Source organism: Curcuma longa, chromosome 1 (genome assembly GCF_044706935.1).
Source record: "Curcuma longa cultivar G26 ecotype Majalengka, Jawa Barat chromosome 1, ITB_CL_G26_1.1, whole genome shotgun sequence".
NCBI lineage: Eukaryota > Viridiplantae > Streptophyta > Magnoliopsida > Zingiberales > Zingiberaceae > Curcuma > Curcuma longa.
The window spans coordinates 7,529,518-7,671,102 of NC_133861.1; the positions used below are offsets into that span (position 1 = coordinate 7,529,518).

Consider the following 141,585-nt stretch of genomic DNA (forward strand, 5'->3'; position numbering starts at 1 on the left):
ATTATAATAATTACGATTTCATAATTACTATAATATAAATTTTTATTAATATTAAATAAATTAAATATATATTTAATAAAATAAATTTAATAAATTATATATATTAATTTAATAAATTATTTTATTAAAATAATTATTTTAACAATATTATTTGTTACATATATATAAATTTATTTTAAATTTTAAAAAATAAAATTAATGAATTATATTTATTTATTTAATAAATTATTTTATTCAAAAATATATAAATTATGTTAAATTTTAAAAAAATAAAATTAATAAATAATGTTTATTAATTTAATAAATTATTTTATTAAAATAAAATTAATGAATTATATTTATTAATTTAATAAATTATTTTATTAAAAAAATTTTTAATGAATTATTTTTTAAATATATATAAATTTATTTTATATTTTAAAAAATGAATTAATGAATTATATTTATTAATTTAATAAATTATTTTATTAAAATAATTATTTAATAAATTATTTTATTAAAATAAAATTAATGTATTATATTTATTAATTTAATAAATCATTTTATTAAAATAATTATTTTAATAAATTATTTTTTAAATATATAAATTTATGTTAAATTTTAAAAAATAAAATTAATAAATGATGTTTATTAATTTAATAAATTATTTTATTAAAGTAATTATTTTAATAAATTATTTTATTAAAATAAAATTAATGAGTTAACATTTATTAATTTACTAAATTATTTTATTAAAATAATTATTTTAATGAATTATTTTTTTAAATATATATAAATTTATTTTAAATTTAAAAAAATAAACTTAACAAATTATATTTATTAATTTAATGAATTATTTTATTAAAATAATTATTTTTTAAACTTATTTTATTAAAAATATATAAATTTATTATAAATTTTAAAAAAATATATAAATAAATTATATTTATTCTTTGATATGTTATCAATTTATTATCATTATTAATATTAATATTAATATTATTAACATTTAATTTATTGTAACGTAGTCTAGTTATATTTTATTCCATATAAATAAATCAATTAAATCAAACAACATTAAATTATATTTTATATCTTATAATTTTGATTATTGATTATGTGATTATACAACGACGGAGCGTCGTTATGGCTGGACTGGGCTGTAGCCCAGTCCATCTTCAAAAAAAAAATTGAAGCCCTAGTCTCTGACCTCTCTAAGCCTAAGCCCATTGAGAAATCTGCTTCCAGACCCCCCATCCTTGGCCTTGCGCGCGGAGTGCCGACTGCAGCACCAAGCCTGAAGCCACCACTCTCAGTCTTCATCTACTCATTACATTGCCAGTATCTACTGCAAGTGCTGAGCGTGTCTTCTCGGCTTTGAAGATTGTAAAAACAAGATTACGGAACAAGATTGAAGATGATTTTTTGAGGAATGCTTTGTTGGTGAATGTTGAGAAGGAGATTGCAAGGAAATTCAGCTATGATGACATTATTACTTGTTTTAAAAATATGAAATCTCGAAGAGCCGATTTGTAAAACTCGTATTTTGTATTTGAACTTGATATTCGACTGTATTTTGTTTTTGTTTGACTGGCAGCCCAGTCCCTAAATTTGGTCACGCTCCGCCACTGTGATTATCTAATAATTACATAATTAAATTTATATATAATAAGTTAAGAGAGCTGTTTTTCCGACCCCTCTTGACACCGCACCCCCCCTCCCACTTCCTCTCTTTCCCATTCTAATGACATTTCTATCCTCTTCTTTTTATTTATTTATTTTTTTAAATTTTTATTTAGTTTTATTTTTTAATTAATTTTATTTAAAAATAGCTTTCATATATTTTTAATTTTATTTAGTTTTATTTTTTAATTAATTTAATTTATTATTTTTTCATCAATACAATATTTTTTTTCAATTTTATTTAATTTTTATTTAGTTTTAATTTTTAATCAATTTTGTTTATTATTTTTTATCAATACTTTATTTTTAGAATTTTATATAAATTTTATTTAGTTTTATTTTTAATCAATTTTGTTTATTATATTTTTTCAATTTTATATAAATTTTATTTTTTAATTAATTTTATTTATGATTTTTTAATAATACTTGTATTTTTTCAATTTATTATTTTTTAAATTTTGTTTTTTATTGATTTTATTTTTTTGTTAATCAGTTTTTTTTCAATTTTTTTTATCAGTTTTATTTTTTTTAATAATTTTTTTATATGTTTATAATCTTTTATTTATTTTTAATTATAAATTTTAAGAGTTATTATTTATAAAAATTAAATAAAATTAAAAAATAATAAACAAAATAAAATTTAAATAAAAATTAAAACTAAATTATAAAAATTAAATAAAATTAAAAAATATATATATAAGTATTAATGAAAAAATAATAAACAAAATTAATTTAAAAAATAAAACTAAATAAAAATTAATTAAAATTAAAAAATATATATAAGTAAAATAAAATAAAAAAACAAAGAATAAAAGAATAAAAATATCATTTGAATGGGAAAGAGAGAGAAGAGGAGGGGGAGTGCGGTGTGGGTGGAAAAAGTAATTTGCTAACTTAATCAAGCACTCCCTTAATGTTGTCTATCTTTTAAGAGGGAAGTTCTTTTTTCATTTTCTAGAAATTTCTACGGATGAATATTAAAATGATGTGATAAGTTTAATCTTAGTCAATAAGAAATGTGAATACAAAAATTAAATTAAATTATAATTTTATTAATTAACTCTCAATTAAGTTGAAATAATTTTCAGGAATACAGAGGGCAAACTGAAGTATATCAAGGACGATAGTTGCGAGTACGAAATTTTAGGGGCTAAAATGGATTTAACGCTGCTATTTTTTATCCTATAAATAGCCTAGCGATGGTTTTCAAATCCATGGCGGGATGGCGGTGCGTTCACTGACGGCGGAGAAGGCGAGGAGTTCTTGCCGGATCCGCACAAACCCTGTCAAATCTGTTCGCGTCTCTTCTTCATCGACGAAATTAGTTCTCGCTCATCATGTCCATTATCGCATCAGGTTGATCTTTCGTTTCATCTCGCAATTTCCCCCTTTTTGTTGCAATGTAAAAGCTGAAGCTCCATGATTGCAAAAAGGATTTTTGGATGTTTTTAGGGTTTCGAACATTTCTTGGCTTCCGTGTGAGATCGATGATCTTTGGCTGTTACTAGCTAGGAGCAGCGTGGCGACGAGCTTCCATTGCTCACTCTCTACCTCTATCACATTATTCTCCTTCCTGGTGGGCTAGAGGAGTGTACAAGGCGCTAACATAATCGTCAAAAGTATGATCTTTTTCTTTGTCATTATTTTACAAGTGATTATAACTATACATTTGCCATTACCTTGCCCATCGGTGCTTCAGGTAGCAGGGTAGAAAGGTCCAATTAGCTGGCATGTTAAGTCAATCTTTATTGCAATGCTTTGTTCATTTTCTACGGTGAGATGGTTCGATATTCTTTATATACTTAAACATGTGGTATTTGCTATGTTCGATGCAGGGAATCCATGGATGACGGAATAAGGGAAGTTGTTTGTTCCTCCATGACTGATGATAACGAAGAAAAACTCTCACTTAAAGCTTCCATTAATCGGAATCTTCCTAATAGTTCGATATATTGACTAGTCCTTGCTATGTTACATTGAATGAGTCATAGGCATCAAATAAACATGTGCGTGAAATTCAGATCTTGCCTACTAGATCTCAAGAATTCACAAATTAAAAAAAAAAGACAATTTGGTGCTTGAAGCTTCTGTCAATGCGATATCTTGGGAAACGATTTATTGTATGCAGTCTTACCCTGCTTTGCAAGAGACTATTTTCGAAACTCAAGCTTGTGATACTTAAGTCACAGGGCAACAACTTTATTGTTGCGCCAAAGCTCCCTTTAATTCATAGATACAATAAATAAATGTAAATTATGACATTTAAATTTCAGATATCATCAACATAGCCTTTATAATTAAAAAATAGTAAGTAAATGATAAATGATCACTCACCAACTATGTGATAAATCCTTTTAGTGCAAATTATAGTAGTTTCAGGTGGGAATATGCATGGTTGAGTGATCTCGGGTATGATTGGATCCCTCAAACCAGGCTATATGAACTTTGATCCCATCAACTTCCCTTGAACTGAAATAACTCACCTCAGATGAATAAAGGCCAACATGTTGCTCAAATAGCCACATTTCAGGATTATTCCACAACAAACAAGAAACAACGCATTGCTCTAGCAGGTGATGTAATAATCTAGTCATTAAGCATTGGTTCATTCTACTTCTGTGATGTTATGGTGGCATTGGTGCAATGCTGAAATGATGAAGTGATTTGGTGATATTTGTTTTCATGTCTGTCTCAACAAGATTGTAAATGGTAGGAGGTGCTCCTTGTTGAGGATAAGACCAATATCCACCTCAAGTAGCTCCAAAATATAGGCGTTGAAATTCATCTTATTGAGGACAATATGACTAAGCTACTTGCATTTAAGTTTCATAATTATCCAGAATGATCTCTCTTAGATCCCACATTTACAAATAATGTATCTTAGTTCGATGAACCTTGTATAATGTTGGTAATTGCCTCATGTATGAAGGGTCGTAAGTTTAATATGTGGTGTCAAGAAGCTTAGAGTTGGTACTTGGTAGGCTATTCGAGGCCAAAACAAAAGAACATATTGTGCATGATCTGTGAAATTACTTTAACGTTTTTGCTGTCATCAATTGGGACTTTGTATTGATGGCCATTGCATATAGCATACTTGCGGAAACTTTATTGTTCCCCTCATCAATTACTTTTGGGGCCTGATAGACAGATTTAGACCAGGAAATCCATTACTGTATCTGGCAATCAGTTAATGATTCCCCATGTGTGATTCAGTTACCGAAGTAATTACCGAAGAACCAACAGAAGTATCTCAGCGTGATATCTTGTTATTGTCGCAGACTGTATACCTAATATGCTGGATCAAATATATTCACTTAATTGAATTTTCTTGTAAATCTTGTGATGGATGAGATGTGAAGGTGTTCCAAACCTGTTTTTTTTAAAAAAAAAAAAACACAATTGTATGCAACTCTTATTATGATTAGCAGTCTAACAAATCGGAGACACGGTAGATTGTTTGCAACTTTGTGCACATACTATTCATGTTTAATCTGAAGACTCCAATAAGGAAGCTTGTTGTTGCTTTGGTGCTCTAGAGCCTATAGCAGATATCTTAAATCTCACTGTCTTTGTACGTAGCAAATGTAGGCATATTGACTCATGAGTTTTGATTCAAATCTATCGCCTTGTTGGTTGTGAGGTAATATAATCTGGGATTTGAGAAGCCAGTCATGAAGTACTTGATACTGCTTTAAGTTTCTTTCGTGCAGTCTTTTTATACTCCAGTATGGAATCTTGCTGTTGCTTGGGTGCTCTGGAGCCTATAGCAGGTATCTTCAATCTCTGTATCCTACGTATTAAGTGTTGGCATATTGAATCGTTAGTTTTGATATGAATCTACTACTCGCCTTGTGATTTATTATTTAATATCATCAAGGATTTGAGAACTTTGACATGGAGTATCTAATATTATTGCCTGCCAAAGCCATTTACAGGTAAGTAAGACTCAGCATTTTATATTTGCTAGAATTTGATTCTTTCATGCTGAATTATTTCAAAAACTACTATTTTTTTCCTTCATGTTCCTTATTGTTCGTCTGTGAGTACTTTTATCACTTGGCAGTTTTGTTAAGAAAAAATTTATTTTCATGTCATTTCCATGTTAGTTTCTAGTAGTGAATAAAAAATTAAATCGGAGTTGTGGATCATTGGTTCAATAGTTGAATCGATGGATCAAAATTATATATTAAATCAAAAATCAAACTAACTAATCAGGTCTGTCTTGATCATTACTATAATCTTAAATTTTAATTACAAAAATTATATCCATATAAAATTGTTAATCTGAGTAGAGCTAGTTGAAAACCCTGATGATGGTAGGAGTACGGTTTGCATTCTCAGGTAATGGTTTCGTAAACACTACCTGGCCCAAGCCCTCTTATATATGATAGTTTAGTTAGGAAAACTTGTTGATATCAGATCAGAAAATTCAGACTGGATAAAAGCCAGGACAATTTAAGTAGACCGGGAGAATTGGTCAGTTTCTTCAAAAATTCTTAAAATAGCCATTTAGCTCTAGCATTACACGGTTAATGACAATAAATAAATAAATAAATACAAACCCATGTTATTCACGTGATTAGCTTAATTGGTAACTCTAAATGAGATAAATATTAGGCAAAAATCAGAAGGGCATCCTAAATTAAAAGAAACATCAAATAAGTGTCTCTTTTTTAAAAAAAAATATCAAATCGGCGCCCCATCAATAATTTTATCCCGAAAATACTTTTTATTCAGTGTTATTGTAGTAGCTACTGAGAGTTACTATAATGTATAGAAGCTACCTAATAGTTTTTACAATGTGTTTAGAGTGAGTTTAAGATTTAGAATTATAGTAGCTATATAATAGCTTTTACAACTATTTAAAATGATTTTGATAAAATTTAAATAATTTTGACTAAGTTGGTGAATAGTATTTGGATATAATATTGTTGACTCTAAACTCAAAACTCACCTTAAATATATTTTAACAGTTACTCGGTAACTTCTACATGCTATAAACTTTGAATTCATCCTAAACACGTTATAGCAGTTACTGAGTAGCTTCTACATGGTGTAAATCTTAAATTCTAAATCATAAACTCACCCTAAATTCGTTGTGGTAGCTATTGGGTAGTTTCTACAAGTTGTAGCAGTTACTCGGTAGCTTCTATATATTATAGCAGCTACTGATAACTGCTATAATAGCGCTGGATCAAAGAGTATTTTTCAAATAAAATTATTGAAAGGATACTCATTTGACTGTAATTGAAAATATAGCGCCCATCCCATGATTTTGCAAATGATGAGTGCTCATTTAATTTTTGCCCATAAAGATTTCTCTTTTTACTAAATTTTAGTGAATTATATATATTTATATTAATTAATGTATAAAAATATGTTATATGACTCGGTCTGACATTGGCAGAGATTGATTGTTGGACTGTGAGCTCAAACAAGGTTCTATTCCTGACATATCATCCAGACTTCTTTTGGAGCAATTTTAATACGAGTGATCGATCGAGGAATTTCTCACCTTAAGTAAAATTCTACTAAGCAACAAAATCTTATCGCCAATTGTATGGGATATTATCTAAAGTGGGCATTGATCTTGATCTTGATATTGATATTGTCGAGTATAAGATATGCTACATAATGACATTAAAATAAGACGTGCGTGATTTGAAGACTAACCTAGTGGAGAATGTTGTGATCCAGGAATTAAGGAGAGTAATTATATGATTGGGCTATATATGAGTGTAAGTCATTTTAAATGGATTATGTGATCTATAGTATGATCAGGTTGGCTAAAGTGGATAATGTATTGATGTTGCTAACTACATTGTGTATTATATAAAATATAATCCGCTCCTTGATATTTTTCCATTTAATTTTGATAACTATATATATATATATATATATATACTTCTTTGTTGAGTGCACAAGAAAAGGCAGTTTGTCTCCTCTCCACTGATTGCAACCTTCCACTGCCCACAACACTTACCTCCGATCAATTATTAAGGAGGATTATGGATCATCCCAGTTCCTGTTATAAAGCGAAAGCAGCTCGATCTCACAGATGTCCAACTCCAACTTCCCCTGGTCCCGGCCTTCATTCTCATCACCTACTTCTCTACCTTTCTTTTTCCTCTAATTTGGACGGATGGCTGTGGCTGGAGCAACTAGTGCTCCTCATTGATGATCATATTCTCTTCACCTCTCCACTCGCCCATGCCTCCTGCCTTTTTTTCCCTCTTCCATACTCTGCTTTCTTTCCCGAACCCCATGGCCAACAACTTTTGTTGGGTCGGTTTCAGCTGTCAACGTAGGAGATCGACCTGGAAAGTCTCACTCAAAGCCAAAGCTCCTTCCTCGCGTGCTCCTCAGTAAATGGCTCGTCCGCCCAGCATTCCTTGAACACGCGTCCTTGTCTTCTTTTTTTTCCCCCCCTGCTTCCTCGCTCACCCCATTGCACCTGTTCAGTTTCCTGTATTGGCGCATTAACATAGAGGTCCTCTTTAGGTGTGGTCGTATAAAAGGACGTATTGTGCCTCATGTTCATGCAGGAATAATCATAAGATAAAGTTGTGCATGTATTTTTTAGATATTCTGCTCTTTCTTTTTCTTCTTCTTCTTCTTTTTGTTCTTGCTTCCTCGTGTCATCGCACCTACTTAGACTCCTGCAGTACTGGCGCATTAGCGCCACCCTTCCATAGTTCCATTCCTGGCCTTTAGCTATAATTTTCAGGCATGCATGCATTACTATGTACGAAGTGTAGTGGTGTGGAATGTGAGAGAGATTGCTGATTATATTCCTTGTGAAGCATGCATAGTGGAATCTTGAACCGCAGATAGGCAACTTGCGATCATTTTCTAGTTAATGAATTGACCTCCCACTTGCTTTTTTTTTTTTTTAATTTACTCTAGTTCAAGATATCTACCTCTTCGAATTGATTGATCTTAGAGGTGATCAAGAAACGCAAATGACATATTGCTCAACAATTAATGTTCCAGGATTATCTTAAGAGGAAATTAATACGTAGTGCGTCATGCTTAGGAATCGACCTATATGGATGTCTGATTAATTGTGAAATCGATCTCAAAAACATCCTACCTTTTACCACTTTATCCTACCTTGAGGGTTGTCTCCACTTGCTCTCTATTACAGTAAAAGGTGGAATCCATTACTTCAATGGTTCTACACGGTCAGTCCCACGATCATCTGTGAGAATGTAAATTGGGAAACTATAGTTAGCCACTATGGGAGGACATTGTCTCGACTTCGTCGAGATTCGACTCTTGCTCACTGTAACAAATCTGTCCCGTAGTAACTAACTTAATCATGTCCCGGGGCCGTTTCCACTTGCTCTCGCTCTCTATACTTGAGGATGACAACTGGTAATAATTTAGAGTATTACTATCTATTTGACCGGTTTAAGTGACGAGTAGTTTTTAATAATTCATGAGAGTATTCATTATCTAAAGTTAATTCTATTAGAGTAAAAATTTATTTAAGTTCGTACATTAACCATCACCAAAGAACTTGAAATGAATGCTTAAGCAAGTTTTAAAGGGTGTCCTTACTCGTTAAGGACCTGTGGATTCGCCCAGTGTAAAGGATGCTTATAACATCTGGAACGACTAAATTAAAAATTTTCAATTTTTGCTTATAACAATAATTAGCTAGTAACATTATTGGTACTAGCGTGCTTGATTCAAGCAATTAATTAAATAGACAAGAAATGGAACAGAGGATAGAATAGAAATAATTTTGCTTATATTTAATCAATAAGAATAATTTTAAAAAACTGATAATCTTAAATATTCTTTTCAAATCCTATAATTTGCACTCTCTGTTTGCTCCATATGTCCAGCTTGACCAGTCCAGTTCATCAACTTGCTCACATTAACTCAACCCACTAGCCTATCAAGTCCTTTTTGAGCTCAACTAGTTAGATTAGCCAAAGTATTTAATTTGTTTGGGCTATGGAGCCTCTCAATTTTGTTGAATCATTTAACTTCAATTTGATTGATTGATTGATTCCAACTAGCTTAATCAGTTTATTTAATATCTTTAGTTGTATAGACTCATTCTTTTAGTTGGATTCAATGAATGAAAAAGATTACTTATTCTTCTGTAATAAAATATGAGAAGATTATTTTTTAAAATAATGGGGGTTCATGATGCCCATACAGATCATCATGATCCCCCATTAATTTGCATTTCTGATAACGAAGTAGCAGGTGTCAACCTGAGCAGCTCTATCTCATCTGTCATTGTTTACAGATGCCAAATCAAACACATTCTGATTAAGTTATCTTCCACGCTACTTGTATTACGTCTCATCGATGAAAATTACAGTACTGATTAATATTTTTTCCAGCAATATAAAAACTCTCAACTGATTAAGTTACAAAATAGTGATCAATATTTTTTCCTCCATTGTATATGCTCATGAATGATTGAGGAGAAAGTAACAAGCCATCGACTTTGTTTCTCTATTTTCTAGCAAACCTTGAGCATTCATGTATCTCCAGTTTCATGCTGATCAACAGTGCATTTATTGTGTAGGGTTTGGTTTGGTTTGGTCGAAAGTTATTGAGGGAACAATAGAACGGCAAGGGGTCCCTACTGTTGCCGGTGAGTTTTCTCCGTTGTTGTGGTCACTGATAAGGGAACAAGTAGGGTAAAGTCAAGCGGCTGGCTGCCGACTCATTAGGAGGAGGGTACAAATGCTAATTAATGATTAATAATTTTTGGGAAAAAAACAATAAGTTTATAATAATTTAAAAGGAATTAATAATTAAAGTTCTAAACAATTGCCAACATGATTTCAGTTGGAAATAGTCCTTGAGATCTTTCCAGATTCCATCAATTAATTAAATAATAATTCTCTAGGCTAGACGAACCAACTGAGTTGGTCAAGAGTTGTCCCTCACATGATTAAGACAATGGGACCGGTCCATATACTTTCTTCACCTGGCCTAGGGATCCTATACCAGGGAAACGAAACCAAGGAAAGCTACCAACACCAACTAATCTATCGCAAAGTAGGATCTATATTAAACTTGTTCAATTGCTCATCCTAACTCCACATTTTCAACATAGCACTCTAGGATCCTTTTTTGTATTAAAAGGGCCCCTCTTCCCCAACTGTGCACTGTAAGATATTTTTTTAAAATTAAAATCTGTCATTTTAGCAGTTTCATACAGTCGGTCTCATGATCATCTGTAAAGAGATAAATTGAGAAACTGTAGTTAATCGTAACGAAGGAAGATATTACTTGACTTCATCAAGATTCGAACATGTGGAACCATCCCAAACTGCTTGCTAGCATCTTCAAAATATCAACGACTAACTGTTGCTGGCATGCTTGCACGTTGCGACGGCATGCAATGATAGCTCGACAGTTAACTCAGACAGAGTGTTAGATTCCCTCTTCCTTGTATCTGTACATGCCCTGATTCCAAAACCGTTTGCCAGTCTCCATCCCAGCTAGTCATAAATTCAACCAAAACTAGGATTTGTTAGCTTCCTCTCCGGCGAAGATTCTGCTCTCTTAATTTTTGTTTTGCACGCCCCGACGACTTTCTTAATGGCTATTGGCAGTCGTCATTAATGACATCACAGGGGTAGGGAGGGAGGTCCCCAGATCAATCTTATCTTCACTGCCATCGTTTTTTCTCCCTGATTCCCCAGCCTTTACTTTATGAACCTTCCGCTTAGCAGTCGCTTTAATCCTTCCTCATCTTCTTTTTCTTTTATATGGTCGCTCTCTTAAGATGGAATCGCCCATTAATTAGTTATTAACAAACAAATTTATTCGACTTGTTAAACTAATCGATGGAGATCGATAAAGACCTGAAAAAACAGTTCTTCATTATATTGTTTCCGTCCCCTTTCCCCAGCAACAAATCGAGACCTGTAAAGGTAACCAACCGCCTCTGTCCTTCATGGCTTCTATATATGCCGCTTAAAATCTCAGCAGACTTCATTCCCGTTCTTAAGAAGTGAGAGATCACGATGGGAAAAGTTGAGGGAGATGAGACGAGTAATGTAGGAAAGAAGCAGAAGCAGAGTCAGTCTTCTTCTTCTTTTTGGTCTATATTCAGGCATGCAGACGCGGTGGACAAGATGCTGATGACGTTGGGCTTCGTCGGCGCCGTCGGTGACGGCTTGTCGATGCCTATCATGCTTTTTTTGACCAGTAAGATCTTCAATAATTTGGGAGGCGGTTCCATAGACTCCCCTGATTTCACTCACGCCATCAACGAGGTATGAAGGATTCCTGTTCATGTTCCTAGCTAGTGTTTTCATGGCCGCTCCTCACGTGCTTCGTGCTTCAGAATGCAGTCAACATGGTGTACTTGGCTTGCGGCAGCTTCGTGGTCTCGTTCTTGGGTAAAAAGATTCAGTTGATTTTTTTGATTGGATTCTCAGATACAAATTGTAGTAGATTTGATGATGAATTGATGATTGTGGTGGCGGCAGAGGGTTACTGCTGGACGAGGACAGCGGAGCGGCAGGCATCACGGATGCGGGTGAGGTACCTTAGCGCGGTTCTCCGGCAGGATATCGAGTACTTCGACCTCAACGCCGGCACCGGTACAGAGGTCATCACCAGCGTCTCCAGCGACAGCCTTATCATCCAGGATTGCCTCAGCGAGAAGGTTACCTTCTTCTTCCTCTGCTGCTCTTCTTGATCGGGTGGTTGTGAGATATTTGGTTTGTTGCAGGTACCCAACTTCATTATGAACGGCGCCACCTTCATCGGCAGCTACGCCGTGGGGTTCTTGTTGATGTGGCGGCTGGCGCTGGTGGCGTCGCCCACGACGGTGCTGCTCATCATCCCCGGCCTCATGTACGGTCGCATCCTCATGGAGCTTGCTCGGAAGATGCGGGGAGAGTACCAGAAGGCTGGCACGGTGGTGGAGCAGTGCATGTCTTCCATCCGAACCGTTTACTCCTCCGTGGCGGAGGAGCGTACCATGGCCAAGTTTTCCGCCGCGCTAGACGACTCCGTCAAACTCGGCCTCCGCCAGGGCCTCGCAAAGGGCCTCGCCATCGGCAGCAACGGCATCACCTTCGTCATCTGGGCCTTCATGGTCTGGTACGGCAGCCGCCTCGTCATGTACCACGGCAGCAAGGGTGGCACCGTCTTCGCCGTCGGCGCCTCCATCATCGTCGGCGGCCTGTAATTCCATCGACATCATCACCAATTTTCTTCTTTCTTTCCTTTCTCCTTTCCTCTCCTCTCACAAAATTCATTGTGACAGGTCACTCGGCTCGGGGCTTTCCAACGTAAAGTACTTCTCCGAGGCGAGCTCCGCCGGTGAGCGGATCATGGAGGTGATCCGGCGAGTACCAAAAATTGACTCCAACAGCCCAAAGGGTGAAGCTCTAGAGAACGTGTCCGGAAATGTGGAATTCAGAAACGTGGAGTTCGCATACCCCTCGCGTCCAGACAATTACATATTCAAGGACTTCAACCTCGAAGTCCCAGCGGGGCGGACGGTGGCTCTGGTGGGCAGCAGCGGGTCAGGAAAGTCGACGGTGATCGCACTGCTGGAGCGGTTCTACGACCCGCTCGCCGGCGAGATTCTTCTGGACGGAAAAGACATCCGGAGGCTGCAACTCAAGTGGCTGAGGTCGCAGTTGGGGCTGGTGAGCCAGGAGCCTGCTCTGTTTGCAACCTCCATTAAAGAGAACATACTATTTGGGAAGGAGGACGCCACCACAGAGGAGGTGGTGGCCGCCGCCAAAGCAGCCAATGCTCACAGCTTCATCTCGCAACTTCCCCAGGGGTACGACACTCAGGTAACTTAATTTCATCATCTTCACTTTTAGCCAAAAAGGGTTAAACGACCAACAGTGTTGAACACCTCAACACTGAGTTCAAATATATTAGAGAATCCATTACAGACTTTGATGATGCTCAGGATTAAGGACTGCTCACTAGTATAATAATACTAAAGACTGCTTTAAAACTCCATTGTCAGCCACACAAAGTGCAGAGCATGCAATTCTACCAAAGTATTCTACGATACACTTCTTCTCCATTCATCATCCATTATGATTAATGACGAGCATTGTACTCTTTCCGAGGATCAATTCTTTCAGTCCAATCTATCATCTCTGTACCTATTTATGGGAATTGCTCCATTAAATATGTCGTCAAACCACTAAAATCTTCTCAAACATGATGCTGGGGCCATTTGAGTGTGACTGAGAGCTCATGAGTGGAAGAAATTATGTTTTGTTTGGACACGTATCAGTTGGAAAGAATGGTGTGCAGGTGGGAGAGAGAGGGGTGCAGATGTCCGGCGGGCAGAAGCAGAGAATCGCCATCGCCAGGACGGTGCTGAAGTCGCCCAAGATCCTCCTGCTCGACGAGGCCACCAGCGCCCTCGACTCCGAGTCGGAGCGGATAGTCCAGGAGGCCCTCGACCTCGCCTCCGTCGGCCGCACCGCCATCGTCATCGCCCACCGGCTCTCCACCATCCGCCACGCCGATGTCATCGCAGTCGTGCAGGACGGCCGCGTCACGGAGATCGGCTCCCATGATGACCTCATCGCCCGCCCCGACGGCCTCTACTCCTCCCTCGTCCGCCTCCAGCGGACCACCGCCCAACTCCGCGAAGGAGAGACCGCCGCCGGCGCTGCGCAATTGGGCAGCAGCAGCAGCATGAGCCGCCGCTTCTCCGCCGCCAGCCGCACCAGCTCCGGCCGCTCCGTGGCGTCGGTGTCGCCGGAAGATAATGTCGAGGAGAGCCCCGGGAAGCCGAAGCCGCCGGTGCCGTCCTTCCGGCGGCTGCTGCAGCTGAACGCGCCGGAGTGGAGGCAGGCGCTGCTGGGCAGCGCGAGCGCCATCGTGTTCGGCGCGATCCAGCCTCTCTATTCCTACGCGCTCGGCAGCATGGTCTCTGTTTTCTTCCTCAAGGACCACGACGAGATCAAGAACAAGACGAGGAACTACGCGTTCGTTTTCCTTGCCCTCTCGGTCCTCTCCTTCTTCATCAACATCGGGCAGCACTACAACTTCGGCGCCATGGGCGAGTACCTCACCAAGCGTGTCCGGCAGCCACTTTCGAGGTGGGCTGGTTCGACCAAGACGAGAACTCCACCGGCGCCGTCTGCGCCCGCCTCGCCAACGATGCCAACGTCGTCCGCTCCCTCGTCGGCGACCGGATGGCCCTCATCATCCAGACCGCCTCCGCGGTCGCCATCGCTTGCACCATGGGGCTAGTCATTGCCTGGCGATTGGCCCTCGTCATGATCGCCGTCCAGCCCATCATCATCCTCTGCTTTTACGCCCGCCGCGTCCTCCTCAAAAGCCTCTCCTCCAAGGCCATCAAGAGCCAGACAGAGAGCAGCAAGCTCGCCGCGGACGCCGTCGCTAATCTTCGCACCATCACCGCCTTCTCCTCCCAAGAACGCATTTTGCGCATGTTCGAGGAGGCGCAAGCCGGACCCCGCCGGGAGTGCGTCCGACAGTCGTGGTTCGCCGGCGCTGGGCTGGCTTTCTCCCAAAGCCTCATGACTTGCACATGGGCTCTTGATTTCTGGTACGGAGGCAAGCTGATCGCCGACGGATTCATCTCCGCCAAGGCTTTATTCGAGACTTTCATGATCCTCGTCTCCACCGGCCGCGTGATCGCTGACGCCGGCAGTATGACCACGGACCTCGCCAAGGGTGCCGACGCCGTCGCCTCCGTTTTCGCCGTGCTCGACCGCGTCACAGCCATCGAGCCTAACGACCCGGACGGCCACTGTTCCGAGAGGCTCGTCGGCGACATCGAGATCCGTGGGGTCGACTTTGCCTACCCGGCGCGCCCCGACGTGGTCATCTTCCGAGGCTTCTCGCTCAGCATCGAGGCCGGAAAATCGACGGCTCTCGTCGGGCAAAGCGGCTCTGGGAAGTCCACCGTCATCGGCCTGATCGAGAGGTTCTACGACCCGCTGAGGGGGACGGTCAAGATCGACGGCAGGATGGTCAAGTCGTACAACCTCCGGGCGCTAAGGAAGCACATCGGCATGGTGGGACAAGAGCCGACGCTGTTCGCCGGGAGCATCCGCGAGAACATCGCCTACGGTAGCGACGGCGAAAAGACGCCGGCGGAGATCGAGGCGGCGGCGCGGACGGCGAACGCACACGAGTTCATCAGCGCGTTGAAGGAAGGGTACGAGACGCAGTGCGGCGACCGGGGCTTGCAGCTCTCCGGCGGCCAGAAGCAGCGGATTGCCATCGCGCGGGCGATACTGAAGGACCCATCGATCCTGCTACTGGACGAGGCGACGAGCGCGCTGGACAGCCAGTCGGAGAAGGCGGTGCAGGTGGCTCTGGAGCGGCTGATGGTGGGGCGGACCAGCGTGGTGGTGGCGCACCGCCTCAGCACCATCCGCCACTGCCACCTCATCGCCGTGCTCGACAAGGGCGCCGTCGTCGAGAAAGGGACCCACGCCTCCCTCATGTCCAAAGGATCCGGTGGCGCCTACTTCGGACTCACCGCTCTGCAAAGTGGCGGCGCCGCCTCTACGTGATCCGATCCGATCTGATTTTATTTTCCAAACTTAAAATCTATCGGATTATCAATAATTGAATTAAAACATCCGATCCGATAAAATCCTACTTAGATATTTACAACTTCTATATATCTATAGTATTATATAACAGAGATGGTGATGGTATATATTAGTTAATACTTTAATGAACAATAAACTAACTAATCGTTTACTGTAAAATATTTTAACAATGATGTATTATTTTCTATTTGTTACTTTTAAAAAATAGATAAGTTATGGGTTTACTTATGATACTATTATGTTTCTGCTTAAAATATGTGGTTGTAAACTTTTATAGTGCACATTTTCATGATTCAATTTTGAGATTTTAACACTTTAGAATAAGTTAAGATTTTTTAATAATTCTTTTGATTTTGTCTTTATTCTTTTTGATTTGGTAGGTTATTCTATAGGTTGGTCAATCTAAAAATTTTTCATTAACCACCAAATTAAATCCAGAAGCACCGTGATACTGTATTAATAAATTAATTTTTATAGTTCTTTACATCATTATAGAATTGCTCGGATCTCGAATATGATGCATTGGTACTTCAGTTGTACATCCCTACATATAACTTTTTCTTCCAAATTAAACACTCAAGTATGCTCTAGTTGGAGATCGAACTATAATGTTCTAATTTCTCCCAAATCACCTTACGACTGTTATACTGTAGCTCGAGGGCCTAGTTGACTAATTTGATTGGTTCACACATCCTTGTGCTAACTCAATCAATTTGATCGATGAGCTTCATCTAATTAGCATGGCAATCCAGTTGTTCACTATAAGTGTAATTATATGTTTTTAAACAATAGAATAGATCTAAATAATTATTTTTCAAAAAAAAAATAAAGATTATTTATTTCGTATAAATATGATATCATAATTGATCTTGGGACCCCCCCCCCCCCCCCCCCCCCCCCCCCCCCCCCCCCCCCCCCCCCCCCCCCCCCCCCCCCCCCCCATTATAGATAGAGTTCATAATTTTAAACATGATTTGATTTAATCTTAAATATGTTTAAAAACTTAACTTTTATCTTAGAAAATATCTATCTTCTTATAAAATAGTTATTTTAATATGCTTCTAATACTCTAACCATCCAACAAATCAAGAAATCAATCAAATCATAACTTTACACTTCCCTTAAATCAATGAATAAATATACACACACACACACACACACATATATATATATATATATATAATTGTTTTTATTATTTTAAAATTTTGATATGATTGAATGGTTGATGAGAATTAAATGAAAACCTTTCCACCACCAATTGCACTAGTGATGAGCCCTTTAAATCTCCACCAAAGTTGCATCAAACTAAAAATAAAGGTGGCAAGGTTCTCGCCAAAGCTACAATAACAACTTAAAGCGAGAGGAGAAAACAATTTGGTGCATCTTTTGTTGGGGCCTAATTAAGTAGCTTTGCATATTGTTCTTAAAGCATAGGCCATCATTTGGCATAAAATGCCTTAATATTTGCCCAAAACTAGAGTGTCTATGGCGAAATGATTGCGATGATGATGCCTTTTGAAGTTATGTTTTTGCATATGAATCAACCGATGAATTAATGGTCCTTTGCCGTTCGAAGTTGAACTTTGTTAGTGTCACCAATATCAATAGCGGGATAAGTTTCAGATTCCACTAGACGTCTCATTTAGAGATTATTCTCCAATGACTTGTTTTTCTTCGTGAAGAGGCATTCAACCTTCCACTCGAGGAATAACGAGAGGGCAAACATACACTTGATATGTAAAGTTTCAAGGCTCAATTTGGATAAGTTGACCGATGCAAGCGGATCGATAGCTTGATTACCATTTGAATTCTCTAAAAAGATTTTGAGATCATCAATTCAATGCCGGTTATAATTCCTTAGGTAGGCCATGTTTTCAAGTTTGGAGAATGAAAGGAAGAGAAGTATAAAATCAATTTTAGTTGTGTTTACTTTAAGGCATTCAAAATGACACAAGAAAACTATTTGAATTATCTTTATATATATACTTCTTCAAAATTAGAGGAAAAAATGATAATAAAAAACATATTTCTAGTAATTTTATCCCAATTTGGTTGACTCGAATCTAGCAAAGATTTAAATTTGAAGAAGGCCACAAGGTAGAAGCATTCAACTAATTTTGACCTAATTTAGGAAGATATTTATCATAGACTAGGGAGAACTATAGTTAGAGGTCTAATAATAGCTCGAAGAAAACCTCGAGGGACCATAGTGGGGGTGCAAGGTAAAAGTATCTTAAACTACATAGAAGTATAGTTGGAGTCCAATATGCGAGTGGGGGCATAAAGGCAAGCCGACCGAAGAGGAGCAAAAGATGGATCGATAGTGTAAGTGGATTGGTTTCGCGACAAGATTGAGCTCACTTGAGAGAAGAACAAACAAGTTGAAAAAATAACTCTCTCATTCTCAAGAAAAAGTCATGTCACCCTAAAATGCCCTAATTTTTCATTAACAATTTAACATTATTGTTGACTATAATTTTATATGGCACACTAACAATTAAAAAATTTTAAAAAAAACTATGAAATGGATATTAATATAAAAAAATAAGTTTCGCAAAACATATGCAAAAAGAGTTAAATCTCATTTCATCCCTCTTGTTTACTAAAAATGAAGCTCAAGAAGATATAAAACAACGAGACCATCACAAAGTTCAATGGTCAGAATAGTGTTAAGAAGTGCGTTTCCACATTATTGACATGGAACAAGGATGAAAAATAACATAAGTGATAGGATAAATTAACTAATACACCTCTGATTCTTAATCTATGATCTGGTTTCACTCGCCTAGTTTCCTCCTCTTAAACGCAATTTCATGGTATAAACAATGCCGAGACGATGGCAGTGGATAGGCACAAGACAATACTCAGTTGAGTGGAGAATAGTTCTTGAGGATTTGTTGTCGCAGATGATTTGCGCATTGGAGTATCCTTGTGGCTTCGTCACCAGCGCTTCTCAGATAAGGAGATGAGCTAGAAGAAGAAAATACAAGTTCAGTGAAACAAGCAAATCATGATATTTATTATTATTATTAAAAACAAGAGAAATATTTCGGATCCCACTTATTTCATTCTATGTGAAACTGAAAGAAAAAGAAAAAGAAAAAGAAAAGAGCAGCTATATCTTCAATTGCATAGTGTCACTTGCCGTCGGAGCTATAAATTTCGTTCCGCTCTGCAAGCCGCAAGTGTCTTAGTTCCACAAGTTGCAATCAACAAGTCCATATTGTAGCAGTTCTGGGAGCTGTGGCTGCGAGCTAGAACAGATTCCATGAGAACTGCCAGTCCATGTTCTTCTGTAGTTCTGAAAGTAGCAAGTGCAAGATAGGGAAAATTCAATAAGGTGTAAGGGCAGATTCCATGAGGTAAGCCGCCCATTGTCGCTCAACCCAACTTCTCCTCCTGTTCACCCTCCTTTTTGATTGGGTCTCATGGCTCCTTTTCCGCATCAATGGCACCGGGGAAGTATGTATCAACACAGTCGAAACAAATTGATAGTGTTTGATTCTGATGGCTTGGAACGAAATATAAGCCTTGCTTTCCATATGACATGTAGTATGACAAAGCAGCTATATCTATCAAGCTTAGTTGTCAAGAAGCTTCATAGTAGTCATTTTTTCCTCGCTCGTTCCTTCACCATTCATCATTCAGATGCAATCTATCCCTTTATTTTTCTTTTTAAAAAAAAAACCAATATCCCTTAGCTAACCATGTGAAACACAACATATCAACTTAGTGTGCAAATACAAGTTCTGTTTTCTAAGTTATCCTCTATCCTAGGCATCGTGTAGAGATCATATTGACTAATTACTAAACATGTTCAGGCCGACATATTTGCTGGCTTCACACTGGTAGTTGAAGAGTAAACATCATATAAAACTCTCTTTTCACACGATAACCATATTCCTAACTCTACATAAATTTAGTATTGTGTAATAATGGATTTTTGTACCACTGCAGTTCTCAGTAGTTTGCAGCGTGTAATACACTGCAACAAACCACCCATCCTAATTACAAGAACCAGGTAGAAGATATAGTTTTGGAGAATGCAGAAATGCATTGTTTGTACAAGCTGTATTGCATGCCACAATTCTTATATTAGAGTTCTTAAAATCAATATGCACATGGAAAAGGGCTAAGTCATCCACATTATATGGTTATTTCTCATGTAAGAAAGACTAAAAATATATTTTAAAAATAGCTATTTTCATTTTATGTAGGATAAGTTAATTAGTTCTACAATGGAGTCAGTGCACCATGGAAAAAGGTATTAGAAACAGTTATTGTATAATCGTCCTAGTTTTATTAGATTCCTTCAGTTAAATAATCATGTAGAGTTGAAGATCAAATTAATTTATAGCAGACTACATATATACGTAATGTTTACATCAATAATCAAACAAATTTTATCAAACTGCACCCCCCCCCCCCACCCCCATCCTCACTTCTCTTTTATCCTCTCCTAGGGGCAGCCCGATGCAGAAAACTCCACCAATGCAGAGTCCTAGGAAAGACTCTATGGTACGCAGTCTTACTTTGCATTGTAAAAAGTTGTTTCTGCTACTCGAACCCGTGACCACCAGGTTGCGCTAAGGCTCTCTCTCTTTTATCCTCTCCTAGGAAAACAATTTTCTCTCTCTAAGAATCTACGTATCATCACCTGTACCAGTAGTACTCCATCCTTGGCATTCCCAACCATCCAAGAATTTTGAAACTTGTGACAAATTCTCTCAGTAACTGAATGGTTGAGTCTAATGCTGCAGATTATTTGATATCCTCCTTTCTTACTTCATCCTTTCTTTTCATTTAAAACATGCTTATGTGATGTTGCCTTTCCACCTAGGTTCTAGAGTAAGTATTCTTGCTCCTTTACACTAGGTATTGAAGCAATTCCTGAGTGTGCGCCAGAGCAAATCACTATTTACAATACATGTGAGTCGAAATTTCACAAAACAGAAATGGATCGTTTACTAACCTGACGAGCAACTTGTGCTAGCCTCCTACTGTCTCTGGTCAACTCCATTATCTTGTCTGGTTTCTCATGCAAGACACTTTCTTTATCTGCTTTTCTCAATTTCTTATTTCCCTCTAAATAAACATCTTTGTTCGTGTTATCTGGAGATGCCCTCTTTCTGGTCCTCTTAAAAGTATATTTTACAATTCTGTCATTTCCAACTTCAGCAGGAAGCCTACTTGATCTGCAAGGTTCTTCATCTTTAGAACAAAAATCAGTGGAGGGAGTATCAATCTGTTGATTGTTTTCTTTTGATACTGAAGTATCTGAATGCCCGGTTACTGTATGATCTGGTGTCTTCAACATTGTTTCGCACTCAATGGCATCCTTCTTAATATCTCCATCTAAAGGATCACCATCTTCACTGTCATGTGTGGTCAGTGCAACTTGTTCGTTTCCAATGCTTACTTGGCCAGCACTTGGACTGTTGGCATTATGCAATTTCATACTTCGCCGTGTCATTATTCTGCTGATGTTCAAAATTGCAGGGATTATGTGATTCATATTTCTGTCGACAGAAGTTATTTTATTTTCGACAGAAGCCTCATCTGAAAATGTAGTATCTGCATTTCTCTTCCCCAGATTTTCATAAGTGATGGTCATGCCAGTTTTTCCAGCAATTTTAGAATTACTATTGTCTGGCTGTTCATGATCTTCAGTTTCATGAGAAGTACTGCAGCTTTTTTTGACAAGCTTTCTAGCTCTTCTTCTTCTTGGAGAACGCCAACTGGAAAGCTTACCTTTCTGGTTGATTTCAGATTTATTTCCTTGCTGTGCTTCTTCTGAATCAAGCGATTTTGCAACCTCAATTAGCATTTCAGCTGCCAGGATTGGGTCTCCAAGCCAGTATTTTTCATCTAGTTCATTCTCACATATTGCAACTTCTTGCTTTACATTAGAGGTCTGGGCATGTCTTTCAGCAGGCAGATCTCTATCAGTCAATACATTTCGCTCCAATGCACGTATTCGCTGAGTACAACCATTCCTAAAAGGCTCTGGCTCCTTGTTTCTCAATATCAAGGACACTAAATCAGGATTGCCAGTAGAATCATCAGATGCAGTCAAATCTTTTGTAGGCTCCTTTTGGTTTGAACATTTAGAATAGGTGCTATGAGGTACAGTTTCCTGACTTGATGCAGCTACAATTAAAATAAAATTTAGAGAACATACAGCTACAAAACTGAGGCCAGGTTGTCAAATCAGAGATATCTTACCTTCATCAGGGTTATTTTTCTGCGAAATGATGAAATCATCTGTGCCTTTATCTTGTAGAGACTCACTTTTTTCACTCTTCTGATTCTCCAATTCAGAACTAACTTTCTGCAATTTAGAATTCAAACGACGAATTGTATGGTTTGCCTCACAGAGCTGAACTTCAAGCTCTCGAATTCTTCTTGCTTGTGATAAGTTTACTGCTTCTGCCTCTTTAATCTGAATACACATTTAAATTGATACTTCAGAAAGATACGCTAACAAATTCAACTTTAACCTGCCTTATAGAATTCGAAAGAGGGGCAAAATTGTTATAGCCAAATCGCAAATAGTTGGAAAAAACGTGGCTACGATGATGACAACAAATTACAAAATAAAATAGCTTCAGGAAATCAAATTCAACAGTATTAACTTCAAGAAGAACACTCGTAATATTTCTACTAAGAATGAAAAAAAAAGAGTCAGATTGTCTCCAATCAAACCTTTCTGGCAATGTAGTTTTTGTATGAAACTACAATTTTGGTAGCAACAAAATATTGCTTCATATCAAACTTCAGTAGAAATTATTGTTAGGGTAGCCACTCAAAAGCACAAAATGGTTTGCGGATATACCATCAGAGCACAAGTCAAGTTATTGTAGTAACACATCAACACATTACAAAAATGTACCAAAAATACGTTAAGATTCTTCATCAACAATAGAAGACAACTGATAAGAACACATACTTTGCATTTGTACAATTACATCACATCTAGTTGACAAAAAATAAATGCTTGTTAGAGCATATTATGTCGAATTCAGAGGGCTTAAATCTACCTTGACATGATGCACTCTGTTTTATTACACATGATTAATATACATCATTATCTCTTTCATTACACTTTCAAGGTCAAAAATGTGAAGGAGAGATCCCTTGGGGTTGTTTGTGCCAAGATTTCAAAAGGCGTTTTCAAGTGGCAGACAATCGACTCACTAAGTAGCACTTAGGCAACAAGCAAAAAAATGACTAAGAGATTATTATTTTGTTCCATGTTGAACCGTCATCATCAAGCCAATGTTTTCTTCAAGTGACATCTAAATATAAATGAATTGGCATTCAGCTTTCATGTACAGTAGACATGAATTCTCAAAAATAACATCAAGAAAAGGACTTTTTTGCTTGAGCAGTACAAAAGCCCTAAAATGCAATCAAACAACAAATAAAACAGCATATTTTCTTACAACAATAATTTATAGAATGGAGTTTCATTCTCTTAATTTACGATCAGATCTTTCATATAAAATGAGAGTGGATTTAGACTAAAAAATGAGCAGACATGCATCTGAGTGTAGAATCAACCTGAACTATGTAAAAAATGACACTTGCAGGTGTTTTCAAGAATGTATAGACTCCAATGTCTTATTTGTCAGTTGACAGTGTATGATTTATGAGTCTTCAGATAGCTAAAAGGGGGAAATTCTACTTTAGAGGCATATTGACAAATACAAAAATCACATATTCAGACACGAGTTTTGCAACAATAGAGCAATTTGCTGTCAATGACAAAGAATACTGCTCGAACAACAGCCGGATCAGCATATTTTTAAAGTTAATTTGGGACACAATGGCCAGCTAAATAGTTCAATTAGTCAGCAGAAATAACAGTTGAATAGTTCTTTCATGAATAAACCCTACTTGCAGGGGGCCAACAAGGAGGTTAGGCAGCTTGAAACATCCTTCCAACTAATTTCACCGCATACAATAGATTATAACAAACACTGGTAGATCGCGAAGGGAAAAGAAATCCAGATTTTGCACAAAAATACTAATAAGAATAATAATAAAAGATCAGGGTTAGATCGTGCAAGCACTAACTGTATTAAGGAAAAGCAATCACCTTGGAGTCCATGAGAGCCTTGACACGAAGAATCAGGGCAACAGAATCTTCCTTAACGAGCGACGAGCTCTGCTTCCACTGTAGCGTCCGGCGCTCCGCCGCCAAAATCCTGGCGGCCGACTCCTTCGCCGTGTTCAGGATGACGTCCGCGTACGCCCTCTTAAGCACCGCCATTCTCTGATTGCGATGTGAGAAAGCAAGAAACACGCACCATCAGAAGCGATGAAAGGAACGACAAGATGAGACCGACAACAGTGCAAACATCGAGAAAAGAGGGGAACCGCGAGCGGAGCGAGAAAGAATAAGAGCGATGAAGTAAAGGATGAGAGAGCGAAGGAGCAGGATGGTTTCCGGTCCTTCGCATTACCTCGGCGTCGCCGGCCATGGCGGAGAGCAGGGGGGTGGTTGGCGGTTGAGACGAGCGGCGGAAGGGAAAGGAAAAACAATGGGAAAAGGGGAATCGGAAATGGTTTCGTTAGCTCATGTTCTTGTCGCAGTAAAACAGTAATGTATCATTTCGTTAATTTTCAGGGTTTTTTTGTTAATTTACCGTCCGTTCGGTTCGCCGTGTTCCCATTGGCTACTTCCTAATGTTCGTTGACTCATTTACCAAAATACCTTTTTTGATTTTAACCCTTTATTTTGGCAAAATCACGTCCATTCAAGGAATTTTTATTGTGCAAAAATGAAAAGGATGACTTTTAAAAACAAATTAAAAAGACTCTCGATTATATTTTTTGTTAAAAATATCTTTATTTTAACGCTATTGTAAATTAATTTTTTTATTTAATTTGATAAAATATATTATATATAAAATAATATTTTTATATACAAAACCTTTTACCAATTTGATCATATTATTTAATCTTGATTAAAAGCACTTTAAAATATTAAAATCATTGTAAAGATTTTGATCATTTTAAAATAATTTTAATTAAACTTAAGCAACTTTAACTAAAAAATTTTTTATATATAATTTTTTACAAATAAGATAACGCGCCTTACTTTTTGTTTTTTACAAAAACATTATTATTAGATTATTCACTTTTATTATTTTCAAAAATCCACTCCTATTTTTAAAAAATTATTGTAATACATAGTGTTAAATATTTATTTATTTTTACTACACCATTACTTCTATATAATTAAATATAAACAAACTTTTATTTTACGATTAATCAATTTATATCGATTAATCTTGGAATGGACAATCCGACTTGGTATATTCAAGATTAATCGATATAAATTAAATACTTGGTATATAAAAAAATTAGAATATCAAATTCCACATTTTTGCAGGAATTTTTCTCCAAATGGGGAGCGCAATCACAGGATTCTGGGCGTCTGAGGCAATCAAAGGATGCTGGGAGTCTGGGCTAGCCGCTGTGTGCACTTCCCGATTTACCCTGGTGGCCGGTGAAAACTTTCATGGGGCTAGACCGGTCACACTAGGGATAGTCAATCAGATTAAATAGGATTTATTATTTTTTTTTAAAAAAGTAAAGTTGTTCTTGACGTGATGTTCTAGCATCATTAATTATTCCAACTTAAGTACTTAGCATGGATATTTACTAGCGGATATTTAAGATATTTATTTTAGCTTTGGAATGGATTCATACGTTATTATGTATTTGGATTTATTAGATTCATACGTTGGTAGGTAATTTGAGATAGTTATGTTTGATGGATATTTATTGTATTAGATTTAATATGTTGGGATTAAAATTTAAAACTTATTAGATTGGTTTAATATGTTAAGATATATCATGATTGATTTAATATATTGGATTGGTTTAATAAGTTGGTAGTTAACTTGTTAAATTGGTTTAATACATTAGTGATTAACTTGTTGGATTGATTTAACTTGTACGATTGTGATTTTATCATGATTGATTTAATATGTTGAGATGTATCGTGATTGAATTGGTTTAATACGTTAGTAGTTAACTTGTTGGATTGGTTCAATATGTTGGATTGTGATTGTATTGTGAAAATTATCATTTGTGATGGCATATTGTTGAGCTAAGTAACAATGAAATGTTAAATAGCCGTCACTAATATTAGCGATGGATATTTAAGTCTATTGTTAATATTAACAACGGATAATTAAGACCTAACGTTAGCGATCAATTTTTTAACGATAAGGTAATGATAATTTATAAATAGCGATCGATTATCGACAAAATATTCTATCGCTAAGGCTACATTTTCTTGTAGTGATTCATCCAACACATAGAATTAAAAAAATCAAAATAAAATTTAAAATGCTAATAGATAATTTGTGTTCATCTAATAATCCATGTGAATAAAATTTACAAATGCAATACTAATAATAAAACTTTCGCATCCAAAACTAACTACAAACTAATAAAATGCACTCAAAACATTATGTTTTAGAACTAACAAAATTTTATAAAATAAAAATTCAACTAATTTACTATGAATCATCCTCAAACATCGTATTATAAACAAAATTCTAATACCCATCACCTACAAATACAATATTTATATTTGTATAAGTAAAATAAAATAATAAAGGCATAAAATTAATGAAAATAATTTAAAACATTAAATATCATACCAAACAAGAAACAGATAAAGTATCATTTTATATACACCTAATAGTAATATGTGAACAACAAATACATTTCATATTTATTTAAAATTTTCATAACATGATAAATATAAAACATGAATAATATTTCACTAAAAGATTAAATTCATATCAGATGATAAAGTCAAATTATTATTTCTCCAAATGTATCCTCAAACTTCTATGAAAGATCATAAGGTATAATTAAACTCTCTTCTGCTTCTACGACAGGTCTTAGCGCAAAGAGGGTTGAGCTCCTATAGGGCCTTTAATTTTTCATTAATCCTGTCTCTTCTTCTCTACACAATTCAAAGACTTTAAAAGGACAGAAATATGAATCAACGTGTTCTAGTAAAACATATTACCCTCTTTGAGAGATTAAGTTAACTTCTGTAGCACAAAAAACTCCATTAAACTCATCTTCTTGTACATTTTACAATCTTCAACAACAACCAACTTCATTAAACTCTAATAATCTTTCAAAAAAATTACAGATTTTCTATTATTAATAAGTTACCTCACTTTGGCACATAGAATCTTTCACCTCCCTTGCCTTCCTCCTATGGCTTTTATGGTGTGTTTGGCTATACATGACAACATACCCATTTCTCCAAAGCAACTCAACAAGCTCCCTTACTGGTTTGCAAGAATGGAAGAACATTAGATTGAAAATCCATGGACAAAAACCTAAAAATTAAAATTATGATAGGAAATTGAGAGTAGAGTCTGACTCCATTAGTTTCTTTTGAAAGAACTCCAAATTAAGTATAACTGAATGTTGCCCATGTGACCTGCATCTGAATCATAATAGGGATTTTTTGCAAGCAATTAGGGAAACCTCTCTATCTAATGTAAAACATCCTTCATAGCAAATAAGTACCTTTCTATCAGTTGAATGCTATGATTCATCTGGTTAAGCAGAAATAGAATATATAGTGTGCATTAATCTCAACTCTGAAATAATTTCAGAAATGAAATAAAATTAATTAGGTTAGGTACAAGTATTATTAAGGTGACAGAATACTTGTATAATAGTAATGGTGAAATAATCTAAAAACCAAATACAATTTTTGCTGAAAAAAAATAACAAAATTTCAAGAACTAAATGAGTCTACATGCCAAGTAAAACAGAAAATCAGAGAATACAACAGCTTCACTGAATCATCATTTTTATTAATTGATGTTGTAGTAATAGATGTTTAGTTCAGAAATGGTTAACAACTAGGGAAAGCACAAATAGATTGATGAATTAACATCATTAAAAAGTAAGATTCCTACTATGTTCAAGGAGATGAGAGGTTTTCCATAAAGATTGACAACTACCAAAGCAGGAGATTCTTTAACAATTGAATGTATGCCCAACAGAAGGTGCGCACTGGCTTTAATGTGGTATTTGGACAATAGACACATGCTTGAAGAAATAACTCTGAACTCTGTTATGCACCAACCACGGTCCTTTCTCTTTACCTTTCTGGTCTTTTACCTCAGTTGCTGACTCTGCGTTCTGTCTCTCTCTTTTTTTTTGGTTTGCTACATTGAATACGGGGATGATCACATGTAGCGATAGACTAGAACGGGCAAAATCATGCAACTGCCGCCACTACCAATTCCTTCAAAGCCAAAATGCTCGATTACAGAATCAATTTTATACTGACATTTTTTTCATATTTGAATCGATGTAGTTGCCTCCACAGCAGGATTGGTCATGGCCGCAGCAGTGTAGTTGCCTCCTGTGGATCTCCAAGGCCGGATCTGTAGTTGCCGCACGGCTGAGGCAGCGATGCCACTTGCCGATAGTGCAAGAAAATCTCAAACAAGCAGATTAATGGACAAGAAGGTTACTTGGACAAGAAGGCAACTTTGCTTGCTAGGGATCGCCGGCAATAATTTATATTATTCGAGAAATAAATTCTGATTCGATTGCACCCTTAATCCCCCGATGAGAGCTGCTTTCCCCCCTCTTTCCCTGACATTTTTATTCTCTTCTTTATTTATTTATTTATTTATTTATTTTAAATTTTTTTAAATTTTATTTTTTAATTAATTTTATTTTAAAACAGCTCTTATATATTTTTAATTTTATTTTTTAATTAATTTAATTAATTATTTTTTTATTCTCGTACATTTCTATCCTCTTCTAACATGTGTTAAGGGTTGAAGGAGGTAATTTAAAAAGAAAAGGATATTTTGACATGTGTCAAGGATTGAAGGATGGATAATTTAAAGAGAGTGAGGAGTTCTAACATGTGTCAAAAGTTGAAAGTGTGGTAATTTAAACAGATGAAAGATTTTAATATGTGTCAAAGGTTGGAAGAGAGGTAATTTAAAGTGATGAAAGATTTGACATGTGTTAAGAGTTGAAAGGAGGGTAATTTAGAGGGATGAGAGATTTTGACATATTTCAAGGGTTGGAAGGGGGTAATTTAAAGGGAGGGTATTTTGACAGGTATCAATGGTTGGAAAATGGGTAATTTAAAGAGGGTGAAAGATTCTAACATGTGTTATATGTCAAGGGTTAGAGGGAGGGATAATTTAAAGGGAGAGAGGGTTCTAGTATGTGTCAAGAATTGGATGGGGGTAATTTAAGTGTTGAATTAGGAAGAGGTAATTAAAAAAAAAAGAGATTCTGACATTAAAATTATATAAAATAAAAAAATTTGATAAAAAAATAATAAACAAAATTGATTAAAGAAATAAAATAAAATTTAAAAAATAATAAACAAAATTAATTTAAAAATAAAACTAAATAAAAATTAAATAAATTAAAAAATATATATAAGTATTAATGAAAAAATAATAAACAAAATTAATTTAAAAAATAAAACTAAATAAAAATTATATATATATATATAAGTAAAATAAAATAAAAAAATAAAGAAAAAAAGGGTAAAAATGTCATTTGAATGGGAAGAGAGAGGAGGGGAGGGGGTGAGGTGTAGGGGTGGAAAAAACAATTTACAATACTGCCATGGACAGTTTAGAAAAGATATGATTTATGAGTAATTATTTGAATATCCTTTTTACGTTTTTACGTACCATGTGAAACCTAGCATATACCAGTCGTTTTAATGGATTATCCTTATATGACCTTTCACATGTTCTCCCTCTCTCGACATTAATATTTCCAATTCGCGATTATATTTGGAAGGAAAATCATCCTCTTTGTAAATACCACCACAAAAAAAAATATATGATTAGCGATCGAAAATTCGATCGCTAATCAGTCGCTAAATTTGATTAACGACTGATAGAAAAAATTATTAAAAAATTCATCGTAAATAGATTTAGCGACCGAATTTCAATTCGATCGCTAAATAGCGACCGATTTCGAAATCGATTGCTAAATTTAACGATCGAATTTCAATTCGATCACTAAAATTAGCGATCGAATACGAATTCGATCGCTAAATTTAACGACCGAATTTGAATTTGTTCGCTAAAATTAGACCGAATACGAAAAATTAGCGACCGAATTCATATTCGGTCGCTAATTTAGCGATCGATTTCAAAATCGGTTACTAATTTATGATTATTTTCCATATTTTATCACTAATATTAGCAACTGAATTCGAATTCGATCGCTAAAATTAACGATCGAACACAAATTCGGTTGCTAATTAGCGACCAATTTTCATATTCCGTCGTTAATATTAACGACCGAACTTGAATTCGATCGTTAAATTTAGCGACCGAATATAATTTCAGTCGCTAATTCCGTCATTAATATTTTTAAAAGAATTATATTTATATTTCAGTCGCTAATTCTGAATATAAATTCAGTCGCTTGTTTGAGACGAAGTGAATTAAGAAAGGAAAAAAGAGAAGGATAAATTCATAAATCGCTATAACTTTAGCCATTCACAAAAAGAGAAGAGAAGGTACAATTTTGAGTTTGAATTATTGGTGTTTGAGTAGTTTTACAGAGATACTCTCTATCTGTCACCAACAAAGAGGCATTCGTCTCTGGTCTATAAATTCCACCCTCGCCGCCTCCTCTCGTTAGGAAGGATTTCCCACTGCTCATCGAAGTCTTCTTAGTTCTTCAACGATGACATCTTCCTTCTCTTCGTTCCGTATAATCAGTCATGCAGATCGCATCGACAGACTCCTGATGATGTTGGGTTTCGCCGGAGCCGTTGGCGACGGCTTCTCCATGCCAGCCATTTTCGGTCGTTAATTGATCGCTAAATTCGATTAACGACCGATTAGCGACCGATAGAAAAAATCATTAAAAAATTCATCGTAAATAGATTTAGTGACCGAATTGAAATTCTGTCGTTAAATAGCGATCGATTTTGAAATCGATCGCTAAATTTAACGATCGAATTTCAATTCGGTCGCTAAAATTAGTGATCGAATACGAATTCGATTGCTAAATTTAACGACCGAATTCGAATTCGTTCGCTAAAATTACCGATCGAATTCGTATTCGGTCACTAATTTAGCGATCAATTTCAAAATCGATCGCTAATTTACAATTATTTTCTATATTCTATCACCAATATTAGCGACTGAATTCGAATTCGATCGCTAAAATTAACGATCGAACTCAAATTCGATCGCTAATTAGCGATCAATTTTTATATTCAGTTGTTAATATTAACGATCGAACTTGAATTCGGCCGCTAAATTTAATGACCGAATATAATTTCAGTCGCTAATTCCGTCGTTAATATTTTAAAAAAATTATCAACATCCCATGATTATATTTATATACAATCAATATTAAAACTTTCTCATACCATCATACAATCCACATTTTAAATACATATTATAAATTTATCTAAATGATAAAACAATTAATTTCTTATTAAAAAGAAACTTGTTCATACATAATGCTGTCAAAATAATCTTTGAAATGAAAAGATTAAATAAAAAATTACAATATTATTTTCTCTAGCTACATCTAGATAGACATCACACATAACTACGACCAACTCAATCATATAAGGCTTTCTTATAATACAATTTTCTTTGTCGTCCTCCATTGGGCTTACAGTAGTTCTATGTGATAGTCTCATCCTCATCAACCTTGTATCCAACCATTAAGCACGTGATTTATTCACAATCACCTGTTTTCACAAAGCAAAAAAGAGTAAATAATAACAACTTATCAAAATAAGAAAAAAAAAATAAATGATCACAAAGCAAGAATGAATGGAGTAACAAGACCTTCAATGGAGTAACAATTGACAATTAAATATTTCTACAACAAAACTATGCAAACAGGTAGGAGGCCCTTAAAGGATTCAAGTGTGCTAATCATGCGAATGACTTTTCTAATGTCGGATAATTTAACCTTTTCAAAGATAAATTAGCGTTCGATTTTCAAATTCCGTTGTTAAATAGCGATCTATTGTAATTCGATCGCTAATTTAGCGACCAATTGTAATTCGATTGCTAATTTAGTGATTGATTTTAATTCGGTCGCTATTTAGCGACGGAACTTAAAAATCGATAGCTAAGTTAGCGACCGAATTATAATCGGTCGCTAAATCCGTCGTTATTTAGGGTTATTTTTGTAGTGTACTCACCCGGTAGGCTCATTCCTACCATGTTGATTATCAGGATGAAAAACTATCAGTAACGGATTGATAGCCTCGTTAGGGACTGGTCATTTGTCAGGGTGATACACGGAAGTATCCCCATGAGCTTTGTGCCACGGGCTCATAGGCGATCAGTAACGCGAGCAATCCTTCAACTGGAACCGCTTATTTTTATACACAAATTTCCTCTATAATAACGGTGATCATAAGGGAGAGAATAGAGGTTAGGGTTAGTCGGATCTACTGGCACGGTTATTTCAACGCTCAAGTCAGAAATGAAGTGTGATAAGAAAAAACTCACAGAAGCGCGTGAGAGAGAAAACAAAGAAAATTAATAGCATAACAAAGAAGAATTGACTTCGCATGTGAGAAGAAAAACATACCTCTTGCTCTCCCTCATTGACTATTATATAATTCGAAAAGGAATCTTCACATGGGCAACTTCAAAGAGATGGTTAAGGAAAAAATGAGCGATAACATCGTCATCCAGGATTGCCTCAGCGAGAAGGTGCCCAACTTCATCATCAATGGCGCCACCTTCATCGGCTGCTACGCGGCGGCGTTCTTCGTGATGTGGTAGCTGGTGCTGGTGGCGTCGACAACGGTGGTGCTGCTCATCATCCCTGGCCTCATGTACGGACGCATCCTCATAGAGCTCTCGGCCTCATGTACGGACGCATCCTCATAGAGCTCGCCCGGAAGATGCGGGGAGAGTATCAGAAGGCCGTCACGGTGGTGGGGTAGTGCGTGCCCACCATCCGCACCATTTACTCCTTTGTGGAGGAGAAGCGCACCATGGCTAAGTTCTCTGCCACGCTTGATGACTCCGTCAAGCTCGACCTCCGTCAAGGCCTCGCAAAGGGCCTGGCCATCAGCAACAATGACATCACCTTTGCAATCATGGCATTCTTGTTCTGGTATGGCAGCCACCTCGTCATGTATCATAGCGGCAAGGGTGGCACCGTCTTTGCCGTCAGCAACTCCATCATCTTCGGCGGCCTGTAATTCTACACTACAAAAAAAATATCGATTAGCGATCGAATTTTCAGTCGCTAATCGGTCACTAAATCTGATTAGCGACCGACTCAAAAAATCGTAAAATTTTTTATCATAATTGGATTTAGCGATCGATTTTCAATTCGATCGCTAAATAGCGACTGAAATAGGAATCTGTCGCTAATTTTAGCGACCGATTTTCATTTCCGTCGCTAAAATTAGCGATCGAAAGAGAATTTCGCCGCTAAAATTAGCGACCGATTAGGAATCGGTCGCTAATTTTAGTGACTGAAATCAAAATTGGTCGCTAATTTTAGCGATGGAATTCTCTTTCGATCGCTAATTTTAGCGACGGAATTCAATTTCGATCGCTAAATTTATAAATTATGACAGAATTTTATTGTTAAAATTAGCGATCGAATACGAATTCAGTTGCTAATTTTAGCGACGAAAATCAAAATCGATCGCTAATTTTAGCGACAAAATTCGATTTCGATCACTAAAATTAGCAACCGAAATGAAAAACGATCGCTAAAATTAGCGACTAATTTCTGTTTCAGTCGCTAATTAACGATCGAATTGAAAATCGATCGCTAAATCCAATTATTACGAAATTTTTTATGATTTTTTGAATCGATCGCTAATCGATGTTTTTTTTGTAGTGTAGAATTACAGGCCGCCGAAGATGATGGAGTTGCTGACGAAAAAAGACGGTGCCGCCCTTGCCGCCGTGATACATGACGAGGCGGCTGCCATACCAGACAAAGAAGGCCATGATTGCAAAGGTGATGTCGTTGTTGCCGATGGCCAGGCTCTTTGCGAGGCCTTGACGGAGGCCGAGCTTGACGGAGTCATCAAGCGTGGCAGAGAACTTGGCCATGGTGCGATTCTCCTTCACAAAGGAGTAAACGGTGCGGATGGAGGACACGCACTGCTCCACCAACGTGTTGGCCTTCTGATACTCTCCCCACATCTTCCAGGCGAGCTCTATGATGCGAGGTCGGTGGTCATGCTGCCGGCTTACGCGATGATGCGGTCGGTGGAGACGAAGATAATGAAGGTCTGAAATAAAGCCTTGGCGGATATGAATCCGTCGGCGATCAACTTGCCTCCGTACCAAAAATCAAGAGCCCATGTGCAAATCATGAGACTCTGGGAGAAAGCCATTCCGGCGCCGGCAAACCATGACTGCCGAACGCACTCCCGGCGAGGCCCGGCTTGCGCCTCTTCAAACATATGCAAAATGCGTTCTTGTGAGGAGAAGGCAGTGATGGTGTGGAGATTAGCAACGACGTCCGCGACAAGTTGCTGAGCTGGCTTTTGATGGCCTTGGCGGAGAGGCGCTGGAGGAGGACGCGGCGGGCGTAGAAGCAGAGAATGATGATGGGCTGGACGGCGATCATGACGAGGGCCAGTCGCTAGGCAAGGATGAGCCCCATGGTGAAGGAGATTGCGATGGTTGAGGCGGTCTGGATGATGAGGGCCATCCAATCGCCGACTACGGAGCGGACGACGTTGGCGTCGGTGGCGAAGCGGGCACAGACAGCGCCGGTCGAGTTCTCTTCCTGGTCGAACCAGCCCACCTCGAAAGTGAGGATCTTGGTCAGCATCCGCAAGCGAACACGCTTGGTGAGGTACTCTCCCATTGCGCCGAAGTTGCAGTGCTGCCCGATGTTGGTGATGAATGAGAGGAAAAAGAGGGCAAGGAAGACGAACGCGTAGGTACTTTGAAGTTGAAGTCCTTGAATATGTAGTTGTCTGATCAGGAAGGGTATGCCGAAATATTAATGACGAAATTAGCGATCGAAAAAAAATTCGATCGCTAAAATTAGCGACTGACTTTGTATTCCGTCGCTAATTTTAGCGACCGTATTAATATTCGGTCGCTAATTTTAACAATAAAATTCTATTATAATTTATAAATTTAGCTACCGAATTCTCTTTCGGTCGCTAATTTTAACGATGGAAATCGAATTCCGTCGCTAAAATTAGCGACCGATTTTGATTTCTGTCGCTAAAATTAGCGATCGAATTCGTATTCGGTCTCTAATTTTAACAATAAAATTCTGTCATGATTTATCAATTTAGCGATTGAAATCAAATCTGTCATAATTTATAAAATTTTTCAAATATTAATGACGAAATTAGCGATCGAAAATAAATTTGATCGTTAAAATTAGCGACTGACTTCGATTTCCGTCGCTAAAATTAGCGATCGAATTCGTATTCGGTCGCTAGTTTTAACAATAAAATTCTGTCATAATTTATAAATTTAGCGATCAAAATCGAATTCTGTCGTTAAAATTAGCGACCGAAAGAAAATTCCGTCGCTAAAATTAGCGACCGAAAGAGAATTCCGTCGCTGCGATCGATTTTGATTTTAGTCGCTAAAATTAGTGACCGAAACATGAATTGGTCGCTAATTTTAGCGACGGAAATGAAAATCGATCGCTAAAATTAGCGACCGATTCCTGTTTCAGTCGCTAATTAGCGATCGAATTGAAAATCGGTTGCTAAATCCAATTATGACAAAAATTTTATGATTTTTTGAATCGGTCGCTAATCGGATTTAGCGACTAAAAATTCGATCGCTAATCGATGTTTTTTTTGTAGTGTAGAATTACAGGCCGCCGAAGATGATGGAGTTGCTGACGGCAAAGACGGTGCTGCCCTTGCCGCTGTGATACATGACGAGCCGGCTGCCATACCAGACCAAGAAGGCCATGATTGCAAAGGTGATGTTGTTGTTGCCGATGACCAGGCCCTTTTGCAAGGCCTTGACGGAGGCCGAGCTTGACGGAGTCATCAAGCGTGGCAGAGAACTTGGCCATGGGCGACACCGTCTTTGCCGTCAGCAACTCCATCATCTTCGGCGGCCTGTAATTCTACACTACAAAAAAAAACATCGATTAGCGACCGATTCAAAAAATCATAAAAAATTTCGTAATAATTGGATTTAGCGACCGATTTTCAATTCGATCGTTAATTAGCGACTGAAACAGGAATCAATCGCTAATTTTAGCGATCGATTTTCATTTCTGTCGCTAATATTAGCGATCAAAAGAGAATTTCATCGCTAAAATTAGCGATCGATTCCTGTTTCAGTCGTTAAATTTAGCGACTGAAATCAAAATCGATCACTAATTTTAGCGACGAAATTCTCTTTCAGTCGCTCATTTTAGCGATGAAATTCGATTTCGATCGCTAAATTTATAAATCATGACAGAATTTTATTGTTAAAATTAGCGAACGAATACTAATTCGGTCGCTAATTTTAGCGACAAAAATCAAAATCGGTCGCTAATTTTAGCGACAGAATTCGATTTCGATCGCTAAAATTAGCGACCGAAAGAGAATTCGGTCGCTAAATTTATAAATCATAACTTAGCGATGGAAAATACTTTTGGGTACCTTTTTTTTTATGTTGACCCGTATGATCTTCAACGACATGGGAGGCGATTCTATCGACTCCAACGATGTAACTATAGCCATGCAGACGTGATCGACAAGCTGCTGACGACGGTGGGGTTCGTCGGTGCCGTCGGTGACGACTTTTGGGCACCTACTTTTTTTATATAGACTCGCATGATCTTCAACGACATGGGAGGTGTTTTTATGTTGACGGTGGGGTTCGAGTGTTTTCATGGTCTCTCCTTATCGTGCTTCATGTTTCAGAATGTAGTCAACATGGTGTATTTAGCCTGCGGCAGCTTCGTGGTCTCGTTCTTGGGTACGAAGATTCAGTTCTATTTTGTTTCGATTCTCTTCTGCAAAATGTAGAATCCGCTACCTTAGCGACCTCACACTGTTGGCCCATCACCATTTGTGAGGAGGTAAATCGAGAAACTGTAGTCGGTCACGACGGAGGAGGGTATTGCCCGACTTCGTCAAGATTCGAACCCTTGCCCTCTTCTGCAACTCTATTTTGTTTCGATTCTCAATACAATTTGTGGTATATTTGATGATGATGATTGTGGCCGATAGCAGAGGGCTACTGCTGGACGAGGATAGGAGAGCGGCAGGCGTCTTGAATGCGCGCAAGGTACCTTAGCGGAGTTCTCCGACAGGATATCGAGTACTTCGACCTCAACGTCGACACCAGCACCGAAGTCATCACCAGCGTCACCAGCGATAACATCGTCATCCAGGATTGCCTCAGCGAGAAGGTGCCAACTTCATCATCAATGGCGCCACCTTCATCGACTGCTACGCGACGACGTTCTTTGTGATGTGGCAGCTGGCGCTGGTGGTGTCGCCAACGGTGGTGCTGCTCATCATCCCTGGTCTCATGTACAGATGCATCCTCATAGAGCTTGCCCCGGAAGATGCGGGGAGAGTATCAGAAGGCCGACACGGTGGTGGAGCAGTGCGTGTCCTCCATCCGCACCGTTTACTCCTTTGTGGAGGAGGAGCGCACCATGGCCAAGTTTTCTGCCACGCTTGATGACTCCGTCAAGCTCGGCCTCCGTCAAGGCCTCGCAAAAAGGCCTGGTCATCGGCAACAACAACAACACCTTTGCAATCATGGCCTTCTTGGTCTGGTATGGCAGCCGCCTCGTCATGTATCACAGTGGCAAGGGCAGCACCGTCTTTGCCGTCAGCAACTCCATCATCTTCGGCTTCCTGTAATTCTACACTACAAAAAAAACATCGATTAGCGATCGAATTTTTGGTCGCTAAATCCGATTAGCGACCGATTCAAAAAATCATAAAATTTTTTGTCATAATTGGATTTAGCAATCGATTTTCAATTCGATCACTAATTAGCGACTGAAACAGGAATCGATCGCTAATTTTAGCGATCGATTTTCATTTCCGTCGCTAAAATTAGCGATTGAAAGAGAATTCCGTCGCTAAAATTAGCGATCAATTCCTATTTCGGTCACTAATTTTAGCGACTAAAATCAAAATCGGTCGCAGCGACGGAATTCTCTTTCGGTAGCTAATTTTAGCGACGGAATTCTCTTTCGGTCGCTAATTTTAACGACAGAATTCGATTTTGATCGCTAAATTTATAAATCATGACAGAATTTTATTGTTAAAACTAGCGACCGAATACGAATTCGATCGCTAATTTTAGCGACGGAAATCGAAGTCAGTCGCTAATTTTAACGATCAAATTTATTTTCGATCGCTAATTTCGTCATTAATATTTGAAAAAATTTATAAATTATGACAGATTTGATTTCAATCGCTAAATTTATAAATCATGACAGAATTTTATTGTTAAAATTAGAGACTGAATACGAATTCGATCGCTAATTTTAGCGACGAAAATCAAAATCGGTCGCTAATTTTAGCGACGGAATTCGATTTCGATCGTTAAAATTAGCGACCGAAAGAGAATTCGGTCGCTAAATTTATAAATTATAATAGAATTTTATTGTTAAAATTAGCGACCGAATACGAATTCGGTCGCTAAAATTAGCGACGGAATACAAAGTCAGTCGCTAATTTTAGCGATCGAATTTTTTTTCAATCGCTAATTTCGTCATTAATATTTCGGCATAGCCTTCCTGACCGGACAACTACATATTCAAGGACTTCAACTTCAAAGTCCCAACAGGGCGGACGGTGGCTTTGGTGGGCGGCAACGGCTCAGGAAAGTCAACCGTGATAGCATTGATGGAGCGGTTCTACAACCCGCTCGCCGGAGAGATTATGCTCGATCGACTGTAAAGACATTCGGAGGCTGCAGCTCAAGTGGCCTAGGTCATAGTTGGGGCCAGTGAGCCAAGAGACTGCTCTGTTTGCAACCTCCATTAAAGAGAACATACTATTTGGAAAGGAGGACGCCACTTTGGAGGAGGTGGTGGCCGCCGCGGAGGTGACCAATGCCCACAGCTTCATCTCGCAGCTGCCTCAGCGATACCACACTAAGACCATCTCCAACCCATATCACCAAATTTAGTGTCATTTTCACACCAAAATGGTGTAATTTCAACACCAAATACTATTTCAACTCCAACCCACTCACACAATTTTATACCAAAAAGGAATATTCTTTAGAATATTCTATTTATTTTTATTCATTTATTCATAATTTAATTATCGATATATAATTTAATTTAATAATTAATTTATGATAATTATTATATTTAAAATTAATATTTATTTATATTTAATAAGTTAATTTTTTAAATTTATAATTATTATGATTTTTATTTTTAATATTTATTACATGATTTTTATTTTTAATATTTTTAATAATATTTATAATTTATTATTATATTTAAAATTAATATTTATTACATTTATGCATATTAAATTTTTAATTTTTTTATTATATATGTTTTAAAATTAATTAAATAATGTATAAATATAATTATAATTAAAATATATTAAATATATTATAAATAAAATTTATAATAAATTAAATCATTATAAATATGCATAATAAAATTAAAATAGGGTGTTATATACATTTAATTTATATTTATAATAAATAATTTATAATATATTTATAATAAATAATTAATAATTAAAATAATAATTATAAATTTATTTTTATTTATGATATTTAATAATATATATTATATTTATTTTTAAATACAATAATATATATTATTTTATATTTATATTTATATTTATTTTTAATTATATAATATAATAACAATAAATAAATAAATAAATGACATCATCAAATTTGATGATGCTACAGGGCATCACCATTTGATGATGCATTTTGAGTATTGGTTGGAGATAATTGGTGTAATTTTTATCCCAAATATATTTGAATTTTTTGGGATGGATTGGAGTTGCTCGATAATTTAGTTCACTCTTACATCTCAAATTAATCAGTTGAACTTGACGGAGCCAGTTCAATTTAAAAAAGAGATGGGCGTGGGAAGTGGGAGAGAGAGGAGCGCAGATGTTCGGCGGCAGAAACAGAGAATCGTCATCACCAAGGCGGTGCTGAAGTGCCTAAGATCCTCCTGATCGATGAGGCCATCAGCGCCCTCGATTCCGAGTCGGAGCGGATAGTCCAGGAGGCCCTCGACCTCGCTGCCATTGGCCGCACCGCCATCGTCATCGCCCACCGCCTCTCCACCATCCGTCATGTCGATGTCATCGTAGTCGTGCAGGACGGCCGCGTCACGGAGATAGGCTCCCATGATGATCTCATCGACCACCCGACGGCCTCTACTCCTCTCTCGTCCGCCTCCAGCGGACCATTGGCCTCCAGCGGACCGTCGCCGGAAGATAAGGCCGACGACAGCACCGGGAAGCCGAAGCCACTGGTGCCGTCCTTCCGGCGACTGCTGCACTGAACGCGCCGGAGTGGCGGCAGGCGCTACTGGGCTGCATCAGCGCCACCGTGTTCAGCGCGATCCAGCCTATCTATTCCTACGCGCTGGGCAGCATGATTTCTGTTTTCTTCCTCAAGGACAACGAAGAGATCAAGAAGAAGACGAGTACGCGTTCGTCTTCCTTGCCCTCTTTTCCTCTCATTCATCACCAACATCGGGCAGCAATGGGCGAGTACCTCACCAAGCATGTTCGCTTGCGGATGCTGACCAAGATCCTCACTTTCGAGGTGGGCTGGTTAACTCGACCGGCGCCGTCTGTGCCCGCTTCGCCACCGACGCCAACGTCGTCCGCTCCCTACTCGGCGATTGAATGGCCCTCATCATCCAGACTGCCTCAGCCGTCACAATCTCCTTCATGGGGCTCATCCATCCTTGCCTACCATTCATCCTGGCGACTGGCCCTCATCCTGATCGCCGTCCAGCCCATCATCATCCTCTGCTTCTACGTCCGCCGCATCCTCCTCCAGCGCCTCTCCGCCAAGGCCATCAAAAGCCAGATCGACAGCAGCAAGCTTGTCGCGGACGTCTAATTCCGCACAACTGAACGCATTTTGCATATGTTCGAAGAGGCGCAAGCCGGGCCTCGCCGGGAGAGCGTTCAGCAGTCGTGGTTCGCCGGCGCCGGGATGGCTTTCTCCCAGAGCCTCATGATTTGCACATGGGCTCTTGATTTTTGGTACGGAGGCAAGCTGATCGCCGACGGATTCATATCCGCGAAGGCTTTATTTCAGACCTTCATTATCCTCGTCTCCACCGGCCGCATCATCGCGGAAGCCGGCAGCATGACCACCGACCTCGCTAAGGGTGCTGACGCCGTTGCCTCCGTTTTTGCCGTGCTCGACCGTGCCACAGCCATCGAGCCTAACGACTCGGACGGCCACTGTCCCGAGCTGATTGTCGGTGACATCGATATCCACGGAGTCGACTTCGCCTACCCGGCGCGCCCCGATGAAGTCATTTTACGAGACTTCTCGCTCGGCATCGAGGCGGGTAAGTCGACGGCACTCGTCGGACAGAGCGGCTCCGGGAAGTCGACTGTAATCGGGCTCATCCAGCGATTCTATGATCCGCTCAGAGGGACCGTCAAGATAGACGGCAGAGTCGTCAAGTCGTATAACCTCCGGCAGCTAAGGAAGCACATCAGCATGGTGTTACAAGAGCCGACGTTGTTCGCCGGAAGCATCCGCGAGAACATCACGTACGGGAGCGATGGCGAAAAGACACCAGCGGAGATCGAGGCGGCAGCACGGGCGGCGAACGCACACGAGTTCATCAGCTCGCTGATGGAAGGGTACGAGACGCAGTGCGGCGACCGGGGATTGCAGCTCTCCGGCGGTCAGAAGCAGCGGATCGCCATCGCGCGGGCTATCTGAAGGACCCATCGATCCTGCTGCTGGACGAAGCAACGAGCGCGCTGGACAGCCAATCGGAGGAAGCGGTGCAGGTGGCTCTGGAGCGCCTGATGGTCGGACGGACCTGCGTGGTGGTGGCGCACCGCCTCAGCACCGTCCTTCACTGCCACTTCATCGCTGTGCTTGACCAGGGTGCCGTCGTGGAGCAAGGGACCCACGCCTCCCTCATGTCCAAAGGACCCGGAGGGGCCTACTTCGGACTCGTCACGCTGCAAGGTGCCGCCACCTCTACGTGATCCGATCCTATTTTATTTTCCAAATCTAAAATATATCGGATTATCAATATGAATTGAAACTTGATCCTTGTATTGTATTAAAAGATGATCATATATTCCAAGATATCTTTCACGGTTCATTAATCATTATCTTAAGATAAGTAAATCACATGATTAATTTGTACTCATCAGAAATTAAACTCTTACTCTATTATAATAAGTCTGCCATCTTATAACCACCACGGGAAGAAGGGTGAAGAGAAGAAAAGGGTGAAGAGAGAGCTGAACGATGAGCACAAAGGAGGATCATCAACTATCATGTAGTAAATTATTTTTATATTTATATAATTTTCAAAAATATATAAGGAATTGCTTTAATTATGATAATATTTTTCTATTTTTAATAGACGTCCTTATAATTATTGTGAGCGTAATTTCATTTTGACCGCCATAATTTGAGGTAAAATACAATAATATTATGGTGACTATATATGTTTCCATTAAGGGATACTATTTTTTATCTAATAATTTATTCTTAAGTTGTACCTTTTAAAAAAAGATATTATCTATAGTCACTTAATTTATGTATAAAAATCTAAATTAACATTTTATTCTTATAGACAATTTTTTATAGTTACAATAATTTTATTCTTAATAATTACACCAAAAAATATTTTTGTTTTACAATTTCACCCCTAAGGGGAGGAGGTTTCAGAGAGCCGGACTTGTTCCAAGTCAAAGAAATCGCCCTTTCTTGCCAATTTTGCCCTTCCGCGGCTCGAATTCAACTTTGAATCCGCAAAAACTCCCAGCGTCCGCCCGGTCGATTACCGGTTCGGCCGTTCGCTGGGTCGTCGCCCTCCTCCCAGGGCACAAATCTAACCATCCATATCTCAGTTCACGAACTGGGAAGCTACGTATCACCAGTAATCACGACTCTCAAAGCTCACGGTTCAATTCAACGAGCCGGTAACTCCCACCTTTTTCCCATCTCCGGTCGGGTCGAGCGTCCCTTTTAAAGCAAATCCTCTCTCTCTCTTCTTCCCGATTCAACCATCGTCTCCAAGTCGAAGCCCGGCGACTGGGAGGCAGCCTCCTCTCCGCCTCCTCCAAGATCCGATCTAGTGCCGCTTTCCGATTCGAGGCGTCTCGGATCTCAGCCGCCTCCGCGAATCTGCCTTCTCTGCCTCGTCTCGTTCGATCTGCTCCTGGGGTTTGAATTCGAACCCCAGATCCGGATCTCGTCGCCGCGGCCGATCGGAGTCCGTCCCAGACTCTGCCGCGGCATCTTCCAGTCTCGGTTAGGTTTTAACCATCACAGCTTTCGAGATCCGCCCTTTGTCGTCGTCGATGGAGGCTTTGGAGGAATTGAGCGAGCTCGCGGACTCGATGGTGCAGGCTTCCGCGCTCCTCGCAGATGAGGACATCGACGAGGGGTCGACCAAGCGGCGGACCTCCACGTTTCTCAACGTCGTCGCTCTCGGCAACGTTGTAAGTGCTTCCAGAATAGGAATTGTGTAAGTTCAGTTTCAGATTTTTTTGTAATTTATTTATGTATCTGATTAATATCTCAGGGTGCCGGTAAATCAGCAGTGTTGAACAGCTTAATCGGGCACCCGGTCCTGGTATGCAGTTTGGAATTGCATTTCTAATATGTTATTTTCCCCCACATGTTTTCTCTGGCTTTATGCAAGTTAAATTGGTTTTAATTGTTTGCAGCCCACTGGAGAGAATGGTGCTACTCGAGCCCCTATCAGTATTGATCTGCAAAGAGATAGTTCACTTAGCACTAAATCAATTGTTTTGCAAATAGACAGCAAATCCCAACAAGTCTCTGCAAGTAAGAACATAAATCTATGCAATAGCATTTTTTATTTATCTACAATCACAATTTGCATCACTTGCATATTACCTGCTCATGGTTGGCCGTTCATTGATAACTCTTAACTATGTACTCTAGTATCTGGGTCTGGATGTAGTCCTTTGACACACGTGTGTTGTTAGGTGCTCTTAGGCACTCTCTTCAGGACAGGCTAAGTAAGGGAACTGGAGGTCAAGGTTCCGGAAAGGGCCGAGCAGATGAGATATATTTGAAACTCCGTACTAGTACAGGTTTTACCTTGTTCTTTTCCTGTTTTTTCTTCTTGTTTGTGTGCAATTCGTTGTTCTTATTTATGAAGCTTTAGTTATACTAACGGGGTTTTTTCTCTCTCACCAGCTCCATCTTTAAAATTCATAGATCTTCCAGGTTTAGACCAGAGATCAATGGATGATTCCGTTGTAAGTTCCCATTTCTAATTGTGAAATTGCATTTAATCTCAGTGCTATTTGTGTTCACTATAATCTTTGGGGTGTGATGTTCTAAGTTTTCTTCCTTCAGGTCAGTGATTATGGTGCACGCAATGATGCAATATTGCTAGTTATTGTGCCGGCTGCTCAGGCACCCGAGATCTCTTCTTCTCGAGCTCTTAGACTGGCTAAGGAATTTGATTCAGAAGGTTTGTACTACTTGTCAGAACATTTCGTCCATTTTTTCAAACATACAAATTTTGAAGATGAACTCGCATGCATAGATCAATAGCAACTTGCATTTTTCTATTGATGTCCCATTGTAGTTCTTTTATACGTGTTATCTCCTCCTTTCATTTAGGAACTAGAACGATTGGTGTTATCAGCAAGATTGATCAAGCTGCTGGGGACCAGAAAAGTCTTGCAGCAGTTCAGGCTCTTCTTTTGTCTCAGGGGCCACCCTCTACTGCAGATATTCCTTGGGTTGCTCTGATTGGTCAATCTGTTTCTATTGCTTCAGCACAGGCTGGATCTATTGGATCTGAAAGTTCACTTGAAACAGCATGGAGAGCTGAGACTGAAAGTCTTAAAACTATACTTACTGGAGCTCCACAAAATAAGCTTGGACGAGTAGCGTTAGTTGATACACTTTCCAAGCAAATCCGGAGTAGAATGAAGCTCAGACTGCCAAACCTTCTTTCAGGGTAAATTTTATTTTGATAAATTTGTTGTTGTTTTCACTTGAGTACATGTATGTGAAGGTGTGCAAATTTTCCCTTTGTACTACATAAGATGGAAAGTTTTCATGGCAACGCTACTATGATATCCAATGCACGTCTAGGTTGCTTGTAAATCCTTTTAAGAGTAGTTTGGTATGTCAAAGGAAGCAATTAAACCAATAAGGTCATGATGTGCATTGGTTTTGGCCAGAAGAGGTTTCCTTTCTTATTAAATACTTTGAAGTCTTGAAACTTTGCCTGACAGCTCTTGAACTGTAGATCCCTGGCTTGTTTCCTTGATTGCGACAAGGAAAGTGGACTGGCTTTTTCTGCTTTTACAAATCCTTCTTCGCTGACATTGCTAATGCAGTTTTCATTCTCTTTACTAGCAGTACGACCTTTGAGGTTGTGACTAGGCAAGAACTATATATGCCAAACTATTCTGACCTTGGGATCACCTGTCACTCAATCACTTTCCTCTTCAGCATTACATGTAAAATGCATGCTGAACTAGTTCAAACATGCTAAAGGTATAAACTAATGTGGATAGTAGGTGGATAATGAGCTAAATTTATTGATTGTTAGATTTAACTTTTAATGGGTTCTCTTTCTTATTTTTAGATCACATAAAGAAGATTTGTATCAAATTAAATTGTCATAGTTTGTCACTTTCAATTCATAAATAAGAACTATATCATTTTTTTGTGTGAATTGTGAATTTTATGATTCTAACAAACTATGTCTGCAATGATAATCATCAGCTAATTAAGAAAGCTTGATTTAATTTGAACTTATTTGAGTTGCCCTCACTAGCTTTGCTTTGTCGGCCCTATACACTTTCATCATATAGCCAAAAATGCTTGAGTTAAGAAGTAATGCTATATATTGGTTATTGTGCTTGTCAAGTGTCACTTGATGCATTTCTGCTATGTTATTGCTGTCGTTGATACAATCTCTACTTTTTTATCTTTTCAATTTTTTACATTTTTTCAATATTATGAATTTTGAACATGATACATGCAGATTACAAGGCAAGTCACAGATTGTGCAGGATGAGTTGTTTAGACTTGGTGAACAAATGGTGGAGAGTGAAGAAGGTACCAGGGCTATTGCCTTGGAGCTTTGCCGAGAATTTGAGGACAAATTTCTTCAACACGTTGCCAGCGGTGAGGTCAGTAGGCCCCTTTTTCCTTTTATATTTTTTATCTTCAGTTTGTTTTGTGCTAGGTTTAGTTCTGCTGTCTAATTAGGTTTTGATAGTGTTGTCACCAGACCCTCACCTAGGAGCTCAAGTTTGTCCAAGGCTGAATGCCTCAATTGAAAACTATCTGCAGCGAGGCATGTCTCAGGACCTTAGTTGATAAGTGCTCTTCAAAAATCCTAATATAGGATGTAGCTTGTTTCCTTCCATAAACTTAGGATTGCCCATGAATCTTTATAGCACATACAATGAGTTCCAGACCATCTGTCAATAGTGCATCTTGTGCAGCAACACACACATAGAAGTTGCTCAGCCAGTCAAGTATAGAAAGTTATATATTTTTTATCTTTGAGTTTGGTTGACCAAGTATTTATGATCCTACATTATTGAGTTTGTACTTGATCTATGATTATGCATCCAATCTACATGGCTTGTGAGTTTCTCTTCAAGTTCTACTGTGTCATATATCCTAGAAAAGTGCATTATGAATTTTTAATCTAATCATATTTTTCGGTTTAGTTAGTGTTATTAGCTCTAAACATTTTTCTTGTTAACTACCTTACTTTTAGGATCCATGTAGCCGACCTCATCTAATGGGATAAGGCTTGGTTGTTGTTGTTCTTAATCATGGATTGAAATTTCGAGCAGTATCGTGCGACACCGACAAAAAATTTCTTTCCACCGACGAACCGGCACCGACACAACATCGGAATAGCGATTTCGGCCGGGAGACGCCTCTGGAGGTGTCGCTCGAGCTCGACGACGCCTCCGGAGGTGTCGCGCGGCCTCGCGACGCCTTTGGAAGCGTCGCTAGGCCCGGCGAAGCCACCGGAAGCATCGTGCGAGCTCGGATACGCCTCCGCGCGCGATCGGCGGGAGCACGGGTCGCGTGCGACTTGCGATATTGGGTTTTTTAACTTAGTGTTTAATTGAGATTTTAATAATCAATTCCTTGCTATAGTTGGGGATAATTTAAATAGACTTGATTAAAATTTATAAAATTATCTTATTATTTTTTATTTTTAAATATTTAGATTAAAATTTTATTTTAATTAATATATTTTATATTTTAAAAATATCAAAATTATACCGGCATGGTACGAAATAGTATCAAAATTGTATCGTTCCGGTCCGAGATCGAAACCTTGACACAACTCGATATTTTAAACTTTGTTGTTAACTGTCTTACTTTTCTATGGCCTCAAGTGATACAAGGTCTCGGCATTTTAAAACAACTAGCATGTGCAAATTCTAGGATGCTTTGAAGGCTGGCTCATCATCAAGAAACTTTCTTGGAATTTTGCAATGTTTTGAACCATGATGTTGTTTCTATTTTCAATTTTTTTAAATCTTTTCTGAAGCAAAATATGTTTGTGGCCTTGTCATAATACCTTTAATGCATATGTAATTTGTTCAGAAAACTTTACTGAATATCAAAATGAATAAAGCTGATAAGTTAATTCATTAATCACCTAATATTCAAGTGTTGTAAACCTAAATTTTACTTATTTTGAATAAGGTTACTTGGGTCTGGATCAATCTACTCGGAATTTAATTGTTAGGAACTACACTAACATGCCATATGTGTACAGAGGAAAATAACCTCAGCCTTTCTCTCATTAACCCTTAATATGGATGGGGGAGGCATCTTGTTGAAAATGGTGAAGACATTTGATAGACAAATACCCCAATCCCTTATAACAAGCCTTGATGACTATAAGAACTGGACCCTTTGAGATAGCACTAAATGCTTACAAATGAATGTCTCACTACCAATGGGTTTGACCATAATGTACTAATAATCCAATCATATTTAGCAACTGTGTGTTTATATATATAAAAACCAAGCCCTTAAACAAATTTAGATATTAAATTTTCTTCTATTCCCTATGTATCTCCTTGTGGGAGCCAAGCCAAGGATGTAGAAGAGATGTAAAGGGTGCCATTGCTTGATCTTATAGACTATTCTATGTAGGTGAATCGATTACCTCAATGGGACAAGTAAAAAGGTTATGGGAGCCAAATTTTGTTGTTTACTTTACATACATTCAAACTTTTTTTCTAGTTACTGCAATGCCCAATCAGTTTTTATTTTAAAGTATATAACAACACTAATACAGCAACATTAACAAAGCAACCAATTTCTTTGAAGTCATTTTGTAGCATTGTTTGTTTGTTATATAGCACCTTTGTGTTTCTTTTACAGGGTGCAGGTTGGAAAATTGTTGCTACATTTGAAGGAAACTTCCCTAGCAGAATTAAACAACTTCCACTTGATAGACATTTCGATATCAACAATGTCAAAAGAGTATGCATACTTTTGTCATTACAGATATTTTGTTTTGTTGTTCGGTCCATGTGGTTAAGTTAATTAATTGCTGTCCATCAACCCATTATATCTTCTAGATTGTGTTGGAGGCAGATGGTTATCAACCATATTTGATATCTCCTGAAAAAGGTTTGCGATCTTTGATAAAGGGAGTCCTAGAACTAGCAAAAGAACCATCACGGCTTTGTGTTGATGAGGTAAATGGTCTAGTATTTTAGGCTTATTATCAAAGTATATTTTCATTGAATTGTGTGCAATCTCTTCATGCTTTTTTTCCAAAATCATCCATGTGCTCAAAATTTTACCTTGTTTTCTTAGTATACTTTTTTTTTTCCCTGTTTTCAGTCTGCAGCATGTTCCTTCTTTAACTTATTAGTTAATAGGATTAGAGCTTAACATCTTTAAGGCGTCTTGATTTTCATACACATCATGTTAGATTGAGGTGTCACTTTTGAATGTTGTAACATTGACACAATTGCATGAGTTAATACAACAGACATTTCAGCAACTTTGTTTGTGATGTGACATAGATGTTTTTAACTTTTTATCACAATAGGCATCTATGCATCATTACAACTTTTTGTAGTAGTTTAATCTTATTCTTATTTCGAACTTCTTTATCAATTAGGTCCACCGTGTTCTGTTAGATATAATTTCTGCTTCAGCGAATGCTACACCTGGACTAGGTCGATATCCTCCTTTTAAAAGAGAGGTAGACTACTATTGATGTTGCTTTATTTGTTGACCAAAATTATCTTGTTTATTCTCTTCTTATTGCATGATATTTTTTTTTCTCTGGAAAAGGTGATTGCTATTGCATCAACTGCATTAGAGAACTTCAGAAATGAAGCCAAAAAAATGGTGGTTGCATTAGTTGATATGGAGCGTGCATTTGTTCCTCCGCAACATTTTATTCGTCTAGTTCAGCGGAGGTTTGTTTTTATGTTGTTTCCAATTCTTGTATTTGGTCATTGGATGAACCAGTAAATGAAACATATCCACTTGGGTTTATATAATCAGCTTTAAATTTGTTGCAATTTTGGCTGATTCTTTTTTGCTGTTGCTTTTAAAACTTTTTGAATTGGAGAGTGCTAATTAGGGTTTCTGTATTCAACTGTTTTGTCAATGGAGATGCTTTTTGTTTGTAGTTAAGCTGTTAGGCTTTGAAGAATCGTTGTTTGGTTCTAAAGCTTCAAATTCAAATTCTTATTGTTTTTATACTGACACTGACAACTCAAAAATAAAATTTTGGCTCACCTTATTCTCAGTTTTGGTTTCTCATTTTGAGTGTACATGATGTTTGTATTCGCATGATAACTAACAAGTGCAATGATATAAGCTCTTCTGATGGAAGTGAGCTCAGCTATATGATATTTGCAAGTCTAGATGTGTCTTAATCTCACAATTACTGAATTGCAACTCCACTGTCTTCTAACGCAAACAATTATTCACAGAATGGAGAGGCAGCGTAGAGAGGATGAGCTGAAGAATCGATCATCGAAGAAAGCAAATGAAGCAGAGCAAGCCATCTTGAATAGAGTAATTTTAAAATTTATTCTTTGAAGCATATTTTTGCAATGATGTAATGAGTTTTTCCTTTTCAATTTCTTTTGTTCTTTGATCATTGGCTCCTTCTGCTGTAAGCCAGGCATCGAGCCCTCAACCAGGAGCTCAAAGTGGTAGCTTGAAATCAATGAAAGAAAAACCTAATCAACAAGACAAAGAAACCAAAGAGGGTTCTGCATCTACCTTGCAGGTTGCTGGACCTTCTGGAGAAATAACAGCAGGTTCATTTCACAGTTTCCTAGATGTTGTCCTTTATTATCTGTATGGATTTTGCAATGAATTTCATGCAAAATGTTTTCACATGTCCTAATTTATAATTAGCATAATTTCATGTGTGTCATGAGATAAATTTCATCATACCTTAATTGTATGTTTGGTTCACCTAATGGAATTGGCAAGAAATAGAACAGTTATTCATGGACAATTGAACAATGTAGAGTTTAGAACTTGTTTCATTAGTTTGGTAGTCTCATTCCTATAACCAGAATATCCCTATAACTAAACTTCCAAAGATGTTGTAAATCTGTTTCATTTGGTTGTCTAATTGTTAAAAAAAATTACTAGAAGAACATCCTATTATCAGTTCATAGAGTTTCTTCTGTGAGCATTTCAATATAACTGACTTACAATGCTATACTTTCTAGCTTCTTTCAACAAGTTCTAGCTCCTACCGCTTTCAAATTGTGCTGGACTTTTATTCATGTTCGAGCAATTTGGATTCACAATTAATGTTCTACGACATCTTTGTTCTAACAACTAAATGATATTCATTTCAATGCACTTTTGTACAATAATCTTAATCCTGCACAAATTGAAGTTCTATCTTCCTGAGATTCACCTCTCTATGGAGTCATTTAGTGTTTTGATTTTCTCAATTAGGATTCTTACTGAAGAAAAGTGCCAAGACTAATGGCTGGAGCAAGCGATGGTTTGTTCTCAATGAGAAAAGTGGAAAAGTAAATCCTACCTTTTTTTCATTACATATTTTGCAAATTACTTGGCATATTGGCAACTATTTATAAATTGTTCTCTGGATTGCTTCCATTTCAGCTTGGATACACAAAGAAGCAGGAGGAGAAGCACTTTCGTGGTGTCATCACTTTGGAGGTACTGATGCTTGCTTTTTTCCTTCTTCAGCTTCACTTGCCAAAACAAGTTTGTTGAATGTAACATATTCTTTTAGGGCTTGTTCACTGTAGAATATTAAATGAAAAGAAACTAGAGATAACAGAAATTAGGAAAGCTAGTTGATTTTAAACTTGAAATTAACTTGTTTCTTTCCTGCCATTTCTCAACTAGTAAATACACCCATATTGATATGCTACTTTGATGGTTAAGAAGATATACTTGTTTTCGGTCTGGAGTAATGTTTAATTACTTCTTCAGTTAATTGTTTGCAACTTTGGTTACAGTGAGTGTGGTTGATTTGAATATCCTTTCAAGTACTATGGACATGTTTAGCAAAAATGAATAAGTTGAATATGTAGAGGTAAAAAGGGAATCAGATTTGGTTGTGTACAGCTATTGTGAAACTCCAACGGACGATTGGAAATACGGCTTTAACCAGCAACTAATGTTGAACAGCTTTCACAAAAAGCTACATATTGTAAAGAGCACAGTGAAACAGCATTATTTGCTGGGAGAAATGGTTGCTTCCTACAAAGTTGGTATCTTTATGTTTATATTGGATAGAGGAGTTAATTTTAATGGTGGTTCCACTATTTTTTGATGGACAGCAGATTTCTACTTGAAGTTTAACTAGCATTAGTTTTTTCCCTCTGAGACGAATGCTTGCCAGTAAACATGGATATAAAACTTCATGCTAGTTATGTGTAGGATGTGATGCTATATGTGCTCACGTTGCTTAAGAGTGATCCATCTTGATGATGAGTTCTATGATACAAGAAATATAAATTAATCATCCAATGTTTAAGTCAAATTGCAGTAATTCTTTTTATTTCAAATTCATTAATGCCCATGTATACCTAGTGAATAATATTTTTTTTCCTTTGCAGGAATGTAATCTTGAAGAGGTTCAAGATGAGGATGATCCACCTAAAAGTTCCAAGGACTCCAAAAAGGCAAATGGACCAGATAAAAGCCCAAGTCTTGTCTTTAAGATAACTAGTAAAATTGCATATAAAACAGTTCTAAAAGGTGATTTTCTTGTGCATACAATAACTAGTAAAGTTGCATGTAAAACAGTTCTAAAAGGTGACCATAATATGCAATATCCCAAATTACTTGGAAGATATTGAATATATTTTTGTCTATATGCTTTTTCTTGTATCTGATTCATGAACATGCTTGCAGCTCACAGTGCTGTGATTTTAAAGGCTGAGAACATGGCTGAGAAAGTTGAGTGGATGGACAAGATAGGAAATATCGTCGGCTCTTCAAAGGTTACTTCCTCAAAGGGTGCATCTGAATCTGGAGGTACTCCAATGAGACAAAGCCATTCAGATGGTTCACTTGTAAGTTCTAAAATATAAGTGGTTCCATCTTATTTATTTGCAGCATACAATGTTATTCAGGTTGATGAGAATAACAAACCCATATATATGAGGCTATAGCATAACTAGCATAACCACAAATAGAGAAATATCCGGAGACTCTAGTATGTATTCTGGCACTTACACAATCACACATATTGAAGCATCAATATGTGTTGATGCATGTCTTGTTAGAAAAAACATAGTTTTTCTATTAGAAAAATACTTAGAGAGATATTTATCGTCATTGCTATATCATTGTCACTGTCATCACCATAATTATAAAGTTTTGTGTGTCTCAACTATGAGGTCAACTACATAGAATGCTATCTCTTTATTGATCAGTAAGCAAGACTTTATCACATGTAATATTCAGATTAATTAAATCATTTTTCATTGGCCTCCTTTTATCCTTAGACATTTTACTTTAACAGATATCCATGCCATCTCAACCTAATTTACTAAATTTTTATCGCCTATTGTAGTTACATTCAATTGTCTATGAATATCAATTCATAGTAATCTACTGGTTCATCATAATATTATCATTTTTTCTACATTAATACATGTTGCTTCCTAATAACCCAACAATATCATCCATGTACGATAGGCCATGTCACAGGTTTGTAAAATATTACTTTTAGTCTAAGGGGATATGTTGATCACATTCACATAAGGTTCCAAAATCTCCTCTGCATTTCAATGTCTCATTCTTTATTCTGTTAATGCTTTCATCATCCTCTTCTTGTTGAATAATTATAATTTATAACATATCCTAGATGTCTAAAACTCAGGGGTTTTATGGATAGATATTTATCCTTGTGTAAGAGAATCTTTGACATCACGAATTTCCTATAGGTATTGGTTGATTCTGCGGAGAAGAAAAATAATGGTGTATGGTGGTTGGGAGACTTTTGGTATGACCACATATAGCTGTAGGTTAATGATTCTGACTTGATTGGTGCTTTTAAAACAGTAAAATTTGTTAACATTCCTAGGAAATAAAATCGTTGGATCCAGCTGCTTTGTTACCAAGTTAAAACTGAAGCAATGATATTAAAAGAGAAATAGTACACATAGGACCATGACATGAAAATTAAATAACAGCCAACATCCCATGTTGGACGGAATTGATATTTTCTAACACCTGGAATACTAAGCTTGTTGAATAAAGTCACACAACTGATTTTTAAGATTTTTATAATGTTACTAGAAAGTTCATTTTTTCAAGGAAGTATTGTGGATAGTGATACGGTCTACAATCAAGCAGATTATTGAATACGAAGGCTCATATTTCTTGTAATCACTATTCTTTCCTTTGAAAGACGTGGATTATATATACCCTTTTCTTTGCTTGTTGCCATGCTTGCGTCATTGTGTTCTCCTATTATTATGTGCTTCAAATGCTTATGAGGTACTCTGATCTTGTTATGTTTTAGATCTCAAACTGACATCAGTAAATTATAGGACACAATGGTTAGAAGGCCAGCTGATCCTGAAGAAGAACTTCGTTGGATGTCCCAAGAAGTTCGAGGTTATGTAGAGGCTGTCTTGAACAGTCTTGCTGCTAATGTACCAAAGGTAAATGCTGCCTATGAGTTGCTTTGTCTTTTTGTTTGACATGTTACAGCTCCTTATATCTATTTTCTGATTGAACAGGCAGTGGTGCTATGTCAAGTTGAGAAAGCTAAGGAAGACATGTTGAATCAGCTGTATAGCTCAGTAAGGTTTGTTTCTTGCCATTCTTCAAGCATGTGCTCGCAAACTGTTACGTATAAAAATTAAAAATTGATTATACCATTTGATACACCTGTAATATTGTCATTGAGTGAGTAAGTTGTCTTACTTGTATCCAAGGGTAGGCTGGTAGGATACAGCTTTGGTTCCATATCTGTAAAGAAATGATCAGGCAGAAAGTTGGAAATTCTCACTCAGTTTTTTCTTCACGATGGGTTTGTGGCGAAGATTGTCATGACCCAAATCCGTATACTTGGATGGAAGAAATGAGGGAGAGGAGGGAAGTGACAAAAAGATGTATATGGATAATGGAGCTCCTTCTGCAATTTTGTGTCTCGTTCCCTCTCATATCTTCCAGTTTACCACATCTAACTTATGTAGTGCATGAGCAACTCATGTGCTAATATAGAAACGTAGCAGAGTACTTGAATGTGCTGGCATATTGGTTCTGATCATAAATCACAGGGTTTTTTGCAGTAGGCTTGGATGCAGATTCTATAAGGTTTTAATACATTTGTGATCAAACATTTTACAAGTTGATATAATAATGGGTAAAACATGATCATTGTTATATTTTACAAAGTTTGGTATCACCCTTGAGATTGTGTAGCAGGTACATTTATTGAATGTAATCCTTTTCAACCATTTGTATTTTTTGGTCTAGTGGTCAAAGTAATGCGAAGATTGCAGAACTGCTCCAGGAAGACCAAAATGTGAAGCGTAGAAGAGAAAGGATTCAAAAGCAATCAGCTCTCCTATCTAAACTTACACGTCAACTAAGCATCCATGACAACCGAGCGGCTGCTGCTAGCTGGTCTGATGGTGGCACTGCAACAGGTAACATCCCATTATTGGTTTCTAGGGGCATATCAACTAGCCCAGACTTCACTATGAGTTAACATTGCATCTCTATTTTTGATGTCACTTTTGCCCACACCAAACATTACTTGTTCAGGCAGTGGTAAAGTGAGACGTTCAACAGAGATCAACAGTCTGACAGTTCGATTCATTGAACTGGTTGATCCAAAAATGACATCATAAGTCAGTTTTATGTATAGTTATAAAATTCAGTTTCTATAAATATAAAAAATACTAAAAATTACGCTTACATATTTAAAAATAGAATAAAAAAATGTATATGTGCTCTACACACTGAACCATATTGATACTGAGATTCACAGTACATTTATATTGAACTAATTCATCTTTACAACACAAGATACATATAGATGTTGATAAAAATATTACTAAATCTTTGAAAATGATTAAATGTATCCATTCAACCCAGTTTGTCTCTGCTTATCATGAGATTTTTTGGGTTCGTTTCACTTCTACCAATTCCTGATAATTTACCTGTCTTTTTTCTCTCTGGTTCCTACAACGTAGCAACTTTGAATCTTAAGCATTAATTTGAACCGGTTTGGCATCTAGCTCCTTGGTTAGTTGATCAAATGAACTGTTTAATCTCGTCCTCATCAAGCAAGACTAAAAAGTCTAGTAGTTAACTCATTGACTTCATCTATAAGATTGTTTCCCATAATAATCAACTTCTGGGACATTGCACACTAATTATTTGAGATTTGTTTGCAAATGAGCATGTATTTGTACAAATTTGCAGAAAGTAGCCCAAGGACTAAAGCTTCTGGTGATGACTGGAGATCAGCATTTGATGCTGCAGCAAATGGATCAGTTGACAGCTCGCACACCGACTCTTCTAGGTCCAGAAGCAGCAGCAACCGGCGGCATGGCACCCCAACTCAGAATGGTGATGCAAGTTCTGGAGCAAACTCTGGTAGTCGTCGTACTCCAAACAGGTTGCCGCCTGCTCCACCCCAAAGCACTTCAGCTACGTACAGATACTAGAGTCAATTGATGGATGCCATTGGAGTAAGTATTCCTCTGTTACTTGATTACTTCATTACCTTCAGATCTATATATATTTGAAGCCGAATCGAGACACAGAGGAGCAAAATGAGCTATAGAATTAATCCCCCATTTGTGGACAAATTGATCTCTATATTTAGTATTGTGTGTGTGAAAGGGGATCAGTATACTGTGTGAATTCAGTGAGGTTTACCACCCTTATTTGCGACATCATATCCACCATCCTGTTGATTTGTAACAACGTTTTGACGGTAGTAGATCATCAGACATTTCATTGTACCTAGTAACATCCTTGTATGTAAATTAGTGCCCCTTTAGGTGTTTTTTTTTCTTCCTTTTCTCATATACTTCAGCCCATGGGCAGCAACATTAGCATCAATAATTGGGTAAGTAATGATGTGGTTTAATTGTTTCCAAATGTCATGAAGGACTGCATGTTCTGATTCCGCAGGCTCCAATGCAAAGAGGTTAAGGGAATCACTTTCGGTCTCGAATGGTTCCCCCGAAATGCTCCCAGCTACTTTCTGATGCATTTGAGCGTTCATCCTCACGAAAGGTATAATGGTCTTTCAAATGTCTACATGGGAAATCAAGTAGATGGAGTGGTTACGATCCGACTAGTTAAATACGTCGTTTTCACTATAGGGCTTGTCGGATGAAATGTGCTAGTCGAAGTTGGTGGGAATCGATTGGTTGATTGGCTAACTTGATTGAGCATGTAGAGTAGGTTAATCACACGAGACTAAGCAGTTATATCTGAGTCGAATTTGTCATTGTGAAAATGTATCACTATTAGAAATGCTTAAGACTATCTGTTCCTATAAGCATACGCATCACCCACATAACTTATCTCCGTTTATTTGGTTGGCGATTTATTTATTTAAAAATAAACGAATATTTATCATTAATTCTTTTACACTTTTAAACTTGTTTTAAAAAATAATATTGCCAGTTAAATTTATTTTTCTCTAAAAATTTTAAATTGCATATATTTTTTCATAAACTATGCACAACAAGCAAGTTACTCTAACGGAGCGAGGGAAGTCTGAGGAGGGTAGATGAGTCATTCCATGGAAGAAAATGAAGAATGTTATATATATATTTAGATGAGTCATTCCATGGAAGAAAATGAAGAATGTTATATATATATATATATATATATATATATATATATATATATAATTTTTAAAAAATATTTAATTTATTTATTGAAAGTGATCAACATTTATTTTCTTAATTTTTTTAAAACATATAGATTAAAAATAAAAAACTTTACAAACCAAACCAAATAATGCTCTACTTTTTCTCAATTTGAGAGGAACAATTTTCATATGTTGTATGTTGTCATCGAATAATTTATCAGAAGCTGCTCATGCAATAAAAAAATTTGTGAAAAAAGGTTATCATTCATAAACATTACTATTTTCAACTTCTATTTTTCGTACAATAAAACCCTAAATGTTATCATTAACTATTTTTTTACACCTACACACCCTAACTAAATCCAAAGGTGTCAAATCAAAAGTCAATGATAAATATTTATATTTATTTTTCTTTCAATTTTTAAATGTTAATTTCTGAAAAATCTCAATTAAAAATAAAATATTTTCACACACCAATCAAGGAAAATTTATATAGTAAAATCGAATAATCATAGTTTGTATGTATATATATATATATATATATATAATCAATATGAAGCAATTCATTTCAAACTCTAATGAGAATTTTGTTCAAATTTCAAATCAATAAGCAATCTGTTATTGATTCAAGTTTTAATATCCCCAGCAATCATATATACCCTAAAACTTCTGCTAGCAATCTGCAGACTATTTTCAAAACAAAAATAAACATCATGAGAACATTGTAGGAACACTGACCTTGATAGTCATTGCTACACCCCATTGCGATTGGCACGGTGTCGAAGACCAGATTGATCATTGTTTCGATCTTTATAGCAACTCAATTCCTGTACTGCACCAAACACAATCTCTTCTGTCATCCCGGAGATTGGTTTACAGTAAGTTTGTGGAGGGTCTCCTCCATGTTTCACGGACTCCTCCACCTTGTATTCTTGCACTGCACCAAACACAATCTCTTCTGTCATCTCGGAGATTGGTTTGTAGTAGGTTTGTGGAGGATGTCCATGTTTCACCAACTCCTCCACCTTGTCGCACCGGCTACCGGATTCCTGTACTGCACCAAACACAGTCTCTTGTGTCATCTTAGAGCTTGGTTCATGGTAGGTTTCTGATCCTGAAGAATGCTGCTGATGCTTCTGCAGATGTTGCTGTGATTGTGACACTCTGCTCCATCCGTCGAAATATGCAGTGTCATGTCGTAGTTGCTGGAGCTTCTCTGGATCATTCGACATGAATGCATAGGTCTTGTACGGGATGTGTGCTTGCCTTTCCAGTGGAGGTGGTTCATCATAAACTGCAAAACTTTCCTGTAAAGGCTGCACATTCTCCTCGTATAGTTGAGTTCCATCGTCCCTCAGTGTCCGTCTACTCGATAAGATTCGACTAAAGATTAGAGTGAGAGAGGATGCAGAAGCTGCAATGAGCTCCTTGAGTGAGGTGAAGAAGCCTTCTTCTTCTTCTTCTTCCTGCCCGCCGGTTTCAGTTTCAGGTGGGATTAATGGTGGTCTGAGTGATAATTTGATTGGCTGCTGATAAGGACTTGTTGAAGATCTTGTTGTGGTCGTTTTTCGATCCTGAAAGAATCAAGTCGAGCATTACAAATTAATAACAGATGCATAATAAAGAACTGAAATCTAAAATTATCAAAACAAATTGTTCTTTAGTCTTCATATAATTTATGCAAGTAGAAGATGTGCCAAAAAGAACTGAAACTTAAAAAGAACGAAAGCATGATTGGTATGATTCATTTAAGGAGCTGCGGCCCCTTAAATGTTCCCTCCGCGGCAGCAAAAGACAGCACCTCAGCCAAAATTACTTCCACCTCGAGCAAACATACCTTCGACTGAGCCTCAGAGCTTCCATCTTGGATGAATTGCATCCACCTAAAGCAGGCCAACTTTTCTTCCTACGAATTTATCTCCACCTCAACCAATGTGCATTCACCACCGTGAGCCCGACGATGATGAATCTTACCTTGTATCTGAACTACAGTCACTCTGAACAGACTACATAAGCCGAACTCAACTTCTACTTATCCTTTTATGTTCTCGAATTGTGGTACAGACAAAAAAGTGTATTTGGCAGGCTACTTTTAATATGTTATAAAAACAATCATAACACATCTATTGTTGTATGGTTGTTGGACTGGAGGGTTGGATCCTATATGACAAAGATAGTAGGTCCATGGAGTATGATTCCCTAACAATGCATAGAGCAGGCTCGACAAAGAAAATTTCTTGTTCTTGGCATTCAACCTAATATCATCTACCAAAAGCATGTATCAAAAGTATGCTTTGTGTACATGCTTGAACATACCTTAGGTGTGAGCTAGAAAGTTCCATTAGTTCAGCACGCGAGTTTAAGAATTGTTGAGATGACTGAACACCATCAAGGAATTCAAGAAACTTCTATCCTTCTCTCCTTTCTAAGGTAATCTGGCCTATTTTTTTCGAAACTTGGCACACAAATCACTGTTGTTTCATACTAACATCTTGTATCCATATCCATAATTCATATATTCGTAGTTAAGAAATGAAAATGCTAATACTAACATACATTAGCTGGAGATGCCACAACAGTCCATCGCCATTGCAACAATGCAAGCATGTAACCAAAGAAAGCAGCAGCAAACAGCACTGCGATTCCTGCAACAAATTTAGTGGTCACCAAGTCATCCTGATGAAACCAAACTCTCCTTGTTCCATATGAAATTCATGGATCGACTGAGTACTTCTAATACTATCATTATGTAAAGAGGAAAAAAGATGACAATTAAAAATCTACCTAGAGAAAACCAAGCTCCATACTGGTCAGCACAGTCGTCTAAATTCAATTGTATCTCTCTGATTGCCTTATTTCCTCTGTCAACCACCAGAAGAGAGCAGCTACTACTGACATACACTACCTCAAAATCGTCAGAGAATGTTGCATCTTCAATTTGCAGAGTTATACGGCCCACTCTGTACGACTGCCCTGCTGCTATTGTTGTAACACCTTCCCAAACATACAATCCACTGTTAGTTAGTATGTAGTTTAACTCTTACTTCTAATCGTTGTTCTAGTTTATTCTTTTAGTAAAACACTAATTTTTGAATGAAATTCTCAACTCACCAGTATCACTGATTTTCCTAATTGCTTTGTTCTTTGTGTCAGCAACATAAATGTTACCCTTGCTATCGACTGTGAGCCCTGTTGGATGGTTCATCCTTGCTTCACGTGGCTTGCCATCAACATGACCGCTTGAACCTTTAGCTGAACCAGCAACAAGCTGAGGCCTGTCATCTGTCCAAAAAATTCAGACAGTGGAAGTTGGTGATAATATCAAAGAGATTTAGTTAGCAAACCACAATAAGAGCACATTTAGAACAATCATATTCGAGAATGTATCAGGAACAAATGCTTAAAAGATTAACTAAATTAAAAGAGTAAAAATACTACGCCATATTCAAAGTAGCCAACATCAGTATGGAAATTCTGGAATCAAACACATCGTGCTAACTTATTAGCAGTTATCTTCTTTGGCTCCTTTCTAATGGAAGACAATCACAAAATTGGATCATCATGGTATCGGAACAGTGAAATCATCATCACCAATCAGCAACTATTGCTGATATTTTTCAGAACAACTTAGGCTGCTCCTCTAGACCATAAGACTTGAATTACAAAGACTCAAATACTCCGCTGTCAAGATATCAATATCATATCAGATAAACTCAAACATGTTTCATGGAGGAAGTATTATAGTCATAAGTCACTGGGACTAATAGATTCATTACCTATTTTACAGAAACCATTTAACACCCTTTATTTATATCTCACATCAATAGAAATTTTGAGTGCCTACTTAGGGCGTTGGTTGTGTCTTACCGTCAGTATTAACATGGATATTGAGGAGATAAATGAAGAGTACAAGCATTAAAATCCTTATGAAATTGCACATTGTAGGCCTCATTCATGGTGTTTCATGTGGTATCTCTGGTTATGTTTGTGTCAATCAAATGGAAAGTTCGATCTTTTTGAGAGGATAAACACACTCACATTTAGACAAGGGCAAAGCAACTTTGTAGATGTTGCTGTTCTGGGAATCCAAAACCAGAAGCTCCCCTCCCGGCGTCAATTCGACGGAGAACGGCTCGATTCCATGCTTACTCCCGTCGAAAACAGTCTCGACGCTGTATCCACTCTCAAACTTCACAATCGAGTGGCTCAAGATGGCTGATTAATCCAAAAACACCAAATCATCTAAACAAAAAGAAAGAGAGAGATAGAGAAATCAATCTTCAAGTCTTACCAATCCTCGAATCCGACGTCGCCGACCAAAGCCGCCGCAGAATGGCAGAAAAGAGATTGGTGAACAACACTCCTACCAGCCCTTCAAAAGCAAAACAGAACGATCAAAGCTCAACAAGGGAACACGTGAAACCCACAACCTCCACCTCCCTCACACACACACACACACACAAAAAAAAATAAAATCAAATCCGCACTCACTAGCTGGGGAAACAGCAGAGGCGCAGCAAAACCCCGCGAAAAATACGAACAAAAGGAGCAACACCGCCATCTTCTTCCGCCTCATCACTTCCTATTCACCTCAAGGAATACAGAAGGAACAAAAAAAAAAAAATCAAAACTTGCAGCGACGATGAATCAAAGGACGCACTCCAGCACTAATCCATCGATACCTGTTGCCCATCCGCCTACTCCATCACTAGCTTTTGGGCAAAGAGACGAGGGAAGAGCGACGGATCGAGGAGAGATTGAGAGGAAGAATCTGTGGTTTTTAAGCTGGTAATGAATGCGAAGTTAATGCCGAAAAGAATTTAAAAGGAAGACAAAGCACAAATTTTAAAATACTCCCAATCGTTTATGATTGTTTTAAAAAATACCCCTTAATATTTATCAAATTTTTTTTAAAAAAATCAACAATTGATTTTTTTATTTTTTATTTTATTTTTAACAAGACAAGTGCATTTAAATGAAAAACAAAATAATTTTTTTTGGCACAAGGCAAATTGAGATTTTTTTTAGCAACTAATTTTAGATTAAATTGAAAAATAAAATAAATATTTCCATTTATGTTAATTCATAAAGGTGAGTTTCCTCTTTTTAAAATTATGTTTCGAAGTTTTGACCAAATATCATTAACATATTTCTTCTGTTTTTTCCCTTTTTTATTTCTAAGTTAAGGCACCATAATCCTAATTTATTAGTTCTCATTTATTTGTAGGCAATAGACATAGGCAATATTACTATTTGAGCATCATAACTTTACTATTTACATTAGTCACTATTTTAATTATAATAATAGGCATGAAGAATTAATATTTTGGTAAGAAAAAATGTTTAACTCAAAGTGATAAGAATTTTTTTTTATCATGCCAATTACGACATCTTGTGTCTTAACAGTTTAATCTCTCTAGAAAGTAGATTAGTTAGGGGTGAGCAGTACCCGCCCGGCCCGCTAAACCCGCCCGCCACCCGCATCCGGAACCCGCCAACCCGCAGGTTTAAAAAAAATTAAAAATAAAAATGGATAGAAAATTGACAAACCCGCTTGTACACGGGTGAGTTTCGGGTTTTAATTTTAAAATCCGACTAAACCCGACCCGCCCGCCTATTTATATACAAATAATAAAATATATGTATACATATATTAAAAATGATTTGTTTAATAATAGATAAGGACAAAAAAGAGGGATTTCCAGCAGCAAACTCATTCTCACACTTCGGCACTTTTCTCTCTCCCAACTTTCAAGCTTAGGAGTCAAGAATCAAGGGTTTCAAGTATGTAATTTTCACTCTTTAGTTTCAAGTTTCAACTTTTCACTAGTTGTGTGGAATTTCGGGTATTTTCTCTAACTCTTCTCCTGGAACAAAACATTGATTCGATTCATCCAAGCTCTTCACTTCCAAATTCCGATTTTGTTAGATTTTTGCTTGGTTTGGTTAACAATAATTTTTATTTTACTGCTGTTTGTTTTGTATTAAATATCAATTATCATTATCATCACTTTTATTCTACTTCCAATGCCATTATCTGTGTTTTGCTTCTGCTGTTATGCAACTCGTTTGTTTTTTTTTTTTTGTTGAAGCTTACTTTCTTGTATATTCTATTATTCTTCATCTAGTGTTACAAAATATTGATGCGAAAACCCGCCAATCCGCCCGCCAATCCGCCGGCACCCGCCACCCGCCGAATTTGATGCGAAAAAAAATCGAGTTGGGTTTAAATTTTATTAACCCGCCAATGGTGGATCGGGTGGGAAAATCGCACGAACCCGTCCGACCCGCCCGCTTGCTCAGCCCTAAGATTAGTTACCCAACCAGAACAAAAGCCACTAGATGCACAAAAGGAAGGAGGGAATAGCAGCAATTTGACAAGGATTCACACAAGGCTTCTCCACAGTTAAATAACATGGCATAAGATGTACCATCTTGGCAAATGTCTTCTGTTGGAACCCCACAACTATTTTGGTCACTCACCGACCATGATGGCGAGGTTTCAGTCTGTCTGTTTACTCAAATGGTCCGCTTCAATCGCTGCCGGCCGGTGGTCTGACCGACCGAATCCATTCGCTACAAAGAGATATAAGAAGTTGAAAACAAGTGGAAAATGCAATGACATGGATAGGAAAGTCCAACATCTGTACAAAGTTCCACACACGGCACACGGCTAGGAGCAACAGTCGTTAACAAATGTGCCAGGTAACAAATTGCGATTACACCTCGTGGAAATAAACATTTGTTACCTCATACCATATTCGAAGAAGCATTAACTAGCAGGCAAGCATCATGGCAAAACCCCGCACTTCGTTGATGGTCAACAGAGGATACAGACTAGCCACATTCTCAAAATCCAGGAACTCCTTTCGGTTGGATTTTACTATGCCTTAGCATGCAGATAACGAAATAACAGACTGAATCTTCCACTACAACTATTTCCTCCTCCCGTAATGCTTGATTGCTGCCAAAGTATATATATATCGGTGGAAAGTTTTAAAACCTAATCAGTTGGTAACAAGCCAAGTACCAGTGCAAGCACCTGTATAGCATGTTTCATTCTTCACCATTGTGAGAATCATCAACATGAGAAGTAGTAGCGCCACGGATAAAGCGTCCTGGGTTTCTCGTTTGAGTATGATAACGTTCCTTGTACCTCTGCCTGGAAGCATGGTGACCTTGTGCCTCTTGATCAATGTTCGAGTTTGACTGATGATATGCATTGCTTGGCTTACTGTAAGAATCAACCGGCTGGTATTCAAAATGTGGAGTATTCTTATGCTGATCTTCAATTCTCTGAGCATTTGATTTTCCAGAAGTATGCATAAAATCCCGACCCCGATATGTTGCCTCCTTCCCTCTGTTAACACGCCCATTGCGATGTCCATATTGGTGTGGTGGAGAAACTTGATTTTCACGCTGGGGATTCATATCTCCAACTAGTCTTCTGTTATGCATCTGCTCCACAGATGACTGATCTTTCTGGTTCAGGGTATTGCTAGTCTCATTGCTTAGGTGGTTACTCCCAGCGCCAGGATAACCAAACTTCTCAGGCCTGCCATCATCATAGAAGTTGCTTTGCCCTCCAGTGCCCCTACCTTGCTGAATTTGAGACTTCGGCTTCCAGTGAGAGTGAGACCTAACGTGCTCACCAACAACATTCTTACCATTATCATTTATGAAATTTCTCACATCATGCTCACTTGTATCTAAATTGAGAGGATTGACACCATTTTTATCATTTGTTTTGTTCTTGGAATTATGATCAGCAGTCCCAAAATTGCTTCCCGTAACTCTGTGAGCTTGTTGATGTTTTTGCATGCTTCTGATCCCCTGATCTTTAGTCAGGACAGGAACCACATCTGAATTTTTCTGCACGAGATTGTCACCACTCTCCCAGCCATCAGATCTTACCTGTTCTGGAAATGGTAGGTGCTGATTCGAAGGCTTGTCAAAAGTTTCAGTAGCATCAGAAGGTTGCACATTTTCATTTGAAGCTTGTGAAGGAAGAAAAGTATCAGCTGAATTCCTCTGACGCCAAGAGGCATGAACCCTACCACGCTTGCCAGGCTTATTGTCCTCTGTCTTCTTTGAATCAGCACCAAATTCAGATGAGCCATCAAATTTACCTGGCCCCATTTTGGAATCCAAATAAGGTTTCTCGGGCATCTCATCTGAAGTCAATTGACTGAGATGGGTTGAAGACTTTTGAGTGTACTCCTGCTGCAAGTGCTCTTTGGCGACAGGTTTAGGAACATATCTCTCCATCTCAGCCCTCTTTGTTTTTGTACCGCTGATATCATTCCCAATCTGTAATGAAGAATCAGAGATATTTCCTATTATAGTATTCTGCTTGATTTCCTCCGGTTGCTCAATCTTATTTGCAGGCCTTATAGGTGCCCAGATGACAGTCTCACTTCCATGAACCTTGTCAGAAGGTCTAATTGCCTGATGGTTTCTTGCCATCTTTCTAGATGGCTGGGGCTTCCGATGGTTGTTCATCCTGCCTTGTCCTTCATCAACAACTTTAGAAGACCCTCGGTGAGAGTGTACTATGCCACCATCCCCACACTCCTGACCATTACCATGGTCAGAAGAAATTAGGGCAGGAACTGATGAAGTTTCCATAACTGATAGTGTAGGATTAAGCTTAGAACTTTCACTTGGATATTCTTCAATCTTTTCATTTGAATGTGTTGACGTGCTAGAGCCAAACAAAGTATCATCCTTGTTCCTATTCCTCACGTTTCTATTATTTTTTTTCTTCTGTTGCAGAGAAGGATCCCCATTATGTGGCAATATATCAACACTTGATGCAGGTGCATTGACTTCAACAAGCTTTTGTGAATTCTCTTTCTTCTCGCTGGTGAATTGCATTTCATCTGATTTGCTCTCGTGTACAATCTCATCAAGAAGCTTAGAACCTGCATTGTCCCTCATTGTTGACTTCTCACCTGAATTTTTCTCCAGTGGAAACTTCTGCCTTCTTCGGTATCCCACCGGTCTATGCTTGGAACCACTTGAAGCATTAAACTGTGGAACTTCTTGGGCAGCGACTTCTGCAGTGTTTGTATGATGCTCCATTGAAAGAGTAGGTATACTACCAGATCTAGAATCTTGGGCAACTGTTTCAGGAGTCTGAGAAACAGAATCAGAAGGCAAAGAAACAACTGGTCCAACACTGTTATACTCATTTTCCAGAAGAGGCATATCCACTGCAGAGAGGCTAACATTTAAAGCTATATCTGCTCCAGGATCTTCTTGCTGCTGCAGATTATGACTAAGGGATGATACCTCATTTGACTTAGGTTTCATGCTCAATGCTGCTGAGCGTCTATTCAGTTCTTCCAACTTTGCAAGAGCTTTTGCTTTTTGCTCCCTTGTTCTCTCCTCCTCCTGTTTCTGTAACTGCTTTGCACGTTGAGCAGCCAACTCTTTCATTTTAGCACGCTAGCAGACAAGCCAGGAAAATGACATCAAAAACATTTATCGAGACACCTATACCATTTTTCAAAAAGACAGAAAATACAATGTTGGCTTTTTATCAAGATTCAATGAGCATTGTATTCTTTCATACATAAAATATCTAATATCATCGGGTACTTCTCATAAGTCCTAACTCATGAACCTACCAATTCATTTAGATCTTCTGGAGTACATTAGGTTCACCTTGCAAAAGTTTAGGAGACACATAGGAACAAGATGAATATAGGCTTAGTTACTATAAATAAAAATGGAACAAAAGCTAGTGAATTTATCAAAATGAATTTCATCCAAAAACAACATACTCGAGATGTAATGATGTATTCCATCTATAGTTGCAACTTATATTTTTGCTAATACTTTTTCTTTCATACAGGATTTCAAATATATACACACCCAGAGCTCTATAAAATAAGTAACAGAAAATGATCTTGATATTGACATGACTTCTATGCTCACATATATTATAAATCATTGAAAACCATTATAAGGAGCGATTAACACAATTTTAGTGTACAGATAATAACAGCATTTGCATGTGGAGAATTATATATTCAAATATGTGTGTCTATTAAAAAAACAATCTTTCACACAAAATTTAATAAGAACAAACCTCTTACAGTTCATAGTAATTTTATCTATTTGCGTTGAAATCAGAGGTGCTGAACTATATCTGTATGCCATTCATAAATCAAGCAGAAATCATCCGGAGCTGATGAAAGTCAAAATCTTGTATATGGCATCTAACTTTATCTATCAATTCCAAAAAATAAAAAAACAAAAAAGAACAAGAAAGATGCACGATTTGCGGGAAGCGATCAACAGTTATTTGTCAACTAACTGTAATATACATTACCTGGAACTCATAGTTAGAACTTTGATAAATGCACTATGTATCCCCTAGTTTTGCAATCACAACATTTACCAAATTAAAGAACAACACTGACCTGGTTTTTATGATCAAGTGAATCTGAATAGGCATCTTCAGTAACAATTTTTTCCATGGGAACAACAAAAGGCCCTTTTTCAGAAGATTCTCTTGTCAGCTCGCCATCAGTTTGATTATCTAACCTTGAGTTGGAACAATAATCACCCCTGCCAAGTGCAGAGTGGGCTCCTTTTGAAACACAAGAACCTGATTCAATTGGCTTCAAATCATTGGAGTCTGACTGTTCAGAAACAACTGTTGAATCAATGGTGTGTGTATCCAAAGAATTCCCCTCAAAAGAACTTGGGATAGTAATACCCCTAGCTTTGGTAGAATGTTCAGGTCTTGCATAGACAACTTTTGGTTGTTTTAATCTCTCTTGTTTAGATGGCAATCCTCCAACTATGCTGTGGTTTTCAGCACTCCTAACTTTGTTATTTAGGCCTTCTATTTTTTCGATCAGTGCAACGTTCTTTCTAGTAGCTGAATTAGGCTTCCAATCATGGACCGGTCGAATTGAAATATTTGGTTCTCTCTTAAGTATGCCTTCAGATGTCCGATGGGAATTTACTTCCAAGTTAGAGATAATAGGATTTGAAGGCTGACACATTCCATCACCGGCTACCTTCAGTGATGCTTGGTGATCACTTACCAGATTCATGTCATTGGCAATTTCATTCTTTCTGCTACCTGCAGACTGCTCATTCTCCTTAGATATGGATGCTTCCGGTTTACTTCCAACATGACTTTGAGTTGAAGTAGGTGATGAAGATCCACTATGGGTCTTCGCTTGTGCAACTTTATATGCTAAGTCACCTTGGGGTTTTAGCAAGACCTTATAGGGCCCTTGAAAAGGAGCATGAGCTCTGTCAGATGGTACTTGCACTTCCACCTTTTGTGTGACATCCCCACCAATACTATTTTGAAACTCATCTGAGGTTATGTTACCACTGGAGTTAGGAGATTGTTTATAGACATTCGGTTGAATAGCCACTCCTGAAGGCGTGTGTTGTTCACCAGAACTGCAAAAACTTGCTTGTGGATAGCCATAATATCCATCATAAGGAACAGGTGTATGGTAGGGCCCAGGCATGGCAGGAATAACAGGGTGGCTAGAAAACATGTATGGATTAGGCAGCACTTGGGGGCGATATACCTCTCCAGTTGTAGGGTGGTACTGAGCAGGTCCAGCACCTGGTCTCAAGGCAGCCTCTGAGTTGGGTGGAAATGGACGAGGATAGCACATAAAAGGATCAACAGGAAAACTACCAGGGGGCCCTGCTGGCCGATATGGACTAACTAGAGCCCCTCTGTACCAAACTTTGTCAGGAGCATGCATTGCAGAACCATGCCAAGAATCAAACTGACTAGGTGCCATATTCAAGCTTTTGTGTGGTTGTGCCTGCTGTGAATTGTTATTCAATTCTGGGTTATGTGAGGCAGCACCTCCAGAAGATAAATTTCTCTCAATTCTAGGACCAATGACATCCTCTTGATCCTTGCAAATATCTCCTGAATTCACAAAGCAAATCTTGAGTCCTATTTGGGAAAAAATAGACTTATAAACCAAGGAAGCTAATTCATCTTCACTCACCACTAGAAGATTTTAGGTTTTCATTGGATCTGAGAGTACCAGAAGATGCATCAGAATGCTCTTGGAAAGTGTGACCTGCTAATCAGAGTTGTAAAATATAATCAGAGTAAATGTTGCTAGTAAAAGATACAAATCTTATTTACATTCATTTTCAATTGTATTTTTGCATGAAACTAAGTTTGAACATAAGAGAAAAATAAAGGTGAATCTGTTATCAGCCAATGATGGAATTTATTTTTTTAATTTTTTAATAAAAAGGGAGTTTTTGATCAAACAAAAAACCGAATACCACATGGTTAACTATGACAGCCTAATCCATACGCTACAAAATATTCCAGTTATTTGCTTGAGTCAATGAAAGAGCTACCCTGTTAGAATATCAAGGTATTATCATCGTCTTTGTAACATTATGGAAATTGAACAGACCCAACAAGAAGTCCCCTACAAACAAGCACATATAAAAATAATAATTAAAATTTCAGCATGCCAACGATATCAGTAACTGGATCAGTATGGTCCTGGAGTGTTTAAAATTTCAGACCAACACCAATCTCAATGATCTGGGGGATAGGTAAGGTATCGATCATGTGCTACAGCAACACTACGTAAGGTCAAATGAAGGCCCTAACATCATGACGGCAGATTACATCCAACCACAGTGCATTAGATCCAGATTGCACCTTGCAATCACTGCATAATCCTATAAGCAAGAACTTCCTAATCAACAATAAAGGATTACTATTAACCAAGAACAAACTAATGAATTTTATTTACTACTACTGTTAGCCAGTTACACTTTAAACCTGTATGATAAACAAGGATTGAGAAGGATTCAATTATGCCAACCACTTCATGTACTTCCTATTTTCCTTCATTTTCTTCTTCTGTTATACTAATTGCTAACACACAAAGCAACAAAATGGAAACAAGGTGTGATTGTACTTTTCTTGTCCATTAGACAGGGGAAACATAAAGACTGACCATGATGATTTTTGTGGATGGGGGCTAAACTTTAAGGTAACTGGAGAAGGTTGATGCCCGGAGACGCTAACCTTGAGAAACTCTACTCTTCTATCATTCATTTTAGATCAATTATTCCTGTTATTACATTCACTTCTGCTAAAGCTTCAACAAACCACAAACCAAGTAAATATTTATTTAATTTTCCTGGTAATTGGAAGCTGAACATTACATGTATACACAATCCATATGTGCTTTATTAATCCATCGAGTAAAAATCACTTAGATGCTCTTGAATTACCAGAATATCAGAAATGAGCCATAGATCACCTAGATTGGACCTCATTGCAGAATATAGCATGAATATTATGATATAAAAATTGATATAAAAAAGTTAACCCCAAAATGCTAATTTTCTATTGAATTTGATTACCAAATGACTAACAACTTAATCTAAAAGCTGTGGCTGTTAAAACAAACAATTTATATATTTATATTCTTGTTACGCCCTCTTTATATGCAGGTGGGCAACACGTGAACTATGGAGTATATTTTGACTTTGGACAAACTCAAAGTAGTCACAACTAGCACAGTCAACTACATAGATCTTCTCCCTCAATTAAACTCTATGCAAGGATCATCATCATCATCATCATCAATGTGTATTTGTCCCTACTATTTGAGTTTGGCTAGAAGAATCTTGTCCCTATTCTATGCAAGGATATATTATGGATATCCTAAATCACATAATTTCATTGGCCAATGGCCAACCATTTGTCTATAGAGCGTGAACTGGGAAAAAACAATACATTTATATTATTAAAAAATTGGGTTTATGAAATTTAAAGACAGAGCATACAAAAATATAGTCACCTTGCTGACCATCAATTCTTTTCTCAGAGCCTAGTGTTGGAAAGTCTCCAGAGCTGAGAGAAAATTCGTGATTTATTGCCGATGCAATACCCTAATCCATACAAAATCAACTTACATATCAGAAGAAAAAAATTCAGAAAAAGAAAAAATTAAGTATTTTGGACCATCTTAAGGAGGCATACGCGCAGGTACCACAAGGCATAATAAAAACGTGTACAAAACAGATTTGAAGACAGGGAAGTACCAATTTATCAGCAGTTTTTGGAGACCCCCATGCAACTGCAGGGTCTGCTACATTTTCTGCAAATCGAGACAATTGGGAGCTACCTGGCCTTGTTTCTGCACTTCGTGGACGAGCTGCAATGATTGGCCTTGTTTCTGCACTCCTAGGACGAGATGCAAGCACTGGTGCCTGGTTTGAGGGTAATAATCCAGATGCAGTTGATGGGTGTGAATTTGAACCCCATGCATTTGAGGAGTCTTGGGATCTATCACTGCCTGCTGTCGATGGCCTCGTTCCACTTCCACCGGATGATGGACGACCACTATTATGACATGGTGAACCAGTACTTCCATCAGTTTTAGGGGATAATAGAGTTGATGAACCCCACACATTCGAAGTTGCTGAACAAGGTCGACTTCCCCAAGTAAGGGTACCCCTACAATTAGCAATCATCATGCAAGTAGAATAAACTATGCATCATCCTACAGCAGAAGTATATAATAGAAAAACAATTATTCAAGGAAACAATAAGCTCACTTTGGAACAATTTCCACATTTGGATCTAGACCATTGTTCTCCGACCTTCAAAAATGGTCAATATTTAAGTACACAAATCTATCAAAATTTAAGGACACAAACTTAACCGAGATACATAATTAAAATTATGACTTAACATGATACCACGTTGTTACCTTTGACTAGGTAAATTGATGGGTTTTGGCACTTTGCCCAAGATAGTCATGCCAGGCTTTCGTGTAGAAGCCCATCTGAGAAGTAACCATTAAAAAAAATACAATGATTAATGAAAAGTACAAAATCACAAGAATGTTTAGAGGTCAATAAGATCACAAGATTATATTGATTACCACGACAAAACTACAAGCAAGACTTGGACAAGTGTAGTCAACTAATAACAACTGTGTTATGGTCAATGGTTTCACCTAGTTCCCTTCACTCTCCATAAGTATTTCCATAAGACTAAAGGCTCAAACTTTCGGATAGTGAGGACCATAAGTAAATTTAGGTGGCTGTCTTCCTATCAACCCTGGAATCAGAAGAAGGCACAAGGAGGTTGGAGGAGAAAATTAGGGAAACATAGAACGGCAAGAAGAAAAAGGAGGATAAGTTTTTGGGAGAAGATTCATTATCTCCAAAAATTTAGCACTTAGACATTACTGAACTACATCATAAGTCCAATGAATAAACAATCAAAGGAAAAGGATAATAATGTAAAAGGCAAACACCATGACAAGAAAGAAATATCGTAAAAACAGATTAATGCTCTGAGCTACATAAGATTTCTCTTCAAATAGAGTGTAACGTTGCATTGCATTTACAACTGTGACCATTGAAAAAGCATTGAGACCATAATGAGGCCTACTGCTATCTCGAATGTTCCAGAGAGATGCATCTTGTAAAATGAAGCTACACTTACATATAACAGTTATAATTTTCATAATTTTCTCTTCTTCACGATAATTGCAAAAAAAATGATACGAAAAAAGGAAAACAAACGTTTGAACTTGAAAAAGGAACATGTAATGAAGAATAAGGTTGGACTAAAATCAGAATGATCAACCTTCGATCTCCTGACGAAATATTTGAAGCCATATGGTAATGTACACTCCTGGATCATCAATATATATCCCAATCACTACCTGAAAGCCAGATATCCAAACATAAACACTTATGCTAAGAAAACATCAATACTTGAAGAAACTGAAATGGCTAAATTCTTTAAGGAAATTAGTCAAAGCTAATAGTTCTTTTGGAAAGTCATCCAGAAATTAACGGGGGATATTAAAAAGATATTTGAGCAAAATAAACCCATAAATGATGATGTGATATTGAAAAGTTTCTATATCATGACTAATTGAAATTCAACTCAGAAAGTCCCTGGTGTACCATCCTGCTGTTATATAAGCCTAAAACAACACTAAAATCACTGTTATGACCAGATGATGGATAACCAGAAAAGGACAGTCCAGTTCTCTATGTTTGCTCTGCTACCAAAGAACAATAATATCATGATCATCAAGACATGCTTGTCCTAACTATTTGGAGCCTGCAACATGAATCCCATCCTCCCTTCAGCTCTCCCTCTATCCCTTAAATTCCAAATTGATTCAACTTTATTAATTATAGAAACTGCTAAATACAATCAACACCGCTCAAAAAAAAAAAAACTCTATTTAACATAATTTTCAATACAAGTTCTTCAAGTGCAACCAAGCCTCTGCAAAGAAAATTGACATAATGAAACCACTTCAAAAATGGTTATCCTAACCTCACAAAATCCCACAAATTCTAAAAATTAGGAAACTAAGTATGAACCACAAGGATTTTGTGAACTTTTGCATTGGATTATAATATAGCCAATTGTCGCAGTCACTTAAAATAGTCTATGTATTACAAGAGTAAAATATTCTCATTCATCATCTCCCTACCTATGATCCATGACCCAGTACAGGTAAGCACTTAGTAATCTAGGATGCCTTCTATGCTGATCAAAGAAAAGAACACAAGTGAAACCTATAACAAACAGGGTTCATGTGTGGTTTAAGGATTGCACAGCCAAATGAATTGCTATTCTTGGGTAGGATCCAGTTAGAATAGATATTGAAAAAAAATTTAATCGCAGAAGCAAAAAAATGGCAATTAGAAAAAGAGCAAGATGTATTAAATCTCAACTATCGTTTTGCTAAATCTTTCTCTACCAATGAGATCAACGTTATAGGATAATGGTCCAAAGCAAATTTTGGCGATTTGTTGAACTGATACTATCACATATTGAATGTATGGGATGGGCATACTATACAGTACCTCATGTACCAACACACAAATCACTATTCACTACAATGTCTGAGATGGGTAGTACACCTCTCAAACTTTGCTTATACTGTTAACTACCAACCATACTGCCCAAAATGAACAACCCAATCCTATCCTTTCCTATACAAAAAATACAACATCAAGCCAATCCATGAACCATTTTTACAGAAAATTTCACCTTATGGAGTGCGGACAAGCATTGCAAAACCATTCTGACAATGGCCATTTTCATCATATAAGCCCTTTAACAATATATAACACTAATTAGGAGGCTTACAAGGTAGGTACAGCTAATTTTAGAAACTTCAAATAAGAAGGAAGGTTCTTACCCATGCTACTCAGGGAGAAATACCTTAGCCTGAAACTACACGTCCACTTAGTTAGAAAAATGAGAATGACGCCAAAGGACATCCTTTTTCGAGATAAAAAAAAAATCCTAGTGTATCACCACTGATTTCCCTTTTCTTTCGCAACACCGCTATTCGGGTTCTTAGTATAAAACTAAGACGTGGTGACTGGTGATTCCCTAGAGAAAGCTTAGGAACTAAAGTGACAAAAATGGAAGTCACAGGAATCTCACAAATTGAGCGTCTACAGCGTGGAAGCAGCCATGCTAAACTTGTTGGATTCGGACATCAAAAAGACTGCCAATGCGAAATGTTTGACAGGTAACCTTCTACCCTTGAGGAAATGGCCTTTGCATCCATAACTGAACTTACTAATCACAGATCAACCAGAGAAAAAAAATAGATGCACGCAAGAAATCCATCTCTCACAGATCAACCCACTGCAGCACATCGCATCGCTGCCAGCGTTTCTCGATAAGTTGAACAAGGCTTCAATAACAAATTCGAGAAGAAAAAAGGTAGATCGAGGAACACAACCATAAAATACTCCGATCTTCCAAAATCGTAACCGTACCAAAGTATCTTTGGTGTTAACCCTAGATTCAAAGAAGCGTCGTGATCGATACCTCCTTCGCGTGACGGAGTCCGGCGAGAGCCTAGTTCGTTGGTTTCCAGGCGATCGGTGCGGCGCGAGGACGACGGGGCCTCCGGGGACGGCGTAAATCGCCGGAGCCGGAAGAGGGAGAGAGAGAAGGGGAGACGAGTGACAACGAGAGGAGACGGGAGAGAATAGGAGGAGAAAGGAGACGGGTAGGGTAGAGAATAATATAAAGCGAATCAGCGACGTGGGGTGTTCCTATTGGCAGAAATCCTGTTTGATGTAAGGCGCGGGACAGGAAAACGTAAAGTTGTGTTCTTTGTGTCGACGCACGGGATGTGCATGTTTTGCGCATCCTACGGGCCCTCGTACCTCGCCACGTGGCCCAGTCGTTGGAAACGTTTTAATTTTAACTTCGCTTCTTCTTTCCCTTGGGAAAAAAAATCACAGTTGGTATTTTCAAAAACGCCCAAAAAATATTTTCTAAAAATTAAAAAAAATCAAAATGCTACTATATTGTATAGAAATATTGTTAAATTTATTTTCATATTTATTTTTATTATTCTGCCAAATATACTATTTGAATTTAACTAACTTATAGTTTATAATTTGTTACCTCCCTCTAATTAAAAATATTTAAATTTAATAAACAAACTTAATTATATATTTGTTTAGCTTGTTGATATACAATCATATTCATCAATAATTTTTTTAATTAAATATCAAAACTACTAATAAACCAAATAAATTTAAAATTATAAAACTTTTAAATAATCAAACATACTCAATATCTAAACAAACTAAATTCGTGCCAAACTTATATAAAGCTCAAACTAAAAAAAACAAATAAACAAAAGATAAGGGAAGTTAAAGTAATTATTTTTTAAAACAATTTTAAATAATATATAATTTGATTCGACCGATCAAAACTCAAAAAGGTCAAAGAAATCTAGTTAACTTCCAAAGTATAGATGATATATGTTGACTAATATTCTTGCAAGGATATGGATATTTTTGTTTTTTCATAAAAAATTTGTTTGGATTTTGGCGAAGAAGATAGGATAATTATAGGCTATTTAAAAAATACTCTGTATTATTTTCATTTTTTTAATTTTAATAATACTTATATTTCAAAATATAGTAAAAAAAACTTCAATTTAATTAAATTGCTACGCATGAAATACTACTATATCACAATATTATTTATTAATTTGATTAAAATTATTCAAATTAAAATTAATTTAATATTATTATAGCTAATAGGATAATATGGAACAAATTATCAATTATGCATGATATTATAGCTACTATAATAATATTGAAATAAAAAACACTATGAAATACTTTTTAAATATTTTTCAAAATGGTAGTTTAAATAAAGGACATCATTTTTATTTCCCCATAATCAAATAATTAATTCATGGTCCATTGTCATTTATTTGCTAAGAGTAGTTGTCCGATTTAATCCGACGGCTAAGCTGCTGATTAGGTCGATGGACCAGAGGCACCGAATCGCCGTCAGTTCGACACGCGTAGGGCAGAGATGAGACCTGCAACTTAACGTTTGTTTTCAATATTGCACCGGAGCTCACTCGGATCCCCGCCCGTGCCTTCTATTGCCTTCTCTTCTCGTTTCATCGCTCTCGCTCGACGCAATGGCGTCTACTGCCGATGAAGGTGAGTTCAAACCCTAAATCATGCTACTACTTTGTGCTTTAATTTGATTTCGTTGCCCGATTAGTCTTTTCCCTTGTGAAGATCATGATTTGTATTACCGATTCCTGCATTGAAATCTGAAATTTCATGTTTTCTTTAGATTCACTAGGTTAGCGTTCTCTATGCTGGTTTTTATCACCCTCCCTTTTCCAACAGAAAGATTTTGGAAAGCATCCACTTCGGGCCGAATCTATTTGATATATCTGAGTGTAGTTGGATGCGCCATGTTGTTCGTGACTGGCAGAAAAATACGCAATCCGTCACCGTTAGGCGTGTGAATGAGCTCGGATAAGTATTCTATTTCTTGTGTTTGATTCCAAGCTACTTTGCAAGTTTGAACTTGGAAGACTTTATTTTCTAGTTACGCGTTTGGCTTATTTTTTTGTATTGGTATTATGTGATAAATGGGAATGCTTATGTGATATGGACTAGTATTGGCAGCGATCATCTCAGCTACTTTAAACTTAGATCTTAAACTGTTATAGGTGTAATTATGGACAATCTAGTATATGACCGTATTCTGACATAGATATTAAATTAGGACAATGATCACTAGGTCTGAATTTGCTTAATCTGATTAATTAAGCATTTGATCCAACTGATGGAAACATTTCATTGTTTTTCATTTTGCCAGTACGATCATGCTTGCATTAGTGTTCATATTGTTTTTATTGCATCCTTTAGATGGCTTTTCCCTCTATGTTCATATCCTAACATGGTAATTGCTAGCGAATAACATTCCTATAGGAGCAAGTCTAGAGGGAGCTCAATCCAACTAGAAATGGCAAGGCGCTTAGATGGGTCCTCTTTTGGAGATGTGAGACTATGAGGAGGACTTTTATCCTCCTTTTCACTCCCTACTTTCTCAAACATGTAGGCTTGTGCTCAATTTTGCTAATGTTGTGTTTGCTCTGGTGGGAATTGATTTCCGTGGCTTCAATTTCATTGCATATGGTACAGCCTTTTACTAAGCTTGCTATCCTCCCTCACATAGTAAATCTTGGGCAATTTTTTTTTTCATTTCATCATTGAGCTAATATGAAAACTCAGATATTATAATGTTTGCACTCTCAGCAAATAATAAGCTTTGAATTGTGTACGTCAATAGTTTGTTGGAAACTCGTCAAACGTTATTGTTGATTTCATAAAAAGCCTGGGTTGAGGAAGTTTTGAGAAAATGAATTGTGGATTTCCAGTTAAGGTTCCTAAACCTTCTGTGAACATAAGATGGAGCTACCAAAACAGAGAAAGCAATTTCTCTATAGTGGAGCTACCAACACTGAGAAAAGGATTTCCGTATGATATGAATTAAAATAAACACAGCCTAATAACGTATATTTTTTCATATTATTTATTTATCTATCAATATTTGCCGTGATTTGCTTGTGTTTTGTAGGTTTGGAGTAATGTTTTCCGTTTTGCGCTGTTGAAGAAATCAACTACTGTAAATTCAGTGCGTAGGAGGACAGGCCACATTCAGAATGAAGCTCCTGTCAGGACGCTAAGAGTCTTGCTGCACCTGCTGGAAGGGGAAATTGAAATTGTGTTCATATATCTTTTCACACAGGAACTAATTTATTTTCCTTGTATTTCTGTTTTTCTCTTTTTGAAATCCTCTCTGAAAACCACTTGATCTTCATAGTAGAAACTTTTGGAATCATGCATGATTGGAAGATGAGGACTCTTGTAACAGAGAATTTGTAGTAGTGAAACTTAATTTCCTTATTATTATTAGCTTTTGATTGCACAAGAGGACGCTTGGTGGATCCTGGTGAGACATCCTTGCCTTGGTGGAGGACGTATGCTCGTGTTTGTGCATCGTTTTGCTTGCATCTGCTTGCTTCATTGAATTTGTTTAGAGCACCACCCTAACATTCTTGGGGAAAATTATTCTATGAGATAATGGTATTCTTGTTCTATTATAATCTTCCATAAAATTGTAGAATTTACTCAATGTTGTCATTATGATATGTTGGATTGAACAATGCTGTTCTTGGGTATCAAAAATCAACTTCAAATAGATTTATACCTCTTCATATATGTTTTTTTCATATTGCATATGATTTTGATTTCACTGTTCAAAGAACCATCTTGTTTATTATTTCATTATTTAACAATCATTTATAATATTTTCCATTTTCAGATTATTGAGTAATTTGAAGTATGAGAAAGAAAAAAAAAGCTTATAATAGAATTCCAAGAGAAATTATATAAAGAATTCTAGAAAAAAGAGGTGTTAACGTAGGATAAATTAAACTAATTATGGATATGTATGAGGATGTAATGACCAAAGTGAAGACTTCAGGCGGATTAACTGAAGTATTTCCAATAAAGATAAGGTTACATAAAAGATCAGCTCTAAGTCTTTATTTTTTTACACTAATCATGGACAAACTCACTGGACACATTCAAGAGTGATGCATATTGTTTACAAATAATATTGTTTTGGTAGCCAAGACACATGAATAAGTAAATGCTAAACTAGAATATTTGACGGGAAATATTAGAAGTAAAAAGTTTTAAGCTTAATAGAGTAAAAACAAAATATATAAAATTTAAGTTTAGTAATATTAGACGTAATGAGACAATTATTAAGATAAGAGATGTTGAATTGTCTGGAACTGAGAGCTTTAAGTATTTAAGATCAGTTTTACAAAATGATGGAGGGATTGAGATATGTCTTATATAGAATATAAGTAGGATAGTTAAAAGAGAGAAGAGCGTCCGGTATTTTATGTGATCTGCACATGAGCAGAAGATGAGAGTTGCAAAGATGAGGATGTTAAGGTGCACGTGTAGACATATGATGATGAATAGAATAAGAAATGAGAACATTAAAGAGAAAGTCGAAGTTGCATCTATTGAGAGAAAACTTCGAGAGACACGTTTAAGATGGTATGAATATGTACTTAGACGACCAATAAATGTTCTAGTTGGGTGATGTGAAATTATAATAAATACTCACATCAAACAAGGAAGAGGAAGACAAAAAAAGACTTGGTTATCTACAATAAAACAAGATAAAATTTATTTAAATATAGATGATGATATAGTAAGGGATAAAACCCAATGACGTAGAAGGATTCATATAGCCGACCTCACCTAGTGAGATAAAGTTTGGTTGTTGTTGTTGTTGTTGTTGTTGTTATATACTTTAGATTATTGAGTTCCATGATTTTGCAGGTGAAGATGACGTGCTAGGAAACTTGTGACGTGGACTCAAAAAAAACTACTGAGAAGGCCAGAATGCCAGGATCATTCTTCTACCCTGAAGACTGATCCATAGCTCTAAAGCAAAAAAGAAAACAGAGCTCACTGTCCATGTCAAAATGGCAAAAAGATTGGAGCAAGTTTTAAGATGAGAGTAGTGGTACCAAAGAGAAACTGAATGCCTATGTGAATTCGAATCAGTATTTGACAAAGTTTGCTTGCAGAGAACTGATCATGGAAAATTTATATGCAACAGGGCCCTCGTTTGTCTATGCAGGCAAAGAGGAGATCAGATATCATGATTTGCTTCTAGCAGCTAGAATTTTGCTTGTAATAATCAAAGAGAATCGTTGCAATGGGCCAATGTTGAGTTCCTTTCCACAAGTAATTTGCTTTGTCTATGACAAATTGATGAAGAGAGTGGCCAAGAGATCATCCTGTGTCTTTTCGCTGAGATTCAGCTTTTCTGTTGCAGTGTAAAAGAAATGTCTAATTCTAACTTAGCTTTGTAGTTCTAGCTAATTTATTGAGCTACAAGGCTGTTTTAATCATTGATGTTGTGCCTATTTGCTTTATATTATGATTTGTTATTTCTCAGAATTCATTGGTTCGTAGATTTCCTGTGTGCATTGGACCAACTAACTTATATTTCTAATCTCTAATATTGTCCAAGCTGTCCAAAGAAAAGAAGCATGTTTAGTGTAGGAATAGGAGTTTTATTTCTAAAACTTCATTGTTTTAGTACAAGGCTGTCAACTTGCAGTATTATGCATGCTGTTGAATGGATCTAAGAAGCATTGCTATGGGTTTCAACCAAAATAGGCTGTCCTTGCTTACAGGTATGACTTTTGTTTGTGATAACCATTCTTCAATGTCTAAATAGAACTTCATACATTTTACTTCTTCAGTATCTCATGGAAGTTTGTACATGATTCTTCTTCAGTAACTCATCTTCCAGCATCACATGTTTTTAATGCGCGATTGGATTCATAGTTCTGTGACTTTAAAACACAGCAGTTCTTAAATATGAATATTTCCTACCACATGAGCTAATGCTAACCCGCAATCTGGTTGATTTATTATTACCTGACTTACATTAGTTTGGTTTAACAGTAATACAATTTCAATGGATTGAATTGACAACTCTTTTTCTTTACGGATCCAGCCAAAAACACCTTAAACCATCCAACGATTCTGAGGGAGAGAAACATAAATACAGGAATAGTGCTTTGTTGGTTTTGATAGGCAGCACAGGAGAAATTAGCACTCTCTCCTTGACCCAGCTATGAACTGGTATCTGGTCACTTGATATAAAACAAATTACTTGTGGAGTTCTCAACCAAGTCCACCAAAGGGTTAAATCAGTGTTTCTTGTTTCTTAATATTGACTAAACGATTTAGAACAGTGGAACTTAAAAAATAAAGAATGTGTGTACAAATGATTTCTTTGTCATCACAGTGCTGCTAGGAGCCAACTGTGGTTCCAAATGGTTCTTTGCAACTGTTCAGTAGGAGCAATTTATCCTATACAAATGACTTTATGTTCACGGTCTACATTGCTCGAATTCTAGTGCGAGTACTGGACATTCTAAATGCCAACACTGTTTTCTTTTTCCAATAAAATAAATTCAGACATTGTCAATGATAAGGTCTTAAATTATCAGTGTCAGATTGTTGGATGTTTGAAACAAATACAATGAAGTTTATGTGTCCATCCAAAATTGTGTAACACAGTGTATCTGTTGAAGTAGACCATCAGGAACTTGATAGATCTTTCTCACATCCATGCTTAGCATGTCAGATCACATGCATTATTTTTCATATGCTCTATCAAGCAAATTAAGATGCCTCCACTTGGACGTGTTTGTTTCAATGATGCTTATTACTGAAATCTACTATTCTTGATGGTCAACTATCTGATCTGGACGTTCCCTAAAACTTAAAAATTTTCTTGCTGCTGCTGATTGATCAGGCAACGGGTGGTGAAGAATAAGGCGGCTAGGAGTTGAGTCTGTTGGCATTCAACCCATAATTGAGGGAGGTATTCAATCCATTAATTTTATTTATGGATCTCAGTACTGTCTTGTCTGCAATCAAGGAGGCTTCCACTAGGGAGCACAATGATTCAAACATGAGCCAAATGAAAGGAAAAAAAAAAAAAAGAGGGATCTGACTTGTCATCTTTTTTTTCTCTTCACATCTGTCAGATGCATCTTACTGATCTCTCTTTCTTGCTTTCGGCATGTTGTTGGTAGGAAATTAAGAGTGTTCCAGTGCCTCAGTGGAGGAGAGGAACATTGAATGTGACTATTAACTGTGGTCGTCCCTCCCTTTATACGTAAAGTTTTGTTGATGCGTGGCACATCCTACATGCAATATGTACGCGTGGAGCAGAAGCTTGTTTGTCTCCAGGTAAGCTCACTTGGATGTTAATTTATGAAGCTTAAATTATTCTTTGGTTGATTGCAGTAGCTATTTCATTCACTCAATATTTAGTTTTACATTTGAGTTAAAATAAAGTATTTGTTTTAATCCTTCTTATTGGCTTAACATTATGTTTACTTAGAGGAAGAGATTAAAAAATGAAAACAAAAAATTTGATTTATTAGAGTGAATGGAAGAGGAGCTTGGGTGCAATGGTAAAATTGTTACTGTGTGACTTTGTGATCAAAGGTTTAAGTCATAGAAACCATCTCTTGCAATACAAGATAAAAATGCGTACAATAGATCTAATATGATTTGACCATTCCTTGAGATTCCGCATTGACGGAAGCTTCGCGTGCACCAAACTACCTTTTTAAAGGAGATGAAAGGAGATAAGAATAAAGTTTGAGTCTCTTGGCCTCTCCTTTCATTGCAATTAGTCCATCTAAGGTTGAAAAAATTATGGAGGGAAAGGAAGGGATGGTTGTCAACCATCTGCCACCACCCATCGATGGCGATGGCCATCAACCACCACCATTGTCGGACATTGTTCATCATTGATAGTTGGAGATCATTGACACAACGATCGCAACTATCACCACCTTCCTAACGGGGAATAGAGAGAGGGTTGAAAAGGAGAATATAAATGAGTAAATATGAATTTTAATTTCTTCCTTTCTTTTCTCTTTGTCTACCAGCCAAAAGTTGATAAAACCTATCTACAAAACACGATCTAACCCAATTTTCTGGGTTTGGATTTGAAATAAATGGGTTCAGGGATCAGATACTAGTTATATCCATTTGTAAATGATTTTTATTATGGTCCAATATTAAAGTACAATATTAATATTTTAAAAAAATTACAGTTCATAATTACTACTTTATATTTGTTCACTTGGGTGGGAAATCATCGAATATATGCTCATTAAATCTCTTGTGAGTTTTGAATTGGCGAGAAATCAAATTTTGTGTATCTTTGGTTTTATTGTATGTGAATCTTTATCTTCTAAATTATATTGTTTAAGTTTGAGTAGTGATTAAAAATTCTTTAGTTTTTAAAAGTTTGTCGTGTGTTAGTTTGTTAACCAGACTGTGTCACACAACTCTTTATACAAGGCATGGCATTAACACCTCCACCTCTGAGTAAATAAAACTTTAACCCCATTTTTTTTTCTTTCTTTTCAATTTTTTTTTCTTCTAGCTAGTCGAAGCTATCAAATTTATTAGTTTAAAAAATACTTTTTTGAGGTCATCTGTTTCCTAATTGTCACTTATAATCAAAAAGAAAATAAAACTCTAGGTCATTGCAACGGAAGGATCATGGGAGTGTAAAAAATATGAAGAACAAAACCTTTCCAGCTCCTCCTTTTTCCTATCCAGCCTACTTTGCACATTTCTGTTCCAACAAAATACATTTGTTATGTCATTATCCTATGTGGAGTTTATACCCATTCCATTGTTCTTTCTCGTCAATGAGTTACAATCCACTTTGAGGTGTTCCCCATATGGAACGAAGCCACCACAAAGAAAGTTTCGTACTATATTGTTCATGATGAGAGTTGCACACTATATAATTGAATCTTCGGTCGTTTCTTAATAGTTCAGTGGTGCAGTGGTCAGCTGTTAACTGACTAATCCCAGATTTGAATCCTACTTAGAGAGATTTAATTCATTCTAATCTTAACTAAAGAATGAAAAAAAAAAATGGAATTAAAAGATTCTCTTTGTCTCTCAGGTACTGTGCTGGTTTTGGATGATAAGCTGATGGCTGCTTTGAATAAGAACAAGAAGAGGCGCAACAGTTCAGGTTCTTTCTTTATGTCATAGAAAGAAAAGTAGACAGATAGATGGATAGATTGCAATCTACATGCAGCCTCCACCAGTTAAAGCAGTCTGAAACTTTTTTACAAAAAAAGTTTTCAAAGTATTACAAAAAAGCATGCATCATCTGATAAACCAATTTGAATAGATTTAAATGTTAATATAGTTGAAATAAATACTGCTTTATGAAATTCTTAAGTGAAATGAAAAGAGTGAAAACTCTGAAAAATATTTTCATCCTTTTGAAACTATAGCATTTTAAAAGGAGAGTAGATATTAAAAGCAAACATAAAAAAATTCTCTTTTCCACACATTATTTTGAGTGCAATAATGGAGGTCTCTGCTTAGGATGGTGAGCAGTAAAGAGATGCTGCAATTGACCTCGTTTTTGTTTTCATGGCTCAGGCTCTTTCCTTGCCACATGCTTTTGTTCTGAATGATATTGAAATCCAGTGACAGCTTAGCTCCCATTGCAGCTTTCACTAGTCCAAGATTCAATTATGTGCTTACTTTTATTTGTAAGTCAACTCTCTTCACAACTTCTAGCTAGCTTGTTCTGAACTTTCATGGGTTTTTTATTCAGTTTTTAAATTTTATTTTTAGCCTAACGTGAACTATTGCTAAGCTCACTGTTATACTTGAAATAGGGACGACTTTTCGTCTCGAGAATTTTACTCGTGCTCCGTCTTGATCTTAACTCGGCCGCAATCAAGGTGAGGATGATGAAGAAGAATACTTTAATTTGTAGCTTGCTCTATCTATCTAGTGAGAATTGACTCCACTAAGTACAACACATTGCCTTTGTATCTAGCTACCATTTGTAATTTTTAAAGCCTTCAAGCAATGCACTCACAAGCAATCCATCTAATTTAAGCTTAGCATACCAATTCCACTTAGATTGAAGTAGCACCAAAATAGATTAATAATAATAATAATAATTAAAAAGTGTGTTTAAAGCTATCCATACTTTACTATCGCTCCGAGCGAGCCACATGTTAGGATCGAATAAAATTTATTCGCATAGAACCCCTTGCTCTGAACTAGTGACTTTTGATATTGTTTTTGTTGAATTCTTGTAGGTCATTTCTTCACATGGAATGCATTTGGAAGACGAGTTTGTGGCATGTTGACTGAATACTTGCGCAAGAGTTTTGTAGGTCCATATTGGTTTACCCTTATATATCGACTCGATTGCTATTACTAAATGCACCTTATTAAGACAAACAAACCATTTCGTTTAAACTTTAAAAAGTTTCAATTATAACTTCATCTCGATCTCATTGATTTGCTTCTTAGCAAAAGCTATTTTAGTAAAAAATAGAATCCGTCACTTCAACAGTCTCATATGTTTGGTCTCATTATCATTTATGAGGAGATCATAAATCGAGAAGTTGCAGTTGATTACGATAGTTACAGTTGGTTACGATGAAGGAGGACATTGCCTCGGCTTCTTCGAAATTCGATATTTGTTCATTTCAGCAATTTTGCTCCGTCGTAACTAACTCAATTATTTTCTAGAAACCTTAGCAAAGGCTACAAATCAACTATAATTCATCCATCGATCTAGTTGGATGATTACAACTCTAGATCGTCAACAAACAACAATAATGAAAAACAAACCTACTTGTGCCCTATGTGATAGGCACTATCTAGGCACATACATCTGCATCTAGAATTCTAGATAGATAGGGTTTTCAAACTCTGCCATTTTTATTTATTATTATTATTATTAAAAAAAAAGTTGATCTGGATTGAAGCTTTGTTTGGTAAGTGGTGATTAAAAGAAGCATATAGTGGTTAATTAAGATAGTGTTAAATAAGTTATCTTGACGTCAAGTAATTAAAGTGAGCTAAATAAAACTTGATTAACATAGCGCATATATGCAAATATAATATGTGATAAGAGTTCTTGGTTGTTATTGTTCTTATTTTTAAAATCCTCTGATAGTCAAAGATTTTAGGTCAAAAATTTAAAAGTCTTTTATTTTCACAATCATAAAAATACTATTTCTATTCATTTGAATTATTATCCAAGGATATAAAAATATGACGAGTAAAATTTTCTCTTCTGCCTACGACAGAGAGATTGATAGTCACGTAACTTGCAAGTCGGTTTTATTTTGAAGTTTATCAGGTGAAATAATAATGTAACATTGTGACGTATATTGGGCAAAAGTAAAGGGAGGGCATCTTTTGGTTTTTTTAATCATCAAAAGATATCCATTTTAATTTTTTTTATTGACATCTTATTATACGATTCAATCATATATAATTATCCAACTACTCTCAAATATTATTCAATATAATTATCTCTTATCTAAATCTTCAGTTGGATATATATTATAACAATTATAGTTTAATTTGGTAGTTGTTATAATATTAATTTTTATAATATGAATAATTATAACACATAATTTCATAGCATAGTTGAATTAATTATGATTTTATAATTATTACAATATAAATAGAAATTTATGTTTAAATAGTTATGAAATCAACTGTTACAATATAAATTTCTATCATTTCTGTTCACGTTGTAGTAATTATAATTTTATAATTATTATAATATACTTGATCGGTTTAAAAATTAAGTGAGAGATAATAGTATTGAAAGATAATTGAGTAATTATACATGATTAATAATTGATTGGGAACTCTTTGATAAAAATTAAAATAAGACACCTCTTTCTTGATTTGAAAATATATATATTTTTTTAATTTTTGCCCAAATATATTTTAAATAAATTAATTAAATAAAAGAATAAATATGTATCAAAGAGGATGAAGATGAACACTCATTTTATTATTTTGTTTTATTTTTATTTTCGTTGAATAATTTAATTTAGAGTAGAGAGAAAGTAAACAATTAATGCCCGTACTGGCTGATGACATTGTATCATTTGTTTATTTATTTTAAAATGTTGCTAAATGATAACATTTTTTATTTGTCAAATGTCTAATTGCAATGAGTTAAGAAAGATAAAATACTTAAATTTATTTTTTTACAAAAAATATTTATCTTACCTCTTTAATTGTTTGTCAAAAGGAAACAAGAGAGATAAAAAAAAATCATCAATCGATCGATCTAGTGAAACTAAGCATGTCAAATTTAATTCCCTTTTCTTCTAATCTTCTAGATCATTTAATCTAATCATTTCCTCAAACAAAAAGTCGAATATTTAGAGTTCGTTCTCTAATCAAGTGCCTAAACAACATCTCAATCCTCGAAATAATATAGAGTTATCTTGTGGGCAATATGGATATCGTTTTAAGTAGGTGATTAAGATCAACACTCACAACATCTATTTTTTTTAATGTTGAGGTGGCAAAAGTGTGGGAAGTAGGTCTATTGATTAGTTCATAAAGCTAGAAGTTATTAATTTAATGTAATGTGATAATGATGGAAGATAATTAGCTTAATGCGAAGGCCTAACAATTAGAAAGATGCCAAAGATATCTCCAAACATAATAATTAAATACGTATACCTCAAATCGAGTGATGGCTTTCGTGTGATTTAGACTTTTTTAGTGCATTCCTTTGATATCTCTAAGTTCTTATTAAGTTAATATTTTTTTAATCCACTTGATTAAATAAAAAGAATAATGAATAAATTTAGTATCAATTTTTTAATATTTTCTTTAAATTAGCTTGATCTTTATATATTTTTTATTTTAAAATCATATTCATAAATAGTATTAAAATTCAACTTATTTAAATTTGCTAGTTTTTTTATATAAGTATGTTCCATCGTAACCAATTCAGTTTCACTATTAAAGAAAGTAGATATATCATTCCCGTAATACTAGATCACTTAAATTCATTAGTTTGATTAAATCATTCGACTAGTCTGACTAGGCTAATTGGTACTAGACCGACTAATTTGATGTGACTATTCCAATCAATCAAATTGACCAACCTGATCAATTTGATTGACTTCTCTAACTTGATCAATTTATGTTCGGAAAAAAAACATAAATTGACTTAAATTAAACAAGAAATAGTAAATACTAATCACAACCATATATTCGACTTATTTATTTCATTTAACTACAAAAATTTCAACAAATTACTCCATGACCTCATCAACTCTAAGGCTCTGTTTGGATCGGGTGAGGGAAGGTTCATTAACGGAAGGGGAAAGGAGGGGAAGGGAAGGAAAGGAAAGGGAAGGGAGGGGAAGAGAAGTAATCTTGTTTGGGAAGAAAAAAAATTTATTTGGGAGGAAAGGGAAGGGAATAGAAGTTAAATACATAGAAGGTCAAAAATAACCCCCGCACTGTCTTCTTCCCTCGCGATCGCCGCTTCTCCCACAGCAGCAATGCCTTTCTGCCCTAATGCTTCTCCCACAGCAGCATCCTTGGCCGCGCCGCCGGCCGCCGAAGGCCCTCGATGCTCGTCCGCGAGACGGCGGCGCTCCAGCTGGAGGAACGCCGCGCCAACTGGGCCTACTCCCGTCCGGTGGTGGCGCTCGACATCGCCTGGAACCTGGCGTTCTCCGCCGTCGCCGTCGCGGTGCTCGGCGCCACTGCGTGCGAGCGTCCCAGCGTCCCGCTCCGCCTCTGGATCGCGAGCTACGCGGAATAGGGTAAAATTGGAATAAGCAGCCTTCCCCTTCCTTACACCCCGATTTGGGGTGTAAGAAATCGTAACTATTCGTGGGCATGGAAGGGGAACACTTCCCCTTCTTTCCCCTTCCCCTCCTTACCTCACCCCATCCCAAACAGAGCTAATTTTTTTTTTCCCCTTCCTTACCTTTCCATCCCTTTCCCTCACCTCCTCCCAAACAGACTGTAATGCCCTCTATGTTTTGGACAACACACTTCTTTGTGACAAATTCATTGAAAGAAACATTAGCTTGTTTAATTAATACGAGGATCGTTAAAACAAAAAATTAATTATATTTATCGCATTAATCATCATCAATGAGGCACTAAAGATATTGGTCAAAGTAATTAGTTTATTAATTTTTGCCACCCCAAATGATTAAGCCAATAAACACATATCTCTTCTGCAAAAAGGTGGATCCGCCACCTTAGCGGCAATAAACACATATCTCATCTCTTAGGCTAGTTAGTCAAAATTTGATTATCATTAAAATAACATCCCAAATTAAAAAAATATAAATACATACATTTTATTTATTTTTATTTTAATCAGAATTATTATAACAATATTAGAATAAGAGTATTTTAATATAATACAGATTAATTTAAAATAATTTTATATTATATTATAATAATTTTGATTAAATCAAACAACCTACATCAGTAAATCTGAGTCAGGCCATCGAATTTAAAAATATTTTAACATGTCATATAAGAAAATTTAATTAAATAAAAAATATATTCTAAAGAACAAACTCACTGAGAGCAATAATGTCAATCTGCTGCAGTTTTTTTTATTTAAAAAAAACCATGAATCTGTACTAGGAGTCAGACTGCAAGTGGAAATTTATATTATATTAATTATAAAAATAATACAAAACTATAATTATTAATTATAATTGTGCAATTTTTTTTTAAGAAAAGACCGTTTTTGTTTATATAGCGTCCCATTTCACCGGCCCTTCTATGAAATTACATAATCATCCTAAGTACACTGTTTGATCGATTTTAATTTTTTTAATAAATTAATTTTTAAATTTAAATTCTAAATGGATCGAACAGATTTAACTTGTTCAATAATATTTACATTATAATAATTATTAAATTATAATTATTATAATATATTATAAGAGGAGCCGGTGGGATGGGAGTATTTTTTTTAATAAAAAATAAAAAAATATTTTACATTTCCAAATAAAAAAGTTTCATTGGATCACAGTCAGAATTTTTAAAAATTAATCATGCTAAATAATTAAAGTAAAAGGTGAAATTCATTCCTTTACTTCTGAGATACCGGGGCATAGTTGTCCCCGGGACATAGCTGAATTGATTACGACGCAGCAGAGTTATAGAAGAGGGTAAGGGTTCGAATCCTAGCAAAGCCAGATAATACTCTTCTGCGTCGTAACCAATTGCAGTTTCTCGATTTATCTCCTTATAAATGGTCGTGGAGGCGATCGTGTGAGGCCACTAAGGTGACGGATTCCACCTTTACAGAAGAAATTCATTCCTCTAGCACTTTATACAATTGATTTCACAATCGTAAATTGAAAAACTATAATTGATTATTATGGAAAAGATATGTTTTTGACTTTGCTAAAATTCTTTTATAAAAGATGAAATTTGCTACTCTAACGGTCTTACACGGTCAGTCTTATGATCATCTGTGAAAAAATAAATTGAGAAATTATAATTAATCATGATGGAAGAGGGTATTATTTCAATTTCATCAAAATTTAAATTTTTATCCTATTCTATAATTTTATTCTAATCAACTGAACTCCGAAAATGACTTTGCCAAAATTCAAGCCTACCTCAAGTACAGCAATGCAATCATGCTAAACAACCTCTCTCGTTGAAAATCGACTTGAGATTATGCTATTTATGTACCTCATCACTTGGACTCTGCCCCCGGGCTTATCTATCATAATAATAATAATTATAATTAGGTTAAGAGTGGTTTACTTTTATCAAATTTAATTAATATTTTAAAAAAGTTAAATAATAATAAAAATTTGTCCTGCTTGGCTTCTTCCTCAGGGGGCACTGCGCAGCCAGCTTGTCATGGCCTGGCAATTAGCAAAGCCTTTGGTAAAAGCACCGAAAACGAAAAAATTAAAGAAGAAAGTTGGTAACAAATCGATCAAAATCCCATCTTTCTCTCACTGCCCTCGAGCAGCTTCCACTAGCGATCCACCTTCGGCTCCTCGTGGCCTACCTCCGTTCTTTCAGGTATCTACTCATCATCACTTTCTTTTTCCAGCTTTTTTGAGGTTATTCTATTGGAAGAAGTATTTTATGGAGACGTTCACACGCTCTCAGCACGCACATTGCTCGCATTGACCATATTGCTCGCTACTATTCATGGATTTCACTCCTCGACCCTCTGCTCTTTTATATATTTCAACTTCTCCAGGCATTCTCGGTGCCTCTCATCGCGTTTGGGGATTTGGAGCCTAATGTAAGCAAAAGGATGGCTTTTTCCCATCTTGGGCTTTAGTTTTCTTGGCATTGCTGTTCTTAGGGTTTGAGTCTGGTGTAAAGTTACTTTTTCAGTGAGTTTGATTCGTGTTGCTTTGTTTAAGTAGATCAAAAAGGTGCCCTTTTTGGGTTCTTCAGCTGATTCATGTGTGTTTTTGTTCCGTTTTCTTTGATTCTGCAGCTTATGTGTGTGATCCTTTTGAATCTGTTCTAGCCAAGCTCCAGATCATTGAACTTCCTAGGTTGTGCTGAAACCATGTAAACTTAATCACTGGACATATTGTTGTGATTCAAATTTGGGCCTGCCTCTTTGTCTGAGGCTTTGTTTGCCCACAAACTACCTGAGGGAGACCATTTTTCGCATCAGAACATGGAGGAGACCTTCGTGCCTTTTCGCGGAATCAAGATTGACCTTGAAGGGAGATTGAAGTGCTACAAGCAAGACTGGACTGGTGGCTTCCGGGCTGGCATCAGGTGATGGAGTATTGCCTTGTTTTTGTTTCTCGCTTGAATTCTTGTTTTCGAATAGCTTTTATTAGTTGTGCCAATGCTATGTGCTTATATATGCTTATGGATCTCAGAATTTTGGCTCCAACGACATATATATTCTTCGCATCGGCAATCCCAGTTATTTCATTTGGGGAACAACTGGAAAGGGACACTGGTATTTTCTTTGGTCAAACTGTTTAAGCAAATTGTGTTTGCATCTGAAAATTCCAAGTATCATAGGCAGCATAAACATGACAAATGTATGTTTGAACATGATATTTGATCTTGGTTCCGGCAGATGGTATTCTGACAGCAGTTCAGACTTTAGCATCAACCGCTCTTTGTGGAATTATACACTCGATCATAGGAGGTCAACCTTTGCTGATCCTTGGAGTCGCAGAACCTACGGTGCTTATGTACACTTTCATGTTTAACTTTGCTAAGGATCGAGCAGATTTGGGACGAGAGTTGTTCCTAGCATGGACTGGATGGTGAGTACATGCTCTTTTTTTCTCCGAAAAAGGAAATCCAAAGCTTGCCAATTCCTTTGATCATTAATGAACATGTTCGGGTTTGAAATTGTAGGGTTTGCGTCTGGACTTCCTTTTTGCTGTTCTTACTGTCGATCTTAGGAGCTTGTTCCATCATCAACAGATTTACTCGTTTAGCGGGAGAGCTATTCGGTTTGCTGATTGCTATGCTGTTTATGCAACAGGCCATTAAGGTTAAGAACCGAGGACTAATTTAATATATTACATTGCTTTAATCGTTGTAATGCATAGTCCTGGATCTGACTGAGTAGTAGTCAACTAGACTGTATACATCATTTAGTTATTCTAACTTCACTTATTTTATCTCAACTTAGCCTTTAGAAGTGAACAAGAAAAGACCCACTCAAATTTGATTTGAATCTTAATTTAGCCTTTGACTTGAGATCTTTCAGGTTTTCATTTGACCCATTCCTTCGCATCCTGAATCTTTGAAAGAAAATAAACCTTCACTAAGGGTGGATGAAATAGTTCGATTATGTTAAGATGTTGTGACCTACCTATACAGGACCAATGCAGGTATAGTGCATGGTTTAGATGGAGAAAACAAGTAATGAAGTTCAGTCGAAGGTAGTCCAAGCATAGTGAGGTGGTAAGTCTATGGAAGACTTCGGCTAGAGTAACTCTGTGTTGCTGCCAGTTTGAAGTCGACCTGAGTTAGGTCTGAGGCTGAGTCGAAGGTCAGAGCAAGCATAATTTCAGATACCTCTCATGTGATGTTCATATCCTATCTATAGGCCTCGAGATGTGCCTCCCCTTCAATCAGATAATGTCGTATGGGGATAAAGGTTAATGGTACACGACATTCTAAATCCATAGCGTGTCAGCTTCCGATTGCTCCTGATCGGTGTTCCCCGTCCCGAGTTTTGTCCCTATCTTCCTGCCACTTGTCCATTCGTTCTTCCAATGATTATGTGGGTAAAGTTGCCTACATAGTGGAAAATTTTGTGGGTACTTTTGTCTTGCAATACCCCAAAACTTGATGTTTTTGGCGGTTTTATGAGTATATGGCCTAGAATAAAATTGAAAACTGAATCAAATCAATTGTTGACATGTAACCTTTTCAATCAACAAAATTTAAATAATGTTTGTGCCTTTTTGAACAACATTTTTTTCTGTTTTTCTTCTCGATCGGTGTATTAGTAGATGAAAAATTAGTTCACAACAATAACAAACTGTAGTATCTTTCCTTCAGGGGCTTGTTGATGAATTTCGCATACCGAAACGTGAGAACCCAAAGGCATTAGCATTCATTCCGTCTTGGAGGTTTGCCAATGGAATGTTTGCTTTAGTCCTGTCATTTGGTCTTCTCCTCACTGCACTAAGAAGTAGGAAAGCCCGGTCATGGCGCTATGGAACTGGTACAGTCTGAGAATTGGAGTGACAATCCTTTCTTCTTGCTTTCTTCTTCATTGCAAGTGATGCGACTTCTTATGAAGTTTCAAAATTATCAGGTTGGCTACGAGGATTTATCGCAGACTATGGTGTGCCACTTATGGTCCTCGTGTGGACAGGAGTATCTTATATACCTGCAAGTAGTGTTCCAAAAGGAATTCCAAGACGCCTTTTTAGCCCGAACCCATGGTCACCAGGAGCATATGAGAATTGGACAGTGATCAAGGTTTGCATCTCACAATTATGACCTGAGATTATCGGATATGGTTCGTATTTGACTCGATTTATACAGGCTTAAATTGTATCGGTTCTTTGTTTTTCACATTTGCAGCAAATGGCCAACGTGCCTTTTCTCTACATTCTTGGAGCTTTCATACCTGCAACAATGATAGCAGTCCTTTATTATTTCGATCACAGTGTAGCGTCTCAACTTGCTCAACAAAAGGAATTCAACTTGAGAAAGCCACCATCCTTCCATTACGATTTGCTTCTGCTCGGTTTCTTGGTGTGTTCTCTTTGCCATACTATTCGTTCATTTAGCCATGAAACACCTTCTAGAAAACTAAGTTAGTTCTCTTTTCGGATGGCAGACATTACTATGTGGTCTTATCGGAATTCCTCCAGCTAACGGAGTCATCCCACAGTCACCTATGCACACAAAAAGTCTAGCTACTCTCAAACATCAGGTATACAAAGTTTCGATAGTTTATTCAGCAACAACAACAACAACAAACAAACTGCGAGTCCCAACTATCTGGAGTTAGCTACATGGAGTTTTCTATTTTGTTTTCAAGTTAGAAAATGGAACCCGTTCTAATTGATATACTCACCGCAGCTTCTTCGTAATCGACTCGTAGCCACTGCACGCCGAAGTATGGGGCTAAACTCAAGCTTGAGCCAACTGTATGGGAGCATGCAAGAAGCATATCGGCAAATGCAGACTCCATTGATTTACCAAGAGCCAGCCCAATCTGGTCAGGTACGAGAAGTGAGTGGTGCTGATCTTCTTGCAGACTTTGGTTTACCAATCCATTGAAATGACTCTATCATGTAGGGTCTGAAAGAACTAAAAGATACGACTATCCAACTCGCTTCGAGCATGGGAAACATTGATGCACCAATCGACGAGTCAGTATTCGACATTGAAAAGGAAATTGATGACCTTCTACCAGTCGAGGTTAAAGAGCAACGTCTCAGCAATTTGCTTCAGGCTGCAATGGTCGGAGGGTGTGTTGCAGCTATGCCATTCCTCAAGAAGATCCCGACGTCTGTTCTTTGGGGATACTTTGCTTTCATGGCCATCGAAAGCTTGCCAGGGAACCAATTCTGGGAAAGGATTCTTCTACTTTTCACTGCTCCAAGTAGAAGATTCAAGTGAGTCTATCGACATCCATTCTATTACCTTTTTTAGCTCCATGGCTATCGAAATCGTATATGATCTCATGAACAAAACTTGTTCCTGACAGGGTGCTTGAGGATCAACATGCAACCTTTGTCGAGACGGTGCCTTTCAAGACGATCACTCTATTTACTCTCTTCCAAACAACTTACTTGCTTGTCTGCTTTGGAATAACATGGGTTCCGATAGCCGGTGTTCTGTTTCCGCTAATGATCATGCTTTTAGTTCCCGTAAGGCAGTACATCCTTCCGAAGCTCTTCAAAGGCGCACACCTTACCGATTTAGATGCAGCTGAATTTGAAGAATCACCACCCTTAGCATTTAACCTCGTAGCGGTTCGTATCATAATGCATTATGCTTTACGAGTATGTTTTCGTCTGCAAATTTTTGTATATTCGACTAAAACTACTACTACTTCAAGTAGGAAACTGAGATTGCCAAGGGATCACACTTTGCAGAAAGTGGGGAAGTGCTAGATCAAATGGTGACCCGAAGCCGAGGTGAAATTAGGCACATGAACAGTCCTAAAGTCACAAGCTCAACCGGAACACCATCGACCGATCCCCAGGGCAGAACGAGCCCCTGGTTATCCGACAAAGCTTACAGTCTTAGGATGAGTGAACTGAGGCAGGAGCAGAGTCCTCGAAACTTTGGACAAGGGCCGATCAGTCCAAGGACCATAGAGGTCATCGGACCTTCCAAACTAGGGGAACATGCCCGCGATTCTCCTGCGCAATAGAGATGAAGCGAAATCGATATGATATAGTAGTACTGCCTAGATGATCTCTCAACTATTCCTTAACATGTTAATGTAGATAAAACTACGCCATGTTGAGTTCTTTGTGGCTCTGTTGTAGCCTCAAAACCTTTTAGAATGTGTACCCAATTCGATCGAAATCGAACTTTGTTCTTGGTTTTGTATCTCTAGACACTCAGATTGTGATACTACTGAAAGGAGAATGAAGAAAGCAAACTTGGAACACATTGTTTTATGGTGTTGAGAGGTTACTTCTCTTGCTTTGTGATCAACAAGTCTTTGTATGTATTATATCGATTCGTTTGGTTCGGTTCGGTTCGATTGGTTGAATCGAGAATTAAATATAAATATGCATGATAACATAAAAATATATGAGCATTTTAAACGCTAATTTGTTTGTGAATAAGATTTAAAAGTAAACCAACACAAGAAATCCCTATAGAATTGAAATATCATAATTTATTGGGTTTTATTAAAAAGTTCAAGTGATTGCAGCAGCGGTAGTACGTAGTGGTGAGTGTTTCTTATAAATTCCCCCACTGATTTTCGTAAATCACAAAGACGCTCACTCGTTGGCCGCCACCTGGGGAGCTTTCTCCGGCGGAGCCGGCACCGCTGGAGGAAGCTTCTTCTTCGTCTCCGCCTCCTCCCCGTCCTCTTCGAGCTCGAAGGCTGACCTCAGGAAGGTCTTGGACAGCCCGGTGGCCGTCTTGAAGTTGATCTTCTCCGGCGCCGCCTCGTCGGCCGCCGAGATCTCCTCCACCGTCAGCCACAGCAGCAGCTCCTTCGCCTTGACGCCGGCCACCTTCTTGATCTTGTTGCTTTCGACGTAGGCGGCGATCTCCGGCGAGTACGCCACCTTCCTCCCGATCTTGCTGAAGACATGCTCCACCTTCTTCTTCTGCTTCAGCCACACGAAGCCCGTCTCCTTCACATACCCGCACTCAATAATATCTCTGTTTAAAAATACATTTTTAAAAAATAAAATAAAATAAAATAAAATATTTTATTCTATTTTTTGAATAAAATAATAATATCCTATCGTTATGGTACCTAAGAGGAAGGAGGCCGCAGGGGAGGCCAACTTCTTGTAGGAGGAACTTAGTCTTCTCTTGGCAAATTTCGTCCCCGTAGTAAATCTCGGCCTTGGCCTTCAACTCTTCAGGGATGATCATCATCGTCGTCATCGTAGTTTCGAACTCCTCCTCTTCTCTCCTCCTCCTTCCTATGGAGTGATATTCGCTTAGTTTGGTCAGTTCGGTATAGTTTGAGGGGTGGAATGGAGGAAGAAAGAGTGTTTGGGAGGATTCATATAGAGAGGAGGGAGTGCACAAGTTAAGGCATCCATAATTTAATAATAATTTTAATTTTAATTTATTTTTTTTTAAAAAATATATATTTAGGTCACAACATTCGAATGGAAATATTATATGCGCAAGTTGATCCATTTACGTAATGATGTGTATTAGGCTTGAATTAGATTGACATAAATAGTTAATTACTTTGTTATATACCATAAAATGTCTTTGTCACAAATTAAATTTGCTCGCATAGAATTAGGAATGAGAGTCGTATAATTCCTCATAAATGAGTTGTTCGGGGAGTAATAAAAGCCCTCTTTATAGGCTGCTTTATTAGCTTACTGTACACATACTTTTTTTTATATATTTTTATTTTGATTTAGAGCAATCACATTGATGTTAATGGGTAGAGCTATCAAACCAACTGACGAGACGGATCAATCTGTTAGAAATCTGTCATATAATAGGGCGGGATGGGTCGACCCACTAACTTGACGAATTGAAAATTTTTTAATCTCGCCCAACTTAAGGTGGGTCGTGGGTTAAGCAGGTCAACCCACGGAACTATCAAAAAATTAAAAATATTAAAATTTTTAAGTTTGAATTGTAGTTTAAACGAATCAAGTTGAATATTTTAAGTTTGAATTACAGTTTAGACCGATTAAGTCCACTAATTCATTGAATTTTCTCCATTAATTTTAAATTTTGAAGAAAAAAAATAAATTTCTCAATCAGCGAGTCAACTCATGCGAGTCACGAACCTAGGTGAGTCGATCCATCTGAATCCGACTAAAAATGGGTTGATAAAATTTCAATTCAGTCCGCTTAAATTATTTGACGAGATAGACCAATCCGACGGATCTAACTCAAATTGACAACTCTAATGTATAAGTATTATAGCACTCAAATGGTATTACAGTCAATGTGAGTGAGTGTTATGACACTCACACACGTCAACGTTCAATTCTTTGAACATCAATGAACAAAATTCAAAAAAAAAAATCAAGGTGCATGTGCGTGCATGGGTTAGACACAAAGCTGTAGGATCCACAAATAATGAGTAGGCAGTGAGATCTATAAATAATGACCGTTAATGTTAAAATGAATATGAATGTGTATTAATAAAAAAAATATTAATATAATAAGTAAGTGGCATGTGAGTTTTTTTTTTTTTTTTTAAGAGATGACATATATTAACGTTGAAATCAATACGGATTAGGGCGATAGTTCATGTCGAAGCATAATTCGTAGGGAGGCCGTCGTGTCTCATTGATTGGTGAGTTATAGCTGGATCTCGATCACCTTAAAGACAAGTTGACTTAGAAACACGGTCGATCTATTTAATTCGAAAATTTATAGTTTGTGGGGTCAAATTAAATTGTGATTTCATGAATAGCCGACATGAATATGAACTTCACGAATGATAGTTTATCGAATTTTTATTATATTTTCCATGGTAGGAATTGGGAAGTGCTAAATAGCATATGCAAAAGGAAACACTCGATAGGAATGACGTTTAATTCTAATTCAAACACTACTTTAACCTATATTTAAAATCGATTGTAGAGCTACGAAATCGTTGTCATATCGTTCGACCCGCTTAACATGAATCCAAATATGCAAGACTACAGTCGAACCATGTCATTTCGTATAAACCGGTTTAAGTCATAGTTTGTGAGTCAAGGAATGGTAGTAATGAATAAAACAAGGAGTAGTTGAGCTATTAAGGAAGAAGGGTAGCATCCTCATAAATGAAAAATAAAATAAGACCTGTGAATAAATGCCCTTGTAGTTACTCCACCTACCCAAAGCTTCCGACTTTACATCTTCCCCAATTCAATTTTTAATGCAAGAGATATGACCTGATCTTCTAATATAAATATATATCATTCATCTCCTCTAATATAAAATTTCTGACTCGTTTAAATCTCATTTAAAATATATTATATCTAATAAGTTTAAAAAATTTATGATGTTGAATTATATGTTAGAATTCATTTATATTTCTTGATATATTTTAATAATCAATAAAAAAAATTTATGAAATCAGATCAATCACTGCTAAAATTAACCAACTTAAGTCACAAATATAAAACAGTTAAAGCCATCCGCATTCTTCCACATACGACAAAAAATAAAAACTTTAATTTGAAGAAATTGAATTAGTAATTAATAATGCATCTTGTGATGTCAATATCTAGCTCCATGCAGTTAACATTTATATATCTTTAAAAAAAAATGATAAATCCCAGTCAGTCTCATGAACTCAATCTTTGGGGGTGATCAATCCGATCCCACGGAAGTTTTCTACCGACCACTAGGGTAAATCAGAAAGCGCATACGACGGCCAATCCAGATGCCCAGCATCCTTTGATTGCGTTCCCCATTTGGAAGAAAATTCTTGCAAATACGCTGTAGCTGGTGATCGAACCGCAGGTCCCTGGGTCACAATCCGAATGTCCTACTGTTGCATCATTGCCTCGGGGACAAATATAAAACAGTTAAAGCCATCCGCACTCTTCCACATACGACAAAAAACAAAAACTTTAATTTGAAGAAATTGAATTAGTAATTAATAATGCATCTTGTTATGTCACTATCTAGCTCCATGCAGTTAACATTTATATATCTTAGAGCATCTACAACGCTGTTAATGGGGGCGTTAATAACACCATATTAATAGTCCACATGAACACGTTAATACTTTTAAACGCGTTCATGGTAGTGAGGTGGGCCTTACATGTTTTTTTTTATATTTTTTTATTAATATTCAGGTGTTATTAATGAGAGAGCGTTGTGGATGCTCTTATCCCCACACAGAAGACACAAGTAGAGGTGTTGGCTCACATGCATGTCAGATCAAAAAATATTTAATTCTTATTTTAAATTATTAAATTTAAGACGAACTCACATCTATTTGATTAATGTTTTCAAAGTAAATTAAAATTCCCAAAACTAAACTTTATTTTTATATATATAATTTTAATTTAAATATACTCAAATTAAAATATAAATAATTTAAATTTAAATCAAATCAAAATTCAACCAACTTATCGAACTTGTATATTTAAATATTTTTATAAAATTCAACATCAAATCAAAAGGGTTCATAAAACATAATTTATATTATGCAGAAAAAAAATTAATCATCAACTACAATTTTATAACTACTGTAACACACCATGTTGAAAAGAAGTAGAACGCCCTAAATCAAATTTTCAAACTGCACAGGATATTTTGATAGGAATTATTTGTAAAAAGGTATAACACATTTGGGAGGCCAGATGAAAATTTTCCTAACAAAAATAACACAGCTTAGTTTGCTAATTGATCAGTGTAAGGTTCTGAAATATCAAAACTAAAAGCATTGTTTTGCAGCCTTCAGAGCACAAAGATCATTGGCACAAATTCAAGGTCTGACCATATTGTCCATAACATTAAAAGAAAGCATTCGCAGCAAACGTAGAGTAAATAGATGTTTACTTGCAGATGAAACGTATAAGAGAAACATGAATCTCGATGATGATAAACTTGTGTCTCTAACTTTTTCGGTGTTCAGGCAGGCAATCTTGCCTATGAGCATTTATGCATTGGCAAGTCAATGGTGAGAGTGAGAACAAAGGCAATTTTTGTTTCTACTTTCTAGCTTTACTCTCCACCTTTTCCTTGGCCCTCTTATTGTACAATCTCTCGAGCACTCGTTTTGCCTCGCATGAAGGGAAGTTGCTCAGATCAAAATAGTGTGGAGCTATGTCGATCATCCTGCAAATAGAAATTATAGTTGAGAGATTTGGGATGTTAAGAAAATGACACAAGTAAAGAAGATTTAACATCAAAGAGGCAGCCAGCATTTGTTTGAACTATTGCTTTGTCACAAGCTATCATTTTCAAACTTACCACTCTCCTTTAATATCCGTTACGGTGCGGATGAAGTTCCTGCTGGTCAAAACATACTCATTATAAATGACCCATTCTGGCTTGTGATCCAAGCAGGTTGATGGATGAAGATGAACCACCTAGAATTACATCATGTGGTTATAGTTCATCGAAAGCTTCGCTGAGGAAACAATTGAGAATCAGAGAGGAAAGCAGCAAAATGAAAAACCTGATTGTCCTTCACTGTGAGGTAGTGTCCTGTTCTCTCAAGATGGGCCACCTGCATGAAGTACCCAGCAAGCATGGCTTTTCTGATGTTCACATAATAATCCCGACTGTTGAAGTCGGTGCTGCATAGCTTGAGGTTGAACCTAGCCATGATCCGAACAAGCTGTTGCCTCACATTGTCAGCAGCCTTCATAGTCCTACTGTTTATAAAATTCTCGTAGCACCAAGAAGAGTCCTCAGCTGCAATAACAAGGCAGATTTAAATAACCAAACTATTGCAAACAATGCATTTGGCAAAGTAGTTATATTACACACTTACCATTTTGCTTGTATGCATGATATACGTTTAACAACGTCAGGTGATCTCCGTCGATATGGCCAAACCGAGCTTTAGCTTCATCTGCCGCTTTCTGGGCCTCCCTAGGCCGGAGAAAGCAATTGGGTACTAGAAATATAATTTGTAATCACAGAGGAGGCCCACTGAAGGTCAGCGTATGCATGGAGTCAACACGTAACTGCTTCATAAGCAACTATTTGAGAAACTGAAACTATCTAGAGGAGTCCTAAAGCACTGGTTAATAAGACCACACTAGATTGATCATTAGATGCTAAAGTCTAATCAACATAGCAGCCAGTCACACCTATCGAGATGATCCAGCAACAGAAGCCGTCAAAGGCACCACATCCTATTCCTTTATACTTTGAACAAGGACTAGCTGTGAAGGAAAAGCTGCATGCTTGCAACTCAAATTCTATGTTAATATATTGTGATTGACATTGCTAATTGCCAACAATGTTATGAAAAGATGTACAGGCGAGAACTACATAATAGAATAACTTATACAATATCAAATGCTACTCTGGAGGAAGTCTAAATGCCCACAGTGCAAAACTCTGAGCAAGCATGCAGGGTCCATAAAATTCAAGCGCATATATATATATATATACATTACAAACAACAGAAGAAAACAAGAAAAGTTTAAAAAAAAAGAGAAAGTTTATGCTAACCTGAAAGCATTGCAGACATTGATAGGATCTCATTGGAGCAGTTGAACTCTGGACTGACAACCAACATCTTTGCCATCTGAGGGTCTAAGGGAAACTCACTCATGAGTTCACCTAGCTTAGTCAAATTGCCATCATCATCCAAAGCACCTAGGTAATTTAAGATCTCAAGTGCTCGCATGAGTGTTTCAGGAGCAGGAGGGTCCATAAAATCAAAATGGACCAGATCATCAATTCCCAGTTTCTTCAAAGTAAGGACTGTATTTGCTAAGTTAGAGCGGAGAATCTCTGGATAGGTTTGTTCTTGTAAGTCACCCTTGAAACTTTTCTCAGTGTAAAGTCTAAAACATTTCCCAGGTTGTGTTCTACCAGCACGTCCCGCCCTTTGATGTGCACTAGCCTTGGAAATTGGAGAGACAAGCAAAGATTCCACACGTATTCGTGGATTATAAACCTTTTGTTTGGAGAAACCAGGATCTATCACATAAACAATACCATCAATAGTCAATGAAGTTTCTGCAATGTTAGTTGATACCACAATCTTCCTTCCAGGTGGGCCACCTTCCTCCAACGGTGCTGGAGCAGGCTCAAATATTCTTTGCTGCAATAGAGGAGGTAAGGTGGAATATAAAGGCACCACTTTCACAGGGCCCACTTGGTCACCCAAATTATTAATTTCCTTTGTTATTTTCTTACATGCATCTTCTATTTCTTCCTCTCCGGTAAGGAAAACAAGTATGTCACCCTGAGGTTCACACATGTGTATCTGTACAACAGTTCGTAAAGCAGCTTCCAAGTAATCCCTTTCAGGATCTTGTGTGTAGAAAATTTCAACTGGATGCAATCTACCAGGTACCTTCATTAAAGGTGCTCCATTAAAGTAACCCTGAAATTTCTCAGCCTCAAGAGTAGCACTCATCACAACCAACTTCAAATCAGGTCTATTTTTTAGTACTTCTTTCAGAAGCCCAAATAAGACATCTGTCGCCAAGGTACGCTCATGAGCCTCATCGAGAATTATCACCTTGTATCTCTCCAATAATGGATCAGCCATTGCTTCTCTTAACAGCATACCATCAGTTAAATATCTGGCATCATATGGTGACAGTGGGGCAGAAAATCAGACCGAGGTTTACATTATCAATTTGTTCTGATTATGAGTGCCTATTAATCTTGTTTTAGTGTGTAGCGATCTTAAAAAAAGATGGTGAATGTACCCATATAAAATATCACCCCAGCATACTTTCTACCCCCTACTGAAGTAACAAATTTCAAAACACATTACTTACAAGATAATCCAAAACAAAATTTCTGAACTGTATAGTTTTTGAAATTGAGGTCATTATTTCAATAAAAAAAAATCATGCGAACAATATTTTCAGCCATGTTATTTCTGAAGGAGACAATCAAATATTCTTCAGAAATCAACTCCCAAAGGAAGATGCATGAAAGCTACCAACAATATTTGATTTACAGTATAGTAGCAATGTTTAACCATCAAATCATAGTAAAGTTAGCAATCACATCTCCTACTAAAATCCCCCGTGTCCTTTTTCTAAAAAAATCCCATTGGAACCCATCAATCATTATAACATAGTTTTTTTTAATATTTGCTAACAAATCTTGCTGCTTGGTGAAAATACATACCCATGAAGGTCAGGATTCATAAAATATATATAATAAAGGCAATTACTGAAATTGTCACCATTGAAGAAAATCAAAGGCAGGAGAAGCAGCAGAAGTGGACTTACTTCAATATAGTCTTGTGATTACTGCAATCTTCAAACCTAATGCTATAACCAACTTCATCGCCGATTGTTACATCCATCTCTTCAGCAACTCGGCGAGAAACAGACATAGCAGCAACTCGTCGAGGTTGAGTGCAAGCAACCATGGAGCGCTTGCCCAAGTCCTCATATTCCAATACAAATTGTGGAATCTGTTCAAAGATACATTATTCTTTTAAAAAGTAACACATGCAATATAAAGAAAGAAACATTAATCCAATCTGATAAGGAATAACAGACAAATAAAGTCACACAAGAGAATCCACATGAATAGGAAATAAACAATATGCATATTCAAAATTGTCAACTGAAACCACCAGATACTTGTCTGATATTTGACAAAAGGCTAAAAGGGTACAACGACCACTGAATAACCATGCCAAGCCACAGAAACAAGAAGCATGAGAAAGAAAACCTTAAAAGATAAGGCCAGTTTATCAACAGATACATAAAAGGGCACTAATTAGCAATGGTTTATGCATTCAGTCATAGGATTGCCTACTCTAGACCCAGAGCAACAAAGAAAAAAAAGATAGGTGATTAATAAGAGCACTGATCATGACTCATGATGCTTCTACAAAGAAGAATGATAGTGAAAAAATCAGCCAAAAGTCCACCAGCCAAAAGGAATCATTCATGCGTCTATAAAAGGAAGAAAAAAGGTTAAAAAGGGCAGCACTGTCAGGACCAACTGGTAAACAACAATTGAAAGTGCTTTTACATCATCCTGCAAAATCCAACTTCACTGTGGAAGAGGTACTTGTTTCCTATTTTTCTGCAGAGGATGACTTGAGCTTCATGAAGCGCACTAAGGAAGCTCCAATACCCAAGTGCATCTTTCCTCGCAGACCTTGACAGTCACGATCCTCTGAGGGAAGAAAGATGGCTTGATTGGGAGAAAAAGCTTGGTCACACACAAATTTGGCTTGCTCAGGAGGATTCTCTTTTTGGAGCAGCCTCAGACTTGTCTAATTGCTTAGGTGCCAGCTTTGGCCTTCACATAATACCATGATGAAGGAAATCGCTGAATTGTCATCCGACAAATAGACAGCGCTGCATTTGTGCATAAACTCCAGAAGTTGATTGTCTAATCACTAAGGTGCAAACTTTGGCCTTAAATACTTATACAATACTGCCTCCTCCATTGTGAGCATCAGCAATTGAATGAAGCACAACTAGATTCCTCCTTTGAGGGCATCACGCAAGTGAACAAGACTAGGATTTTGGTTCTGCAATGAGACTGCTTCAAGGTAAGCTTTTATCTAGCTTCGTTCACATCTTCCTCCTCTTCCTACAACTTCATTGACATCACCCGCATCTTCTTCCTCTGCCCAAGCCATGCCAAAAGATGAGCCTTTGTTACTTCATTCAAGTTGCCAAAGCCGCTAAGCAAGCTCCTTTTATCCTCTTCTTGTTCCACCCTCACTTCTTTCCCCTCCTCCTCGTTGGAACGACCTGCACTGACCGAAACCCTCTCTTCTTATTCTTTCCCATCCTCCTCACTGCAACAGGCACAGACCGAACCAGAGCAATACTGTTCTCGTTCTGGTCTCTGACCGAAACTCCAAAATCTTTAAACCATGCTATGAAGCTTATCCAGGAGCACATAAAATGACATAACGAGGCAATACATACTACTTCAAGGTTCAAAATCATATACGTAATAGTTGCAGAATCACAATCAAAGATCGAACCGTCAAGTAGTGTAGAACAAACCTGAGTTGTTTTACCACTGCCAGTCTCTCCGACCAAAATCAGAGTTTGGTTAGCCTTCAAAACTTGCAAGAACTCTTCTTTCTGCTGCCACACGGGGAGGGTCTTCCTCTTCTCCAGGATCTCGTAGTACCTCTGCGAGTAAGGCCGACCGTTCCACCGGTTGATCCCGTTCGGGACCGCCGCCGCCTTGGAGGAGAAGGCACCATTCACCTTGGCCAGCTTCTCCGATACGGATGCCTCGTCCATGACGTCAAACAAGCTCACCTTCCTCTTCCTCTCCGTGGACATTACGAGCTCCTGCTCCTCCAATCAAAACCAGAAAGTAACCGAAAGACCGACAACCACTCCGATCGCCTCAGACAGAGATCGAGAGTCCCGAAGCAGCGAGCTTAGGGTTTTCAAAGGGAAACTCTAGAATTTGGGGAATGAGTCGACCCATAGAACTCTAATATATCCCACGTGGAGATCCTTAAAATTGAATAAAAAATAATTAATATTCAATCGAATTTTTTTAATTTATTAAATTTTTTAGAATTTATTAAATTTTTAAATAAAAATTAAACATATAACATATGAAATGATTTATTGAAAATTAAATTAATTAAAATAATTAAAATTTTTAAATATTATAAAAGATTTATCAATTAGTTAAAAATTTATAAATTTATTTATTAAAAATTATATTTTTTTATTTTAATTAATTCAATTTAATCGATTTAAAATCAAATTGAATTAATTATTTTTTAAAAAAAATTAAGATTTTAAAATAACTGAACTAAATTTTTAAATTTAATCAATTTATCTAATTTAATCGAACTTTTACTCACCTTTATCCATAAGTGAAAAAGTTTTTATAGCTACCCGTAATCATATAAACTCACAAAATGGCCCTTTTTCTTAGCCAGCCAAATTATTATAATTTAATATAGGAAAATTTTCATTTTTCACCCTATATTTATTTTCATCTTCAAAGTCGATTACATTCTTTTATATAAAATTTATTGTTTATCATTGACAATAAATTTATTTTTTTAGAGAGCAATGTTTTCTCTTCGTGAAAATAAAAGGAATTATTTAGAAATTTGAGAATTTAAAAAATAAAAATTGACCGACTATTTGAAATTAGTATTTTATAAGGAATTCATCAACAAATTTATTTTGTTCTAATTCCTTTCTTATCATCAATTTTGGATCTATTCAAACTTTGTATAAGATTACATATCCGCCAATTCAATTGATAAAAATGAAAACAGTTCTAAATAATTTTTAGATAAATTAGATTTTTTTTTTAAATTTTTTCGATCGTCAGGATTCTAACATGTCTAATATTTAATTCAGGAGGAACATTATTCGGACCGGCGTCCTCGTATTTATTAATTAATTTTTCAGATTAAAAAAATTAGGAATGGGGCAGGAGAAAACGTGAACAGCCGAAGAAAACTCAAAAATAATAATAATAATAAACGCGTGGCAAAAAAGTCAACTTTATTGAACTTTCGAAGAAAAGTTTGACTTTTTTAACGTAATATTAAGGTCATTTGCTCGGTTAGAAATAATATTTTTAATATATATATATATATATATATGATAAAACTATTTTTTAAAAAATCAATTATAATAAAAAATATTTTTCTTAACAAACCCTCAGACCCACACGACCAACTCCATCTCTCATCCTTGACAGCAATCATGATGCTGATGCATTTTTCCTTCTTATCCTCTTTCTCTTCTTCAACAAAAAATAAAATTTATCACCCCAGCAATTCTAACGATCAATCTCACGACTATCAATGAGAAAGTTACAATTGATCACTACGAAAGGACATTACTTTGATTTTATTAAGAGGATTCTCGAAACCCTTTCTCATTTTAACAAGTCTGTTTTATCATAATCAACTCAATTATAGCAACACTGGCTCTCGACCCTTTTATCCATTGCACTAGCACATTCTCACCCATATCGCATTTCATTGTGTCCCTTTGCCATTTCTACATTTTACTTATACCCGTTGACTATTGGTGCGATATCTTAGGTGACTTCTCATCAATTTATATAGCTATCGAGACACCTCTCATAGAATTAATTCAAATTTCCGAAGAGTGAGGTTGAAGACATCATGGCCTAAAAAGATGAACACAAAACAATAGAAACATAAGAGTGCCAATAGAATTCAAAGGATGATCTGTTTTTTCAATCTTCCCTTTCCCTTTGATTCATAATCTTTCCAATATGTTCCATCTTTTCCATTCATCATCACTCCAACCAAAACATAAATTCCAACAAAATATGAACAATTCATCAAAAGAAGAAAGCATTACCTAATCCAGGGAAGTAGGAAGCTGGTACAGTTAAGGTTAGATGAGATGGGAAAGCTTATCCACTAGTTCATCCGTTAGTTCCAAAGTTGTTCAGCTGTTCCTCTAAAGGAAGGTGAACTGAAACCATCACATCAAATGCTTCCTCCATTTGCATCTATGAATTGTAACAACTTGAGCAAAAACCTTTCTTGAAAAGCCAAAGAGTTGCTTCAAAAATCAATAGGGAAAGTTCCAATCTGACTGATATATGAAGCTAAAGGATATCCCTTTTTCATCAAATAGCCATGATTTTAAAGCAAACAGAACATGAAGACACAAGGAATCTCAGATATCGTTTTTCATCAAACAGTTTCGCTGACATGAAGTCATAGTTTTCTTCTTTCATCATTTGTTTTCTTTAGTTTTGATTGCAATCGTGCTTTAAGGGAAAACAAAATTGAAATCGGAAAAGGAAGAGGTTGTTTGGCGAGATCAAAGATTATCGCATTTGTGAACATGTACAAAGAACAGCAATAAACCAATTGGGGGTAGAAAATTTGAGATCGGCATTTAATCGAACACCTTTGATGCATCTGGTGAGTTACCAGCACTGGTCCGTCTCCCACGTCCGCGGCTGGCGTCGGCCGGCGTAGAAGGAACACGACGATCGGGAAGAACGGAACGGCTTCCATCTTCGATCGGCGACGATGGCCGCCGCGAGGACCCCTCGATCATACTCGGCGCGCTTCTCCGGGTCGGAGAGCGTCTCGTAGGCCGCGTGGATCCGCATGAACTCGTCGGCCGACGCGGTCTTCCGGTCCGCCGCGACCACCGCGTCCGGGTGGCACGCGCGGGCGAGCCTCCGGTAAGCCGCCTTGATCTCGAGCCCCGATGCGGCGGTGGCGACGCCGAGCACGTCGTACAGCGTGTCGGGGGCGGAGGGTGAAGGCGGCGGCACGGAAACAGCGGCGCGGACGGGCGGCCGGCGACGAGCGGAGGGGAGGAAGAGGAGGGAGGAGGATTTGGGGACGGCGAGGGTTTGCGAAGACGAGAACATCGACGAGATCGGGATTTTTTGCGACGAACGAAAGCGAATTCGGCGACCGGTTTTATATAGACGACGGGAAAGAAGGACCGGTGTGCGGCGGCGATGGAATTTAGGTACCGCTTGTGCTTATCTTGATGGATCATGGACGGTTCAGATTCGATCTTGGTTTAGTTATGGCGCCGGTGGAGATCCGGTGGGCTTGAGTCACAGAATCAAAGGAAATTTCATTTTCACCCTTATAGTTCATAATTATCCTTTTTTCATAAAACTCTCAAATCTTATCAAATTATTTTTCATAAAATTATGTTGAACATTGTACATTTCTTTTGAGTGGTATAAAAATATTTACTTATAAAAAAAAAGACACCTTCTATAAATGTTATGCAAAAGATTGTGCTAAATTTAAATATAAACTAAAAAACTTGTTAGATTTTGAAACTTTGGAGGCATTTGAAAAAAGATATAAATTTCAGGGGAAAATGAAAATTCCCCTAGAGTCAAACACTACTTTCACGCGGATTGCGTCAATGATAATAAATTAATGGACCCCACAAAAAACAATAATACTTTGAAAAAACACACATTCTCTCCGTAATAAAAAAAAATTATGACCTTAATTGAGATGGTGATTAGAGTTGTTGACTTTTGACGTTGACTTTGTAAATAAATTCTTACAAATAACACAAACTCAAATATAAAGTTAAATTTCAAATGTGAAATTTATAATAGGAATTGGGGTGTCATCCTTAAATTCATTAAATGACTCTTTTAATAAAATATAATATGATTTAGTAACTTTGAAGCATTTGATTTTCAATAGTTGATCAGTTATCAACATTTTCATCTATCAATCATAATATTTAGTATTTAAGTCCTCATTTAATTATAGTGTTTTTTTAGCAATTAAATATAAAATTTTAGAGAAATATAAATGTGAAAAAACAAGGAGAAAATATTAGAGAAATCTCCTACTAATATTATTGATCAAAAAGGGCCACCACAGCGACGGCGAGGATGGTAAGCGAGTCGAGATCGACGGCCAGAAACGCTCGATCCGACGATTATTAGATGAAAGGCGAGCAAGGTTGCCGGCGATGAGTGGCAGGAGGAGTCCATCCCTCAGAGCTGGCCGCAGTCGGCGATGACGACGGGCTTCTTGGTGGCGCCGCCCTGAGACCCCACCGCCTCGATCGCCTTCACCACCTCCATCCCCTCCACCACGCGGCCGAACACCACGTGCTTCCCGTCCAGCCACGCCGTCTCCGCCGTACAGATGAAGAACTGCGAGCCGTTGGTGTTGGCCCCGGAGTTCGCCATCGACAGCACCCCGGCGCTCGTGTGCTTCTTCGAGAAGTTCTCGTCGGCGAACTTGTCGCCGTAGATCGACTCGCCGCCGGTGCCGTTGCCTCGGGTGAAGTCGCCGCCCTGGCACATGAACCCCGGGATCACTCTGTGGAAGCTCGAGCCCTTGTAATGGAGCGGCTTCCCGGAGCGGCCCACGCCCTTCTCGCCCGTGCACAGCGCGCGGAAGTTCTCCGCCGTCCGCGGCACCACGTCGGCGTAGAGTTCCATCACGATCCTCCCCGCCGGCGAGCCCCCCACGGTCATGTCGAAGAACACACGCGGGTTCGAGGCCATCTCTCCGATAGAGATCGATCGTCTAGGGTTTCAGGTACGCTTCCCGATCTGACCTTGATCGCTGTCTTCGTTTCCGTTCTGTTTGAGCCCGATCTTAAACACCCTCAGGTAGAATCTGTAACGTTCAAAATGGACACGTGTCTAGATCTGAGACATAGTAGGTGGAGAGTGGTTAACTAACCGTAGTCAGATTAAGGCGCCTGGTTGGGTTAAGAGCACGTGTACCGTGTTGCGGAGGAGCAACGACGCGGACCTTGATTTTCTTACCCGACGGTGTACCCGAATGTGAATTGGGTGTTTCCGTTGTGGGGCCAACTGTGTCGGTTGCAATTGTGGATTAATTAACCCTTAAGCAGTTGGATGGAAGTAGCAAATCAATTAATTAGTGAATTAAGTACTTCATGGTGCATCAACATCTGCTAACTGTTGCATGAAAAACAAAAGAGAGAAAGCAATTGCTTGATGTTTATTATCTGGATGTCATCATTTGGGTTTACATAATAAAGAGGCTAACAATATACATAATTAAGAGCAGTAATTCTCTCAAAATCATCTTAATCACCAAAGCAGATAGTAGCAGAGGAAATAGAAACACAGTTGTTAGTTGCATGCCAGGGAGAGAATATGAACTAAATGCCAGGGTTGTTGAGGAGCATCCACTTGTATTGTTCATTCATTGCAAGCAATTGTGACTCTTTGTTGTCCAACAAAGCCCTTAGCCTCACATTTTCCTCAATGAGCTTCTGAACTTCAGCCTCCTTTTGAGCCTTCTCGTTCTCGAGGTGATCAGTCTCAGCGACTAACCTGCAGAATGAAAGTAGTATGGTTCAAGAGTCTATAATGTTAATGGTATTTCTATTTTGCTTGTGTTTATGCATATGAATGATGTTCATGAAGGTTATCTAACATCTAGATTTTAGATGTTTATGGTTGTGAATTCACTAGTAAAGGACATCTCAGAAGCAAAATAAAACAACACATTTGATGCTGTTTAATCAGGAGGTTAACTTTACCAAACAAACTCATCCGAGAAACTGAATATGTATTTAGATTGATGGATAATGATCCTCCTGTTACAGTATTGAAAATTGGTTGTGCGATGATAACCGAGTGACTACCGACGATACTAAGTAGGATGTGATTGAAAGAAAAAACAAAGAAGCTGACTTAGTCTGAATTGAAATGATGGAGATCCAATTCTCATGTGTGAGTTGAAATATGTTGTCCAGATCTTCTCTCTGTTGCTACACACCCATGTTATGTGAGTTGAAATATACACCAACAACAGTATTGAAAATTGTTATTGTTAGAGTACACAAACAGCAATCATAAACATTTTTATCCATAAGCATTCTGCAAAAGGAACTAAGGGAAACTAATAGCAACATTCTAGGCACATTATCTGAAAAGATTGGAGGAACATATATGCTTATGGTTTGATGCACATCTAAGCAAGATGACAATGTGAAGAAAAAAAAATGAATACACTAACAGAATAAAGTATTCTAATATTATTTCTAGGATACCAAAAAATTAAAGATTGTGTGATTGGACCGGCAACCTTAACCTATAGCACTGAAACAGATTGTGTTAAAAAAAAAGTTAATATAAAAGATTCCTGCTACAACATTGCGACACACAAGTAGTCAATATAGCACAATATATCCAAATGCAAGGATATGAAATTTTCCTATGATATTAACATGTAATAACAAAGCATAACTCATTGAAGAACAACAAGCAGCTTGAATCTAATTAAGCTTAGCTTCTTTTGGCTCCTTCCATCTTTAAGATGTTTCATAGACATGGTGGGTTTAAAATCCATCATAAAGACATGCATACACATAATTTTTTAGATCTAGTAAGGTCTATAAATACATAGTTGGTTGACCTAAAGAAGACTTATTTGAGTTGTCTGAAACTAATAGTGAGACCTAGAAACTGATAGTTAAACTAGGTTCATAAAGCATAACTCTTTGAAGAACACCAAACAGATTGACTCTAATTAAGCTTAGCTTCTTTTGGCTCCTTCCATCTTTTAGATGTTTCATAGCCTTGGTGGGTTATAAAATCCATTATAAAGTAAGACATGGAGACACATAATTTTTTAGATCTAGTAAGGTCTATAAATTCACTAAAGGAGACTTATTTGAGTTGTCTGAAACTAATAGTGAGGTATAGAAACTGATAATTAAATTAGGTTTGTAAAGCTATGAAGCTTTTTTATTATTGAGCACAATTAAAGAAAGTTGGAATAACCTAAAATTTGAATGCATGTTTAAGAAATTATTATTAGTTGTGAGGTTGTCAAAGGGAAATTGAAAGGTGAAGAACATGGGTTAACCCAGTAACTGATATTCAGTTTAGCAATCTATGAAAAACTTAGATTCTACAAGGAAAGCAAGGAGAGGAATGCACAACAATAGCCATTTTGGCAGCCGAACTAAAGGGTGTGTTACCTGTCTAGATGTTTTTGAATAGTCTGAAATTGACTCTCTGATGAAAGAAGAGATTCACTGATGCTGATGATATTGCTGACAAACAAGCGCAGAGAATCGAAGTCCTGCTTTACACGACAGAGCTCCTGCTCATTCTCTGTGGCGCGCTGTCTCTGTCTCGATGACTCTTCGACCATGTCTTCAACCTTCTGCCTCATTTCATTCAAAAGTGCATTTGTACTCAGTGCAAACTTTTCCATCTCTTCAACCCTTAAAGTCATGCTTAGGACTTGAAGTGTCTTCCTTTCATTTTCTTCTAAACCTAACTTCACTTTTACTCTCTCATTAGCTGCTTCACTTTCCGCCTTGATGGCTCGCATGACAAGCGAGTCCATAGCATCTGTTACAATATGAGTCGACTTGAGTATTTCATCAATGTATTTACCATCATTAGCCACAAAAGATCCAAGCTTAAGATCACTATCTTGTTTTGATTCCATGTCTGGATTTCTGAGAGAAGGATAATTGACCTCTTTTGACCATTCAGACGATGGAATGCCATGCTTGTCAACAAGCCCTATACCCTCCTTATTCTCAATTCCAGATGACTTACTAGCTAAATTTGGAGATACCATGATTCTTGCTTTCGATTTCAGGTAGGCGAGCAATGCGGCGGTCGTTTTGACCCTATGCCGAAGAAGCTTTAGCTCCAGGGAGTCACCTTCTGCGCACTTCAAGGTCACCTTTAACTCCATTAGCTTCTCCTCCAGTTTTTCAACATGAGATTGGTGGCGCTCAAATTCATGCTTCCACACGGCTTTTTTGTGGGTTAGTTGAGAGTCGAGGGAAGGCAATTCGCCCTCTGCATTCCTGTCATCCATAGCCTGATGCAAGTAACAAAGAAGGCCTTAGCTACAGAAGGCGTTAAGAATCGGGAAACGGAGTCGCAAAATGAGGCAAAAGAGGAAAAGTTCTAGCTTCCCTAGTTCATCATGAATCACCAATCTTTCAAACGATCCCAGTTCACAACGCTACGTCAAATCCCTAGCCCGGAGCGGACATCACAATGCATGATTCTCGAAACCCTAGCTTCCGGAAGTCATATCAACTGTAATTTCCCTTGCAGGTTCTGTTTAGCTTTTTTCCTCTTCTGGCTTTCATCATCTTTCTTCATATGTTTATGATTTCTGACCAAGTCAGAAGATGATTACTTGAAGAGATCCAGTTTGGATAAAAGGAGGGTTCTTGTTCTACTTCTATAGCCTGAAAGTGCAGCTCTCTTCCTATTTGTGTGGAGAAGGGAGTAAAGATCAGAGAGAGAATGTTGATCGGCAGGGTTTGGATTGTGCTTACAGTTTTTGCAGGAGTTAGGACTGCTCTTGGTCAGACAGGTAAGGATGAAATCTGTAACTTGAGAGATTTCTTGCTTGAACAAGTTTGACAGTTGAAGTTTGTTTGTGGTCTTTATCATGTTTGAGTTTTTGCTCGAAAGTTTTCGATATAAACTCTTTCAGAGTTTTCATCAAAGCCTGCCACCTTCTCTGCTCCTCTTCTGTTCTATTGGTTTTGTTGTGTCGATAATCAATTTAGGAGTCAGCTTAGATTCAAATCGAAAGAGCTTGAACTTAAAACTAATAAGATTTGTGCCATTTCTGCAAGAAAGAAATCAGTAGAATTTTGTCTCTTCACCATTTCTGAGTAAGAAAAAAACCGGTTGCGTTGACAAAATGCACAGGACAATACAGTGTGTAACAAAACAAATGAAAGTCAACTACTCCATCTTATCTGATCCGAGTATTAAGGTTTTTTTTTTCATGCATGTTGCTCAATCAAGAAGTCTGTAGATCTCTTGAAGATTTGGCTGATGATTAAGACATTTGCTTGGAGTAAATTCTTGTTCTAACAATTTGTGGCAGACACACTGGATCCTGGCAAATCTTTGGCGGACGGCCAAACCTTAACCTCTGCAGGAGAAATCTTTGAGCTGGGATTCTTCACACCGAGCAATTCGAGCAACAAATTCTTGGGAATATGGTTCAAGGAAATCTTTGACCACCCTGTCGTATGGGTGGCCAACAGAAACATCCCTCTCAACACCTCCACAGGACTGTTGAGTCTCACCGCAACTGGAGATTTGTTACTGCTTGATCAAGCTGCAAATGCAACTGTTTGGTCAACGAGCACATCGAACGCCAGCAGCTACCCTTCACTCAGGCTCTGGGACTCAGGGAACCTCGTCTTGACCGACAACTCGTCCGGTAACATCTTGTGGCAAAGTTTTGATCATCCTGGCGATACTTTTTTGCCCGGCATGAAGATTGGAGTGGACATCAGAGCCAAGCTCAATAGGAATCTCACAGCATGGAAGAGTGTTTCTGATCCTTCTCCAGGGGAGTTCACCTATGGCTTGGACCCTCGCGGAGTACCTGAAGCCTATACATGGCAAGGAACCACTCAGATCTTTCGAACGGGACCATGGGATGGCCAACGTTGGAGCGGCCGCCCTGATATGGCCTCAAACAATGTTCTTAAGTTCCAGTTTGTCGATGACAAAGATGAGATATACTACACATTTGAAGGCCTGGACAAGAATTTCCTCGGCCGAGCAGTTATCAACGAGAGTGGACAATTGCAAAGATTCGTTTGGTCGAATTCGAGCAACCGATGGGACCTTTATTGGTCGGTTCCCTCAGATCCTTGCGACGATTACGCCCATTGTGGAGCAAATGGCAATTGCACAACCAACTATTCACCTATATGCCAATGCTTGCAGGGTTTCACTCCCAAGTCACCTAAAGATTGGGACCTCAGAGAGCATGCAGATGGTTGTGTGAGAAAAATACCTCTGAATTGTTCAACAGATGGTTTTTTGCATCTGCAAAATGTGAAGCTGCCTGACACTCTCAATGCCAGCGCAGTGAGCAACATGACACTCGATGAGTGCCGAGATTTGTGCTTGAGAAACTGTTCTTGCATGGCGTTTGCTGTGATCAGAGGTAGCACGTGCGTTTCTTGGCCTGCTGATCTGATGGATATTAGGGTGTTCACAAAAGGAGGCAATGATCTATACATTCGGCTTGCAGCTTCTGAATTAGGTAAATTCCTCTTCGCATCACGAAATCTCAGTTTACAAGATAAGCAAAGGCAATATACATATTCCAGTTACACAACTGGCTCTACTCTCTTTGATCATGCTCAAGCTTTTTCTAGTTCTATCTTAAGCATTTCGACTAGAAAAGTATCGTATTTCGTAGAATGAGTGTAGTATCGACAGATTTCTAATATCAACTTCCTCTGCAGATTCACTAAGTGGTTCAGGAAAGAAGAAGTCAATTGCAATGATAGTCATAATTCCATTGCTGAGTTTTCTTTTGCTTCTATCTGTCGGTTCATTCTTAAGGTTGAAGAGAAGCAAGCTCGGTATGTTTACTCCTCTTTTGAATCCACTTGTTTGCCAAATTTTCGATCTTGTTCATAAATGTAGAGAATGAACTTATTTCTCAAAATTTGAACCAGTTAAAGTAGTAAACTCCTCCACTTCGAAAGAAACAGAGCTGGAGTTGCCTTTATATGGTATGCATTCAATAAGAAGTGCAACTAATGGATTATCGAGAGACAATATAGTTGGAATTGGTGGATTTGGCCTTATTTACAAGGTGAATACCTCGTATATTTATGTATTTGTAAGTTGACATATGTGTTCTTGCGACATTAACCTTCGCCAAAACTATCAGGGTAAGCTAGAAGATGGACAAGAGGTTGCTGTGAAAAGATTGTCTAAAGATTCTGCACAAGGTGTAGATGAGTTCAAAACTGAAGTTTTAATCATCGCCAAACTACAGCATCGGAACCTTGTTCGTCTACTGGGTTGCTGCATTGAGGACGAGGAAAGAATGTTGATTTACGAGTATATGCCAAATAAAAGCCTGGATACTTTCATATTCGGTTCGTCCTGAAATTATGACTATTCTATATGTTGATTTAAGAGGATTTTGATTTTTTTTCTGCTTAATGACTAATCCAGATTGAACATTCAACAGATGAAAGTAAGAGTGCATTACTGAATTGGACAAAGCGGTTTGACATCATACTAGGAATTGCTCGAGGCCTCCTCTACCTCCATCAAGATTCTAGACTAAAAATCATTCATAGAGATTTGAAGGCGAGTAATATTCTCCTCGACCGCGATTTAAACCCAAAAATTTCAGACTTTGGGATAGCAAAGACTTTCTGTGTGGGCCAAACTGAAGGAAGCACAAATAGAGTTATTGGCACATGGTAAACACCATTCAATTGCTATTGATGATGAAATATCATTTGATTTAGTTTAATAAGCTAACATCTTCAACATATACAGTGGTTATATGTCTCCGGAATATGCAATGGGAGGACACTTCTCCGAAAAATCAGATGTTTACAGCTTCGGGGTCTTGCTGTTGGAGATCCTGAGTGGTAAAAAAAGCACTGATATTTTTCAAGCAGATCAACCGAAAAATCTATTAGGACAGGTTGAGTACCTCTATACATCTTTCTCAAGATTGTCATAAGTTATCGAAAATTGAACTTGGTGTAAAAAATTAAATACTTGTAGGCATGGAAGCTATGGAAAGAAGGTAGATGCTCAGAACTTCTTGTTGAATCAAGTGGAGATTCTTACACCATGTCTAAAGCATTAAGGTGCTTTCAAGTTGGTTTATTGTGTGTACAAGAAGGGAGCCAAGACAGGCCATCAATGGCAGAAGTAGTTTTGATGCTAAGCAGTGACTCAGTCATGCTGCATCAACCTAATCGTTCTGGGATTTACGTTGCTAAGTCTAAGTCTTGCATGGAAGGAGTTTCCCTGTCTAATGAGTACACTAAAACTGTACCGGAAGGGCGATCAAGCTGAAGTGATCCTTATATCAAAGTTAGTTCTATCTGTAGTTTCCTTTAGTTTTTTTTTGTACATTTGTGATTCTTATGTCGAAATGTCTTTCGTATATAGGTATAGAGTTTCTAGTGTTGTCGAAATGATCTCTCAGTGATATGTTTCTACACTATGCAACATCTTGATCTAGCAAGCCTATTTTATCAGATAGGCCAAGGCATAGAGAATGCCTTGTAAGATTTTGTTCATACAAAGGCAAACAAATAAAGTAAGCTAAAGTGAGTCCTTGTTGGATGCAGATTAAGACTAGTTTTTGATTCTATTATATCAAAATCAAACTCGTCTACTAATCAACTTGTTTGATCTCGTAGGCTTGCCTAATGATTGACTTGATTGATATGATCAACTCACCTAATTTAACCATATCACCGAGTCATTTAACCTAATTGGCTTATCTAATATACTCGAACTGATTGCTCTACCCTAGTTGGGTTGAGTCGCTGACCTCTTCTAACTTGATTGGCATCCATTCCATCTCGCCTTATTCTAAAAAAAATGATAATCCCAGTTAGTCGCATTGACTCAATCCCTAGGGGTGATCGGTCCGGTCCTACAGAAGTTTCCCACCGGCTACCAGGATAAATCAGGAAGTGACCGGCCCGGTTCCACAGAAGTTTCCCACCGGCCATCAGGATAAATCAGGAAGCGCACGCAGCAACCAACCTAGATGCCCAACATCCTTTGATTGCGATCTCCATTTGGAGGAAAATTTCTACAAATACATCGTAACTGGAGATCGAACCGCGAGTGGCTGGGTGACAACTTGGATGTCCTACCGCGACACCATGACCCGAGGACCATCTCGCCTTATTCTAGATTGCATGTGTGCCCTTTCTAGATTGATCAACTCGTCTAATTCCACCTAGTTTGTCCCTTTCACTAGGTCTTGAAGATTTTAACTTATTGGTAATATTCTATTAGTTAGAGAGACATAATAACAATTTTTAAACCTATTCCATTTCATCCTACCAAATATAACCATAATATATTTATTAAAACTCTTAACAATGAATAAGAGTTACTCTACGTTAGTAATATCAAGATTTAAATTTTATTCTGTAAAAAAGAAAAATCCAACAAAAGTAACCCTATTTCAATAATCATCTTAGAATATCCTATATTCCTATACTTAAATATTAGCTTGTATCTTTTTTATTGTGTTGGCTCTCTTAGCTAATTTTTAATTTAATTCTTTAAATTTATATGGCATAATAACCATTATTTTTGTATTTTTTCTCTCTTTGTTTAGTTGGATACATTAACTTTGAATTTATCCCAATTAAATTTCTAATTCATTTACAACATTACAAATGTCTCACATGTTGAAAAAATCACACTTTATGTGCATGACTATATGGGCTTCTAGATATTGTGGCACTGTGTCTAAGTGATTGAGCTTTTTTTTATCTCCTATGAACCCTTCTCAATTGAATTCTATAATGCATAGGTTTAATTCAAGTGGTGATGGATCAAATCACCTTTGTGATATAGTCTCTTATTTAACAAGAGTGATGATGTGGAGGTAAATAAGGGCACCATGATGCAAGTCCTTGACCAATCAATATAGACTCCACATGGTATATTCTTGACCCGGTCAATATAGATCTAAGTCAATTGGAGTCTCAAATGCACCCGGGTTGACTTTGTTGGGTTAAGATGACTATGGATTAGGTTGATTGTACTTGTGGGTAATTAAGGATTAGTCAGAGTAACTTTGTTGAGTTCAACAAAGTTTAGGCTGAATCAGTTGGAAGACTGTTCAACGAATTAGTAAGGTTGAGTTTGAATATGGTAGAGCAAGGAACACATCAATTGCGAGAACGATACGAAATCAAAAGACACACCGATTATCTTATCAGCAGCAAGAAGTATTGGTGGGAGAGGTGCGTCGGTTACAAACACAAGAAGTTATGCAGTCGCCTAGAATGATAACACCAAATAAAGGGAATGGGTACAACCATTTTAAAGAGAAAGTTCTTTATTAATACAACATTTCTTTTTTTTTTCTTTTTCTCTATATAAGGTAGCAATCTCAGTAAGGAAGAGGTATGCATACTATACTTAACATTATAATTCTCCCACTATTCTCCTTTCTTCTCTCCAGATTTAACTTAAGTGTTGGAGAGGTCACACCAAGGTGCATTTTGGCTCCCTTCTAACCTCCTGTTAATATCTTCCAAAAAGGTTGACTCACCAAGACACTACCTGCCTGATGCTAATCCGCTAGAAGTTGATCCATTAGAAGCCAACCCGATTAAAGTTGTTCCTCTAAAGACAAATCCGGCAACAACTGATTCAACAAGTCAACAGAGGATGATCCAACGGGAATTGACTCATCCCTCAATTTCAGACCGGATCAAGTGATAAGTTCTATGTTCATCACTCCCTCGTCTTCGTAAAAATTGCAACACATCCAATATCAAGTCACGTGCAACTCTTTCAAGGGACCAAATAACAAGCGTCAAAAATATGTTGATCCTCTAATGACATTCGTAATTATTCCATTTGGCCATTTTGCAAATCAATAATGATCAAAGCAATAAAGAAAAATGAAAATAGCTCAATTCAAACAATCTCTACTAGTTTATTTCCCCGGCAACGGCGCCAAAATTTGATAGTGCCCACAAATGATGTCACGAATGAGGCTCAAATTAGAATTTATAATCGAAAAACCCTTAGCTCACAAACAAATGTAATACAGGGGTCACGAGTCGTATTTTCCAAGGCTTAGTAGAGAATTTGTCTAAATCAAGCAAGATTGTCGTTCTATTTTTGAGTTTTTCTATAAAAATGGGGTTTTGGTGTTTTTCAATGTGAATGAAAATTAAAATCAGAAATCAAATGAAGAATGCAAAACAATTCAATTCTTTGAAATTCTAAATTCAATTAATGCCTATGAATTTAAAATGCAATGATCTACAATTCTAACAAAGGATTAATATCAACAGCTAAAACATAAAATGCAATGCAAACAAATTTAACAAGAACTAAAGGAAAAAAAATCAGCAAACTAAAATTAAGGAAAGAGTATACTCAAACAAGAAATTGCATTCTAAAGAAATAACCTAGCTAGCAATCAAAATTCAGTATGATTATCACATGCAATTAACTAACACATGAGACTAAAACTTAAACTACCAAATGAGCTGATAGATTCTCTGATCAAAATCTTGATACGGTGAACAGTAAGCTCTTAAACATAGTATCAGACTGTCGGGAGCAATTCAATCTCAACAAAATAACTACACAAACATGGAAATTTGACCTAACAAATTGCTTTCAGAAATCCATTACCAGATCTACTTATTAACCAAAGTATAGAGTCAACAAAATTCAGAATTCTGAAACAAAGTCAAACAGAACAGAATTAAACTGTAAATTTCAGAAATAAACTATCAGAACTCAAATCTTCCCTCCACAAATCGAATCCAATCTAGCCGTCACACTAGATCTGGTCTAAGATCAGAAATCCAGAGAACAACACTCAGCTAAGCTCGACTGATCTGGATCCAATTCAATCGACGAAGATCAGAAACTCTCTGTGTGATGCCGAACAGAACAGAATCAGGATTTAAAGATCAAGCTTATATTCTTCAAATCTCTTGCAATTAAATGCTCAAAAAGCTTCAAGAATCCTCGAAGAACCCCTCTGAATGGATTTGATAGCTTCAATCAGATCAGATCTGGAAAACTCAGCTTGATTCATTCAGCGGAACCGAGCTCTGGCGAAACCCTCACCATGCTATTCCACCTCCAATTGCTTGCCAAACTATGCTTTAGATCGTCTCTGGAAGCTAGAAATCGATATGGAAGAAAAAGATCTGGAGTTGCTGCGACGAAAAACCGAAGAACAAAACTCGCGGGACGAAGATGAACAGTAGAAAATCGCGATCCAGAGTGCTACAGTGTTTCTTCTCGTTATAACGGGGATTTGAATTCAGCCGGTTCAGTACTGTTTAAACTGGGTTTATTTGTGGTTGAGCGCCGGTTCATCTCTGTTTAAGCCCTGGTTCAACTCAATTCAAGCCGGTTTAGCTCCAATTCGACTCCGATTCGATTCCAATCAACTCAAATCTTGATCATGAAGTTCGGTTCAAAAGAATTTGACTTGACTCGGTCCCAATTGGCTCGATCATGGTTCAATTTGGACCCTACAAACAATCAAACTCAATTAATGCCAAATTAATCATCAAAATTGCAGAAATTATATCAATCATCTAAAAATAGACCATGTCACAAATGTAATTCAATTATGTTGATTAAACATTTAATTGTCCACAATAAAACCCAAAATGAATCAACAAAATACCATAAAATCCTAGCTTATCACTCAGCACGACTGTTGACTATACAGGACACGTGGGAGCTGTAGGTTTCCATTATATCAAATGACTTACAAAGTTATTCAATCTGATATTAAAAATAAAAAAAAGATTTGATGAGTGGAGAATAAATACTTTAGCCCCTCATATAAAAATAAAGGAGATGTATAAAATTATGTAAATTATAGGGGCATTAAATTAAGGAATCATACCATAAAATTAAAAAATAATAATAATAGAAAAAAAACTAAGGAAAGATACCACGATGATAAAAAAAAATTAGATTCATATATAGAAGGTCAAAATAAAAGTTATCTTTTCATACAACAAATTAAAAAATATCAAAAATAAAAATAAGATTTACATTTGCTATTCATTGACCTAGAACAAACTTATGACAAATACTAAAAGAAATTATATGAAAAATTATAGAAAAAATATATCAACATAGCGTATATTGAAATTCAAAATAGAATTTATGCCCACTCAAAAATTGATCTATGTTCGTCTGAGTAAGAGTCAAATTAACTTTTTTGAAATCAACAACCAAGCAAGCCGTACTTTGACTATGTGTAACCACCGGTACTATATATTAATTAACATTGTTTACCAAGTGACGGTCATCCCACGGTGGTGTTTTTCTCTTAATCGTTCTACCCCCATCTAAAAAAAGGAGATGTTTTTCTCTCAAGTATGAAATGTTGGATCTCTTCTAATCATGAATTCTAAATAATTCTAGCAACCTTATGAACTTAACAATAAAATTCATGCATAAGATCTAATTAACATCGAAATTACAACAACAATTAAATAAACTGAATAATAAACGATGGTCAAATTAAAAATGACTTGAATGCAGTAGAATCACCGTCGTCGTCTCTACTGAGCTCATATGAAATAACAATCAGGTATGTTATTAGCCCATCAGGAAATCAAATCCAACATGAAATATTCAGCTTGTTTGAAAATGCAATGACTCTCGCTAGAGATGACGACCGAAGTCTTTCTTTAATTACTAGTTTACCATTAAACATATATATCCTTTTACTCGTCAAGTCAACACAAAGTCTTCACGCGTATGCAGTGGCGTTTCTGATATACATGCCTGTTTCTTTCTTTCTTTCTGATATATTTATGATCTCTGACTAGGTTAGATTATCAATTCAGTGAAGAGATCCAGCTGTTTCCACTTTGCCTGCGATATATCAATTACAAGAGCCATTTTTAAGCTTTGGAGAAAGGGAGGTTCGTCTTCTTCTTCTACAGCCAGAGAAGGCAGTTCTCTTCCCATTTGTGTGGAGAGGGAGTAAAGATCAGAGAATGTTCATCGACAGGATTTGGATTGTGCTTACTATTTTTGCAGGAGTTAGGATAGCTCTTGGTCAGACAGGTAAGGATGAAATAATCTATAGCTTGAGAATTTTTTTTGCTAGAAAAATGTTCTTTTCACTAAGTTATTTTCTTCCAGAGTTATCATGAAAACCCACCATCCTTCTCTGATTTGAAAGAATTTATAAATCCTAAACTGTATAAGTTCTATAAACTGAATAAGAACTTGAATAATTAAAAATATAAATAAAATCAAGATCTAATTTTAATGGAACATGGTTTAACATATGAAAATATACAAATAACAATAAGGAACTTAATTGGAGAGCAATTGTCCTTGTCCTGCAACGTCAACTGCTCGATTCCTATGAAAAAAGATGAAGCGGAAGCAAAAAGGATGGCCTTCTAAGGGAATTAGGATAACGACGCTATAAAATCTTTGTTAATGGGGAATGAAGGCAAGATGTCAGTTAAAAATACTAAACCCTCAGGGACCAAATCCTATATATAGAAATTCGATTCGTTATCAACACATAGATAATAACAGATCGGGCTAATGGGTTGTACTTATTTAATCCACATCTGATAATCTGAAACCCGATAAACCTTAATTAGATCACTTAAATGAGTTTGGTTCATATCCATATATAACTCTATGAGTATAAAAAATACCCCTGTGAATAATCTGGTCCATTAACTTTAATTCATTGGTATAGGACTAAAGAGGTCATAGCTACTATATATGTCTGTAACAAGCCCCAACAATAATCACAATACCAATGTCATTAATGACATAAATCAAGATGTGGATATGTAGTATGGAAATTACATGAAATGTGATCAGTATATATCAATTTCCAATTGATCCTGAATGACCCAAAAGGGTCTAATCATATTTGTAAATACTTTATGCTAAACTGCAACAGCAAATCATGATCCATATTTACAAATACCAAATGCTAAACTGCAATAGTAAATCATGATATTTTATTTCAGAGTGTCAAATAAACATGTAAATATCCATTAATATTTTGAACTTTAAGTAATATACGTACAATAATCAAAATAAAATATTTATCTTTATTAATAAATATAGAGCAATAAAATGTACATAGATCTCACTAAATGAATTCGTCTTCCATAAGAAGAACTCTCATATCCACAATATGCGTATGAAACACCTTAGGCACCAAGACCTTGATGAGTGGATCTGCCAATATGGAATCTATACTGATGTGTTTTATCATCACTTGACGACTCTGAACTTCTTTCTTTAACTGCTAGAAACTTAATGTCAATGTGCTTGGACTTCGACAACTACGGTTGTTCTTGGCATAAAGTTCTATAGCTTTATTATCACAGTTGATCCTCAATAGCCTATCAACACCATCAACGATATATAGTGTTCTGATGAAATTTCATAGTCAAATCCCATGATTGGATGCTTCATAGCATGCTATCAATTCTGCCTTCATAGTAGAAGTGACTACAAGCGTATGCTTGATGCTTTTCTAAGATATAGCCCCTCCAGTGAGCGTGAAAATATATCCTAAAGTGAACCTCCTGCTATCTAAGCATCCAACAAAATCGGAGTCTGAATATCCAATCACCTCAAGGTGATCTGACCTTTGATACATGAGCATATGCCTTTTAGTTCTTTGTAAATATTGCATCGCTCTCTTTATCGCTTTCCAGTATGATGATCCTAAGTTACTTACATATCTACCTAACATCCCCAATATATATGTTATATCTGGTCGTGTACATACTTGTGCATACATGAGACTTCCCACAGCTAATGCATAAGGGAGTTGATCCATCTATTTTCTTTCAAGTTCAAGTCGTGGACACTGTTGCATGCTGAATCTATCACTTCTAGACATTGGTGTGTCACCAAGTGCACAGTTTTGCATGTCATACCTTATAAGCACCTTTTCAATATAGGCTTTCTGTGAAAGTCCAAGAATGTCTCTTAAACGATCATGATATATCTGTATGTCTAATACAAATGATCTTCACCAAGATCTTTCATTTCAAAATGACTGGATAAAAATGACTTAGTTTCATGTAGCAACCCCTTATTATTGCTCGCAAGCAATATGTCATCCACATATAGGACAAGTATAACAAACTTGCTCCCACTGAACTTAACATATATGCACTGATCAATAAGATTTTCTCTAAATCCAAATGAGATGACCACTTGATCAAATTTTCGGTACCATTTATGGGATACCTATTTTAAACCATAAATGGACTTCTTTAATCTACATACAAGGTGCTTTGAATTTTCAAGCTCAAAGTTCTCCGGTTGCACCATATATATAGACTCCTCAATGTCTCCATTGAGAAATGCAGTCTTTACGTCTATCTGATGTAGTTTCAAATCAAAATGAGCTACAAGTGCCATGATTACCCTAAGAGAGTCTTTCATCGACATAGGTGAGAAAGTCTCCTTGTAATCAATATTTTCCTTTTGAGTGAATCCCTTGGCAACAAGACAAGCCTTATACTTTTCGACATTGCCCCTTGAATCCCACTTGGTTTTAAATATTCACTTACAACCAACAGGTTTCGTACCTTTAGGTAATTCGACAAGTTCCCAAATGTCATTGTTTGTCATAAACTTTAACTCTTCTTGCATGACGTTAATCCACCTTTCAGGATTAAGACATTGTTTGACTTCTTGGAAAGATATAGGATCACTTTTCAACCCAATGTCAAACTCGTCCTCTTGGAGATAAACATAATCACGAGACATCGTGGATCTCTGTTCCCTCGTAGATCACCTTAAAGACACTTGCTCTTGAGGTGGTTGAGATATTTGCTCATCAATATGCAGTAATATCTCAATTTGAGTGGATTAATCTTCCAACTGCATTGGAGATGTCATAGAAATATCTTGATTCACTACTCCCTCTGGATGTGCAATATCCATGATGTGCGGTATGGTAATCATACCGCTACGTATTGCACTAGTAATGACCATAGGAGGATTGCTTACGCTTTCCTCAAAAATTATTTCCCTAACTTTATCACTCCCACTGTCCTCAATGAATTTGACGTTTCCCGTTTCGAAGAAGGATCCATTAGAGGGATCATAAAATTTATACCCTCTAGACTTTTCAAAGTAACCCACAAAATTGCAGCTCACAGTTATTGAGTCCAATTTATTTTCATTAGGCTTGTAAGGTCTAGCCTTTAGCTGGATGAAGCTGGACAACCCTAGACGTATAAATGTCTAATACAAGGTTTTCTACCCGTCCATATCTCGAATGAGGTTTTATTTATATCTTACTTGGTACTCTATTAAATAGGTAAACTGCAGTCTTGAGTGCCTCACCCTACAAAGATTCAAGTAAAGAAGTGAAAGTCATCATACTCCTTACCATATCTTTAAGGGTACGATTGCGTCGCTCAACTACGCCATTCTGACTGGGAGTATCAGGCATGGTATACTGAGGTACAATCTCATACTCTATAAGATAATTCGCAAAAGGTCCTGGACATTGTTCACCTGATCCATCATATCGATCGCAATATTCACCTCCACGATCGGATCGGACAACTTTAATTTTCTTACCTAGTTGATTTTTAACTTCGAATTTAAAAATTGTGAACATGTCTAAAGATTACGACTTCTCACAAATGAGGTACAGATAGTCGAATCGAGAGTAATCGTCTATAAAGGTAATAAAATATGTGTGTTCATTCCAAGATGTCTTAAGGAATGGTCCACAAATATCTATATGTATTAGCTCCAAAACATCACTACAACGACTCGCCCTCTTATTTATTGTGTTAGTTATCTTTCCCTTAATACACTCAATACAGATATGGATGAGTATTCGGTTAAAACCGAATCGAACCGAACCGAATTAATCGAAAACCGAACAAACTGATTTTTTTTAACCAACCGAACCGATCGAATTTCTCAATAAAAACCGAACAAACCGAACCAAAATTTTATCGGTTAATTCGGTTTTCGACCGAATTAACTGAATTTTTTAAAATTTATAAAAATTTAATTAGAAATTTATATATTTATTTACTTAAAATTTATAAATTATTTTTTTATTTAATTAATTCGGTTTATTCGGTTTAACCGAATAAGAAAATTTAAAACCGAAACCAAACCGAATTAACCGATTTTTTTTAAAAAAATAACCGAACTTCCGAAATAACCGAATCGAATTAAAAATTTGGTTCGGTTTGATCAGTTTATTCGGTTTAACCGAATTTTTGCTCACCCCTAAATATAGACCTCAAAGTCTATCATGTCAAGAGAATTGAGAATTCCATGTGATATTAACCTTTCTAGGCATTGTCTGGATATATATCCTAAACGCCTATGCCACAACATGGATGAATTCTCATTAGTCAATTTATGTTTTGTACCAATGCTATGCATAATTACATTGTCAACCATAGGAGTTATGATGTTTAATTTATAAAGCTTATCAATCAATGAACCATTGTCAGCCAATGCTGAATTATAGAAAATACTAAAAATTTCATTTTCAAATGAACAAGAATAACCTGATTTGTCCAAATAAGAAATTAAAATTAAATTCCATCGAAAAGATGGTACAATAAATGTATTTTCTAAATCCAAGAAAATATTGGTTCCTAAACAAAGCTTAAAAATATCAATCGACTCGACTTTAGCCTTTCTTTCATTTTCAGTATAGATGTATCTTTCACCATCAAGTGGAAGACGACTCTTGAGACAACCCTGCATAGTAACATTTATATGAGTAGTAGTATCGGTATCTATCCACCAAGTGTCAGAGGATACAAAGTCAAATTGACTTCTAAACTAACAAAGTTGAGAAGTTTATCTTTCTTTACACCCCAATTGGCGTATTTGAAACAATCTTTCTTCATATGACCTTTCTTCTTACAGAAGTAACAAGTGAGCTCCTTATCTTGTTTCTTGTGCTCCTTATGGTCAACATTTCCAAAATCTGCAGTTTGCTTTCCTTTTCCTTTATTATTGATCCTTTTTCGTTTCTTACTCGAACCTTGGGAACCAAATGCTAAGTGAGCACTTTCAAGTGTCTCGTGCCTCAGTCTCTCCTCTTCTTGCACACACTAAGCTATAAGCTCATTTAATGTCCACTTATCCTTTTGAGTATTATATGAAATCTTAAAAGTAGTAAACTGTGCAGGAAGACACATCAAAATGAAATGCACTAACATAGATTCAGACATTTCGAGATTAAGTGCTTTCAGACTTGTGGTGATATTGGACATCTTCATAATGTACTCCATGATGTTTCCTTTACCGTTATACCGCATAGTTACCATCTTCGAAAAAAGTGTGGTAGTCTCGACCTTTTCGTTTGCAACAAATCGGTCTGCTAATTGGCTCAAGAAACTCTTAACATCTTCTCCTTCAGTAATAGAGCCTTTAATTGGTGCCGGTATAGAAAGCTTCATGATACTTAGACACATGCAGTTTGATCACTCCTACTTTTCAAATTCAACCATCTACTCTATGGTGCTAGCACTAGTCAGAGGTGCAAGGCGATCATATCTCAATGCACAGTCCAAGTCCATGCAACCAAAGACTACGAGAACGTACACTTTCCATTCAGCAAAATTAAAATCAGTTAAAGTGGGGATGTGATTAAGACTAGCAGTTACTAATTAGCTCACGATTTAATTAATGCCAAGAACATATATAAGTAATAAAGTATGCAAATAAAGCATATAAATGGCTCTTTATGAGATACCAAGTACAACATTGTATTTCTCTTTGAACTAAAATATAATTTATTAGTAGTACTCTCTTAAATAACTCAAACTTTAGTTGGCCACATAATGAGTCTTCCTTTAGGCCGACCCATTATGAGCATAATTCGATATTTTATATGAGTTATATATTGGTCCATAACTTACATCAACCTTAATCAGCCACGTAATATACCTTCTTTTGGGCTGACATATTTTGTGCATGATCTGAACAAAATAAATTTGTTCTATAGTTGTAAGCTATCTTGAACATATATCTGGCATAAAAGTAATATTCCTTTGGGCCAATTGCTTTTAGCATAGATATACATTTATCGACACAAAATGCACTAAACTGATCTAATGTGTCTTCCTTTAGACCGACACAATAGTTTAATTTAGTAACACATGTGTAAATAGACCCAAAAAGAATTAGACTTATTAATCGATTGATACCATATGACAATCTATTGATATCTATCAATTGATTGCCTCAATCGAAAGCTTACTGTATGTGACTTCAAGATTATCAATCGATTGATGATGAGTGTCAATCAATTGGTGTCAACCAATTGATTTTGAAAATCGATCACAAACCTTTATGTGTTTGATATCTAACTCATCAATCGATTATTAATTCATGACAATCGATCATTTAAATTGATTACTAGAAGCAATCAAATTAGATAATCGATTTTGTCATCAATTTAAGATTGTCAATCATTTGTCAAAAAAAAAAAACTACTTGAAAGGTTCCCACGTTCTCTAAAAAATATATAATTTAATTTTTTTTTCTTCGTGTGGAAAATGCCTCGTCATTTTTTTTCCCATTTTTAGACAAAAATTAAAAAACTCTTCAATGTGAAATATGCCTTCGATGTTTTTTTTTGGAACGTGGGAGAGAAAAAAGAACTTTAAAAATTTTCAACTTTCCACGTGTTTTTTTTAGAACGTAGGAAAGAAAATCATGAAATTTTTCACATTCTTTATTTTGACGTTCCCACATTCATTTAAAAAAAATAAAAATTTCATGTTCCTTTCACATTAGGAACCATGTAACAAATTGAGCTTACACTCAATTCAACCCGTTCACAATTAACTTGGAACGAATATGCCACCAATCGCATGGTAAATGTGATCTTGTAAATCATGAAATACGATGAAACAAAATCTAAACTCTGATACCAATTGAAAGAATTTGTAAATCCTAAACCGTATAAGTTCTATAAATCAAATAAGAACTTGAATAATTAAAAATACAAATAAAATCAGGATCTAATTTCAATGGAACATGGTTTAACATATGAAAATATACAAATAACAACAAGGAATCTGATTAGAGAGTCATTATCCTTGTCCTACAGCATCAATTGCTCGATCCCTATGGAAGAAGATGAAGCGGAAACAAAAAGGATAGTCTTCCAAGGGAATTAGGATGACAGCGCCGTAAAACCTTCGTCAATGGGGAACGAAGGTAAGATGTCAATTAAAAATCCTAAATCCTCAAGGACAAAACTCTATATATAGAAATTTGATCCGTTATCAACCCATAGATAATAACGGATCGGGCTAACGGATTCTACATATTTAATCTATATCTGATAATCCGAAACTCGATAAACCTTAATTAGATCACTTAAATGGATTCAGTTCATATCCATATATATATAAATTATAATTAGGTCCACCTTAAGAGATTAAATCCAACACGGTTCTCTTCTATTTTATTGGTTAACTTTGATTTTGCAAGAACTTGAGCAACCAAATTGAAAGCGCTTAAATTACTAAGATTTAGTTTGACAAAAATATAAAATTAATCAGGGGAATGTCGATGCAAATCAAAATCAACTACTCTATCTTTTCAACTAGCTAGTTCACATATTTATTGTTCTAAAAATTTTTATTTGTCCTTGCACTATAGCAGACACCCTGTATCCTGGCAAATCTTTGGCGAATGGCCAGACCTTAACCTCCTCGGGAGAAATCTTTGAGCTGGGATTCTTCACACCGATCAATTCGAGCAACAAATACTTGGGAATATGGTACAAGGAAATCCCTGACCACACTGTTGTGTGGGTGGCCAATAGGAACAGCCCTCTTCGTAACACCTCCACAGGATCGTTGAGTCTTACCGCAACCGGAGATTTGTTACTGTTAGATCAAGCTGCAAATGTCAGTGTTTGGTCGACTGGCACATCGAACGCTAGCAGCTACCCTTCAGTCATCAGGCTCTTGGACACAGGAAACCTCATCTTGATCGAAAATGCTTCGGGTAACATCTTATGGCAAAGTTTTGATCATCCGTGCGATACTTTTTTGCCCGGCATGAAGATCGGAGTGGACATCAGAGCCAAACTCGATAGGCATCTCACACCATGGAAGAGTGTATCTGATCCTTCTCCAGGGGAGTACACCTATGGCTTGGACCCTCGTGGAGTACCTGAAGTCTATATATGGCAAGGAACCTCTCCGATCTTTCGAACGGGGCCATGGGATGGACATCGTTGGAGCGGCCGCCCTACTACTGTCTCAGACAACATGTTTTTGTTTCGATTTGTGGACGACGAAAATCAGATATACTACACATTTGAAAGTCTGGACAAGAATTTCCTAGGCCGAGCAGTTCTCAACGAGAGTGGACAATTGCAACGATTCGTTTGGTCCAATACAAGCAACCAATGGGCCCTTTATTGGTCAGTTCCCTCGGATCCTTGCGACCAGTACGCCACATGTGGAGGAAATGGCGGTTGCACAACCAGCAATACACCTATATGCCAATGCTTGCAGGGTTTCACTCCCAAGTCACCTAACGATTGGGACCTCAGAGAGCATGCAGATGGTTGTGTGAGAAAAATACCTCTGAATTGTTCGACAGATGGTTTTTTGCATCTGCAAAATGTGAAGCTGCCTGACACTCTCAATGCCAGTGCAGCGAGGAGCAACATGACACTCGATGAGTGCCGAGATTTGTGCTCGAGGAACTGTTCTTGCATGGCATTTGCTATGATCAGAGGTAACATGTGCGTCTCTTGGACTGCTGATCTGATGGACATTAGGGTGTTCACACAAGCAGGCAATGATCTATACATTCGGCTTGCATCTTCTGAACTAGGTAAATTAAGCATAATAGTTGAGAGATATTCAACTAGACAACTACATATTTTTGGTTTCTAGTTATATGCAATGATATGAATGAATTAGTAAAGAATTGGCAGATTTCTGATATCAACTTCCTTTGCAGATTCCATAAGTAGTTCAGGAAAGAAGAACTCATTGGCAATTATAGTCACTATGCCTGTGCTGAGTTTTCTTTTGTTACTATTTGTCTCTTCATTTTTATGGTGGAAGAGAAGAAACAAGCTTGGTATGTTTACTATTCTTGAATCATTTGTATGCCAAATTTTTTATCTTGTCCGTATGCCCGACATAATTAAAATTTAGCTAACATTTACTTGATATTAGTATATACAACAACCATAAAATGTAGAAAATGAATTATTCTTCCTATCAAACAGTGTTTACCTTGTATAACTTATTTATTTCTCAAAAACTTTGAACCAGTTAAAGTAGTAAACTCTTCCACTCCAAAAGAAACAGAACTGGAGTTGCCTTTATACAGTCTGCATTCAATAAAAGCTGCCACTAATGGATTGTCAAAAGACAATATAATTGGAAAGGGTGGATTTGGCCTCATTTACAAGGTGAAGACAAATGATTTGGCCTCATATACTTAAGTATTTGTAAGTTACATATGTGTTTAATGTTATTGCAACATTAACCTTCGCCAAGACTATCTATCAGGGTAAGCTAGAAGATGGACAAGACGTTGCTGTGAAAAGATTGTCCAAAGATTCTGCACAAGGTATAGATGAGTTCAAAACTGAGGCATTAATCATCGCCAAACTACAGCATCGGAACCTTGTTCGTCTACTGGGTTGCTGCATTGAGGACGAGGAAAGAATGTTGATTTACGAGTATATGCCAAATAAAAGCCTGGATACTTTCATATTCGGTTCGTCCTGAAATTATGACTATTCTAAATGTTGATTTAAGAGGATTTTGGCATTTTTTTCTGCTTAATGACTAATCCAGATGGAACATTCAACAGATAAAAGTAAGAGTACATTACTGAATTGGACAAAGCGGTTTGACATCGTCCTAGGAATTGCTCGAGGCCTCCTCTACCTTCATCAAGATTCTCGACTAAAAATCATTCATAGAGACTTGAAGGCAAGTAATATTCTCCTCGACCACGATTTAAACCCAAAAATTTCAGACTTTGGGATAGCAAAGACTTTCTGCGTGGGCCAAACTGAAGGAAGCACAAATAGAGTCATTGGCACATGGTAAACACCACTCAATTGCTATTGATGATAAAATATCATTCGATTTAGTTTAATAAGCTAACGCTTTCAACATACACAGTGGTTATATGTCTCCTGAATATGCAATGGGAGGACACTTTTCAGAAAAATCAGATGTTTACAGCTTTGGGGTCTTGCTATTGGAGATCTTGAGTGGTAAAAAGAACACTGATATTTTTCAAGCAGATCAACCGAAAAAACTATTAGGACAGGTTGAGTACCTCTATACATCTTTCTCAAGATTGTCATAAGCTATCGAAAATTGAACTTCGTGTAAAAATTAAATACTCGTAGGTATGGAAGCTATGGAAAGAAGGTAGATGCTCAGAACTTCTTGTTGAATCAAGTGGAGATTCTTATACCATGTCTAAAGCATTAAGGTGCTTTCAAGTTGGTCTACTGTGCGTACAAGAAGGGAGCGACGACAGGCCATCAATGGCAGAAGTAGTCTTGATGCTAAGCAGTGACTCAGTCATGCTGCGTCAACCTAATCGTCCTGGGATTTATGTCGCTAGGTCTTGCACAGAAGGAGTTTGCTCTTCTAACGAGTACACTATAACTCTATTGGAGGGGCGATGAAGCTGAAGTGATCCTTATATCAAAGTTCTATCTGTAACTTCCTTAAGTTTCTTGTATATTTGTGATCCTCATATCGAAATGTCTTTTGTATTTAGGTATATAGTTTCTAGTGTTGTCAAAATGTCCTCCAACATCATGATGATTTATGCATGTTCAACTTGGTGAGTTAGCTAGCCTATATTATCAGACAGGCCAAGGTACAGAGCATGCCATGTAAGATTTTGTTCAAACAAAGACAAACAAACAAAGTAAGCTAAAGTCCTGGTTGATTGTAGATTAAGACTAGTTTTTGATTCTATCAAAATCAAGCTTGTCTACTAATTATCATTGCAATTTACCTCGATAACCCATTCTTTGACAAACTAGAACAGTGCTTGCTTCATGTGAGTACCTAAATATCTATCTGAGACATGGTGGAATGAAGGCAAGAGATGACAGATACAGCTCTTCATTGCTGAATTGAACATGTCACAGTAAGATCAATTTCTGCATTATTGTGAAAATCAAGTTAGGGTCCCTACACATGACCTGGACCAGCATATCTGGTTAAAAGAATGACCACAAATGTCCCAGAATATGACAAAATGCCATTATTGATGATTTGGAGTTTTGGACTATTATCAACTAATGCTTAATCACTATTGGAAATTAAATTTGGAACATTTTATGAATTACTGAAGAGATGAAAAACAGGCAATGAAATGGTTTGAAGAACAATATTGCATTTACAGTGCCCCATGAGCTTAGGAAGAGAATTGAATGTTGAATGCTGAAAGGGAAATTTTGGAGTACTTTTTTTGTGATGATCAACTCTGATGAAGAAATCCCCCAACTCTTCGCAACGACTCTGCAAATCAACCAAGAAACACACAGATACATTCAATGAGTTTAGCTCGAGTAGTGCCGAAAAAATACTCATACGTAAACCAGCAGAGAACAAAGCCACACACTTGGCACAGGAAAGGAACAAAACCAGAGAAAAGGACTGCACAACAAACACAAGGAAGAGAAGCAACTCAAGAGGAAATTGTAGGATCGTGATGCGCACTAGAGGAGGGGTGAATAGCACGGTCATTATTTTTTCTTTGTTCGTTCTATCAGAAATACTTAGCAGCGAATTAGTAAAACAAACACAGGAACACATGGATTTTTACTTGGTTCCTAACCCCCCAGAGTTAGTACATTCAAGGTCTATGTACGGGAGGCGTCCGTCTACTAGTGATCTCCTTTCCGAACGTTCGTTTGGAGGCGGAAAAACTCGTCTTACAGTCCAGATAAATAATAACAATAAATAAAATAGTAAGACTTAAAGAAATTAAGACAAACACTTGGTCGTCGATCTGGAAGTCCTGAGCGTCGCGCACTCCTCCTGGATCTTCCCCGGTTACAAGAGTCTGGCCCCGTTTGCATTTAGAATCACCACTAGTTGAAGAGGATGGCTTGTATTTGATATCTCCTTGTTGTTCACGTTCACCTCCTTTTATAGTCTCTTCCGGTCAACTGGAATCCTTATCTGGGCGACTGGATACGCTTTGATCCGATCCGATCCTCTCAATCTTATCCGGACTGGATCTTCCCTATCGGGTCGCCTGGATTCCACATTTGGGTCGCCCGGACCATTAGGTCGCCTGGATTCCGTTGACTCAGATTTGACCTGAGTTGACCCCGGGCTTAGTTTGGTTGTCTCTGTTTGCTTCACTTATGCTTTCTTCATCTTGCTTCCAACTCTTGGTTCCTACAAGACAAGTATTCAAATACGCAAAGCAACCTAAACCTTATCCTGTGGGTCTAACTTTGGATTTCTAATTTCTACCGACATCCTAGGTTAGTCTGATGCCTACTGTTCCCACATTAAAAGTACGCCCTTATCCACTCCTACTCAGGAGAAGTTTTGCCAACAAGTCCTCCAAATTTATTGGACTTCTCGCTTAGCCATGGTCCTCGGCCCCCAGGAATTTGCTGGTAAGCCCCGGTCCTCCTGACCGCTTAGACTTCCACCAAGCCTCCGGTCATCCTGACCCTATTCACTTGGACTTTGACCACGCTTTCCGGTCCTCCGATATTGCATGGACTTGCACCTGGTGCACTTGACCTTGCTAAGACTTCTACCTGATCCTCCAAATCAGGACTTGTATTTGCCTAGCTTACAACTAGGACTTTCCTTGCCTAGCTTCACTCACCAGGACTTATTTGCCTAATCTTCCAGATCAGAACTTCTACTGCCTAGTCTAATCGACTAGGACTTCTCGCTAGTCATCTAGTCAAACTGACCTGACTAGACTTCACTCATATCCAAACATCAGATCTTGCTTGGATCAACCCTTGGTCAAACTGGTCAAATCTAGCTGTATTGTCAAACATCAAAACTCTAGACAAGATTTAGTGCTTCTTGCACCAACAGAAATATAACCATAAGTACGAGAATGCAATTGCAGAATGAACTCAGTAACTAATTTAAAATAGTATGCAGAAATTGTGTGACAGAAATGGAGGACACAGGTTGAACTAGTTTCCAAGCCTTTGGCAAGCAAGTTGGCACGCCATTGACAGTGAAATCATGCAAAATAATTAAGCAGTTGCTTGTAAGCAGGCTCGAGTATGTGTCGAACTGAACCTTTTTGGAGAAGCAAAAGCCAATACTTGCAAAAGGAAATGCAGATTAAAACCAGAATCAACTAAGCAGAAGAAACACTAATGAAAGATTAATCAAGAAAATGGCACATTGGCAGAATGAACATTGAAATAAACAAAAAATGTCAAAGAATAAAGGTTTGTCTCGACAACAAACATTGCTATTTGAATTGGACGTATGTTGAAGTTTAATCCAAGAAAAATTCAAAATTTTGCAACATGAAGATCATATTTTGCAGAAGAGAACGGATCGACAGTGAAAAAAAGATGGAAAAAATCAATCTTTAGTTAAAAAGCGAGAAGAAACAGAAAATGGGGAGGAAGTAGTGTTAAGGATCAACCCGAACCCATTAATGGATAAGATAAATCTTATGGATAGGAATATTTTTCTAATCTTATAGATAGAAATAATTTTCCTATCTAATGGATATGGATGACGACTTGGTAGAAATAAATATATGGTAGGAAGTGTTTCTCTCATTTAATGGATAAGAATGAGACTTTTCTACGGTTAGGATTTATTTTTATTAAACGGTGTAGATTGCATGGTGAGTACTATAAATACTCTCCTCTGCTAGTAGTTTTATTCATTCATTCATCAATCAAAAAATAAATTTGTGAGTCAAGTTGTGAGTTGTTCTTTGTCTTCCTCATGAGTGATCCACAAAAGTGTAGTGTTGTATTACAAGTAATTTATTTACTTGTTTGATTGTCCGATTCTCAACAATTGGTATCAGAACAGAACGATCAGGGATTGTTCTTGGTGGAGTTATTTTGAATTGCGAGGAGTTTTATACTTTACAAGTTTGTGAATCAAACTTGTTTGGTATAATCAAAGCATTTTCGACATGATGGGCGATCTTCAAGTCGTAGGAGGAATCAAGAAGCTCAACAACAAAAACTACAACGCGTGGACAACATGTATGGAGTCTTACCTACAAGGTCAAGATCTTTAGGAGGTTGTCGGTGGTAGTGAAGCTACACAGCTAGCAGAAGATGCCAATGACACCTTGTGAAAATGGAAGATTAAGGCAGGTAAAGCAATGTTTGCTTTAAAGATCACAATTGAAGAAGAAATGTTGGAGCACATTCGAGATGTCAAAACATCAAAGGAGGTATGGGATATCTTTGCTACACTTTTTTCAAAGAAAAATGATGCAAGATTGTAACTTTTGGAGAACGAGCTATTGTCAATAGCGCAACATGATAAGACGATTGCCCAATACTTCCACAAGGTGAAGTTGATATGTTGTGAAATTTCAGAATTAGATCCAACAGCTCTTATTGGAGAAACGAGGATAAAAAGAATAATTATTCATGGTTTGAAGCCAGAATATCGAGGGTTTGTTGTTGCAATACAAGGATGGCCAACACAGCCATCACTTCTTGAATTTAAAAATTTACTTGCAGGGCAAGAAGCTATGACTAAGCAAATGGGAGGAGTCTCACTAAAAGGTGAAGAGGAAGCGCTCTACACCAGCAAAAGTAAAGGCAACTTCAAGCGGCACACTGGTGGTGGATTTAAAAGGGATGGCGACAAAGTGAAACGCTATAATTTGTTGGTGAATGCTATAATTGTGGGAAGGTGGGCCACATGGCAAAAGATTGTTGGTACAAGAAAAATTTTGTACAAAGTAATACTGCTACTTCCAATTCTAAGGAGAAGAGCGAAGAAGATGATTGGGATGTTGAAGCTTTGATAGCTACAGAGGAAAAAGAATTAGCTTACACAATAATGCCAGAACATATTGACTACAAAAAAGGACTGGATTATAGATTTAGGCTGCTCAAATCACATGACGGGTGACAAAGAAAAGTTGCAAGACTCATATTGATAAGATGATAAGGGATGCCTCGATATAATTCTAACCCAGACCTCTCAAGGTTACCAATAGCTCATATTGGAATGAAGAAGAATTTGCTATCTGTGGCTCAATTAACATCATCAAGTCATTATGTTCTATTTGGTCATGAAGATGTAAAGGTATATCAAAACCTCAAAATTTCAGAAACACCAACAATGGAGGGGCAACGATTAGAGTCGCTCTACGTGATGTCAGCAGAGTCTGCATCTATAAACAAGATAAGGAAAAGTGAAACAGCAGATATATGGCACATGCGGTTAGGTCATGTTAACTATTCCAAGTTAAACATGATGATGAAGAAGTCGATGCTCAAAGGTCTTCCTCAACTAGACATACGCATAGACACGGTATGTACAGGATGTCAGCGGTAAAGCACACCAATTACCGTATCAGAAGTCAAATTTTAAAGCAAAGGAACCATTAGAGTTAGTTCACTCTGATGTGTTTGGGCCCGTCAAGTAACCCTCAATTGGTGGTATGCGGTACATGGTGACATTCATTGATGACTTCTCAAGGTATGTATGGATTTTCTTTATGAAAGAAAAATCTGATACATTTTCAATGTTCAAAGAGTTCAAGCAGTCAATCAAAGGAGAATTGGGAAAGAAGATATGCTGCTTGTGCACAGACAACGGGGGAGAATATAGCTCAAGAGATTTCTCTCAATATTTAAGAGAAAGTTGAATATACCATCAATACACATGTGCCAATACACCACAACAGAATGGTGTAGCAGAAAGAAAGAATCGACATCTTGCAGAAATTTGTCGAAGTATGTTGCATGACAAAAATGTACCTGGACGATTTTGGGCTGAAGCAATGAAGACTGCAGCTTTCATCATTAACAAACTTCCTTAACCAAGGTTAGAATTTGTTTCACCCTTTGAGAAATTATGGAACATAAAACCTACAGTCAGCTACTTTCGAGTATTTGGTTGTGTATGTTATGTATTTGTTCTTGATCATTTACGAAGCAAGTTCGACAAGAAAGCTATTAGATGTATCTTTGTGGGATACGATAGCCAGAAAAAGGGGTGGAAATGTTGCCATCCAACGAGCGGAAGATGTTACACTTTACGAGATATAGTGTTCGATGAAACATTTTCTTGGTGGACCTCAGAAAAGGAGGTGTTGCCAGAATCTAAAGACCTTGAAGATAAGTTACAACAAAAGATGGGGGAGCATATAGTTCAACTTCAATCAAGTTCAAATGAATCACGATATTCAAATGACAATGATATTAAGCGAAGAGTGACTCAGAGTCCTTGGCGAACCAATATATATCAACAACCAAATGAAGAAGAGAGACCTAGTGAAATGGAAGAATTAACTCCTCAATCTCAACTCTGAAGCTCAATAAGAACACGAAGGCCAAACCCAAAATATGCAAATGCAGCCATAGTTGAAGAAGCAATAGAGCCTGAGACATTTGAAGAACCATCACAAAGTTCTAAGTGGGTGACAGCAATGAAAGAAGAGATTGGTGCACTGTAGCAAAATCAAACTTGGGATCTCATACCAAAATCAAGAGATGTGAAACTCATTTCTTACAATTGGGCTTACAAAATAAAGCGTTGTCTAGATGGGTCAATCGAGAGGTATAAAGTTTCGTGATCAACTTGGCACAGTACAAAGGGTTGGTGTTGAGGGGGAGTGTTGAGGATCAACCCCAACCCATCAATGGATAAGATAAATCTTATGGATAGGAATATTTTTCTAATCTTATAAATAGAAATAATTTTCCTATCTAATGGATATGGATGACGACTTGGTGAGAGATAAAAATAAATGTATGGTAGGGAGTGTTTCTCTCATTCAATAGATAAGAATGAGACTTTTCTATGGTTAGGATTTATTTTTATTAAACGGTGTAGATTGCAGGGTGAGTACTATAAATACTCTCCCCTACTAGTAGTTTTATTCATTCATTCATCAATAAAAAAATAAATTTGTGAGACAAATTGTGAGTTGTTCTTTTTCTTCCTCATGAGTGATTCACAAAAATGTTGTTGTATTTTTAGTATGGCTGTAATACAAGTAATTTATTTACTTGTTT

General features: G+C 37.1%; 11 protein-coding genes, 1 long non-coding RNA gene and 3 pseudogenes across 16 annotated transcripts; 7 read left to right on the forward strand and 8 right to left on the reverse strand.

Moving 5' to 3' along the window:
- The first annotated feature begins 11,505 nt into the window (after positions 1-11,505).
- Positions 11,506-16,313, forward strand: LOC141833390 (putative multidrug resistance protein). Its single transcript, XM_074720822.1, is given in 7 exon segments — positions 11,506-11,918; positions 11,990-12,044; positions 12,135-12,313; positions 12,380-12,837; positions 12,920-13,460; positions 13,939-14,722; positions 14,725-16,313. Coding segments are annotated over 7 exon segments (3,729 nt in total). The 5' UTR covers positions 11,506-11,666; the 3' UTR covers positions 16,185-16,313.
- A 2,493-nt stretch (positions 16,314-18,806) lies between these two features.
- On the reverse strand, positions 18,807-24,784 carry LOC141844252 (uncharacterized). Its single transcript, XM_074732291.1, has 5 exons — positions 24,695-24,784; positions 24,328-24,504; positions 22,452-22,668; positions 21,199-22,376; positions 18,807-19,196 (listed from the first exon to the last, which is right to left on the reverse strand). The coding sequence occupies exons 1-5, from the start codon at positions 24,710-24,712 to the stop codon at positions 19,167-19,169; spliced, it is 1,620 nt and encodes a 539-aa protein (XP_074588392.1). The 5' UTR covers positions 24,713-24,784; the 3' UTR covers positions 18,807-19,166.
- Positions 24,785-36,852: 12,068 nt separating this feature from the next.
- Positions 36,853-42,420, forward strand: LOC141823460 (putative multidrug resistance protein; annotated as a pseudogene).
- Positions 42,421-43,466: 1,046 nt separating this feature from the next.
- Positions 43,467-56,945, forward strand: LOC141827980 (dynamin-2A-like). Its single transcript, XM_074715332.1, has 22 exons — positions 43,467-43,890; positions 43,974-44,024; positions 44,119-44,239; positions 44,404-44,511; positions 44,618-44,679; positions 44,780-44,897; positions 45,050-45,392; positions 46,431-46,578; positions 48,815-48,916; positions 49,015-49,134; positions 49,566-49,649; positions 49,742-49,869; positions 50,392-50,476; positions 50,586-50,724; positions 51,383-51,459; positions 51,554-51,610; positions 52,519-52,660; positions 52,817-52,977; positions 54,463-54,576; positions 54,655-54,722; positions 55,397-55,569; positions 56,351-56,945. Exons 1-22 carry the CDS (start codon positions 43,750-43,752, stop codon positions 56,593-56,595), a joined length of 2,787 nt encoding a protein of 928 aa, XP_074571433.1. The 5' UTR covers positions 43,467-43,749; the 3' UTR covers positions 56,596-56,945.
- A 1,565-nt stretch (positions 56,946-58,510) lies between these two features.
- Positions 58,511-62,334, reverse strand: LOC141847179 (uncharacterized). Its single transcript, XM_074735164.1, has 8 exons — positions 62,250-62,334; positions 62,050-62,130; positions 61,797-61,973; positions 60,870-61,040; positions 60,543-60,752; positions 60,315-60,403; positions 58,772-59,332; positions 58,511-58,672 (listed from the first exon to the last, which is right to left on the reverse strand). The coding sequence occupies exons 1-8, from the start codon at positions 62,332-62,334 to the stop codon at positions 58,511-58,513; spliced, it is 1,536 nt and encodes a 511-aa protein (XP_074591265.1).
- Positions 62,335-64,354: 2,020 nt separating this feature from the next.
- On the reverse strand, positions 64,355-75,768 carry LOC141827590 (protein MODIFIER OF SNC1 1-like). 3 transcript variants are annotated; one of them, XM_074714889.1, is made up of 10 exons: positions 75,625-75,768; positions 73,399-73,477; positions 72,512-72,586; positions 72,357-72,401; positions 71,841-72,255; positions 71,597-71,687; positions 69,764-69,841; positions 68,189-69,681; positions 64,801-67,208; positions 64,355-64,722 (listed from the first exon to the last, which is right to left on the reverse strand). In XM_074714889.1, exons 2-9 carry the CDS (start codon positions 73,428-73,430, stop codon positions 64,815-64,817), a joined length of 4,623 nt encoding a protein of 1,540 aa, XP_074570990.1. In that variant the 5' UTR covers positions 73,431-73,477; positions 75,625-75,768; the 3' UTR covers positions 64,355-64,722; positions 64,801-64,814. The 3 variants fall into 3 exon arrangements, with proteins under 3 accessions (XP_074570990.1, XP_074570997.1, XP_074570982.1); XM_074714896.1 differs by having other exon boundaries at positions 64,355-67,208; positions 69,764-69,838; XM_074714881.1 differs by having other exon boundaries at positions 64,355-67,208.
- Positions 75,769-77,215: 1,447 nt separating this feature from the next.
- LOC141848645 (uncharacterized) lies at positions 77,216-78,972 on the forward strand. Of its 2 annotated transcripts, none has more exons than XR_012603531.1 (2): positions 77,216-77,273; positions 78,709-78,972. It is a non-coding gene; the product is annotated as an uncharacterized LOC141848645 (long non-coding RNA). The 2 variants fall into 2 exon arrangements; XR_012603530.1 differs by lacking the exon at positions 77,216-77,273 and adding an exon at positions 77,868-78,266.
- A 12,769-nt stretch (positions 78,973-91,741) lies between these two features.
- Positions 91,742-96,675, forward strand: LOC141821704 (boron transporter 1-like). Its single transcript, XM_074709061.1, has 13 exons — positions 91,742-91,833; positions 92,035-92,327; positions 92,435-92,517; positions 92,641-92,833; positions 92,928-93,066; positions 94,086-94,251; positions 94,345-94,511; positions 94,617-94,790; positions 94,876-94,971; positions 95,121-95,264; positions 95,340-95,659; positions 95,752-96,019; positions 96,109-96,675. The coding sequence occupies exons 2-13, from the start codon at positions 92,224-92,226 to the stop codon at positions 96,421-96,423; spliced, it is 2,169 nt and encodes a 722-aa protein (XP_074565162.1). The 5' UTR covers positions 91,742-91,833; positions 92,035-92,223; the 3' UTR covers positions 96,424-96,675.
- Positions 96,676-96,891: 216 nt separating this feature from the next.
- Positions 96,892-97,707, reverse strand: LOC141813405 (uncharacterized). The gene is made up of 2 exons (XM_074701374.1): positions 97,495-97,707; positions 96,892-97,397 (listed from the first exon to the last, which is right to left on the reverse strand). The coding sequence occupies exons 1-2, from the start codon at positions 97,626-97,628 to the stop codon at positions 97,007-97,009; spliced, it is 525 nt and encodes a 174-aa protein (XP_074557475.1). The 5' UTR covers positions 97,629-97,707; the 3' UTR covers positions 96,892-97,006.
- A 3,385-nt stretch (positions 97,708-101,092) lies between these two features.
- On the reverse strand, positions 101,093-106,754 carry LOC141821687 (putative pre-mRNA-splicing factor ATP-dependent RNA helicase DEAH2). 2 transcript variants are annotated; one of them, XM_074709047.1, is made up of 7 exons: positions 106,355-106,754; positions 104,603-104,790; positions 102,855-103,939; positions 102,166-102,291; positions 101,848-102,086; positions 101,640-101,758; positions 101,093-101,504 (listed from the first exon to the last, which is right to left on the reverse strand). In XM_074709047.1, exons 1-7 carry the CDS (start codon positions 106,640-106,642, stop codon positions 101,378-101,380), a joined length of 2,172 nt encoding a protein of 723 aa, XP_074565148.1. In that variant the 5' UTR covers positions 106,643-106,754; the 3' UTR covers positions 101,093-101,377. The 2 variants fall into 2 exon arrangements, with proteins under 2 accessions (XP_074565148.1, XP_074565152.1); XM_074709051.1 differs by lacking the exons at positions 101,093-101,504; positions 101,640-101,758; positions 101,848-102,086 and having other exon boundaries at positions 102,186-102,361.
- A 2,355-nt stretch (positions 106,755-109,109) lies between these two features.
- LOC141843373 (chaperone protein dnaJ 11, chloroplastic-like) lies at positions 109,110-109,775 on the reverse strand. The gene has a single exon (XM_074731452.1). The coding sequence runs from the start codon at positions 109,707-109,709 to the stop codon at positions 109,254-109,256; it is 456 nt and encodes a 151-aa protein (XP_074587553.1). The 5' UTR covers positions 109,710-109,775; the 3' UTR covers positions 109,110-109,253.
- Positions 109,776-110,655: 880 nt separating this feature from the next.
- On the reverse strand, positions 110,656-111,401 carry LOC141831315 (peptidyl-prolyl cis-trans isomerase 2-like). Its single transcript, XM_074718688.1, has one exon. It carries the CDS (start codon positions 111,336-111,338, stop codon positions 110,820-110,822), a length of 519 nt encoding a protein of 172 aa, XP_074574789.1. The 5' UTR covers positions 111,339-111,401; the 3' UTR covers positions 110,656-110,819.
- A 377-nt stretch (positions 111,402-111,778) lies between these two features.
- Positions 111,779-114,837, reverse strand: LOC141831299 (uncharacterized). Its single transcript, XM_074718686.1, has 2 exons — positions 113,798-114,837; positions 111,779-112,142 (listed from the first exon to the last, which is right to left on the reverse strand). Exons 1-2 carry the CDS (start codon positions 114,655-114,657, stop codon positions 111,968-111,970), a joined length of 1,035 nt encoding a protein of 344 aa, XP_074574787.1. The 5' UTR covers positions 114,658-114,837; the 3' UTR covers positions 111,779-111,967.
- On the forward strand, positions 114,664-118,665 carry LOC141823469 (G-type lectin S-receptor-like serine/threonine-protein kinase At4g27290; annotated as a pseudogene).
- Positions 118,666-120,650: 1,985 nt separating this feature from the next.
- Positions 120,651-135,154, forward strand: LOC141823478 (G-type lectin S-receptor-like serine/threonine-protein kinase At4g27290; annotated as a pseudogene).
- The last annotated feature ends 6,431 nt before the right edge of the window (positions 135,155-141,585 follow it).

Bases quoted from the DNA above. Each gene is read 5' to 3' on its own strand.
- LOC141831315 (XM_074718688.1), bottom strand. From the start codon at position 111,338: ATGGCCTCGAACCCGCGTGTGTTCTTCGACATGACCGTGGGGGGCTCG.
- LOC141827590 (XM_074714889.1), bottom strand. From the start codon at position 73,430: ATGGCTTCAAATATTTCGTCAGGAGATCGAAG. The intron at 72,256-72,356 runs GTGAGCTTATTG...TGCTAATTGTAG, and splicing joins AATGTGGAAATTGTTCCAAA to GGGTACCCTTACTTGGGGAA. The intron at 67,209-68,188 runs GTCAGTGTTGTT...CTTGTCTGCTAG, and splicing joins CACTTGATCATAAAAACCAG to CGTGCTAAAATGAAAGAGTT.
- LOC141821704 (XM_074709061.1), top strand. From the start codon at position 92,224: ATGGAGGAGACCTTCGTGCCTTTTCGCGGAATCAAGATTGACCTTGAA. The intron at 94,252-94,344 runs GTACAGTCTGAG...CAAAATTATCAG, and splicing joins GTCATGGCGCTATGGAACTG to GTTGGCTACGAGGATTTATC. The intron at 95,265-95,339 runs GTACGAGAAGTG...TCTATCATGTAG, and splicing joins AGCCAGCCCAATCTGGTCAG to GGTCTGAAAGAACTAAAAGA.
- LOC141831299 (XM_074718686.1), bottom strand. From the start codon at position 114,657: ATGGATGACAGGAATGCAGAGGGCGAATTGCCTTCCCTCGACTCTCAA. The intron at 112,143-113,797 runs GTAACACACCCT...TTCATTCTGCAG, and splicing joins ATTCAAAAACATCTAGACAG to GTTAGTCGCTGAGACTGATC.
- LOC141813405 (XM_074701374.1), bottom strand. From the start codon at position 97,628: ATGACGACGATGATGATCATCCCTGAAGAGTTGAAGGCCAAGGCCGAG. The intron at 97,398-97,494 runs GTACCATAACGA...ATTTTTAAACAG, and splicing joins TGCGGCCTCCTTCCTCTTAG to AGATATTATTGAGTGCGGGT.
- LOC141821687 (XM_074709047.1), bottom strand. From the start codon at position 106,642: ATGTCCACGGAGAGGAAGAGGAAGGTGAGCTTGTTTGACGTCATGGAC. The intron at 102,087-102,165 runs GTAAGTGTGTAA...TTGTTATTGCAG, and splicing joins TCATGCATACAAGCAAAATG to CTGAGGACTCTTCTTGGTGC. The intron at 101,759-101,847 runs GTTTTTCATTTT...ATGTAATTCTAG, and splicing joins TCACAGTGAAGGACAATCAG to GTGGTTCATCTTCATCCATC.
- LOC141847179 (XM_074735164.1), bottom strand. From the start codon at position 62,334: ATGAGGCGGAAGAAGATGGCGGTGTTGCTCCTTTTGTTCGTATTTTTC. The intron at 62,131-62,249 runs GTGAGTGCGGAT...TTGCTTTTGAAG, and splicing joins CTCTGCTGTTTCCCCAGCTA to GGCTGGTAGGAGTGTTGTTC. The intron at 60,753-60,869 runs GTGAGTTGAGAA...ATGTTTGGGAAG, and splicing joins TAGGAAAATCAGTGATACTG to GTGTTACAACAATAGCAGCA.
- LOC141843373 (XM_074731452.1), bottom strand. From the start codon at position 109,709: ATGTTCTCGTCTTCGCAAACCCTCGCCGTCCCCAAATCCTCCTCCCTC.
- LOC141844252 (XM_074732291.1), bottom strand. The intron at 22,669-24,327 runs GTGATTGCTTTT...ATGTGTATTCAG, and splicing joins AGGCTCTCATGGACTCCAAG to ATTAAAGAGGCAGAAGCAGT. The intron at 19,197-21,198 runs GTTAGTAAACGA...TTCTTCTTCTAG, and splicing joins TAGCACAAGTTGCTCGTCAG to CTCATCTCCTTATCTGAGAA.
- LOC141827980 (XM_074715332.1), top strand. From the start codon at position 43,750: ATGGAGGCTTTGGAGGAATTGAGCGAGCTCGCGGACTCGATGGTGCAG. The intron at 44,898-45,049 runs GTTTGTACTACT...CCTTTCATTTAG, and splicing joins TAAGGAATTTGATTCAGAAG to GAACTAGAACGATTGGTGTT. The intron at 50,477-50,585 runs GTAATTTTAAAA...GCTGTAAGCCAG, and splicing joins AGCAAGCCATCTTGAATAGA to GCATCGAGCCCTCAACCAGG.